The following is a 142346-nucleotide window of genomic DNA, read 5'->3' on the forward strand; positions in this document are numbered from 1 at the left end:
ACTGATTAAGCTCAGATCAAATCAGAGTCTGGTTGTGTGCGGGCATGGCGGGCCTGCAATTGACAGCAGTCCTTCCAAATCTTCTCCGGACGTCTCCAAACCAATCAGCTCACTCCGAGACAAGACGCCCCACAACAACGATCCAAGACCAGCAGCTTCAACCAGCAGCTACCAACCAAATCCCGACACTTTACCCAAGATTAAAGATTCGAAACCTGCCGTCTCATTCCAGATCCCAGCACTGGGCTCCCACATCCAAAAAGACGGTCACAACCACAGCAGTCCTGCTCTGTTCCCAGACTTTAGTGCCGGGGCGTCTTCACTCTTCGCTCCCGAGAAAACGCACCTTGGCCGTTCAAAGAGCGTGAGCGAGTCTCCAAACAAACTTGCGCAGGTCCAGCGCAGATGCACCATCTCATTCCCGTCCAATAACCGATTCAACCCTTTGGCAAAGTTATCTGAAGATGAAGTGGAGCAGTTGCTGTGAATAAGAAAAGAGGAGAAGTGACGGACTCAAATCAGTCAGGTCATACTCAACTCAATTACATTTTACAGACTTCCTTTGTCGTTTGACCCTCGCAGCAGACACAGAAAAAAAAAGAAACCCCAGGTACCCGTTGTCGATCAGAGCCAGTTCCCAGCTAGTGCCCAAGTGCTAATGGCTCATTGGTTTTCCACCGCCAAAGAACCGGCTCCCGGTCGGGAAAACGGGTTCCACAGCGGCACCAACTCTTTGCTGGTCTTGAACCTCGAATCGCTATGTCAGGGACTGGGGGCGGGGCAAAAACCACCTCAAGTTTTAAAGTTTTAGCCAATTTTGGTGTTTCCATCAAGCTTTTCTCATACGAATCTTCAAAATACAGAGAAATGCAAAATTATTTTCTTTTAATATAACGGAAATTGGGGACACAGTGCCTAAAAAAACACAAGAATAATGAGTCAAAGCGGACAAAGCCTTTCCAAAAACGAGAGAAACAAGGGGCCAGGAGGCATTGTGTCATGATACCAAAGTTATGACTTTGATTCAATAAGCTACTTAAATATCTTAATGCCACAGCAAAAACCTAAAACATCAGGAAAAGTCATGGAATAAGAGGTGACTGAACATGGATTTTAAATGTTAATATGAAGCCGTTTTCAGTACTTTTGTCAAGGCGATAAGGTCTTTACATGTACATTGTTGATTTCAAAATTACTTGAGGCTAAGTAAGAAGATAGATAGAAGAACCCCCTAATTAAGTAAAAGTTCTAATACCAGACTGTGAAATCAATCCGCTTCAAGTAAAAAGTCCTGAATTCAAAACTTACTGAAGCAAAAGTATCAACATGTACTTAAAGTACTTGTTATGCAGATAGTTTTATATATAACAAATATGTGATTTTTGATGCATTTATCTTAGAAGCATTTTACTATTATTTTAGTTTAAAATTGATCATGTTTTTTATGTTCAATGTCGCCCTAAAGGTGTCAGCAAAATGTAAAAAGTACAATATCTGCCTCAAAAACAAACACTTGAACGAACATAAGAATGACCTAAAATGACAGAAACTATCTTTGGGAGAAATTAATTTGAGCTCTGCTTTGAGTTTGTCTCCTGTCCTTTCACTAACATGGAGGGGTTTATAACCTCTACTGCAGTCGGCCACCAGGGGGCGCTCCAGATGTTTTGGCCTCATGAAATCTATCTTTATATACAGTTTTTACATATTCTTCTCTCTTAAACAGCCATAAAACCATGTTTTTAGGAATTACCTGATATTTGTATTGCAACAATATCAAAGTGTTGACTTTTGTTGTGTTTACACAATAAGATTTTAGATATAAAGATATAGAAATAATTCAGAGTTCTGTTGATATAATGACTCGGCGGGTAAAATGGTAAGATGATATGGTAAACAGATTGCAGTTATATCACGATTTTCTCGTCTTTGCGTCCACTTAAAGCACTTTATACTACATACGGCGCTCATTCACACATACATCAACACCAAGGTTATAATTGTTTTGGATTTTTTTTGGCTTTTAAAGTGAGTTTGCGAGTTTTTATTGGTTTTTTTTTTTTTGAAAATGCTTAGTTTCTGTGCTAATTTTAGTTTTTTTGTAATGGGGCATTTGTTGGATGCGAGATTCAAAAAGGTCACAATAAATTCTGCCTTTATTACCTTTTATTATCCATCTCAGCCCCAATAAGGTTATTAACTCCTATAAAAAAAAATTACATATATACATACATCATATGCATTAAATACGTTCATGCATGCTATTTGGCATTCATTATCAATATTGCACATAGGGTTTTTTTTTTGTTTGTTTGTTTGTTTTTTGGTGAGAGTGTTTTGTATTTCACAGAAAAATAGATTGTAGCATGTTAATGAGGTTGTTGGAGTGATAATATCTACATTTTTCCAACCTTAAGTAAATACCTTAATGTGTATTTATTGCTTAAGCCATTATTATACATCATTTATTAGCTGATGTATCTAAATATATCTGAATGTAAATACTAAAGTAAAGCACAGTTGCTCGAAAATGTCAGAACTTGTGCTTGAGTAAAGTTACTTTCCATCACTGTGTGAGGTGACGAGTCACAGCTGTCAGTTTGTTTTGTTTTTGTACTAAACGAAAGTTTACAAAATGCTCGGTGCTCATGAACCATTCGAACCTCAGCGAACGCTCAGGAGCTGTGAACCTAAGATTATTTTCCTGAGAAAGTGTGTGGAAAAATAAAACTTTACATCATGTCAGGTTTCTGCTTTTCAAACCTTAAATGTTGCTTTGCTGTTACTTAATGTGCATTAATTTAAGAGAAACAGCACTTTTCCTTTTTATACATGTATGTTATTACTAATGTTACACACAGAACCTTCGTTAAATTCATATATATCACACATATCTAACTGCACTTTGTACTTGATGTCGGGTTCTTTTCATTGTTGCTCTGTAATTTTAACTTCAAATCTATCGTTTTTTTAAAAAAAGATTTCGTATATCTTCTATTAAATACATGGCTTTTCTACATTTATACAAATAAATAATAAAATGTCCTGTTGAGTACTTTTTTTTCATTTCTCTTGTGCATTGCTTCGTAGGTGGAGGGTTTGATTTAGCAATTTTGCAACAACAACAAAAATGATTTAGAAGTAAAAGTTAACAGTAAAACTGCAAATCCTTAAACTGAATGCCATTTCCAGCTGTTTCTAGATGAATTGAATTGCTTCCTTTCATGCACCACTGAATGTTAACAGAACATGTAAGGCTTTGTGACATATTTTAAAATAGATTATTTGAATTTCTGATAATAAATGCAGCGACTGCATAATTGCAGAGACCAAAAAAAACAAGATTCAGGTCTTAACAAACCTGAACTAACCGTGAGATGATCCTGATATAGTAAGGAAAAGCATTCTTCATATGCAATATACGCTATAAACAAAAAACCAAGGATACTATAATGAAAACTGTTCTAATGGATCAGCTGAAGTGCAAAATTTTCATCTTTAATTTAATATTCACTTTGTATACCCCGAACAACTGGCTCACTGAAATAAAATCAAAGGTCCTCCCTCAGGAAACTCCACGAAATCAATAAATCAGTCAAGTAGACTTTATTTGTTGAGCACTTTTCATACACGAGAAATGTAACACAAAGTGCTTCATGTAAAAAAAGGAGAAGATAATAACAACAATGATAATAAAATTAATAATACAGCTATAGGGCCAGTGCTCGGTGTGATTACCCCGTGGCCCTAATAAAACATAGAAACAACAAACACCCTCTGCCCCTGACCCTCCATCCAAAGCATCCCATTATAAACAAAGCTGAGGAAGCACCATCTCAACGTGGAGCAGTGAGCAAACACTGGAGGCAGGTTAGAAATTAATTAGATAAAATAAATAAAAATAAAGTAAGGCTAGATAAAATAAAATAAAAAACAAAAGTAAATAATAACAATTAAAAGTAAAAAAAAAGCTATATAAAAAACATTAAAACAATAAATAAATAATTAAAAAGTAGAGCATGATAATATATATATATATATATAATATATATAACTTATTTCATATTTTCATTCTGTGTTATGTTTTATTATTTTGAATTTTAATTTTATTTCAATTTGTCGATTTGTATATGGTATCCTGTATTTTCTATCTATTAAAATCTATCGCTTTAAACCTCTCATCCATGAATTATGATAAACTCAATCAGGAATTTTTTTTACTTAGCATTTTTATACATCATTAGGGATGTAAAACAAGGTTTGAAAAAAAAAATGTTTCTATCTTTATTCTATAAAGAAATATTTATTTGTCCACTCAAGTGTACTTCATGCATTTTGTACTGTAAAACACTTCATTTTTTTTTTTATGGGTATAGTTGTAATTTAGTTATACAGTTGTAATATGGTATTCTGTTGGAATGGTGGTTCCTCCACTACTCTGTAGGCCTCTCTATTTGAGCTCCATTGATAAATATAAAAGTTAACATAAACATAAAACTTTTTTTTTTCACTAGGCGTTTTTATTTATCTTTAGGGATGTCATACTGTATTCTTGTTAAGTCTCTGAACTGAGCATATTCTCTCATAGTGTCTTATAGCATGTATCATATTTCCTGTCAAATCATGCTTGTTGCTCATTTATTAGTTTCTATGAAAGTTGCCAAAGCATCCGGGGCACAAAGCTGCAAGACACTGCACGCAGATCTACTTGGTTCTTCGTGTGCATGCAGCATCTTGGCATCTACTGGGATTTTTTGCTTCCTTGAACTGGGGCCAGTGGTTTCTGGGGGCAAACCAGATCTAAGGGGGGCCTTAGACACTGCTCTCCGTTTTGCTGGTGGTGGAGTGGCACTGGGTCTGCCTCTGGTGTGTATCTTCATGGATCCTGCATTGATGAGAGCACAAGCTCTACTACTACTTTTGAGCTCTACAAAATATAAGGATATATAGAAAATCTCAAATTACATTATACAAACTTAAAGAAGTTGATCTACAGCCAAAACATTATAGGATATGAATTATTTTCAAGAACAACATTGGTAGTAATTGACATTGCATTGATGCATGATGTACAATTAAGTGGACAGACGATTAATCTGTATTTCCTCCAAATATAAAATCAAAACTTGGAAAATCTTTACATAATATGTCACCTTAGATGTTACTTGATGTAATTATATTTTTTACCTGCAGTGGTATCTTTTTATTGAAGCTAGTGTTAGAAAAATTTTATGAGGAAACCTTGAAAATTGATAATCTGTCACCAACAGAAAAAAACCTCACCATTTTTCTGCGCAGTTCGTTGATGGGGAAATGAAGAGCTGGAGACGTCCGAGTTCTCAGTTTAACAAAAGTTTATTACAATATGTCGTAATATGTGCACTTTACAGAGATTCTCCGGGTTCAAAAACTCATGTCCCTGAGTACAAACAGACGTGTTTCAGTTCGTGAAGTCTGAACCACGATTCTCTCCCTGAACCCATTAAAATACTAACATTTGTTTACAAAACATGCTGGTCGATTTCCTCCAGGAAGTTCCGCCCTCTTGATCGCTGATTCGCCAGTTTTAATTAATACAACAGCACGTCAATGCCACCTGGTTGCTTGCTGCCCCGGACATCCTGCCCTGGCCTCTTCTCCAGAACATTCAACAAAAACATTCTGTCTTGTTATGTATAACAAAGATAGTATGTCTTACAGAGCCATATGATTTTCACTGTCTCACATAGATTCTAAAAGTCTAAAAAATATGAAACAGACAATGAAATATATGTAGTCAAAGTTTCTAAACCAAAATTAACACACAAACATAATCATTGTATCCAAATCATATTGTCTGACTTAATATAAATGCATAGAGATATTTACCAAGGCTGACCTGATAGTCACGCACAGAGACAGACGCAGAGTCAGACAACAGAGACAGACACCAGGAAGTCAAACAACAGAGAAGCAGAAATAAAGCATAAAATCATTTACAAATATAGAAAATAATCAATTATTTTAACACTAGACACCGAAAAAGCTGAGGTGTTTGGTCTTTCTCCCTGTCTGTCGGCCATCTTGGTTTCACTGACTACTTTTTCCCTTTGCAATGACCAGCCAATGGGATTTTTTGTATGGGATGATGCATTAGCTTCCACTAGTGTGGACTATATGCAGCAGTGCCCCAAATTACAGGCATATATAGAGAAAAAGCACTTTTTAACAGCTGTACACTGTAGTGACCTCTATGCATGAAAGGGTTAAAAACACAAACCGACCACATGCTCCTCACACTCTTCACACATGACTGCAGCCCCATCCACACCTCCAGCTCCATCATTAAACTCACAGGTGACACAACAATAGTGGGAGTGAGGAGACAAAGGAGACGGTCGTTGACTTCAGGAGAACAAATAGAAATTACCACTTTCCTCTTCCTTGGAGTCAACGTGTTAAATCACCTCACTTGGACCTCCAACACCTCATGCCTCGTTAAAAAAGCCCAACAAAGATTGAAACAGGCCCAGCCCCCACAGTAACTGATGCTACGTTTCTACTGGAGCACTAAACTGAAAATAAAATTGATTTATTAAACGTTTAACAACTACCTCCCTGTAAATAACATGCAGATGTATGTACAGAAATATAATATATTATAAGCTGTTTTACTGTTGTCTGTCGTGTCCTAAACATTTATCCTTTATTTATTTTCTCGAGGAATCATTGAGGGCAACCCCTCATTTACAATGATGTCGAGAGTACAGAGAAAACACAAAACAGAGTACTCTTACTGTTGTCTGCCCTGTCCTACACACTGTGCTCTCTATTTGTCTATATATATATATATATATATATATATATATATATATATATATATATATATATATATATATACAATTTCAGAGCCGAATGACAATGATGATCTTCAAAGATTTCTTTCTGCTTTCTGATGTCATCAGGAATATCAGATTTGGACACACTGTCCTGAAAAACATTTATGATAATGTGTAAATGTGTGAGTGTTGGAACAAACAGGAAACAGAGGATCAGGTCATTTTTTCATTGACTGAAGTCTCAACAGGAAATATTTTCAGAAACAGATGGAAAAGAAAAACATCAAATTCAGATTAAATTAATCATTACGAGAATAAGACAATACATACGTTTCAAATAAAACAGTACTCGTCAGGATAATATAGGAATGTTATTTATTGTTTATTTTTATTTTATTTTACATAGGTATATTAAAATTATATACGTTAATTCCGATCCACACTCCTGTCAGAGGGTGAAAGTTGTTTGTAAACCGACATAAAACAGAAGAAGACGGACCGGATGTGGGCGGGGCTTAATGAGCCGCTTCTGGTTTGCGAGAGAGTTGTCCACTCCAGGATCCAGAGTTCAGCAGTCCCAGCGGAGACCAGGGCCAGGAGCAACACAGAGCGGAATGGAGGAGAACCAGGACCCGGAAGTCCCCAGTAGACCAGCAGCAGGCTTCAGCTCTGAAGTGAGTGGAACAGATGAAATAATTTCTGTTTTCTTTGTGTGTTTGAGCTCCAAAGTAGCAGTTTGCACGTTTCTCTTTTCCTGGAGGTATTTAATCCTGATCCAGGTTTCTTTGGGGGGTCCGGCTCAGTGGGGGAGGTTTTCTTGGTTGTTCATGTGTTAATGTGAGTTTATAAAACCGGTTCAAACCGCTTCAGGCTTTGTGTTCACATGTTTTTCTTTGTTCTGAGGGACAAACTACAGACTAGTTCCAGCTTTGATAAACTCTGATCACATTCACTTAAAGGAACACTCCACCGGTTTTTCATATTAAAACATGTTATTCGGGTAAGTAAGACGAGTTGATACAGACCTCTTGCGTCTCAATGCGTGCACTCAATCGCCCTGGCGCGCGGAGCTACTTGGCTAGCACTTAGCTTAGCCCAGTTCATTCATTAGGATCCAAACAGATGGACAGTTAGAAGCGACCAAACTCCTCCACGTTTTCCCTATTTAAATACAGCTACAGGAGTAGTTAAACGACCAAGTATGGCGACACAAAATAAAACGTGGCGCTTTTCGAAGCGGATAAAAAGGATAACTATAATGTATGGCGGAATAGCACTTGGGAGCACTTCGACTCGGCGCAGTAATATCATCACTCCTGACGGAAGTGAGTGGGAGCGGAAGTGATGATATTACTGCGCCGAGTCGAAGTGCTCCCAAGTGCTATTCCGCCATACATTATAGTTATCCTTTTTATCCGCTTCGAAAAGTGCCACGTTTTATTTTGTGTCGCCATACTTGGTCGTTTATCTACTCGTGTAGCTGTATTTAAATAGGGAAAACGTGGAGGAGTTTGGTCGCTTCTAACTGTCCATCTGTTTGGACCGCAATGAATGAACTGGGCTAAGCTAAGTGCTAGCCAAGTGGTGCCGCACGCCAGGGCGATTGAGTGCACGCATTGAGACGCAAGAGGTCTGTATCAACTCGTCTTACTCGTCTAACTACTAAAACGGTGGAGTGTTCCTTTAAATCAGCTCGAAAAATCTCTAACTTTAGTTTCTTTTTCTTTTTCCATCAAATCAAAAGTAGTTTATTGAACTTTTCTTCTCTATTCATCTCTTTCTGTCTATCTGCTGTTATAGAAACAGGGGAAAAGAGGGGGACTGAAACATCACTGCTGTCAGCTCTGTGACAAATCCTACGCTTCAGCTGCATATTTAAAGGTTCATCTACGGGTTCATACTGGAGAGAAACTGTACAGCTGTGACCAATGTGGGAACGCTTTTACCACAGCACGGAGCCTGAGACAACATCAAAGCATTCATACTGGAGAGAAACCTTACAGCTGTGACCAGTGTGGGAACGCTTTCACCACAGCACATAGCCTGAGACAACATCAACGCATTCATACTGGAGAGAAGCCTTACAGCTGTGACCAGTGTGGGAACGCTTTCACCACAGCAGATAGCCTGAGAAGTCATCAACGCATTCATACTGGAGAGAAACCGTACAGCTGTGACCAGTGTGGGAACACTTTCGCTGAGCCAAACACCCTGAGGCGACATCGACGTATTCATACTGGAGAGAAACCGTACAGCTGTGACCAATGTGAGAAGACCTTTGTCAACAAGCATCACCTAGAACGCCACCGACGTGTTCACACTGGAGAGAAACCATACGTGTGCGACCAATGTGGGAAAGTGTTTTCTCAGAGTCATCATCTTAATGCCCACCGACACGTTCACAGTGGAGCGAAACCATACTGGTGTGAACAATGTGGGAAAATGTTTTCTCGGAGTGGTAACCTTAAAGCTCACCAACTCATTCATGGAACATCTTTTTGAGTGTTTTCGAGTCAAAGTAGCTGTTTCTTCATGCCTCCTCTCCATGTGCTGTGTTGTTATATTCTGAGCTTCCCTCTGAAAAGACTGACACCAGTAACTGTGTCTCACTGCGCTGGTTTGATCCAGTGAGGAGGAAGAGGCCATGAATAAACAGAGATACAAAAACATTCCATAGTTCAGCCTCAGACTGAACAAACCTTTATTCTTGTGCAATTCTGATAAAGTCGAAATATTTTTTTAAACATGATTTGATGTATTTTCGATGCTGGTGGGGGGTTGGGGAGTGTTCTGTAAAGATTGTTGCTGTTGAACCTGTATCTTGTACCTGAGTTGTTGCTTTCATAATTTAGTTTTTTTTTAATCATTAAAAGTTTGGACACAATTAAAACCTTTGACTCATCATTTCAAACTGTTTATACTTCAATCAGTGTTTGTTGAGCTGTTGTTATCTTCATTCTTAGAATAAACACAGCCTAAATCTTGTTGTCTAAATCTGATAAAAAATCTAAATATTATTGTAAACATTGAGTTGTTGTCATTCTCAGCATCAACATGATCAATATTATTAATTGTGCAGAAATAACAAATATTACATTATATATATTATAATTATTTCATTACTCAAGTACTTTAAAAAAAATTATGGTAGTTATACTTAACGTGTATATGTCAATTTTAAGTCACTTTATACTTATAATCCACAACATTTAACTGAAAGCTTTAATTAATTTTCTGGTTGAGATTTAACATGAATAAATGTATATTTTTGAAATATTTTTTCAATTAATCCAGGATTAAACAATTAAAATGAATACCTTTATTTATATATATATATATATATATATATATATATATATATATATATAATATAGCCAACATTTTAATATAGCCAACAGTGATGTTCTGGCCAATCACAGTACAGTCACAGAAGTGGGCGTGGATTAAAGTGGGTTGACACTTTTCTTCTGATGGTGCAGAGAACAGAAGCAGAGACAAAGAGAGAGAAGAAAAGGAGCAGAAGAGGAGAGTAAACCTCTGCTGGATCCTGTTTCTGATCAAACATTTGGTGAGTTCATACTTTATATTCTGCTCTGTTTTCTTCATGTTGTTCTTCTCCTGCAGCTGTTAACCTTTCTCCTTCTTCGTGTTGACACGGGATGTTCATGTTCTGGACCTTAGATCACGCTGTTTGTTTTGAGTTCAATGCTTACTAAAGTGCGTTTCATGTGAGCTGCAACAAGATTACGCTTGATATATAAAGGTCAGATATGAAATTTCTGCAGTGGTGCTTTCCGTGTGTGTGTGTGTGTGTGTGTGTGTGTGTTTGTGTGTGTGTGTGTGTGTGTGTGTGTGTGTGTGTGTGTGTGTCTCAAAGAGCAGCGTAACAATCTTATAGTTCAACAACATATCACCATCGTATATATCATATATTATCATCCTATCGTTGGATTGCAGAAAATATAGCACACCTTTGTCGTGATTAAAGTACCTATTTACCTTTTCAATATAGAGTGAATTAGGAATGGGTTTTAGTTGAGAAAAAAAAAGTTATTTTAATGGAATGTGTTTTTGTACGACATTGTAGGAAGGAGGAGAAGAAGTTTTTTATCTTGAGAAGTCTGTTTCTTCACTCTGTTACTCAGAATCAAATTTGTGGACGTGAATATGTTTTGAAAAACTGTCACATTGTCAGGAGAGTTGAAGGTTGTTTTTTTTTTTTACAAGAACAAGGGAGTAGAAGTTTGTGTGTTCTGGTTAATATCTCACTTAAATGTGTCACTGTAACCTAACTCTACATTCTGAGTAATATATAGCACAAACAAGTAAAAAACACAACTATGAATAAGAAACAGAGATTTTTGAATCATTGTTTTATTAAAATGTTATATAAATATTATTTTATTATTGATGTTTTTTTTTCAATAACATAGAGTATAAATATTTTTGAATTATTTTTAAAATAATAATACTTTTATTATTAAAGTTTCAAATAAAATAAACATGTATTACTTGATCATTCAATATTTTTTTAATTTAGCAATATATAAATATTGAATTCTAGTAGTTTTAATTATTATTTAAATGTTATTTAATTATTTATGTTTTTTAATTAAGTGTATAAGGACTATAAAGTTATTGTAAAAATGTTTAATTATTATTTATTTAAGAACTAGGATATTGTAAATATATTTGAAATAAATAATATTATTATTTGAATTTATATTCCTTGTTACGTTTTTGAAAAAAAAAATATTGTTATTGTGTAAAAATAATATGTAAAAAATTTTTTTTAGATAATGAAAAATAACAGCGTGGGTGTTTGTGTGTAAAAACAAAAACAAAGCATTTACATGAATGTTGGGTTGTTCCTGAAGAAGAAGAAGAAGAAGAAGAAGAAGAAGAAGAAGAAGAAGAAGAAGAAGAAGAAGAAGAAGAAGAAGAAGAAGAAGAAGAAGAAGAAGAAGAAGAAGAAGAAGAAGAAGAAGAAGAAGAAGAAGAAGAAGAAGAAGAAGAAGAAGAAGAAGAAGAAGAAGAAGAAGAAGAAGAAGAAGAAGAAGAAGAAGAAGAAGAAGAAGAAGAAGAAGAAGAAGAAGAAGAAGAAGAAGAAGAAGAAGAAGAAGAAGAAGAAGAAGAAGAAGAAGAAGAAGAAGAAGAAGAAGAAGAAGAAGAAGAAGAAGAAGAAGAAGAAGAATGAGTCCTCCAAAAAAGGTCAGATTACTTTAATGGGCTTGAGTTTGTATTTGTGTATTTTTGTAATTTCTGTCATCTTTACTTTAGATATCAACATTATTATTCCAACAAAACAATAAGATGACAGAATAAGAAGAATAGTTTCCAGTGGTGGAAGAAGAAATCAGATCTCTTATTTCAGTAAAAGTACTAATACCACACTGTGAAATGACTCCACTACAAGTAAAAGTCCTGCATTCAAAATGTACTGAAGTAAAAGTACAAAAGTATCAGCATCAAAATGTACCTAAAGTATCAGAAGTAAAAGTATTCTTTATACAGAATGGACCCACTCAGATTACCCCAATATATTATTGTATTATTATTTTGATGCATTTATGTAAGCTGTAATTTACTGTTGTCAAGGTAGGGCTAATTTTAAGTACTTAATATACTTTTATTTGGCTTAATTGATAAAAATCCATAATAATTTTAAATTGATCATGTTTTTCATGTTAAATCTCGACCTGAAAAGTAACTAAAGCTTTCAGCTAAATGTAGTGTAATAAAAAGTGCAATATTTGTGTCTTTAATGTAGTGAAGTAGAAGTATAAAGTTAAACATGTGGAAATACTCGAGTAAAGTACAAGTACTTCAAAATTGCAGTTTAAGAGGCGTGATTTACATTGATAGTGTGTGCCCCTCCACTCTCCACTCTCTAATGCTGCATTCATCACCATAGTAACCAGCCTGCATGAGTGAGCCAGGACAGGATGGGCCAGGCCTTAAAAAATAATAGCCCCAAATAGTAACTATATCTAATAGTGTGGGTGCATTTTTTCTATGACTGCTTACTTTATCTCATTAAAAACGCATTACTATGTCAAATAATAGGGGAATAAAGAAATAAAATCTGCATTGATGGACAGGAAAAGATTTATTCAGCAGCCGGAGTAAAACCGACAGGAGACAAGAGATGCACATGTAAATCACAGACTCTCCTCCCCCCATCCAGACACTATTATCATCTCACAACAATCCGTGTTGTTTCCAAATTTGACTTTCCTCCCCTACTCCCCCAACCTTTCAAGGTCCTAGTTAGGACAGGCTGAACCTTGTGATGTTGCACTCATCCAGTAAGCAAGTGAGATCCAATTCCCACCAGATCACATTAATTCAGTTCCCAGAACAGTGTTTGACAGGAAGATGATTAATTTTGATATTTTTCTGTTGCTTCCTGTAGCTACTTTATTTCTTCACCAGAACTTCCCCACTCCCTTCCTGTCGCCCCTGGTTACCCTCACAACTGGCTGTGCTTGCAAGTCTTGATAGGGGAAAACAAAATATTGACCTGAGTCTGTCTGGGACCTTGTGTTCCCAAGCTCAGGCCAAAAGAAGAGATAATGAGACCAGGAAATAGAGAGATAGAGTTATTTACTTTTTTTGGTATTTGTGATGCTAATGAGTGAATATGAATTACATAGAATGATTCGAGTAATGTAAATTTCCTTCGACACTTGCTTTATGCAAATGCATGTTTATTATTATTGCAACAATCCAAAAGAATGACAAATACTGTCCAGGATAACCTCAAAGGTACTGCATGCTAAAAAAATATGCTGAAAGCAAAACATTACGTTGTAACATTAAAACCAGTGAGTGTAACACTTGTAAAGGTTAACTCAACACAAAACGATTGATCTCATGCATCACAACAACAGACACATTGTACAACAAATGTCTGAAATGAGCGAGGGGGAGGAGTCTCTGTGGTATCTGAGACTGGACGTCTCCGTGGTAACTCATTCACATCAGCAGTATCTACAGATAAATTTGATTTGTTGAAGCTTAACTTGTGATTCAAAAATGCTCTTTATTCATTTCTGCTCACAGAGATTTGTTTGTGCTTCCACACTGTTGCACTGCTGCATTGCTTACTCATTTCCCAAATTACGGGGCGGGCAGAGGGCCAATGAGGAACAACGGAGGGTGGGTCATAGCGTGACTGTTTGTTGTTATTCCCAGTTTGGAATAAAAGTCCTGCAAGCTGACATGGGGCGCCACTGCAGGTGGTAACCAACTGTTCAGACTTGAATAGGGTTATGTTGTACAGAAGTGCTCTAAATATTATTAATATCTCTACAATCTTTCTCTTTCTGTCTGCCTGTTGCTATAGAAACGGGTAGAAAGAGAGGGACACAAACATCACTGCTATCAGCTCTGTGGCAAATCCTTCACAACAGCTGGAGATTTAAAGGTTCATCAACGCATTCACACTGGGGTTAAAGCGTACAGCTGTGACCAATGTGAGAAAACCTTTGTCACAAAGCACAACCTAGAACACCAAGAACGTGTATACACTGGAGAGAAACCTTATAGCTGTGACCAATGTGGGAACGCTTTCACCACTGCACAGAACCTGAGACAACATCAACGCATTCATACTGGAGAGAAGCCTTACAGCTGTGAGCAATGTGGGAGCGCTTTCACTCAGGCAGAGAACCTGAGACAACATCAACGCATTCATACTGGAGAGAAGCCTTATAGCTGTGACCAATGTGGGAAAGCTTTCACTCAGTCACAGAACCTGAGACAACATCAACGCATTCATACTGGAGAGAAGCCTTACAGCTGTGAGCAATGTGGGAATGCTTTCACCACTGCACAGGCCCTGAGACAACATCAACGTATTCATACTGGAGAGAAGCCGTACAGCTGTGACCAGTGTGGGAACACTTTCACCACGGCATATAGCCTGAGACAACATGAACTCATTCACACTGGAGAGAAACCTTACAGCTGTGACCAATGTGGGAACACTTTCACCACGGCATATAGCCTGAGACAACATGAACTCATTCACACTGGAGAGAAGCCGTACAGCTGTGGCCAATGTGAGAAAACCTTTGTTACAAAAGGCAACCTAGAATGCCACAGACCTGTACACACTGGAAAGAAACCGTACAGTTGTGGCCAATGTGGGGAAAATGTGTTCTCTGAGAAAATCCCTTAAAGTTCACCAACGCGTTCACACTGAAGAGCAACTGTTCATTTGGGACCAATGTTTTAATGTTTTAGAGCCAAGCTACTTTTTTTTTCATGCCTCCTCTCCATGTGCTGTGTTGCTATAGAGCTTCTCTCTGAAATTAAAGACTGACAGCAATAACTGAATCTGACTGCGTAGGTGTGATCCAGTGGGGAGGAAGAGGCAATAACTAAACAGAAACACATTATTATTATTATTATTATTATTATTGTATAATTCTGACAAGATGATATGACAAAAGGATATTGTAAACATCAAGCTGTTGTTAACTCCATTCTCAGCACCAACATGGTCATTATTATTTACTATCTGATACCAGTAAGATAATGAATAACATTAAAGCCCACACAGCCTGTAATCAGTGGTGTAATGTAACTTATTACATTTTCATTCTGTGTTATCTTTTTATTGTTTAGATTTTTTCATTTTTTTATTACAATGTGTTGATTTGTATTTGGTTTCCTATATTTTTTGCGTTAACTTCAGCAGTGTTTGCATTCCTGCTGGAAAACATGTTTATATGTCTGGATCGATACAGATGTTTGCATATGCACTGGCTAACCAAATATGGATCATCACGCATCTCCAGCTTTGAGGGACAAAGTGTGTCTCTCTACAAACAACATTGGAGTGCCATCAGACCATCAACTCAATGAACTCTTGTGTATAAGAGCTTGGCTCAACTGAGTAGTAGTAACACAGTACTACTCAGCTGAGTAGTGTGATGTGACTCTGTTTGTACATGATTGCTAGTGTTGTCTGACTTGTATACTCATTAAAATCATTGTAATTTTCCATATATTACCTTCTATTAAAAATACTAGACAAGCAAGTTTTAAATACTTTTTATTTCTCACTAAGGAATCATTCATTAAATTCCTCAACACGTATATATAAAATAAGTCCATAGCAGTATTTTGTGTAGTTAAATGAGCCCCCACAGGAACTGATGCTGCGTTTCTACAGGAGCACAAACTGAAAATAAAAGGGGTTTATTGTGAATAAAAATGTAAGTACCTTTAAAATATATATTTGAGCTGTTATTACTGTTGTCTGACCTGTCCTATACACTGTCCTATTTATTTGTTTATATATACATATATATATATTTATTAGCGAGAAGCCATCCACAATTCCAGAGTGTAATGACAATGATAATCTTCAAAGTTCTCTTTCTGCTTTCTGATGTCATCTGGAGGATCAGATTTGGACCCACTGGTCTGAATATTAAAACATTTATGATAATGTGTACATGTCTGAGTGTTGGGAAAAAAAACAGGAGATAAACATCAAGAAAAACATCAAAATCAGATTAAATGGGGCGTTCCCGGTGGCACACATGGTAGAGCGCATACCACAGAGGCCCAGTCCTCGTAAGCGGGCGGTCCGGGTTCGAATCCGGCTCGGAGCCCTTTCCCGCATGTCTTCCCCTCTGACTCCCCCTTTCACTCTCAATATCTCTCCTATCAATGAAGCTACAAAAGTGCCCAAAAAAAAAAAATCAGATTAAATGATTCATTACGAGTATAAGACAATATTTATATTTTAACATAAAACAGTACTCATCAGGAGAATATTATTTGTACTGATTGATTAATTTTAAGTAATTTATAGTAAATAAAAAAGTTAATTTTGATTCACACTCTTGTCAGAAGGTTGCGGTAGGGATCTTGAGAGTTATTTGCAAACCGCCATAAAACAGAAGAAGAAGACGGCTTAACGAGACGTCTCGTGGTCGCGAGGGGGTTTTCCTGACCAGGATGAAAGTGAGTCCAGCAGTCCCAGCGGAGACCAGGAGCAGCACAGAGTGGAATGGAGGAGAACCAGGAGCCGGAGATCCCCAGTAGACCAGCAGCAGGCGGAACATATGAATTACTTTGTTTTTTTGTGTGTTTGAGCACCATAGTAGCAGATTGCAGTGAGAGGAGTTACCTAAAAACGCATTTCTTTATTCCTGGAAGCATTTAATCCTGATCCAGGTTTCTTTGGGGTGTCCGGCTCAGTGGGGGAGGTGTACCTGAAATGTCTGGTCCCAGTTCTCATTAGTCTCTATGAGACAGTTGGTTGGAGTTGCTGTCACATTCAGGCTCACTGAGCTAAACCAGTGCGTCCCATTGATTCCAGAGTAGGATGTCTGTGAAAAGCACACATTTCTCCACAATCTTGCCTAAAAATAATATTTGAACAGTGCTGGGTGATATGGAAAATAAATCACTTTTTCTTTTACATTTCACTTTATGTATGATCCTAATATAAATCAAATGACTATTTCTGTCAAATTGAAAGCTTCCTTTTTACTGATAAGTGAGATGTGAAGATATAACTTACAAGGTAAGTTTTGGATGACAAGCATTCAAATTTTACAGAAGATCACATTAAATGTGTTATTGAAGTCCAAATAAATAAAAAACTTTCTTAATGTTAAACTTCTAAAATCTAAAATTGCTTTTCAGGTCAATTCAAAATAAATAAAGTAGGTAACAATACAAAATACATTTTAACTGCCTCACTGTTTGCTTTCCTTTGTGTAGATTCAAACTGTTTTATATTGTGCAGAAATTAATTTTGCTCTGTTTATTCTCCAAGTTTAAAAAAAGAAGAGAGACACAATAAAACTACATAAGTGCAGGTAGCACACGGTTTCCTTAGTTTTGGGCCACCAGCACTTACCTGTGTCTGGGATAGTAAAGTCTTGCTTTGTACTTTATCGAATGGCACTGCTTTAGATAGTATGACAGATTAGTTATGAGAACATGCTGATGCAGGCTGCTCTTAGGCTCTCAAAACATGGACAGAATTAGCTCTATTGACCTTGTATTGAGCATGAATCACATTTATAGAGGAAAAATTATTTTGCGATAATTATCTTTATTGTTTTATGGCCAAGCTGTGGGAACCAGCAAAGGTTGTTTTTTTATCTGAAAATTTACCAGCCTCTCTTCACTCAAGCTGTGATGTCATCAACTCTAACTCTGAACACTCCGTCCCATACACACCCATTATTAACTCTGAAAAAACACTAATGCTAATGCTTAATTATTTCTCAGGTTGAGATTTAACATGGAAATACTGTTTAAATGTAATATTAAACATTTTTAGATTAATAGTTAATGTGCTGATTCCATAGAGCTACAGGTCTTTGGATTCATATAGATGTTATATTTTGCAGAAATAAATCTGCTTCTTTGTCAGGCTTGGGCAAAAAGGAGGACTCAGATGCAGATAGGCAGCGGTAATGACAAGTTTTATTTATCTGAATAGATTTCTCTTTAGACAGCAATGATAAATAAACAGGCTATGAACTTCTAGAAGGTCCGAAGACACAACAAGAACACAAAACAAACACAGAACAAAAGGCGCTCCCGAAGGAGGAAAAAATGACTATTCTGATCTAATAGGAAATACTCTATGAAAATTAGAAACAAAACAAAATCACTCCGAAGAGGAAAAGCACACAGGCTAAGAAACTATCTACTCTAATCAATGATACAAAATTTACAAACAGAAAACGCTCCAAAGGGAGGAAAACAATGCTACAAAAAATTACTTAGACTTAGAAAATAAAAGAAGCTAACCAGAAAACTATGAACAAAAAATCACTCTGTTAAAGAGGAAAGGTATTCAACAAACAAAACTTGACACATTTAACTTGGTACAAGACAGGACTGTGAAGAAGGCTGGAAGTATTTGACAGGACGACGAAATACTCTGGCAACATGGACAGGGGAAGACAAAGACTATATACACAGGGGGGAGGGGAACACAGGTGGAAACAATCAGGAATCAAGGAAGACACCAGACCTGACACAGGAGGAAGGGCAAGTGACCTGAAACGAGAGGGAAGTTACTATTTCAAAATAAAACCAGAAGTTACTTTTCAAAATAAAACCGTAAATTCACAAGACAAAAAACCCAAGACAAGACATCCCTCACCGCGGTGTGACATTCTTAGGGTTCAGAGGGTTAACAGGATCAGAAGCATTCATATGATTTTATTATTTAAAAAAATTAAAAATTGCCACATGAACAACATGAGTGTAGAGTAACAGACAGCCACAGCAGGGGGACTGAAGGTTGCAGAAACAAAAGAAAAGAGAAAAATGTATATGTAACCGACAGTGATATTCTGACCAATCACAGTACAGTCACAGAAGTGGGCGTGGATTAAAGTGGGTTGACACTTTTCTTCTGATGGTGCAGAGAACAGAAGCAGAGACAAAGAGAGAGAAGAAAAGGAGCAGAAGAGGAGAGTAAACCTCTGCTGGATCCTGTTTCTGATCAAACATTTGGTGAGTTCATACTTTATATTCTGCTCTGTTTTCTTCATGTTGTTCTTCTCCTGCAGCTGTTAACCTTTCTCCTTCTTTGTGTTGACACGGGATGTTCATGTTCTGGACCTTAGATCACGCTGTTTGTTTTGAGTTCAGTGCTTACTAAAGTGCTTCTCATGTGAGCTGCAACGAGATTATGCTTGATATATAAAGGTCAGATATGAAATTTCTGCAGTGGTGCTTTCCACAGGTGTGTGTGTGTGTGTGTGTGTGTGTGTGTGTGTGTGTGTGTGTGTGTGTGTGTGTGTGTGTGTGTGTGTGTGTGTGTGTGTGTGTGTGTGCGTGTCAACAGGAATGTGTCCTTGTGCTTCTGACTTCCTGCAGTGCTGATAAACTGCTGTTATGTCTCAAAGAGCAGCGTAACAATCTTATAGTTCAACAACATATCACCATCGTATATATCATATTTTATCATCCTATCGTTGGATTGCAGAAAATATAGCACACCTTTGTCATGATTAAAGTACCTATTTACCTTTTCAATATAGAGTGAATTAGGAATGGGTTTTAGTTGAGAAAAAAAAAGTTATTTTAATGGAATGTGTTTTTGTACAACATTGTAGGAAGGAGGAGAAGAAGTTTTTTATCTTGAGAAGTCTGTTTCTTCACTCTGTTACTCAGAATCAAATTTGTGGACGTGAATATGTTTTGAAAAACTGTCACATTGTCAGGAGAGTTGAAGGTTGTTTTTTTTTTTACAAGAACAAGGGAGTAGAAGTTTGTGTGTTCTGGTTAATATCTCACTTAAATGTGTCACTGTAACCTAACTCTACATTCTGAGTAATATATAGCACAAACAAGTAAAAAACACAACTATGAATAAGAAACGGAGATTTTTGAATCATTGTTTTATTAAAATGTTATATAAATATTATTTTATTATTGATGTTTTTTCAATAACATAGAGTATAAATATTTTTGAATTATTTTTAAAATAATAATACTTTTATTATTAAAGTTTCAAATAAAATAAATATGTATTACTTGATCATTCAATATTTTTTTAATTTAGCAATATATAAATATTATTGAATTCTAGTAGTTTTAATTATTATTTAAATGTTATTTAATTATTTATGTTTTTTAATTAAGTGTATAAGGACTATAAAGTTATTGTAAAAATGTTTAATTATTATTTATTTAAGAACTAGGATATTGTAAATATATTTGAAATAAATAATATTATTATTTGAATTTATATTCCTTGTTACGTTTTTTTTTTTTTAATTGTTATTGTGTAAAAATGATATGTACATTTTTTCTTTTAGATAATGAAAAATAACAGCGTGGGTGTTTGTGTGTAAAAACAAAAACAAAGCATTTACATGAATGTTGGGTTGTTCCTGTCTTTTTCTTATTTAGAAAAGAAAGAAAAATAAACCTTTGTCTCACCAAAATTGTACAGGCAGCACACACACACACACACACACACACACACACACACACACACACACACACACATACACACGGAGAGAGGGGAGCAACTATTTACACAAAGACTTTCATAGTGTTCACACATTAGGCTGCCATCAAACTATTCCAAAGAAAAGACATGGAGAAACAGTAGACACTAGAGGGAACTTTTGATCCGGAACAGTTGTAACAAGAAAGGTAAAAGCCCAACGGTGGCCCAGGATGTTCATGTTTAGTCAGGATATTTATGTTTTTATATTTATTTATATACACATCGTGTTTCTCTGTTTGTTAACTTCACAGCTCATCAGTGTCACAAGACACCTCTGACTTCAGGACGTCTGTCTGAAAGAAGAAGAAGAAGAAGAAGAATGAGTCCTCCAAAAAAGGTCAGATTACTTTAATGGGCTTGAGTTTGTATTTGTGTATTTTTGTAATTTCTGTCATCTTTACTTTAGATATCAACATTATTATTCCAACAAAACAATAAGATGACAGAATAAGAAGAATAGTTTCCAGTGGTGGAAGAAGAAATCAGATCTCTTACTTCAGTAAAAGTACTAATACCACACTGTGAAATGACTCCACTACAAGTAAAAGTCCTGCATTCAAAATGTACTGAAGTAAAAGTACAAAAGTATCAGCATCAAAATGTACCTAAAGTATCAGAAGTAAAAGTATTCTCTATACAGAATGGACCCACTCAGATTACCCCAATATATTATTGTATTATTATTTTTGATGCATTTATGTAAGCTGTAATTTACTGTTGTCAAGGTAGGGCTAATTTTAAGTACTTAATATACTTTTATTTGGCTTAATTGATAAAAATCCATAATAATTTTAAATTGATCATGTTTTTCATGTTAAATCTCGACCTGAAAAGTAACTAAAGCTTTCAGCTAAATGTAGTGTAATAAAAAGTGCAATATTTGTGTCTTTAATGTAGTGAAGTAGAAGTATAAAGTTAAACATGTGGAAATACTCGAGTAAAGTACAAGTACTTCAAAATTGCAGTTTAAGAGGCATGATTTATACTGATATTGTGTGCCCCTCCACTCTCCACTCTCTAATGCTGCATTCATCACCATAGTAACCAGCCTGCATGAGTGAGCCAGGACAGGATGGGCCAGGCCTTAAAAAATGATAGCCCCAAAAAGTAACTATATCTACATATATATATGTGGGTGCATTTTTTCTATGACTGCTTACTTTATCTAATTAAAAACGCATTACTATGTCAAATGATAGGGGAATAAAGAAATAAAATCTGCATTGATGGACAGGAAAAGATTTATTCAGCAGGCGGAGTAAAACCGACAGGTTCGATTCTGCAGAATAAATGAAACAGCACAAGAGATGCACATGTAAATCACAGACTCTCCTCCCCCCATCCAGACACTTTTATCATCTCACAACAATCCGTGTTGTTTCCAAATTTGCCTTCACTATTTGGACTTTCCTCCCCTACTCCCCCAACCTTTCAAGGCCCTACTTAGGACCGGCTGAACCTTGTGATGTTGCACTCATCCGGTAAGCAAGTGAGATCCAATTCCCACCAGATCACATTAATTCAGTTCCCAGAACAGTGTTTGACAGGAAGATGATTCATTTTGATATTTTTCTGTTGCTTCCTGTAGCTTCATTATTTCTTCACCAGATCTTCCCCACTCCCTTCCTGTCGCCCCTGGTTACCCTCACAACTGGCTGTGCTTGCAAGTCTTGATAGGGGAAAATAAAATATTGACCTGAGTCTGTCTGGGTCCTTGTGTTCCCAAGCTCAGGCCAAAAGAAGAGATAATGATGAGACCAGGAAATAGAGAGATAGAGTTATTTACTTTTTTTGGTATTTGTGATGCTAATGAGTAAATATGAATTACATAGAAAGATTCGAGTAATGTAAATTTCCTTCGACACTTGCTTTATGCAAATGCATGTTTATTATTATTGCAACAATCCAAAAGAATGACAAATACAGTCCAGGATAACCTCAAAGGTACTGCATGCTAAAAAAAAAAATATGCTGAAAGCAAAACATTACGTTGTAACATTAAAACTAGTGAGTGTAACACTTGTAAAGGTTAACTCAACACAAAACGATTGATCTCATGCATCACAACAACAGACACATTGTACAACAAATGTCTGAAATGAGCGAGGGGGAGGAGTCTCTGTGGTATCTGAGACTGGACGTCTCCGTGGTAACTCATTCACATCAACAGTATCTACAGATAAATTTGATTTGTTGAAGCTTAACTTGTGATTCAAAAATGCTCTTTATTCATTTCTGCTCACAGAGACTGTTTGTACTTTCTCACTGTTGCACTGCTGCATTGCTTACTCATTTCCCAATTCATGGGGCGGGCCGAGGGCCAATGAGGAACAACGGAGGGTGGGTCATAGCGTGACTGTTTGTTGTTATTTCCAGTTTTGAATAAAAGTCCTGCAAGCTGACATGGGGCGCCACTGCAGGTGGTAACCAACTGTTCAGACTTGAACATTGAGGGTTATGTTGTACAAATGTGCTCTAAATGTTATTAATATCTCTATAATCTTTCTCTTTCTGTCTGTTGCTATAGAAACAGGGAGAAAGAGAGGGAAACGAACATCACTGCTATCAGCTCTGTGGCAAATCCTTCACAACAGCTGGAGATTTAAAGGTTCATCAACGCATTCACACTGGGGTTAAAGCGTATAGCTGTGACCAATGTGAGAAAACCTTTGTCACAAAACGCAACCTAGAACACCAAGGATGTGTATACACTGGAGAGAAACCGTACAGCTGTGACCAATGTGGGAAAGCTTTCACTCAGGCACAGAACCTGAGACAACATCAACGTATTCATACTGGAGAGAAACCTTACAGCTGTGACCAATGTGGGAACGCTTTTACCACAGCATATTGCCTGAGACAACATGAACTCATTCACACTGGAGAGAAGCCGTACAGCTGTGACCAGTGTGGGAACGCTTTCACCACTGCACAGACCCTGAGACAACATGAACTCATTCACACTGGAGAGAAGCCTTACAGCTGTGAGCAATGTGGGAGCGCTTTCACTCAGTCACAGAACCTGAGACAACATGAACTCATTCACACTGGAGAGAAGCCGTACAGCTGTGACCAATGTGGGAACGCTTTTACCACAGCATATTGCCTGAGACAACATGAACTCATTCACACTGGAGAGAAGCCTTACAGCTGTGAGCAATGTGGGAGCGCTTTCGCTCAGGCAGGGGCCCTGAGACAACATCAACGCATTCATACTGGAGAGAAGCCTTACAGCTGTGACCAATGTGGGAAAGCTTTCACTCAGTCACAGAACCTGAGACGACATCAACGCATTCATACTGGAGAGAAGCCTTACAGCTGTGACCAATGTGGGAACGCTTTTACCACAGCATATTGCCTGAGACAACATGAACTCATTCACACTGGAGAGAAGCCGTACAGCTGTGACCAGTGTGGGAACGCTTTCACCACTGCACAGACCCTGAGACAACATCAACTTATTCATACTGGAGAGAAGCCATACAGCTGTGACCAATGTGGGAACGCTTTTACCACAGCATATTGCCTGAGACAACATGAACTCATTCACACTGGAGAGAAGCCTTACAGCTGTGACCAATGTGGGAGCACTTTCGCTGAGGCAGGGACCCTGAGAAAACATCAACGTATTCATACTGGAGAGAAGCCTTACAGCTGTGACCAGTGTGGGAAAGCTTTCACTCAGTCACAGAACCTGAGACAACATGAACTCATTCACACTGGAGAGAAGCCTTACAGCTGTGAGCAATGTGGGAGCGCTTTCGCTCAGGCAGGGGCCCTGAGACAACATCAACGCATTCATACTGGAGAGAAGCCTTACAGCTGTGACCAATGTGGGAAAGCTTTCACTCAGTCACAGAACCTGAGACAACATCAACGCATTCATACTGGAGAGAAGCCTTACAGCTGTGAGCAATGTGGGAGCGCTTTCGCTGAGGCAGGGACCCTGAGAAAACATCAACGTATTCATACTGGAGAGAAGCCTTACAGCTGTGAGCAATGTGGGAATGCTTTCACCACTGCACAGAACCTGAGACAACATGAACTCATTCACACTGGAGAGAAGCCTTACAGCTGTGGCCAATGGGAGAAAACCTTTGTCAGAAAAGGCAACCTAAAATGCCACAGACGTGTACACACTGAAGAGAAACCTACAGCTGTGACCAATGTGGGAACGCTTTTACCACAGCACATTGCCTGAGAAAACAAGAACTCATTCACACTGGAGAGAAACCGTACAGCTGTGACCAATGTGGGAACACTTTCCCCACGGCATATAGCCTGAGACGACATGAACTCATTCACACTGGAGAGAAGCCGTACAGCTGTGGCCAATGTGAGAAAAACTTTGTTTCAAAAGGCAACCTAGAACGCCACAGACCTGTACACACTGGAAAGAAACCGTACAGTTGTGGCCAATGTGGGGAAAATGTGTTCTCTGAGAAAATCCCTTAAAGTTCACCAACGCGTTCACACTGAAGAGCAACTGTACATTTGGGACCAATATTTTAATGTTTTAGAGCCAAGCTACTTTTTTTTTCATGCCTCCTCTCAGTGTGCTGATATGATTTAATGACTGTTTGAATATTCGAAAATCGATGCCCTCCCTAGTTGTATGTATGTTGTTCTATAACGAAACCAAAGACTCAGGACACTTTATTTATGGTTGCAGTTCTTCTGTTAGTTTGTCCTGTAAATTGTTGCTATTTATTTTAAGTTCAATATTTTATTAATTACCCCAGACATTGTGATTTCCTTTATTTGTTAAAGAAAAATACTGCTGTGTTATTGTTTTCCAATAAAATAAGATTCAAACATTGAAGGTTCAGCTGTGAGTTATAAAACAATCGGTATCGGCCAAAATCGGAATCGGCAGGTCAGGCTTTTTAAAAATCGGTGATCAGCCAGAAAATTGGAATCGGTGCACCCCTAGTATATATAATGTAGGTGCATTTGTTCTATTACTGTTTACTTTATCTCATTAAAAACGCATTACTATGTCAAATAATATGGGAATAAAGAAATAAAATCTGCATTGATGGACAGGAAAAGATTTATTCAGCAGGCGGAGTAAAACCGACAGGTTCGATTCTGCAGAATAAATGAAACAGCACAAGAGATACACATGTAAATCACAGACTCTCCTCCCCCCATCCAGACACTTTTATCATCTCACAACAATCCGTGTTGTTTCCAAATTTTCCTTTCAAGGCCCTAGTTAGGACCGGCTGAACCTTGTGATGTTGCACTCATCCGGTAAGCAAGTGAGATCCAATTCCCACCAGATCACATTAATTCAGTTCCCAGAACAGTGTTTGACAGGAAGATGATTCATTTTGATATTTTTCTGTTGCTTCCTGTAGCTACTTTATTTCCTCACCAGAACTTCCCCACTCCCTTCCTGTTGCCCCTGGTTACCCTCACAACTGGCTGTGCTTGCAAGTCTTGATAGGGGAAAACAAAATATTGACCTGAGTCTGTCTGGGACCTTGTGTTCCCAAGCTCAGGCCAAAAGAAGAGATAATGAGACCAGGAAATAGAGAGAAAGAGTTATTTACTGTTTTTGGTATTTGTCATGCTAATGAGTAAATATGAATTACATAGAATGATTCGAGTAATGTAAATTTCCTCCGACACTTGCTTTATGCAAATGCATGTTTATTATTATTGCAACAATCCAAAAGAATGACAAATACTGTCCAGGATAACCTCAAAGGTACATCATGCTAAAAAAAATATGCTGAAAGCAAAACATTACTTTGTAACATTAAAACCAGTGAGTGTAACACTTGTAAAGGTTAACTCAACACAAAACGATTGATCTCATGCATCACAACAAAAGACACATTGTACAACAAATGTCCCATTCCTCAAAGATAATTTCCTGAATACTTCACACTTAAAGTGAATAATCTCACACAACCTCACATGGAGATAATAAAGGCTCAAAACGATTGACCGCACGCATCACAACAACAGACACATTGTACAACAAATGTCTGAAATGAGCGAGGGGGAGGAGTCTCTGTGGTATCTGAGACTGGACGTCTCCGTGGTAACTCATTCACATCAACAGTATCTACGGATAAATTTGATTTGTTGAAGCTTAACTTGTGATTCAAAAATGCTCTTTATTCATTTCTGCTCACAGAGATTTGTTTGTACTTTCTCACTGTTGCACTGCTGCATTGCTTACTCATTTCCCAATTCATGGGGCGGGCCGAGGGCCAATGAGGAACAACGGAGGGTGGGTCATAGCGTGACTGTTTGTTGTTATTTCCAATTTGAATAAAAGTCCTGCAAGCTGACATGCGGCACCACTGCAGGTGGTAACCAACTGTTCAGACTTGAACATTGAGGGTTATGTTGTACAAATGTGCTCTAAATGTTATTAATAGCTCTATAATCTTTCTCTTTCTGTCCGTTGCTATAGAAACAGGGAGAAAGAGAGGGAAACGAACATCACTGCTATCAGCTCTGTGGTAAATCCTTCACAACAGCTGGAGATTTAAAGGTTCATCAACGCATTCACACTGGGGTTAAAGCGTACAGCTGTGACCATTGTGAGAAAACCTTTGTCACAAAACGCAACCTAGAACACCAAGAACGTGTACACACTGGAGAGAAACCGTACAGCTGTGACCAATGTGGGAAAGCTTTCACTCAGGCACAGAACCTGAGACAACATCAACGTATTCATACTGGAGAGAAACCTTACAGCTGTGAGCAATGTGGGAAGGCTTTCACTAAGGCACAGCACCTGAGACAACATCAACGTATTCATACTGTAGAGAAACCTTACAGCTGTGACCAGTGTGAGAAATCCTTTGTCACGAAAGGCAACCTAGAACACCACAGATGTGTACACACTGGAGAGAAACCGTACAGCTGTGACCAATGTGGGAACGCTTTTACTCTGGCACAGCACCTGAGACAACATCAACGTATTCATACTGGAGAGAAGCCGTACAGCTGTGAGCATTGTGGGAACACCTTCACTCTGGCACAGAGCCTGAGAGAACATCAACGCATTCATACTGGAGATAAGCCGTACAGCTGTGACCAGTGTGGGAAAACTTTTTCACAACGTAGTTACCTTAATGCCCATCGACTTGTTCACACAGGAGAAAAACCCTACTTGTGTGAACAATGTGGGAAAATGTTTTCTCGGAGTAGTATCCTTAAAGCTCACCAACGTATTCACAGAACATCTCTTTGAGTGTTTTCGATCCAAGGTAGCCGTTTCTTCATGCCTCCTCTCCATGTGCTGTGTTGTTATATTCTGAGCTTTTCTCTGAAATTAAAGACTGACACCAGTAACTGTGTCTGACTGCGCTGGTTTGATCCAGTAAGGAGGAAGAGACCATGAATAAAAGAGGTACAAAAACAATCCAGAGTTCAACCTCAGACTGAACAACCCTTTATTCTTTTTCTTATTCAAAATTCTGATAAAATCAAATTTTTTTGCTAAACATGATTTGATTTATCTCTGAGGTTTTTTTTCCAGTAAAAATGTTTGTTGCTGTTGAACTTGCATCATGTCAGAGTTGTTGCTTTACAAATCTTGTTTTTTGTTTTCTCATTAAATGTTTATACACAAAGAGAAGCTTTGACTCGTCTTTTTTAGCTGTTAAACATTGAATCAGTCTTTGTTGTGCTGTTGTTATCGTCCATACAGCCTGAAATCTGCGGACGGCTGTGGCTCAGTTAGTAGAGCGGTCACCTACTGATCGAAAGGTTGGTGGTTCGATCCCCGACCATGGCAGCCTACATGTCAAAGCATCCATGAGCAAGACACTGAACCCCAAATTGCTCCCGATGCTGCGTTCATCGGTGTGTGAATGAATTCCCAATGGTGGCAGGTAGCACCAGTGTGCCCTGGTAGCCTCGGCCACCAGTATGACTTTGGATTCATATAGATGTTATATTTTGCAGAAATAAATCTGCTTCTTAGGGTTCAGAGGGTTAACAGGATCAGAAGCATTCATATGATTTTATTAGAAAAAAATTCAAAAAATTGCCACATGAACAACATGAGTGTAGAGTAACGGACAGCCACAGCAGGGGGACTGAAGGTTGCAGAAACAAAAGAAAAGAGAAAAATGTATATCTAGCCGACAGTGATGTTCTGGCCAATCACAGTACAGTCACAGAAGTGGGCGTGGATTAAAGTGGGTTGACACTTTTCTTCTGATGGTGCAGAGAACAGAAGCAGAAACAAAGAGAGAGAAGAAAAGGAGCAGAAGAGGAGAGTAAACCTCTGCTGGATCCTGTTTCTGATCAAACATTTGGTGAGTTCATACTTTATATTCTGCTCTGTTTTCTTCATGTTGTTCTTCTCCTGCAGCTGTTAACCTTTCTCCTTCTTCGTGTTGACACGGGATGTTCATGTTCTGGACCTTAGATCACGGTGTATGTTTTGAGTTCAATGCTTACTAAAGTGCTTTTCATGTGAGCTGCAACTAGATTACGCTTGATATATAAAGGTCAGATATGAAATTTCTGCAGTGGTGCTTTACACAGGTGTGTGTGTGTGTGTGTGTGTGTGTGTGTGTGTGTCAACAGGAATGTGTCCTTGTGCTTCTGACTTCCTGCAGTGCTGATAAACTGCTGTTATGTCTCAAAGAGCAGCGTAACAATCTTATAGTTCAACAACATATCACCATCGTATATATCATATTTTATCATCCTATCGTTGGATTGCAGAAAATATAGCACACCTTTGTCGTGATTAAAGTACCTATTTACCTTTTCAATATAGAGTGAATTAGGAATGGGTTTTAGTTGAGAAAAAAAAAGTAATTTCAATGGAATGTGTTTTTGTGTCGGAATTGTAGGAAGGAGGAGAAGAAGTTTTTTATCTTGAGAAGTCTGTTTCTTCACTCTGTTACTCAGAATCAAATTTGGGGACGTGAATTTGTTTGAATAAACTGTCACATTGTCATGAGAGTTAAAGGGGTTTTTTTTGAAGAAGAAGAAGAAGAACAAGGGAGTAGAAGTTTGAGTGTTCTGGTTAATATCTCACTTAAATGTGTCACTGTAACCTAACTCTACATTCTGAGTAATATATAGCACAAACAAGTAAAAAACACAACTATGAATAAGAAACAGAGATTTTTTAATCATTGTTTTATTAAAATGATATATAAATATTATTTTATTATTCATGTTTTTTTCAATAACATATAGTATAAACATTTTTGAATTATTTTTAAAATAATAATACTTTTATTATTAAAGTTTCAAATAAAATAAATATGTATTACTTGATCATTCAATATGTTTTTAATCAAGCAATATAAAAAATATATTGAATTCTAGTAGTTTTAATTATTATTTAAATGTTATTTAATTATTTATGTTTTTTAATTAAGTGTATAAGGACTATAAAATTATTGTAAAAATGTTTAATTATTATTTATTTAAGAAGTAGGATATTGTAAATATATTTGAAATAAATAATATTATTATTTGAATTTATATTCCTTGTTACGTTTTTTTTAAAAATATATATTGTTATTGTGTAGTAATAATAATATGTTAATTTTTTTTTTTTTTTAGATAATGAAAAATAACAGCGTATGTGCGTGCATGAATGTTGGGTTGTTCCTGTCTCTTTCTTATTTGGAAAATAAATAAAAATCAATCTTTGTCTCACCAAAATTGTACAGGCAGCACACACACACACACACACACACACACACACACACACATATGTTTATATATTTTTTTATATACTCATCGTGTTTCTCTGTTTGTTAACTTCACAGCTCATCAGTGTCACAAGACACCTCTGACTTCAGGACGTCTGTCTGAAAGAAGAAGAAGAAGAAGAATGAGTCCTCCAAAAAAGGTCAGATTACTTTTATGGGCTTGAGTTTGTATTTGTGTATTTTTGTAATTTCTGTCATCTTTACTTTAGATATCAACATTATTATTCCAACAAAACAATAAGATGACAGAATAAGAAGAATAGTTTCCAGTGGTGGAAGAAGTATTCAGATCTCTTATTTCAGTAAAAGTACTAATACCACACTGTGAAATGACTCCACTACAAGTAAAAGTCCTGCATTCAAAATGTACTGAAGTAAAAATACAAAAGTATCAGCATCAAAATGTACCTAAAGTATCACAAGTAAAAGTATTCTCTATACAGAATGGAGCCACTCAGATTGCCCGAATATATTATTGTATTATTATTTTTGATGCATTTACGTAAGCTTTAATTTACTGTTGTCAAGGTAGGGCTAATTTTAACTACTTAATATACTTTTATTTGGCCTAATTGAAAAAAATCCATAATAATTTTAAATTGATCATGTCTTTCATGTTAAATCTCGACCTGAAAAGTAACTAAAGCTTTCAGCTAAATGTAGTGTTATAAAGAGTGCAATATTTGTGGCTAAAATGTAGTGAAGTAGAAGTATAAAGTTAAACATGTTGAAATACTCAAGTAAAGTACAAGTACTTCAAAATTGTACTTAAGTACAGTACTTGAGTAAATGTACTTAGTTACATTCCACCACTCATAGTTTCTGGCCAACTGGGTGCAAACAAACCCAGTTTGTGTAAAATGAACAGGAAGGCTGATACAATGCAGCATTAAGGAGGTGATGGCACCTCCTGCAGTACAGAGGATGTAAAGGCTTTCATGGTCACCAACCTGCCGTTTGTTATAAAACTGACAAAGTCGAGAAGTTTTAGACCCCTTATTAAATTAGTGTTTATTATTAGTATTAATATTTCATAAAATCAGTTTTTCAGTTGTTTGAAATATTATAGAATAATTTTTTTATTAAAGTTTATTAAAAATGAAATATTCTATAATTATAATATGAACAGTATTTAATTTAGATTTTTCAAAATAGAATATTATGTAATTTAAAATTTTGTTTTTTGTTATGAAATGTAATATATATTGTGTAAATATTATAGTATTATTAAAGAGATTAAAAATAAATACTATATAATTATTGTATTTTTTTTCAAGAAGATATATGAATATTATTTAATTATTATATAGAGAATTATTTAAGCATTTTATACCATATATAATATAGTATTATTATAAGATTTCTTAAGAATATATTTTGTAATAAATATTTTATTTTCTACTTTTACTGTCCACTCTTTGTCATGCTTATTATTATTATAATTCCAACTGTGACACATCAAAATGTGCAGAATATCAGGAACAGTGTGCGATGTCATTTTCACGCCGGTTTGCATGGTCATTTTCGTAAAAATTTGCAAAAACGGTGTTAAAAATTCCCATTGAAATGAATGTGAGATCAATGTGAAAGGAGCTCTGAAGCGCCTCACTTTGGGGCTGTACCGATTCGCTATACTTCAACATAGAGACATTTTTTAAAGTTTAAACTGGTCACAAGATTGCCATCTATATTGGGCCGTATGAACATTTTATCCCTTGCACAGTTTTCAAGAAATCACAGTTTAAGTTTAGTGATTTTTCAGTGTCTCAGAGTTTATAATGGGTGTGTATTGGATGGAATGTTCAGTGTTCAAGTGGATGACATCACAGCTAGAGTGGAGAGAGGCTGGGACATTTTCTGACATTTTTCTGAAAAACCTGTGTTTGTTTCCACAACTTTCACTCTTCATAAATTATTTCTAGGGCAGATTGTAAAGAAATTGGTGCTGGTCACAGACATCTTATCCAGGAATCAATGAGATGTACAGATTTGTCTCAGTGAGCCTGAATGTGACAGCAACTCCAACCAACTGTCCCATAGAGACTAATAAGAACTGGGACCAGACATTTCTAGTCGAAAACAGAAAAAACAAAGTTTTCTAACCGGCCATGTTGCTCACATTTTTTTATGCTACAAACACGAAACCTACATTAACACGTTCAGGGGAGATTTATCTTTCTGCTGAGACTAATGTTTTGTTCCTAGGACACACACTTTTTGAGAAAACAAGCAGTTTAAGAGGCGTGATTTACATTGATAGTGTGTGCCCCTCCACTCTCCACTCTCTAATGCTGCATTCATCACCATAGTAACCAGCCTGCATGAGTGAGCCAGGACAGGATGGGCCAGGCCTTAAAAAATAATAGCCCCAAAAAGTAACTATATCTACATATATATATGTGGGTGCATTTTTTCTATGACTGCTTACTTTATCTCATTAAAAACGCATTACTATGTCAAATAATAGGGGAATAAAGAAATAAAATCTGCATTGATGGACAGGAAAAGATTTATTCAGCAGCCGGAGTAAAACCGACAGGAGACAAGAGATGCACATGTAAATCACAGACTCTCCTCCCCCCATCCAGACACTTTTATCATCTCACAACAATCCGTGTTGTTTCCAAATTTGCCTTCACTATTTGGACTTTCCTCCCCTACTCCCCCAACCTTTCAAGGCCCTACTTAGGACCGGCTGAACCTTGTGATGTTGCACTCATCCGGTAAGCAAGTGAGATCCAATTCCCACCAGATCACATTAATTCAGTTCCCAGAACAGTGTTTGACAGGAAGATGATTAATTTTGATATTTTTCTGTTGCTTCCTGTAGCTACTTTATTTCTTCACCAGAACTTCCCCACTCCCTTCCTGTCGCCCCTGGTTACCCTTACAACTGGCTGTGCTTGCAAGTCTTGATAGGGGGAAACAAAATATTGACCTGAGTCTGTCTGGGACCTTGTGTTCCCAAGCTCAGGTCAAAAGAAGAGATAATGATGAGACCAGGAAATAGAGAGATAGAGTTATTTACTTTTTTTGGTATTTGTGATGCTAATGAGTGAATATGAATTACATAGAAAGATTCGAGTAATGTAAATTTCCTTCGACACTTGCTTTATGCAAATGCATGTTTATTATTATTGCAACAATCCAAAAGAATGACAAATACTGTCCAGGATAACCTCAAAGGTACTGCATGCTAAAAAAAATATGCTGAAAGCAAAACATTACGTTGTAACATTAAAACCAGTGAGTGTAATACTTGTAAAGGTTAACTCAACACAAAACGATTGATCTCATGCATCACAACAACAGACACATTGTACAACAAATGTCTGAAATGAGCGAGGGGGAGGAGTCTCTGTGTTATCTGAGACTGGACGTCTCCGTGGTAACTCATTCACATCAACAGTATCTACAGATAAATTTGATTTGTTGAAGCTTAACTTCTGATTCAAAAATGCTCTTTATTCATTTCTGCTCACAGAGATTTGTTTGTGCTTCCACACTGTTGCACTGCTGCATTGCTTACTCATTTCCCAAATTACGGGGCGGGCCGAGGGCCAATGAGGAACAACGGAGGGTGGGTCATAGCGTGACTGTTTGTTGTGATTCCCAGTTTGGAATAAAAGTCCTGCAAGCTGACATGGGGCGCCACTGCAGGTGGTAACCAACTGTTCAGACTTGAACATTGAAGGTTATGTTGTACAGATGTGCTCTAAATATTATTAATATCTCTACAATCTTTCTCTTTTTGTCTGCCTGTTGCTATAGAAACGGGGAGAAAGAGAGGGACACAAACATCACCGCTATCAGCTCTGTGGCAAATCCTTCACAACAGCTGGAGATTTAAAGGTTCATCAACGCATTCACACTGGGGTTAAAGCGTATAGCTGTGACCAATGTGAGAAAACCTTTGTCACAAAACGCAACCTAGAACACCAAGAATGTGTACACACTGGAGAGAAACCGTACACCTGTGACCAATGTGGGAACACTTTCGCCACTGCACAGGCCCTGAGAAAACATCAACGTATTCATACTGGAGAGAAGCCTTACAGTTGTGACCAATGTGGGAAAGCTTTCACTCAGTCACAGAACCTGAGACAACATCAACGTATTCATACTGGAGAGAAACCTTACAGCTGTGACCAATGTGGGAACGCTTTTACCACAGCATATTGCCTGAGACAACATGAACTCATTCACACTGGAGAGAAGCCGTACAGCTGTGACCAGTGTGGGAACGCTTTCACCACAGCATATTGCCTGAGACAACATGAACTCATTCACACTGGAGAGAAGCCTTACAGCTGTGAGCAATGTGGGAGCGCTTTCGCTCAGGCACAGAACCTGAGACGACATCAACGCATTCATACTGGAGAGAAGCCTTACAGCTGTGAGCAATGTGGGAGCGCTTTCGCTCAGGCAGGGACCCTGAGACAACATCAACGTATTCATACTGGAGAGAAGCCTTACAGCTGTGACCAATGTGGGAAAGCTTTCACTCATTCACAGAACCTGAGACAACATCAACGTATTCATACTGGAGAGAAGCCTTACAGCTGTGAGCAATGTGGGAGCGCTTTCGCTCAGGCAGGGAACCTGAGAAAACATCAACGTATTCATACTGGAGAGAAGCCTTACAGCTGTGACCAGTGTGGGAAAGCTTTCACTCAGTCACAGAACCTGAGACAACATCAACGTATTCATACTGGAGAGAAACCTTACAGCTGTGAGCAATGTGGGAACGCTTTCACCACTGCATAGACCCTGAGAAAGCATCAATTTATTCATACTGGAGAGAAGCCTTACAGCTGTGGCCAATGTGGGAACACTTTCCCCACGGCATATAGCCTGAGACGACATGAACTCATTCACACTGGAGAGAAGCCGTCCAGCTGTGGCCAATGTGAGAAAACCTTTGTTACAAAAGGCAACCTAGAATGCCACAGACCTGTACACACTGGAAAGAAACCGTACAGTTGTGGCCAATGTGGGGAAAATGTGTTCTCTGAGAAAATCCCTTAAAGTTCACCAACGCGTTCACACTGAAGAGCAACTGTACATTTGGGATCAATGTTTTAATGTTTTAGAGCCAAGCTACTTTTTTTTTCATGCCTCCTCTCCATGTGCTGTGTTACTATAGAGCTTCTCTCTGAAATTAAAGACTGATAGCAATAACTGAATCTGACTGCGTAGGTGTGATCCAGTGGGGAGGAAGAGCCAATAACTAAACAGAAACACGTTATTATTATTATTAGGGCCTCGGGGCAATCGCACCGAGCACTGGTCCCATACAGCTATAGCTGTAGGGACCAGTACTACTACTGGTACTGATAACAGCACTACTGGTCATTTAATGTAATAACAGTTAAAGATACACGCACACACACACTGGTCATTTAATGTAATAACAGTTAAAGATACATGCACACACACACACACTGGTCATTTAATGTAATAACAGTTAAAGATACACGCACGCACACACACACACACACACACACACACACACACACACACACATGTGCGCGTAAACGCGCACACTCCTCCAGATACAAATGTTTCACACACACACATTTTGAGGTTAAAGGGCATAGGTTGCTGTATAAATAAATACTTGAAGAGGAATAGTATCATAACATTACTAGTATTAATTGTTTGAAATCTCTGAAGAATCTCATCATAGTGTACACACACCGGCAGTAGCCCCCGTGGCCCTTTCAAAATTTCCCCCAGAGGAAATTTTCTAGTTATTATTATTGTATAATTCTGACAAGATGATATGACAAAAGGATATTGTAAACATCAAGCTATTGTTAACTCCATTCTCAGCACCAACATGGTCATTATTATTTACTATCTGATACCAGTAAGATAATGAATAACATTAAAGCCCACACAGCCTGTAATCAGTGGTGTAATGTAACTTATTACATTTTCATTCTGTGTTATCTTTTTATTGTTTAGATTATTTCATTTTTTATTTAAATGTGTTGATTTTTATTTGGTTTCCTATATTTTTAATCTTGCCTTGTCAGGGGTAGATTAATATGATGAACTCTGTAACTTGAGTTCCTTTGCGTTAACTTCAGCAGTGTTTGCATTCCTGCTGGAAAACATGTTTATATGTCTGGATCGATACAGATGTTCGCATATGCACTGGCTAACCAAACATGGATCATCACGCATCTCCAGCTTTGAGGACCAAAGTGCGTCTCTCTGAAAAAACACTAGTGTGCCATCGGACCATCAACTCAATGAACTCTTGTGTTTAAGAGCTTCGCTCAACACGAGTAACTTGGTCAGATCTTCTTGATCCTATTTGGGCGATAGACCTCTGTCCTTGTCCAGCTAAATGATGTGATGTGACTCTGTTTGTACATGATTGCTTGTGTTGTCTGACTTGTATACTCATTATAATCTTTGTAATTCATTAAATAAAATCATGTATGTATGTATGTATGTATGTATGTATGTATGTATGTATGTATGTATGTATTTTTTCAAATTTTGGACATCCCATAATATGGTCATATTTTTGGTCATATTATGCTATAATATGTATCAACATACTATAATTTTTGATAAAAATCCACATGCTATCGTATGACTTTTTCTTCAAATTTTGGACATCCCATAATATGTTTTTTCCCTGTAATTTCTGGCCATACTATGCCCTTATATGTATCAACAGACTATAACTGGGCCATTTCAAGCATTTTTATGCATTTTAAAATTTGACCATTTTTGACAAAAATCAACATACTAAAATATGACTTTTTTCAAATTTTGGACATCCCTTAATATGGTGTTTTTCTGTAATTTATGGCCAATTCTGCTCTTATATGTATCAACAGACTATAATTGGGCCATTTTCAAGCTATTTTAGGCATACGACAATTTTTGCCAAAAATCGACATGCTACAGTAAGACTTTTTTTTTTCTTTCACATTTTGGACATCCCATATTATGGTGATTTATCTTTCATTTCTGGTCCAAACATGGCATAGTATGAGGGCTACACAGTGGTGTAGTGGTTAGCACTCTTGACTCACACTTCTTTTCTCACACCACTCCGACTTGCGTCTCTTCATGGCTCCACTCACCTCCCCCACCTGGGTGTGTCAGATTCTTAACCGATCCCGCCAACACAGCAGCAAAGTCATTGTCCCAATGCTGCAGTTGTAGCTTTGTAAAATGTGATTTCATGTAGCTGCAAACATGTTTTTGAAGCCTCTAACACTGCTTTGTCTTTGTTCTTGTCAACTACTGGGACAGTGTAATCTATTAAGACTCACAGACCCTCAGCATGACCCCTCTCATTCTAAGGAGTTTTAAATGCCCCTGGTGTTACATGGCTGTCCATAAAGTTGCAATAATTTTGTTTTCAGACACAATCCTCTGTTAATTGTGGTTTAATTTTTATTGTGATATGTTTGGAAAGGATTGATTAATGAAGATATACACTCTATCCGTCAATAATCATCACAATCATTTCATGAAAAGAGGTGAAAAATATTTTATTGCAACTTAATGGGCAACCATGTGTATATACCTGTGTTAGCAGGTTTCATGCTCCTTATGCTTTTTAAAGCCATTCTGGCACTCATGTTTAAAAACCCCTAAAAAAGAAAAAAAGAAACACAGGTCACTTAATTATTTTAAATCCTACTCCTACTTTTAACTAACTTTCCTAACCTCTCTTTCATTTTATCATGTCTATCAAAATAGAAGTTCAGAGTGGTTTTCCACATCACTCCCACTGCCTTGCCTCTAGGGATGTAAATCACAAGTTACATCACAATACAATAACATATTTACTGTTATCACAAAGTCGAATTAAATTTTGATTTGATTCAGTTCAGGGCCCTCTGATCAGTTGCAAACTATATGAAAACACTATGTCAATTTTTATTATTATATTTGTATTATTATTATTATTTTATTATTATTATATTTATATTTGTGTAGCTATTATTTTATGTATTTAACTATATTTCATTTAAATGAAAAAACAAACACTATATTTAATTAAAATAATAAAAATATAGTGGGAATTTCAAAATAAAGGTGTAGCTTAAAGATGATGATGATATATATAACAGTCACTTTGCCTCAATACTGAATCATTTATTCTTGACTCGATATATCGATTAAGGTCGATGTGATGTTACACCTCTCTGCAGTTCTTTTATTTCATTTTATCTAACATCATTGATTTTTATTTGCCAAATGTTCATACGAGGGTTAATAGTATTATCATATTGGTTATGTTCTGCTAATTGCCACTTTATAATATTTAATTTGTACGATTTCCTTTATTTGTTTTCTGTATGTTGTGTTTTACAGGCTGTTACATAACAAATCATATCTCCCTGATCAATAAAAAATGAAAATAAACTGACAGTATGCACAGAAAGATGGTTAAAGAAAAATGTGCCATGAAGAAAAGACAACCTACTGCTGTTTTGGTTCCTTTTTTTATTTAATTTTATTTAGAGTAGGAAAAAAGTCCGGTCACTGACATGTTATTGCAGTGTTGCATACTTACTCAATCACACCTTTTCCAAAATGCTGTAGACTAATTACTCATTAAGGCCAATAGTGGGTTTTTTCATAGCTTTTTACAGAAATAGTGGCTGCTTCGGGGGCAGCGCTGTCCTACCATTTAAGAACAGACACACACCAAGTAATTTCAAAATGCAGAGACTCAGCGAAGAGTTCAACAACTAAAAATAAACAAATTACTAGTTTGCTGTCCCACAAACGTAACTATAATGAAGCCATAATTGCAGCGAAGTACAGTATGATCCTGTTGGTTTGCATAGTCGGTTTCGTTTACTAATCTGTCGCCAGCTTAAAGAGTCATTTCTGCACCAGCTTTGACTTTTAAATTGGACCCTGAGTTTTCTTTTTTTGTTCTTGTGTCTAACTTTGAGCTGCCAATCTGGTCCTGAGCTCTTCCTGGCCCTTCTAAATAGTTTGACATTTTGAGAAACTTGCTTTCTTTCCGAGAGGTAGATTATTAGATCAAGATCAATCTAATTTCTTTACAACTAGTACATAGCTGGAGTCTGAAAGTGGTTAAGAGGGTTGAGCCAGTACCCAAATAACATGAATATTGAGTATTTTTATGAGCACAAATATCATCTTTGTGAAATAAGTCAATATTTCTACTAATTATGAAGGAAAATCCTAATTTTTGTGATCAAAAAGTTGATCTGAAGCTGGTAGTTAGGTTAGCGTAGAGGATGTGACATGACCAAATCACAGTTAAACACTAAAGCAGTGGTGAAAAAAAGTATTCAGATCCCTTACTTAAGTAAAAGTACTAAAACCACACTGTGAAATTACTCCACTACAAGCAAAAGTCCTGCATTCACAACTTACTTAGGTAAAAGTACAAAAGCATCAGCATCAAAATGTACTTTAAGTATCAAAAGTAAAAGTACTCCTTATGCAGAATGGACCCATTCAGATTGTTTTATATATTATTAATAGATTATTGTATTATTATTATTATTGATGCATTTATGTAAGCAGCGTCATTTTAACTACTTAATATACTGTTATGTGCTTTAATTTATAAAAATGTTTAATCATTTTAAATTGATCATGTTTTTATGTTAAATTTTGACCTGAAAAATAACTAAAGCTGTCAGCTAAATGTAGTGGAGTAAAAAGTTCAATATTTACCTCAAAATTTAGTGAAGTAGAAGTATAAAGTTACATAACTGTGTGGAAACACTCAAGTAAAGTAAAAGTACATAAAAATTGTATTTAAGTACAGTACTTGAGTAAATGTACTTAGTTACATTCCACCACTGCAGGGCTAAGGTGCTGAGGTCCATAATGTGGCCAGGGAAACAGATAGTGTAGCTCTGTTTACATGATAAAAATAAAAATAAAAATAAAAATACATAAAAATAAATACATCTAAAGCTCACCAATAAATAAAGAATCAAGTTGTATCTTATTTGTTTAAATCAAATGCATTGTTTCAGAGGTGTTAACTGTTGCTGGTAGTACTGATTGATGAACAAAAGTTCAGCTGGACATACATATTGCAAAACTTTTTTTTTTGCATTTCTGTTCGTATTCATATCAAAAGAACTAGATTTATCTTGTAAATTAGTTTGTTATAGAGGTGTACGTGTATTTTCTTCACTTTACCCTCTGTACTAGTCGTATAGACTTGAGAGTGACAACAATCTTCTCTTAATTTTCGTAAAGAAAGCAAGTAAGTGTATTTCCAAAACTGTTTAAAGATTCATTTAAGACTCCAGGCACAAGAAAGCTTTGATTTAACGGATTGAAATCTGGGTCAATAGTACTGTTTAGTAACAGGACACATCACTTTGACTAAGAAAAAGAAAAAAAAGGGTCAACAAAGGTTTTTGCTACAAAATATCACTAAATACATGAAGCACTTGTATGAGAGAAAACCAAAGTGCAGCTGTTGATACTGAGTTTTTGTGGCAGGGAAGGTCAGATTTTAAGCAGCGTTGTGTGCATGAAAGAAACTCAAGTTTTAATGACGAGCAGAGAGAGTAAAAACCTCTAAATGAGCTCTGAGAAGAGAGACAAACGGACAAAGACGATGTAAAAGTTTGGTTCAGCTTCATTCAAATATACATCTTAACTTCCACGCACGCTCACACACACATACTTCCAAATATGCCAGAAACCAACAACAAAAAAAATCCCACACAGTTTAAAAAAATAGCGAAAAGTTCTTTGTACATGTACACATAACAACATGTTCCCAAACCCTGACGTACAGCATTCACTCCCAAACATAAGGTTGTAAGCATCAAGCTACAGTGAGTGCTTATATAAAAACGCATGATCACAGTAGTTCAAATAAAATGGCTCCTTTTTTTTGAATAAATAAACAGTAGTGACAAAATGACCTTCAGTACAAACAATCGGAGTTTCACATCTTTTGATCCATCGTCATTTTAAAAAGAAAAGCTCCAGAGACTCGACTACAGCAGCTGTTTCTGCTCTCAGCTCCTACATAAATAAAAAGGGGATCTATAAACACTTGTGGGTGGAAAAACCTCTCCTGAACCCACCAACACACACACACACACACACACACACACACACACACACATAGCTCAGTGCCTCACCTGCTGCACCACTATAGTGACTGGAAAGAGGAGCCTCCTTTCAAAAAACACAGGGAAATAACATTACAGGACGTCATAGTTTACAAACTTCCCCTCTCTTTTTAGCTTAAAAATCCATGATTTAACTTTCATTATTTGGATATGCGACTTCCCCGGTGCTCTCTGAGCCCACTTCTCTGATTCAGCCAACCTCTGCAGATCTTAAACACTTCTAATGTACTGCAGTGAGTTTGATTTTCCGAGGAGTTCGGCAGTCAGAGGTGAATAAACCGTTTTTGAAATATTTCAGCGAGGCCGTTTGGAGCGGTGCAACCGAGAGGCAGAGCAGGACAGCAAAACTATGAAGAGAGCACTCCATGTTGTTTTTTTCTCTCAGGGGGGAAGGAGGAGGGAATAAGAGGAAAGACAGATGAGGGAAAAAAAGGGGGGAAGGGATATCTCTCCCAGAATTCACTGTGGCTGGTTGTGGGAGGGTTTTTACAGAGAAAGAGAGACAAAGGGAGGTCACTAAAGAGAAGAGGAGCAGGAGGAAGGAAGGCGAGCAGCAATTTGATTAGAGATTTGTTTCATCTCTCATCATCTACTTTACACAAGTTTTTTTTTTTTTCCCTCCTGATGAGCGGCTTCAGAACTTCTTGGGACCCCAGGCGGACGCTTGCTTCGGGGCCACGCCTGTCCCAAACGTGGGGAAATCCTCCGCGCTGCTCATGTCAGGAGCCTGAAACAAGCAGACACAAAACATTGAATTATCCCGCAAGACACGCACAGGCCACTACACAAAAGGGGTGCATGACTGCAAAAAAAAAAGAAAAAAGAAACCATTTAATTAGGGCCGGGACTTTAACGCATTAACTTTGACGCATTTTAATCGCACTCATTTTTGCACTGCGGAACGTTTCTCACTGGATGAGTTTCAGGCGGACCGATTATACTGGAGCACCAACTAGCGTTCATGAGTTCAGACAACAACAAACCACAGTGAACATGAAGGAAGAAGCTGATGAGACGCTTTGGTTGGCCCCGTGGATGATGGGACATTTTGTTAGAAAAAAAACCAACGGATGGAAGCGTCGATAAGTAATAATAATAGTCAGGGTTTCCAATGTTCTGAATGTACTTGAAAGTATTGTGTTTTACTTAAAAAACCAAAGTATTCTAGTTTACAGAAGGTCTACCTACCTATAGGCTACCTGAATTTCTGAAATGTACTATATTTCTAAATATGCTATTGCTACACTTAATGGCAAAAATTGCACTGATCTGTTGGACTTGAACAAAAATAAACAATATTTTTGTTGCTTAAGCTTATGTATTCAGTCATTATTCAATGGTATACTAAAAATCCATGTGAAGAAAATTACTTCTCACTGTTCTCAGGTCAAATATTTATATGCGATTAAAATGCGATTCATTTCAATTAATTAATTACAAAGCCTCTAATTAATTAGATTAATTTTTTTAATCGAGTCCCGGCCCTACATTTAATACTTGAAGCACAAGTAAATAGTGTCTCAGAGTTTGTTTGCTATCTGCACATATTTAAATCAGGTCATATTCATGCATTTGGTCCCAGATAGGCCTCTTTGTATGTGAATGAGCCTCATTGCGAAAACAGTCACGTTAAAAATTCCTTGCCTGAAGTTTTGAGGAATGTCTCTGCACCTCCTTGGTTAGGACCTGCAGATTGCAGTTTGAACCGTTTCTTTTTTCTCTCTCTGTCCTGCCTACTGTGCTTCAACTGATTGCAATTAGCTATGTGACAATTAGCTGCAAAACTTGGTGTGCTTATGATAGATGATATTATAGATGCTGAGACAGGGCAGATGCCTGGTGTGCAGCTCAGTGGTTTTTGTGAATTCACCAATCAGTTTAACAAATTAGAGCCAGATACATATCTGTTGACAGATACTATTAAAGGCCTACATCGTGCCGTAATGAAAACGAATGAAAACCAGAAAATGTTGCTTAACGTGATTTGATTCAATATTTTTTTTTTTTTAAAGACAGCAAATGACTGACACTGAACAGTAATGATGTTTATTTAGCCATTTATTTTATTCCTATTCATTCTTGTTTTTGTCAGTTATCATTTATAGAATAGGCTGATAATTGAATAGAATGTTTGTACAATGTATAACAATGTTAAATATTATTTAATAAAGTTTTTTATTTGAGAAAGTAGCTCTCTGGGTAGCTTTGCAGAGTAGTGAAAAATCGGTGCACGATCCACATAAAAAAGGTGTATTTTCATCCCAGATCAAAAAATTAATATCGGCCACCAAATCGGTTATCAATGAATTTTCCACTCTAAAATCAGTGTCTGCATCGGCCTCAAAAAAGCCATATCGGTCTGGATCTATAAGAACTATAAAGTGTATCTCTCTGACAGCTAGAGGCCCTTTCCCACAACCTACATTTAAACTTCCTTCTCCAACTCACTGATTAAGATTCAGTAGGAAAGATATTAACCCATTAAAGCCGGGAAAGCGGATGAGTCGTTTTGTAGTATTTGTAGTTTTTTTCCACCTATTTTCGGTCTCTTGGCCAATTAAATGCATCAGAATACATGTGGGAGTGTCGCAATGCAACATGGGACTTTTCCAGAACTGAAATCATGGGGGAAGACGACTATAGTGGAGGGAGCTCAGATATAACAGCTATAAGCTCTCAAATACTTTTTGAATTTCATTTCTATCTGCTACAGAGGCTGAAAAATCGATTATTTAGTAGGAAGCGTTGAGACTTTTGTTGCAGGTTTTAGGGGGTTATTTTAAAATCGCCCAGAGGTTTTACAGGCATTTTTTCCAGGCGTTTTAAGCCTTAATGGGTTAAAAGGATAATTTTAGTTCTCTTGGACCACTGTCCCTTATTCTTCAAGATTCATAAATGAATGTAAGGTAAAAAGTCAGCATGTCCAACCTTGTTCCCTGCTGCGTTCCATGGGGCGTCCCGCACCACAAAGCCCTTAGCCGGAGCCCCGCTGCTGTCATCCATTCCTCCTGCTCCTCCTCCCCCACCGTAGCGAGACGGAGGCTTCATGTAAGCTGCCAAGGTCTCCGTCTCTGTCACGCTGAGCATCTGAGGGAGGTGGAGAAAAAAAAAAGAACGGCTCTTCAAAGTGCCTTGCTTTAGCTTTAGTGCCAGGAGAGAAAGTACAACAGCCGTTGTGAACTCACATATTCCTCCTCCAGGTTGAGCAGGTGGTCGATGGCGTTGTCGACGGTCTCGGGAAGGCCCGTCACCGTCACTTTGTCTGGCTCGTCGGAGCCTGGCTGAGGGAACCGGATATCCACCTGAACATGAAGATGAAAATAAAACAGGCGTCATTCAAACATCAGATAATAAAATGATGATTAATGAAAAAGTACCAATTGTTAAAAGCTGGCAAAGAGTGGTATTTGATCTAGTGCCATTAGAGTACCTTACATGTATATTGCATTCAAAAACAGACCAATTCTATAAAGTGTGGGAACCCTATTTGAATTATGTAGAGCCTGATGTCTCTAATATCATGCTGCAGGGATTTTCTTGACTGCTCACACTACACATTATTACTGTAACCCCAAGTATTATTTATACGGATCTGAGCTGATGTTTTTGTTTGTTTTTTGTTTACTTGTTTATTTGTTTTGCTTTTTATTTCTGTGAACCATATTATGTAACCATCCTTTACTTGCGAAAGTGAAAAATTAAGACAAATATTGTTAAAAAAAAAAAAAAGATAATAAAATGATAGAAAACAGAATCAGAAAAAAACCCCAAAACCATCATCTGACCTTGAACTCCTCCATCAGCTTGCGGATGGCTTTGCCTCGGGCTCCGATAATGCGAGCGTGGGTCCTCGGGTCCAGGTGAACATCTTGGCTCACCATCTCCTGCAACTCGGCCACCAGCTGCTGGATGGCTTGACGCGCCTCCTCCACGTTACGCTCGTACCCCGAGATCACGATCAGATCCTGGGGGGTAAACAAATTAAAACAGATAAACAGAAAATTATAGAAGATAGACAAAACGCATATTTTAAGTGACAAAACTATATATATTTTTTATTTTTTATTTTATTTTGTTCCTTTCATGAAGGTGGACAACAAAATGTGTACAGAGACACAATCTATACCTTCATGATTGGAAAGGAGCAGCAAGAAAAAAACATTTCTTATTTATTTGTCTGCCCCTACTTGAACAATAAAAATAAGATTTACATCTCAAAAACAAAAGACCAAAAAACAACTGATCATAAACAATCACTTTAAGTTTCAATTACATATTGACAATTTTTTCTGCATTTGTACATTTTTTTTAAATCTATTAATATCTGTACAACCTTTTAAATCCTGTAGTTGGGAATTCCATATTTTTACACCGACAACCGAAACACACATTTGTTTTAAAGTAGTCCGAGCAACTTGGTGCTTAAAATCAAATCTTCTTCTATGATTTTCATCTTCTGAAGTAAACACAAATAGCTTTTGCAGGTTTTCTGGTATGAAGACACACACCTGCTGCTCGTCTCCTTTGTCGGGGAACTGGATGCTGACGTCGTGGTCTTTCCTGATCTGAGAGATGACCGCTCCTTTGCGGCCGATGATCTTGGGATGAAACTTTGGATCGACGGACATGGTTACCTTGAAACTGCGCAAGGCCTGAAAAGGAGACGAGGCCGCAGAGACATCAAACACTCAAATATCTGCATGATATGATAATAAGATAACTATGATGAGATAGTGTGCTGTTACCCTGTCCTCCTGCTCGGCCTGCAGCTCTTTGACCCTCTCCAGCAGACCCTGTTTGGCTCGCTCCACGTTGGCGACCAGACCCGTCACCTTGATCACATCCAGCTGCTTCTCCGGCTGTGGCACCCAGATGTTCACCTGCGTATGGAAAACCACACAGACAACATAATAACACACAATCAATAATGGGACAACTTAGGTTTTCAGGAAAGTCCCGAACTTACTCTCCATCTTTTTCATCAATATCACCTATTAAATATATCACAATATCTTGTTTAAAACAGATAACAGCTGTCTTGGAATTGCCAATGTGGATTGTTGTTTGTTTTTAATTTAATTAATATTCTTCTTATTATGGGGTCTTTTTCTGTTTGTACGCTTTGTTTTGCTTTGTCTCCTTTTCAGTCGTCTTACACTCCTGTATATGACAACCGATTACTTTGGTTAAGTGGAATGGATATTCATTGTTCTTGTTTGTTGAAGAAAAAAATAAAAATGTTGAATATAAAAAAACCAACAAACAGCTAACAGCTTTAAAACACAGACCTTTTACCTGCAGCATGAAAGGTGTCAGGGTCTTTTCTTTTAGATAGTAATTGAATAGTGATATTTATATAAAGATAAAGTTATTAATAGTAATAATAATAACAATAATAAAAATGATAATAATAATAACAACAATAATAAAGACTAATAAAGAGGTTAAGACATAAAAAATAAAATAAAATAAAAGAGGGTTAGTAATATTAAATAAAAAAATAAAAATAATAAAAAAACATTTACAGTAAAAAATAAATAAAAAAATTAAAATAACAGTAAAGGATAAAAAAGACCGCTAACCTCGTATTCCTCCATCATCTTCCTGATCCCACTGCCCTTCTGGCCAATGATGTAACGATGCAGCTCATAAGACACTTCGACGTCCTCTGTTATGGGCACCAGCGCCTGATGGAGGACGCAGTGACAGTAATATTATTAATATTACAGAGGAAATGGATGATTTAGAGGATAAAGGAACAGACAGCAACACATCTGTATTTGAAGTAAAACGGAGCCTACCAGCAGGGCGGCTTTAGCCAGTTCACACTTCTCTGCCCGCCCAGCGATGGTGATGAGGTCACACTTGCGGGCGACAAACTCCGCCTCTGGACTGACCTCACCGTTTTCCTGTGGTGGAGCCTCCTGACCTGTGATTTCACCACAGATAATGGATTAAAAGACAGTTTATGGCTTGTTTTTTTCCTGTGCAAACATATAGCTTTCCATAAGACAAGCACATAATATTATTATCATCATGTAGAGCACCTGTTTTTTTTCTAATTATTGGTACTTATGGGCATGGGCATACTTATGGCATGTTATACTGCCTACTTCTAACCATGACTTTTATATTGTAGTGAAAAATAAGGCCACAGTGAGCAAAATGTGACAGGAAGCTGCTTGGGATTGAGAGGATTAACAGCAGCATTAGCAGCTGCAGGTACACTTCTCTTGTGTTTTGTGTGTTTGACCTGCAGCGCTGTCGTCTCTCTCAGGGAACTTGATTTGGACCTCGTTCTCCCTGGTGATGTGCTGGATGCGGCAACCTTTAGGTCCCATGATGGCTCGGTGGTAGCGCTGAGGGATGGCCACCTCCACGATCACCTGGGACTCCTGCTCGAGAGAGGGGAGGAAGAGAGGACACAGCTGGGTAACAACAGCAACCACATTCAGGGGGATTTCAGTGGGACTACTTCGTTCACTTCTGGGTGTAAAATCATTGATTGTAACATGACATGTTTGCTGCTTTTGAGATCAAAAAGTCAACATTAAAAGTCCCTTTTTCTTGATCCTGTCCAATATTTAAAATACAGCTACTATATAGCAAAATGTCAACAATTAGATTGAACTACTGTGATTTAGCTTTAGCCCATATTGATCTGTATAGGTGGCTCTTGCCAGAAATAACAGTCATGGAAAAAATGTTTAGACCACCCGCATTTTCTCCTTGCTTTCTTGTTCATTTAATGCCTGGTACAACTGAAGGTACATTTGTTTGGATAAATATAACGATAAAAAAAAAAAATAGCTCATAAAGTTTCATTTAAGAGCTGATTTTCCATGGTTTTACTGATAATGATTTTGATTATCAAGAAAACCATGGAAAATGTCTAGATATCAGCTCTTAAATTAAACTCTTATGAGCTATTTCTGTTGCCATCATTATATTTGTCCAAACAAATGCACCTTTAGTTGTACCAGGCATTAAAACTGAAGAAAAAAATTGTCTAATATTTTTTTCCATGCCCGTACTTTTGTATGTCACTTGAACTTTTCTCCAGTGCCTCTTACCAGGTCCTCGATGATCTCCTGGATACGTTTCTTGGCGGCCTCCACACAGTCCTTGGCTCCCTTCAGAGTGACCCGCTGACTGTTGGCTCCGGTTCGAGGGAAGCTCACGGCTACTCCGCCGTACTCCTCCGCCAGCTCCCGCAGCACCTGGCCTCTCCGACACACAAAGTGGCGGTGGTGACGAACATCTACGGTCATGTTGTCCTCCACCACGTCGTCCTGGAGAGGGAGACGACAGGAACGCAGTAGGTGAAGAGAGAAAAAAGGGACATTTGAGAATATGAAACTGAAGATTTGGAGATGCTTTTAATATAACTACTACATATTTCTATCTCTTTTAAATTTGTTTTTGCAATTTGTATTTCTTCAGTTTTATCAGTTTTTGGTGGATATAAAAACATTTTTTAACTTTGCTTTTGTTTAATTATACAAACAAAGAAGCAAATAAATAAACAAAACAAAACAAAGAAACAAAAAATAAATACATACATACATACGTACGTGTGTGTGTGTGTGTATGTATGTATGTATGAATACAAAACTAAAACTTGTTTAAAGCTATTTAATTGTTTTAATTGTTTTTTTAAACAATAAAATAAAAATCTAGATGTATGAAAAACATTTAAAAATGTTTAAAAAGAAATGTAAGAATAATAAGTTATTTCAACAGTCACTTTAGTCATTACCAGGTTTTTGACCAGACTTTCCAGCTCCTTCTGGGCCTGACGGACAGCTTCCTCCTTCCCTACGATGGTGATCAGTTCCTGTTCGGTGTCATCTGGTGACGGGAAGATGATGCGAGCCCCGGTCTTGTCCCGCACACGGCGAATATTGGCCCCTCCACGGCCGATCAGGAACTTATGGTACTCTGGTTTTGCCTGAAGCTCTGCTGTGAAGTTGTTGACTTGCTGAAAAGGGCAGAAAGGAAGGAAGGAAGGAAGGAAGGACAGGATAAGGATGTAAGTATTTGCTCCTCAGTCATTTTCAGTCACCTCTTGTGTTCATTCACTCCTTGAAGCCATTCTTGAAGCGTTTCTGTTTCCACCCACCTTCTCTTCAGCCAGCTGCAGCAGCTGTTTCTTGGCCTTCTCCACCTCAACGGCGGGCCCTCTGATGGTGACCTTGTCCGAGCCGGAGCCCTCGGAGGGGAAATGGATATGGACGCCGCCGCAGTCCTCCATGATGGAGCGGACGAGGCAGCCCTTAGAGCCGATCAGAGAGTTGTGCAGCTTGGCGGGGATGGCGACCTCCATCTCCTTAATATTGGCCTGAAGGATTGAAGATAGTGAGGTAAAACTATCACTGCAGCCTTTTGTCTTTCGACTAACCCTTCCTTGATATATAAATAACTATTTCAGCAAATATTCAGAGCTTAAACTTGAACTTTTCTTAAAATAATCTCAATTTGGTTGATTGCAAGTTTTGGTTATATTTGAATCCAAATTAAAGTATAATTCTTATTTAAAAAATCTTAACTCAAGGTCCACTTACAGGTTCATGTCAATACATTAGAAAAATAATGGTAAAGTCCATTTCCAGTAGTTCAAGTCAAATAGCCCCAACCAAGTATTGAGTCATATTGATGGACATACTTTTCAGAGGCCAACATTTACATATTAAACATACTTTTTAAAATTGGACTTTTGTAACATTCAAATTTTTTGAGACACTGAATTTTAAGTCTCCATTAAATGTAAGCCATAATCATTATAATTATAAGAAAATTTATAAGACAGAAATGTTTCATTCTGTGTGTAATGGATCTATATAATGTGTTATTTCCACTTTTTTAATTTAATCACTGACATAAATAAACTATTCTATGATATTCTAATGTATTAAGATGCACCTACACTAGCTTTTTCATTCTTTTTAAAAGAAGAAGAAGCTTTTTTCTTGGCTGATTGTGATGTTTGCAAGTTCTTGTTTATTTGTTTCTCAAACCTATAACTGGCAACATTTCTTGTAACATTTGCAACAAAAACAGATGAACGTCTCTCACCAGTTCTCTCTGGATGGCGAGGATCCGATCTCTGGCTGCCTCACAGTTGTTCTTCTTGCCTGTGATGACGATCATCTCGGAGTTGCTGTTCTCTGTCGGCAGGTCGATCTTAGTGTTGGTCTCTTCACGGATCTAGTGGCATTAACAAGTGACAGTATCTCAGGGCTGAAATCTGGATTTAAACTGTATTCAGTATTGGTTCATTTCACCAAATGGCTTAAAAAAATACAAATCTTCAACTGAAATAAAGCCATAATTTCTTGTATCTATTTTCAAAGTCTCACCTTTTTGATATTGGCGCCGCCCTTGCCAATTATGTTTTTGTGAAACTGCTTGAAGATGGGAACGGAGAGCGAGAAGCTGTTCTCAATCTGGAAAAGAAAGAAAAGTGCTGTGAAGTTAAGTTTAGAGAGGCATGGACAGAGAAAGAGACAAAGACAGAACGTGGCGGGTCGTACCAGGTCGGCGATGATTTTCTGGAGGAACTTTGCACATTTCTCCACCTCGTTCTTCGGCCCTCTCAGCTGAACGATGTCACTCTTCTGCGACGGGTCAGGGAAATTGATAATAACCTGGAATCGGATGAGATTAAAGTTGTCAAATTTAATTAGATATGGATCAAAACTAATTATTTCACAATTATGAATGGGTGAGATAAATCCAGTAAGGGTCAGAGGAAAGGTTCACCTCAGGGAACTTGTCTCGAACTTCTTTGATCTTTTCTCCCTTCTGGCCGATGATTGTCCGGTGGAGCTTCTGCTCCACGATCAGGTCTTTGGTGCGCTCGTTCTCCTAGAAATTGGGGGGAAAAAAGTGTCAGCGGGCCACTTTGGAGTCGGTGTACAGAGCTCTTTTTTTTGGGTTCATGCCGACCAGAAGAGTGAATGAATGAACCAAACTAAACTTTGACCCCATTCTCACCATTCTCTGGACCATCTCAATGAGCTCTCTGCGTGCCAGCTGGACTCCTTTCGGGTCTCCCTCAATCCGCACCAGGCCACTTCGCTCAGAGTCTTGGGGGATTCGTACCGACACTTTGTACTGCTCCTTGATCCGATTGACTGTAGAATGGATGGTGAGACAGACAGTGAAAAAATTAAGAGATAAGGCTGCATTTTTAAAGATCTGCCAGAAATGTTTGTTTAGTTTTAGGGTTGTTTTTTTCCCCCTTTCTTTCTTTTTTTTTAGGCAACTATGTGAAGTATTCTATTGTTTGTTTGCCACTTGTTTTATTTCAATTGTGTACTTTTTTTCAATCCTGGTATTCTGTCATAGATGGCCATTACTCTACCCTAATGTGTACATTGTCAGTCCTTGAATAACCCAATGAAATATTGGAAAAAAACCTTTTTTAACCCAAATCGTTTAAGGATCAACAGACAAACTCACTGCAGATTTGAAATGTGGCTGGAAAGAGTATGGCGGTCTGCCTTCCAAAGAGCATTTTTGTGGTGCTCGGAATTAAAAGTGTTGAACTACACCACTCCTGCATCATAATATATTTCTCCCCATCTTGTTTTAAACCTGTTTTTCACGAGCCAAAATTACCTCCAAATTAATATAAAAGTTAATGAGAATTACGGATCCTAGCTCACTTAGAGTCCTACCCCCCTGCTCCCTGTCTTACATTAACAGTAGTCCACAAACCACTGACTGATTCACTTCTTTTATACAGTTAGGTTAAAATGCACATAGAAAAAAACAACTCTATTGGCAGTCCTAATATAACCATTACGGACACGTAACATATCTTGGTGGAAACTAGATTTTTGATGCAGAGTCTCTTAACAAGCTGTCCCCGCTCTATCACTTTACAAGCCAAAAGTCGATTGCATAAGATGTGATGCTGCTGACTATAACAGTAAAATAGAGCAAATAAAACTGTTGGCCCTACTGCCATTTGAACTCTAAACCCCAGAGGTGTTAATGTCCCAGTTATTTTTTATGTTACAATCAGCAAAACAGAAGTGTACTCACTGTTGGCTCCGTTCTTTCCGATGAGGTGTCTGTGGAAACGCTGGTCTATGATGACTTCAGTGTAGTCCATCCTCACCAGCTGGACACAGAGGAGAGATGGTCACTGACTGAACCCCATCGAATCTGTGTCTATTTTATCTCTCAGGTTTCCAAGTGTTTACCTTCCAACAACAATGCTCCAGCTCATTTTGGGTAAGAAGGTTGCAACCACCTTTAAATTAATTGGTTAAGTAATACTATGGGAAGCATTTGACTGTGTTATAAGTCTTTTTCATTCATCTATTCATGTTCTTATTATTATCTTAATTATCTGACATCCAAATATCTTAAAGCCAAAGAATGCATTTCTAAAGTGCTGGTTTTGTCTAACCAACAGTTCAAAACACAAAGATATTTAGTTTACAAATATATTAAACAATCAAAAGCAGTAAAATCTCACATTTGAACAATTATTTAGTATATGAACTATCTGGTATATATGCTTGAAAAAAACATTTAAACAATTAACTGATTAACTCAAAATAGTGGCTGATTAATATTCTGGTGAATGACTCACCTATTTGTTAACTAACTGTTTCAGTTCTGACCCAGTGAATGAAATGAGTTAACTACAAGTTTATTAGTCTAACTTCTAATAATCTAATAATAATAATCTGTGTTTCTGCTTTAAAATCGAATGGGTTCCTTTTGGTCCTGTGCTAAAAACTTTTAACGAAATTTAATGAAATTTGTACCAGGGTTTTTTTTCCCATAATCCTGCTGACAGACAGAACAAACAGAACCAAAAACAGAAGCTCCTTGGTGGAGAAAATTACTAGATAAATATTCTTCCCTAAGATTGTTCATCATGCATGCACTCACCAGGTCCTTGATGATCTCCTGTATCTGGGCCTGAGCCTGCTCCACCTCCTCTGTTGGCCCCTCCAGACTGATGCGCTCCTCACCGTCCGTAAACTCTATGTGAACCTGCACAAACACACACACACAAATAAAGGGCGACCCAATCTCAGTGTGAGGTCTCTTCTTGACCCATACGATTCTGTATAAATCTGCACCTCCCTAACCATCCAACCATTTTAATCTAGTCACAAATAACCACACACCCACAACACTACAGGCAGTTCCACAAACTTCATTCTGATAAGATAGAAAACATGTTTTGGAAAAAAATACCTTAAATACAGCCTAAATCCAAGTGGAATAAGCTGCCTATCTCGCTGAAGATAATCCTGAGAGGAGTTTTAAATCAGGTTTCAAGAAATGGCTGTTAAATAATTTGTAGAACTATTAATTGTCTGTTTTATTATTTCCTTTGTTTTTAGTCTGATGTCATTCTTGCCTGGAACCTCATTTAATTTTTAATCTGCCATTTTGTACTGTGATAGAGGACCACAATGGAAATAAGCCCTCTGGCTTTACTGTGTATTTAAGTCCTAATTTTTATGCACGTTTATGCTTATTTTACCCTGTGAAGCACTTTGCAACATCTCTGCTCTTGAAAGGTGTGATATAAATAAACTTACTTATTTAACCTGTGTCGTTTCCCTGTCGTACACAAAGCACATCTCAGTTCTATACCATGCTGCTGTCACCTCTCAATTTCCCCTCATTCTTCTACATGATAAGCACTGCTCAGAGTACTCCATCATATTGTAAAACCCCTGTGTTTGCCACAGAGCTTATTTTCTGCAATGATCCAAAATCCAATGCAAAAATCCCATAGGAGTATTCTCAATCGACCCCATGAAGATGCTACTTCCAGGTTGGCCTACAAAAATAAGTCATTTTACTTGCTCTCTATAGCAGCAGCATGTTTACTAGCTCTGGTTTATAACTCCGGTCACCTCTCTCCACTTACCCGTGGTAGCTGCTGTGTGATCCGCCCAATGTTTTGTCCTTTCTTGCCAATGATGAAGCGATGCAGCCAGGCCGGAGCGGTCACCTCCACCACCATCACACTCTTTGCCTGCACAGGGACAAAAGGCTTACAGCTTAAAATCCAATTTACATTTATATTTATATTTGTGCCCACTAGGGATGTCACCATTACCAGTATGTCCTGATGTGAAGTACTACCGTTTTACATTTTTCTCCATTTTACTGCCACTTTAATGTGTTTCTAATACCAGTTTTTTAGTTTGGTCTTGGTTGTTTGTATGTATGTTTATTTTACATTATTTACATATTTTCTTATATTTATTCTATATCATTTTTATTCTATTCTATTTTTATTATATTTCATTTTTATTATTCTATTTTTTATTACCTTAATCTGTCTTTACTCTGTACTACTGCTGCAACACCTGAATTTCCTCAATTGGGGACTAATAAAGAAATATCTTATCTTATTTTATCTTAAACCCCTCACTGAATTGTCTGAATAAATGTTTACAGACTGATAAAGAACTGGCTGGAATTGTTCTCGAACTCCTCACCTTTGCGTACACCTGTGTGAGAGCCGGCCCCAGCTTGTCAGGCTCCCCCCTGAGGATGATGGTCTCTGATCCGGAGTCCAGAGGAGGCATCTCCACAGACACCCCCGTGGTCTCCAGGATCTCCTGCAGGGTGTTGCCCTTTGGACCTATAATGTACTTGTGCTGAGACTTCTTCACCTCCACAGAGATGGTGGTGGTCTTCCTCTTCTGCAGGGAGGACGGGCAGAAGATAAGAAGTGATGAGTGAGTGGCATGGAAAACAAAACGGCGCCGAGAGGAAGCACAGCGAGGGAGGAAATGGGGAAATTGACGAGCACGTTGAGGGATGGATGGGTGAAAGAAAGGAGACAGAAAGAGGATTGACAGACAGGAAGCAGGAAGGACCAGACCAGATGAAAGCTGGCATGAGCACTGACCCTTCACTGCTGCAAATGCCTCTCTTTTGTAAATGTGTTTCTTTCTTTCTTTTTTATTTGCTTATTTTTTATATTTTATTTTATTTTATATTTTATTATTGTACTTTTTTATTTATTCATTCTATTTTTATTATAATAGTTTTAATATAATATTTAATTTAATATAGTTTTTTATTAATTCAATTCCTTAATATTTTTTGTCTTATTTTGATTATTATTTATTTGTTAGTTTGCTTATTTTTGTGAGGCCCTATGTTATGTACTGTTAAAAAATATATATAATTTTTAATTAAAGTTCTTAAAAAAGAGAAAAGATGCCACAAGCAGGCAGAAAAGGAGGACTGAGTGACAGTAAGACAAGAGGAAATAAGCTGGCAGGAGGTGAGCAGAGAGGCAGAGGAGAGAAAGAGAAGAGAGAAGACAACAGAGAAAATGTATTTGTTTTTGCCTCTCATGCATATTCACTAAATTACATTAGCATTCTCATCCTGTTGTTCTCTGCTGAAATCCAATTTTCTCTCCACATTATCTCCGGCCTGCCTATCACCAGCACTCATCCGGCACACACTCCTTCTCTCCACGTTACATCCATCCATCATTAAAGCGTCTTGTGAGCAGCAGAAAATAAAACAAAGCTGCTGTTGAAAACAATGATAAAACTTCCTCATTGCAAAAAATAAAACGAAACAGAGTTTATCTTCACCAAACATTGTTATTACAGATGAGGTTTAAGATCCAGGTGGCAGAATGAATAAGTAGTGAAAGTGAAACTGTGGGGAAAACAAAGAGCCACGTGTGTGGAGCCATAAAGCCTGAAACTAAACCTCAATCTGCTCGTTCACAGCAAGTCTAGCACAGAATAAAAACGAAGATCAAGAGCTGGTAGGACTAAAACAAACAAGTGAGACTACATTCTCATTTCAATAACTGTCCAAGAAGTAATTTCTATGTTTTGTGTTTCTATGTCCTTGCATTGCTTGTGTTTCCTGCCACACTTAAATCAAATCAACTTTATTTATAGAGCCCTTTAAGACAGTGTTAGCTTGTACAAAGTGCTGTACATGGACAGAGAACAAGCAAAAACAACTAAAACAAAGCGAGTCTCATGCTGGGTAAAAACCAGTAAATAAAAGTGGGTTTTAAAATTAATCTCAATTTTAAAATTAATATAAATTTTAAATTTTAGGCTCATGTTGAGTTACAAGCCAGTGAATAAAAATGGGTTTTCAGATTTCTTTTAAAAGGGGACAGTGAATGGGGCGTTCCCGGTGGCACACCTGGTAGAGCGCATACCTCAGAGGCCCAGTCCTCGTAAGCGGGCGGCCCGGGTTCAAATCCGGCTCGGAGCCCTTTCCTGCAGGTTTTCCCCTCTGTCTCCCCCTTTCACTCTCAATATCTCTACTGCCACAAAATGCCCAAAAAGTATCTTTGAAAAATAAAAAATAAAAAAAGCGGACAGTGAGGAGGCCTGCCTGATGTGCAAAGGTAAAATGTTCCAAAGGCTGGGAGCAGCCACAGAGAAAGCCCGGTCCCGTCTGAGCTTACGCCTGGATCTCGGTTCCCTAAGGAGCAGCTGATCGGCCGACCGGGCGCAACGTGCAGGGGCGTAGGGGTGGAGGAGCTCAGAAAGGTAGACTTAAAGACTTAAAAACAAATAAAAGAATCTTAAAATGAACCCTAAAGTGCACCGGTAGCCAGTGGAGGGAGGCCAGGATAGGTGTAATGTGCTCCCTCTTTCGTACTCCAGTTAGCAGACGGGCGGCAGCGTTCTGAACTAACTGGAGACGTGCAAGGGAGGACTGGCTAACTCCGAAATTAAGTGCATTGCAGTAATCCAGCCGAGAGGTAATAAAAGCATGGGTTACTGTCTCAAAGTGCTTGTGTGCAAGAAAAGATTTCACTTTAGAAAGCTGCCTGAGGTGAAAGAAACAAGATTTCACTATTGCACTGATTTGGCGGTCCAGTTTAAAATCACTGTCCATTTTAAAACCCAGGTTTGTGACAGTCAACTTTGTATAAGCTGCCAAAGGACCCAAGTCGACAGGGCAGGATTCACAGGAGCCACTAGGGCCAAACACAATCACCTCTGTTTTTTCTTTGGTAAAAAATTGAGGAAGTTAAGGGCCATCCAGGCTTTTACATCATCAAGACAGGCCAGCAGGGGTTTAATAGAAAATGTCTCACTTTTCCTCAGGGGGACATAAATCTGGCTGTCGTCAGTGTAGCAATGGAAAGAGACGCCATGTTTTCTAAGGATGGACCGTAGGGGCAACAAGTAAAGGGAGAAAAGCAAAGGTCCTAAAATTGAACCCTGTGGGACCCCATATAAGAGCGGAGCAGTGGAGAATTCACTAGCCCCAAGACCAACACATATAGTCCTGTCCGCTAAGTAGGACCTAAACCACTCCAGTGCGCTACCACCAATGCCCACAAGCTGCTGTAGACGCTTTAACAGAATAGAGTGATCAACAGTATCAAAGGCAGCGGTCAAATCGAGCAGCACAAGAACAACATGGTTGCCACTATCATTTGCCATTAAAATATAATTAAAAACTTTTAAAAGAGCAGTCTCCGTGCTATGCAATGTTTTAAAACCAGACTGAAAAACCTCCATGGTACTGTGTTTATCAAGGAAAGTTTTTAGTTGTGCATAGACTATTTTCTCCATGATTTTGGAGACAAATGGCAACTTGGAGATGGGCCTCAAATTTGCTAAAACAGTGCTGTCAAGGCCAGGCGCCTTCAGCAAGGGTTGTACAACTGCGTGTTTGAGGCTTATAGGGACAACACCAGAGGACAGGCTGTTATTTACAATAGTCAGAACCGAGGGCCAAAGGGAAGAGAAAACTTTTTTAAAAGGAGTGGGGAGGGACCACATCACAAGGGGAACCTGATGGTTTCATATGGGCCACCACATCCTCTAACACTGACAGAGTCACATGTTCAAATGTGTTGAACACTGCTGGGCAAGGAACAGAGACAGAAGGGTCAACGGTGGGTGGAGAGATGAGAGCTATTGTGGGGGCAACTTTGTCAATGAAAAAGTGCAGAAAACTGTTACACACGTCGATGGGTGTTTCTAAACATACAGGCTGTGGGACATTCAGGACAGAGTCAATTGTTCTGAACAGTACACAGGGGTTCTTGTAGTTTTTTGTGACAATGCTTGACAGATACTCTCTTTTGGATTCCTTTACAATATTTTGATAAGAGCACCAGCAGACCTTTAAAATCTGAAATGAAATCTGCAGCTTGTCCTTTTTCCACCTGCGTTCGGCTCTGCAACATTCCCGTCTGGCTGCACGAGTTCTGTCATTAAACCAGGGTTCAGGTCTAGCCTCAGACTGCCTGGGTTTTAGAGGAGCCACAGAGTCCATTATAGAAAGGCAGGAGGAGTTAAACCAGGAGCAGAACTCCTCCGTATCAGCTTATATTGATACATTTGTGGATTCTTAATTTCTAAGGTTATTACATTTTGAAAGCAAAAACTACTTCATCAGCAGTGGTAGAGGAAAAATATCTTTCGCACAAAATCCAAATTAAATAGCACCAAAAACGGAATTTGAGAAAATGCTAAATAAACAGAAAATAGACAATGAGAATAATGGGCAGAGTTTAATCATAATTAACAGTTAAAGGTCATTAACTAAGTTTATGGGCCTTGACTCCAAATGATTGATTAACTTTTTACTTTACTATCGAATCAGATGACACAAAATAAATTGTATTTAAGGCCTTTAAAATATATTTCGACATTTATAGACAGTTGATAGCAGTATTTATATTGTTAACTAAAAACTACAACTAAACATATATTTATCAACAATCTTCTAATTTCTGGTCTTAACCTATCCCTGCCCTTATCAGCTGGGGGGCAGTTGGGCTTTAAGAGGTAAGTTATGTTGTCTTTGTTGTCAGTTTAATTAAATATACGTCACAAAGAATTAGAAAATTATCACATATTTCATCACATAATGATACTATAACATTTTAAGTGAAATAAGTTGACTAATACAACAAAATGTTTGCATTTGGCTAAACTAGATTTAATTAAATGTTCAATATAATCTGATTTAAGAAAGTCCTGAAATGTGACTGTGTGCTCCCAGTGTGTATTCAGATCGTAAATGCAATGTAAATTCTGCTAACCCCCTCTAAAAGCCAAGAAAATGACACTGTGACAAAGTGCATCAAGAAGCATAAAGAGGAAATATAAAGGGGAATATAAAGAGGATACAATAACACTAAGTTAAAGCTGTGGAAGAACTGATCAAACAGAATTAACACATTGTGTTAATTAACACACAAGTGATCCCATGCTTACCTGCAAAAGGGTAAGAGGGTTTTAAGAGGTTAATTATGTTGTCTTTGTACAGTTTTATTAAACATGTGTCACAAAGAACTAGAAAATTGTTGCATCATTTTTCATCACATGATGATACTATACAATTTTATGTGAAATAAGTTTGGCTAAAATAACTAAATCATTGGATTTATCTCAACTAGATTTAATTGAATGTTTAATATAATGTGATTAAAGAAAGACTCGAATCTTATCAGTTTCCATTGACTGAAACTAAGACTGCTTTCCGCTGCGGTCCATCTGGGCACTCAAACAGATTGCAGTCAGATTAAAGACTGCTTTGTACATATGGAGATAAAAGCTCTGTTATTTAAGCTGTTGCTAAACCACTAATGGCTTTAAAAAGAATCAATTAAACATCACAAATCAATTGTCAAGTCGATCAGGAGCCGGGGTGAGCTAGTTAGAATGGCCGCTGGAAATCGCTCCCTTTAAACAAACGCACCTTGTCGTCGTAGATGGCTCGGATGCGGCTGAGCGCCAGGGCTACGGCCTCCTTCTCCCCGGTGATGACGATCTCGTCCTTGGGCAGGCTGGGTGGGGGGATGCTGATGCGAGCGCCCGTCTCCTGGCTCAGCTCTTGCACCAGCCGGTTGTGTGCGCCGGCAATGAAGGGGTGGAAGACCTTCTCCAGGGACAGACGCTCAACTGCACGCTTGTCCTGGAATCGGAACAAACAGGAGAAGAGTCAATCAAACAATGGAATATATAAATAGTGCCTGCTGCAGCTTTAAAGATCACATCACAGATTTTAACCTTCACCTGTTCAGCAGAGATCAGAAGTATTTCATGGCGAGCCTTCTCGATGCCCTCCTTGGTGCCGGTGATGCGGATGTTGGTGCTCGGGTCGTCGGGACGTGGAATAGCAATCTTGGTGGCGGTCTTCAGCTCCAGCTCCTGCAACTTCTCGCCGTTCTTACCAATGACAAAACGATGGTGCTCCTTGGGGATGGCGACGGTAGCTGAGGCCTGTGCAGGAGCAGGAGGAAGTTTTAGGGAAAGTTTAACACACTGGAAAACAACAGTAAATCACTGGATAATAAAGGGATTTTATTAGCGTTATATATATTACTCTAGGAGCCGAGGTTCCAACATATCCATAAAAATGAAGAATGGTTGATTAACAGCTGCAGTTTTCACATTTATATGTAGAGAATATTAGTTTCCTAGTTTCTCACAATTCTACTTTACCAAGGACAGTAATTAACATTAACGATGGAATATGTCAGTGTTCAGGAGGTAAACACAAACAAAAGCGTTCGACCTTGCGAAGAGGACAAAGTGTTTTTCTGCATTACTGTATCAATAACTGCAGCGCAGCTATACAGGTGAATCTCAGAGCACCAACTGAAGTGGAAATCAGCATGTTTACTGCTGAAGCTCAGAAAGGCCACCCTCGGGAGCTGACGGCCATTTTTCAGCTCAACTTCTTGTCCCAGACCGACCGGCCTGCCTGCCTGCACAGATAGGATTCTTCAAGCAGCAGCTATAATCCTATGTAATTTTGTGAGGATGTAAAATGAGCAAATAAAAGCAACAGATTGTCACATTAAAACCTCTCTGATCCCATTCATCAGTTTAACATGCAGTTTGTTGTTTCTACTCAAAGAAACATCTGTTGCTCGGCTGTGTTTTTCCAATGCTATTCACCATCAAGACCAAAAGCCCTTTTTTATATCTTAGTCCCATAAAAATAGACTTGGTGAGGTTCCAAATACAAGAATGTGCAATCCCTAAAAATACAAATTACTCAACACCAGCACACAGTGTGCTTGCGCCAATATATTGTCACACAATGTTTCAAAATAAATAAGTAACACTAGGTACTCTTAAACTGGCAAACTGTCTGCAACAAAGCTTATGCCGTAAACCCACCAAGCAGCAGCAAAGTGCGGCCAGCTGCCAGCTGCCAGGCAACGTCTAGGGAAAGCTGCAGAAGCTCCTCTGAGCTCTGGCCGTTTGATTCAGCCGAGAATTGCAGCCAAACTAGACTTTAAAGATAGTTTAGCAGCAAACTTTCGCCAGAGAATCCCAGCAGCCAATCCATAAACAGAGTCCTGTGACTCCTATTACATGTGGACCTTGTTTTGTTTGTTATTATTGTGGCAAGCAGCACTTAAACGCCACTTGGTGTGCTTTCTGCAATTCTAATTAAATCACAAGGCCATGCATTAGCAATGAACTTTGCATTTTTAGAAAATTTACTGCATTATTTTAATTTGCAACAATTGTTCTGACAAAAACATTCATGCTTTTAATCAACATTTACAAGGTTTCTGCTTAAGCTCTGTTAAGCCAAAGAAAAGAATGCATTTTCAATAGCAATCGGTAGCCCACAACCCAACAGTTTAATGGGAACCCAAATATCTACACACACAAACTATAAGCACAAACAACTGCGGTGACTTTACCTGCGTCTGCAAGCGAGCTACGATTTCCTTGCGAGCCTTCATGACAGAGTCCAGTTTGCCGGTGACCATGATGGACAGGCCCTGGTCTTTGGCCAGGGACAGCTCAATGTGGGCCCCCGTCCGCTGCATGATGTCCAAGCACACTTTGGCCTCCTCGCCTTCCCCAAACTGGCTGTTGTCCTTGTAGCGACGCTCCTCCAGGGGCACATGGAACACCTACACACAGAGCGGGTTACAGGGTAGTCTCAAATTTCAGCTGTCTCATTTGCTTATTTTCCCACGACGGGTGAATATTTTTAACCACTAATGTGGCTTGTGGCAACATTTACTTATGGTCAGAAAAAAATCTAAAGAGCGGAGGAATAAATATCAATATTTAGAATTGATGCATTTAAAAAAATGTAAATATGATAGTCAAAACCAGTATTTCCAATAACTCATAACATGTATACTTGTGTATATTCTGTTGCTTATTTAATGCATTGGCTGCAGACCTGGGTAATGACAGAGGCTTTGATGGGCCTGATCTTGCTCCCCCATGCTGAAGCCGGCTCTCCTGCCTTTTCCCCTGGTGCCCCCTTCTCCGGCAGCGGAGGGAAGGCCTCCAGGTAGGTGGGGATATAGGCCTCATCCTCCGGGACGCAGCCTGGCCCGGAGAGACGAAAATAAATAAGGCAAGGATGGAGGAAGAAAACAGAATTCATGTATGGATGGATAGAGGTGAAGTATCAAAAGCAGGAAGAGATAATATGGGAGCTAGTTAATACGTAAACATAGAGAAACTCAAAATCAAACAAGCTTTAATATAACATAAAATATATAACATATAATATAATAGTCATGCAGCATCATGTGGGGTGGAATAAAACTGCGTATGCATGGTAAAGGCATGGAGGAGATCATTTAAATATGTTTAATGGACCTTCTGGGCTAACAAGTGGCTAAGTAGCTTGACTTCTGAGGTGAAAGCCTGCTAATAAAAGTGGTAAACAGAGAAGCAATATGACAGGTGGACATTACCTGTAATCTCCTGGTCCTTGAGGCCACTGCGATGCTCCGCAAAGCTCTCCGGGGTCAACACTGCCACTGAGCTCATGGTTCAAGACTTATTCCGCTATTCCACTATGACAGAAAAAGTGGGGAAGGATGGGGTGCAAAAAAAATAAAAAATCAAACCCTTTAATCTCTGAGGAGGAAATAAGTTGCTGCATATGCATGGAATTTAATATTCATAAAGTACTAACTGGATGATACAACAGCAAAAAGCCATCATAAACACAGAAGCTTCTTTCAAACTGTGTCTAACGTTGTTCCTTCTCACTCTCTTGATTGCACTGTTGTACATTACTTTCCACAGGCCCCAGTTGACTGAGGCTGCCTCTGTGGCATTACTACACTGCCCAGGTGTAGCACTTTGCACCTGAGATGCTCCAATTAACACTTTACCAGTCTCAGACAAACACACTGTGCCACAAAGCCTCAGGGACAGGGTTATCACAAGTCAGATAGTCTAAAAACAACCGCTGCTGACATTCCTTGTGATTTAGAATCACAAGATCTCATCAACAGTGGGTCTTCCCTGAGCATTTTTAAATTGTAACATCCAGAGAGCACAAATCATTGAACTGCTCCTCTGACTGTGCATGTTCGACCATATTTGTGAGCACAGAGACAGTCTTGTGATTTAGGGAGGATATCGCGTTTTTATGGCGACTAACTGCTGCAGCAGCAATAAAATAGAAAACATTAAAATGCTAAAAAGAAAAATACACATTTATGAGAAAATAATTTAAAAAAATGCTCTCTAATTAACAGCTGATTGAGGATATCTGATTTTGGCGCCTTAATCGCTTGCTTGCATTTCTTGGTGTAACCTTTAATACTGAAGGGATGTTTTCTTTAGCCAGAAACTATCAAATTGCATGACAAAGAATTAGCGAAACCTCAGCATAACTGCAGACTTATACATTGCAATAAAAAAAAGGCCACAGTGAGTACAATGTGACGGGAGCATAACAAAAGCCCTGATGGGGGTTCAGAGGGTTAAGGTAAAGTCATGATGTAGAATAACAGTTAATCTAAGAGAGAAATTGCTAATTTTAACAAGATATTTTTGCTTGAATATCTTCGCCATTCAAGCTGTTTTTCTCATAAAACGGGCGTTCAAATCCATTCCCTCACTGTGTGAAGCTTCTGGCTGAGCACAACAGTGACTTTGTGTTATTATCTAATATCTGTGACATGTTCCAGTCAGACTGTTCTTCCTGAAATGTGACTGTGTGCTCCCAGTGTGTATTCAGATCGTAAGTGCCATGTGAAATCTACCCCTGCTGGTATAGACACTGCTAAACACATTGTAAAAAACAAGAAAATGTAACTCTAAAAAAGTAAAAGATGCAGCTTAAAAGGAGTAAGATGCAAGTATTGGTGGAAATATAGCAAGGATACAGTAATGCTGAGTTAAAGCTGTCCTGGAACTGATCAAACAGAAGTAAAAAATGTGAAGTAAAGTGGGCTCAGGCTTACCTGCAAAAGGTCAATTGCCAGAGAGTCCGTCCAGTTAGTGGCTACCGTAGGCGCTTCAGTGTGAGTGTGTGTTTCAGCTCCTGGGTACACAAGAGAAACAAAAAAAAGTCTCAAAGTGAACACTGTAAATCACAAAGCTATACAGCACGGAGGCTGGGTTAATACTGTGAACACCCACACTGCACTGCACCTTACACTGTCTGGGTCTGATTCACTCTCCTCCTTTCTCTACCCCTCCCCTCTCTGCATCTCTCTGCTCATCTTCCCTCCTTTTATAGTTTTACAAATCCAATGGTCCAGCAAATGTGAGAGCAAATGTAGCCTGTACTGCACTTGGTATAGAAAAACATGGTGTCCTTCTTTCAAACATTACAACTTTACATCATCATTAAACTTACCTCAACATCGATATCGTGACGATATCGTAGGGTTGACTATTGGTGCTTCCATGTAATATTAAAATAAGGCATTTTTTGATTATCAATCAGCAGTAATGTGAATATAATGACCAGCTGGGTAAAGGTAAATAACAGAAGAGCTATAATAGTCTGATAAGTTTAGAAAATGTACACCACTTTACTGCAGTACAGCCTTTAAAACCAGGAAAAGATGTCATAGTAGGATCTTACAATAGCCACAATCTAGGACGATATCTAGTTTTACATCATGATATTGATATAGTATTGATATATTGCTAAGCCCTAGCTCCTAAACCAAATACTACAATAAAAGGCTGCTTACACATTAATAAAGCAATAGTAATTAATGCAATTATAACATAATGCACCTGAGATCATTATCCCACATAAGTACTTTTACTTCTGAAATGTATGTGTTTAATTATAAATTATATGCATGTTTTGCTGTTAATGGTCAAGTGCATTTAGGACAATTGCACAAGCAGAAATTTAGACAAATTGTATTACCATTTTTATACTACTTTTACTTTATGAATTAACCATAATACTTCTACTATTTGTGAAGGGGTTAAATAAGTACTGCTGCAAGTGTCCCATTGTGGCCAACACATTGTTCACGATTATATTGAAATACGAGAACGAAATTGTCACCCTGTTAAAATAATCGCCTAAGGCATTTTTTCAAGTTTTGCAGGAAACACAAAACATTTCACCAAAAGTGTGACATATGACATTTGTTGATCATTTCACTTTAAAAGGATGTAACAAAGGATGGCGATTGGCATAGTAATAACACTGTGTGTAAATTATGTAACTTAAGAGAAATAAATGACTTAGGCAATTTTTTGAACATGCCTTTGAGACTTACGCAAGATATGGTAACACTTTATTTTGAAGGTGTCTACATAAGAGTCACGCAAGCCTGTCAGTCACAAGTATCATGAGCATTAATGTTACTTCAAAGTGTCATTAATGTTCATGACACATCCCATGTCATGTTTATGACACGCTCATGTAGACACCTTAGAGTAAAGTGTTACCAATATTAGTGTCAACAACAAAACAGTGATAAACTAAACTGATAACTAAACAATCTCCCTCTAGCTCTTCTTTGCTGGGTTCTTATCTGATGCCTATGAATGTGGCAAATTGTCAAAGAAGTGATGATCTTAAAGGGGTAAAATCACATGATCTGATCAACTGAGGATGTAGGTGATTTTACCATAGGTGGCCGGCGCCATGAGGAGATGATTTAGGCAAAAAACCCAATTTTGACCAAAAATGACTTAGGCGATTATTTTAACAGTGTGACGAAATGAAAGAAACAAAGAGCACTTGGCTCGCTGTAACACAGTCTGACGGTAACTCGGCAGCGGCTGTGAATATCAATTCCACTTGTACCACATTTATTACAGATTAATAAGAGATATAGACGGTGAAATTAATCCAGCCATGCACCTCGCTAGCACGCGGCTCCGTTAAACGCGTCTCTCTCTCCGACTAGCGGCTTTTATTGCCTGCTTGAGGATGCGCTGCATGGCTGCATGGTGCCGTTAGCTCGAAGGCTACGTTAACCTCTGCAAACGGAGGCGAACAAACGCTACGGGGTTTTAAACATTAGTTAGCCGCTAAGCTAACACACATCGCCGTGCCCCGACCTCAGCCAGGGATGATTAGGCGCAAGGACTTTCTGATAATCGGCTAAAAAACAAGCCAGGCGGACAGATAACCAGCTCCGGGGGCGCTAACCTTGCTAACCCCGGCTGCTTCTCGCTACAGCCGAGCCGGCTTCCTCGTCACCATACCTCGCTTTTGACTCCATCCACGCTGTTCGCATTTAGATAATAAAGCAAAAAGGGAAATATATACAGAATTCCTACCTTTCAGAGAGAAAATATAGCAGAGGGTGTGTGTTTGACAGGTGATGGTGTAAACACAGATGTGATTGGTCTAGGAGCATTTCCTCTGCCGGCGGAGCGATACCAGCATGCACTGCGACTCACCTAGTATAAAGGAAAATGCCGCAGTATCTTTGCGCAACAGGAGCATCCAAGTTAAATAGACCCGCGTGGTTTTATTCTCACTCTACCCACCTTGCGATTATATCCAGATGTTAAGGAGTAACATGTTGTGTCCGGAATGGTACTCGATTATTGAAATAATGTTTCAGTTATCAGCCCTCGCTACGTTTCTCGTTTATCAAACTGACCGGATCTACTTATCATTCATAACAGCTCGTGTAGTCTCCAGTAGTCAGAGCATCATAAATTATATACAACTTAATATTATGAAAGCCCAATTTCACCAGATGATACGTTATTAATGATTAAAGAATGGTAAATAAAAATCATGAGATAGTAAGTATGAACCTTTAATTACAGAATTAAAACGACAGATAGCTATAGTCAAAGTTATCAGTTATTAAATTCAGATTGACAAACAATGCCTAAATCATGAGAAATTAAGTTTTTTTTAAAAGTGAGAAAGACAGTTGTTTAAAAAAATATATCAAGAGATAGTACTTTCAAATTTTGGTTTTCCAGGTAAAAAAAATTGAGTTATAACACAGTAAACTAAAATTATGAGACAAAAAAGTTAATATTTTTTATTTCAAAACGTGTTCAAAATTTTGACAATTTTCTCGAGACAATGAACCAAAGGTTTTAGTTACTAAGTAAATCTATATTTAATACATTTTAATGGGTAAAAGTTCTGAAAGTAGATAGTAGACCTAAGTCAAGGTTTGGACTTATGAAACAAAAATAATGAGATAGTAAGTCAAAACTATTTATGGTAAGTCAAAATTAATAAAATACTAATTTAAAAGTTTGGATTACTAAGTTTAGTTATGTTTTTAATTTTAAGTTTTTAATAATAAGCCACATTTTGTAACAGTAAACTTTAAATGGAAAGAAAAAATATAATAATGTATAAAATAATAATAATAATATAATGTAAGAAATAAAAAATATTCACTACAGTATTTTTATGTTCATCTTATTTCTACTATATAACTACTTACTAACTTACTATACTTTCAAAAGATATGTAGGTCTATATCCAGAAATATTAAAACTATATGCCATCATTTACAGCCTTAACGTGTTTTTGGACTTAACATCCATGATAAAGTGAAATATCTGAAGAATACAGTTTCTCCGATTTCAAGGACACTATGTCTGTTCCGATCTGAGGCGCTAGGTGGAAGCAGGATACAAAGGTAAATGAAACAGAGGTGAGGGGAGGGACATATGCAGCAGCCATGCACCTCCTTTAGTCCACCTGTTACGCCATGTACTGTAACATGAAGAGTTGTTATTATATACTGTATCATGAAAGATGCATTTAAAGGTAGTGGTCATTATAGCATAATATAATGTCATTGAGTTGGTTGTAAAGAAAAAAAAAAGGCCCATGATTAGGCCCATTGTCGTTGTTTAATGAGTGATTTTATTTCAATTTAAAACAGCAATTTGTTCACTGTTTATATCTGAAACAAGCTTTACTGTAAGTTACAAATAACACTTTGGGATACCAAATATAAAATAAACAAATAATAAAAGGTTTATTATAGTTTCTGGGGCGTTTGTAGATCGTAAAATCACAGATGCGTGAAGCATGAAACCATCATTCAGGAAGTGATGGGGCATTGGGACGTGTTTGCCTTCAAAATAAAAGTACTACACGAAACACGAAATTATGAAAACAAGATTTCCGGTTGAGAAAACAGGATACAAACAAATGACAGTTCTATAGTAAAATGAGACAATAAATCATGCACAAATAAAACAAATGAACAAAATAGAAAAACAAAAAATAGACGAATAGGCTAGTTTAGGGTATTTTTTTTAATGTATTGTATGTTGCACAGCACATCTTTTACACAGTTGCTTAATACTGAAGACGAACTGGAATGATTTCCCTTAATAATGAATCCAATGCAAAAAAAATATCAGGGTGGAATGTAAAAGTTTATTCAATAGAATGAATAGATGTGGGAATTCATATCTGGGATTTACCAGTTGACAGCACTGTAGCACTGTGTAATTAATAACATAAGTCATTGTCATAGAACCCAGTCTTTAATTGTTAAAAAACAAATTCAATAACATCAATATTGGTTGCCACCAATTTTTTACATAGAGGATTAATCATTTCGTCACACTGTTAAAATAATCGCCGAAGTCATTTTTTGTCAAAATTGGGTTTTTTTTGCCTAAGTCATCTCCTCATGGCGCCGGCCACCTATGGTAAAATCACCTCCATCCTCAGTTGATCAGATCATGTGATTTTACCCCTTTAAGATCATCACTTCTTTGACAATTTGCCACATTCATAGGCATCAGATAAGAACCCAGCAAAGAAGAGCTAGAGGGAGATTGTTTAGTTATCGGTTTAGTTTATCAGTGTTTTATTGTTGACACTAATATTGGTAACACTTTATTTTGAAGGTGGCTACATAAGAGTGACATGAGCGTGTCATAAACATGACATGGGATGTGTCATGAACATTAATGACACATTGAAGTAACATTAATGCTCATGATACTTGTCATGTCATGTTTCTGACAGGCTTGTGTGACTCCTATATAGACACCTTCAAAATAAAGTGTTACCATATCTTGCTTAAGTCACAAAGGCATGTTCAAAAAATTGCCTAAGTCATTTATTTCTCTTAAGTTACATCATTTACACACAGTGTTATTACTATGCCAATCGCCATCCTTTGTTACATCCTTTTTGAGTGAAATGATCAATAAATGTCATATGTTACACTTTTGGTGAAGTTTTTTTGTGTTTCCTGCAAAACTTGAAAAAAATGAGTTAGGCGATTATTTTAACAGGGTAGTGATTTGTCAAACAACTGGGCAAAAGAGGATACTTGCTCAGAAAGCTGTAGCAAGCTTGAGGTTTTATTTTGAAATCCTTCGCCGGAACCAGTATAACCCGCTGTGTGTGACTTGGTGGCTGGAGCCCTCAGGGGGGTTGTTGTACTCCTACCTCCCGTCCGCTCCTCTCATACACGCTGCTGGTAACAAAGGAGACAACAACAGGGGGATGATGGGTGCTCAGACAACAAGCCTGTCACAGAAACAATAAGAAACTGAAGCGGTTTGCTTTTTTACGCTGTGGATAATTTTTCTTTACTGTATAATTCACGGCTGTTTTTTTCCTCTCTCCGCGGGACCGGTTAAGTTTGAAGTAGCTGCGCCCCGGGCCGATTTTAACCAAAAGCTGTTTTTTCTTGCCAAAACTGACCATGTTTGACTGCCACCACTAGCGCCGAATAACCGAGGAGGAAGAGATAGACATGTCTGAATAACATTGGTGAGTATTCTGTTCTCTAATTATGTTTCAAGTGTTATTATATCGTTATTGGTGGTTTTACAGGTGCGGTTTGGTTGACGGTTATGTCTGGAGGCACCTGTTCCCATTTGGAAAATCGTTGTAATACTTGCCAGATGTTTTATACGATTATAGCGACGATATCATACTGAAAAGTAATGTTTTTACCATAGTTTGTATTACTGTTAAATATCAAGCAGTAGAATATTTTGACATATTTGCCCGTTTTGTTAATGTGGGTGGGTAACAGTACCAGACGTCGCCATTTATTAGGCGATTTATGGATATAAAGGAAACCATTATAGACAAACTTTTATTTTGAACATATTATGAACCGTCTGCTCATGACACTTAATTCGTCTTTACTGATTATTTATTATAGATTATAGATTATTTGTATGAGACATATAAAAGGCTGGGCCACTGTTGGCAGCTTCAGATGTGATATTTCATTATATCACACTAAACAGCATATCTATACATATATATAGGTCGGTTTTACTTGTATCATTTATGTCACCAAGCCAACTCTATACATCTATTCCTTCTTGCTGTATTCCCCGTGTGTGAGTGAGTGTGTGTCAGTGTTTTTCATCCAGACACACCTTTTCCGTGCCCTCTTCCTGTCCAACGTGGAGCCTAAATACACATCACATCACATGTATTGTAATGGTGGCTCTGTTAAAGCCCCCCTACCCATTTTGTATACACTGTCACTGACCCATTAGTGTCCAGAGCAGATGGCTTACTGTACACACACACACACTCCGAGACAGAGCATTGTGTTAATGGACTCCCCCTGTAAGCACTTAAGGATTGTTCTCAAGCTGGTCTGATTTAGGGGCTCACACCATATCTGATATTTATTGGATTTACCAGGACAAATACACTTACTGGAATGAATAACTGGCCCACTGACCCAGCCCAAGAGTGTGTAGGGTCCAGTAGACTGGAGGATGTAGCTATTGAACTAACCAGGTCAATAGAGCAAAGGGAGACAAAAGAGAAGTCTGATGGGGGCTGATTGAAAGAAAGTCAATGGGGAATTGTAACCTCAAGTCTCACTTATGAGTGCATTAACACACAATTAGAACACGTTATCCTCGATGTGCAAGAGAGTGCTTTCTGAGTGAACACACCCTCCTATTTGAGGTTTATGTGTCACCCTGTGGACAATGATAATAACCAGAGGGCCAAAACTGAAACCTGGAAAGGCTACATTAAACCCCCACACACAAACACAACTCCACACACACAAACACTGATATGGTGATGTCATGTTGCCTGGTGTCTGGGATCATAAAACATGTTCTTAACATCAAGGAACTGAAGATTAAGGAGAAAATGAACCGAGGTTGATGGTGCATGAGTACGTGAGCTTTAATTAACCTCCTGAGGTTTTCATGCCATACTTTCCGTCTCTGTTATTTTGTAATTATTATCTTATACACGGCTGTTTGTCGGACCAGAAGCATTTTCTCGTCAGACTGAAACATGAAACCCCGTCTGTCTTTTTTATTATAAGCTCACTGACTGTGTAGTGTGCACATCCCATCCAAACTGGTCTGACTCGCCGGTGCACCTTTTCAGAAACACACAGCAGCTACTGGCAGTGTGCTGTTTAGTTTAGTTTTGTTTAGTGAGCTGTGTGTGTGTGTGTGTGTGGGGGGGGGGGGGGGGGGGGGGGGGGGGGGAGTGGATGGCTGTTTGTGATGCTTTTGTTTACCTGCTGGTATTAAGAACTACTCTGGATTATTATTTTTTAAATGTTGACTGGTCCAGACACAACTTGATATGAATTTTATGGCACTTTTCATGAAGTAAACAGCCTCTAATCTGTCTATAGCAAGTCAACTCTTGGTGAGTGCAGCAGTAATGGTGCACTCCACTGATTTGGTATTGCTCTGGCATAAAGATGAATGACTTGGGAAAGACCGATAAAAAAAAGTAAAAAAAAACCTAAAAGGTCCAAATTGATGCAGCAGAGTATGGAATGTGATTTAAGTCAATATTAATTAAATAAGGGGGCGTTCCCGGTGGCACACCTGGTAGAGTGCGTACCACAGAGGCCCAGTCCTCGTAAGCTCGGAGCCCTTTCCCGCATGTCTTCCCCTCTGACTCCCCCTTTCACTCTCAATATCTCTACTGTCAATAAAGCTACAAAATGCCCAAAAAGTATCTTTAAAAAAATATTTAAAAAATAAATATATATATTAATTAAATAAAAATAAATATATATAATAAAAATAAATTAAGGTCCTAATTTTATGGATTATGATTTAAGTCAATTTTAAATAAATTAATTAATAAAAAAAATATAAATGTTGCATAAAAATAAAACAAAAATAATCTTATGGAATTAAAGTAAATATGTATATAATAATACATATAATTCCCAAGTACATAAGTGTATCAATAAAACATAAAACAAACAATATAAAATGTACAATGTCAATCTAATGGCAATAATATGATAAAATAATAATTTGATGAATAATTAATTAGGGTTAATAGTGTTGACAATTAATAAGTTAAAACAAATTAAGAAGTGTTCAACAGACCAATATTAACATTAAAGAAATGCTGCTAGTGTGGTAAAATAGAAATAACTTGAGTTTCATGTGACTGTCAGCTGCTTATTGCTCTCTGTGACAAGCATCATCTGTCATTATTTTAAATCCTTATTGAATATTTAATCAATCAATTAATCCAATAGGTCAAGTTGTTTGTTGCAGCCTTTTGACGACGTGTGTATATTCCTAAATGCATGCAGCTACATTTTTACATTTTTTCATTTTTTTTCATGGCCTGACTCAGAAGCTGACTAACCCTCGTTTGGTGTGGTATTGCATCAGCTGTTGCACACACATCAAAATAGAAGAATCTGCAGCGTGGCCATTTGGTTGCCCAGAATGGAAACTGAATTTCTCTATATTGTCATCATGTTTCTTTTTATAGACACTTAAAGTCTGAAAGAAGGGTTCTCCATTTGACTGCATTCATGTGAATCACTGGAGTGCTTTGCATGCAGAGATTTCCCCGTTTTGAATTTTAAACGATTGAATCAGTGTTGAATCACAACAGGCATAAATGTCAGTGTAGACATCTGTAATATATACATATGTCATATTTGTTGTGTGGTCATTGAATCCTAAATTATGAGGGTTTTTTAGGACAAATCCAATTTTGAAAATATGGACGTCTTTGTACCTGAAAGGTAAAAGATGACGAGGCTCCCAGTGGACAGGGTGGAGTGATTATAAATGCGTAGAAACAGTGGTTAACTATTAATTGGAATACAACAGTGTGTCATGATGAATCATATACTTGAGCTTGCGGTACAGGTATTACACCTGAATTAACAGCAGATAAAAGAGGAACTGCCATTTGTATTTGCTGCTTCACTCACTGTGTCCTTTTACACAGAAGTTCAAGCTGTTAAAACATTACATTTGAAAATAGTTTCCACAGGTGGCTGACTCTCTCTATCCTCTATAAACCTCCTGTTTGATCTGATACTGCTGACACATTACAGCCCTGGAAGCAGTAAATGAATAAACTGGATCAGGGGTTTCAGCTGTGAGTCATTAATAAATAACAATTTAAGAAGTTGCGAGGCAACTTTACAGTGGAAAAATCAATGATGTCGTCATAGCTTTTTAGTGCAGTAAACAGACTTGTCAGCTTCATGTCTGTGTGGGAATGTGTTCTGACTGAATGAATGAGCTCCTTACAGTGCAAAGTTCATGTTCCTCTACAGCGGGGGATTTGTAGCACAGAGTTCAACGTCTGATCTGAGGATTGGACTGTACTGCAGATACAGAATTATGCAGTGTTTAGTGCATTTTGTAAATGTTTATTTCAGCTTCAGAAATGACTGTGATTATGGTGAGTCCTGGCTTTTGTGAAGGAGTCACAGGCCAAAGAGGCTGAGAACCACTAACCTAGAGGTTTAGTCTGACCAGGGACTCTCCTCTTTTTTCTTCCACCATTCCCTGTTAGCGCTCTACTGTCTCTACTATACAAGAAAACCTGATTTTAATCATTTATACATTACATTTGTTTAGAACTGTGTGAATACCAGACTAGATTTTCAATCACAAGTTTTGCATTCAATGATAAAATGATTATTGGCCCATTTTTCGAGTTATTGACTGGAATGTTTAATATAGTTTACCAAACTTTTTGAGAGTCCTCAGTAGGTTGTGGCAGTACAACATATTTGTATAATATAATAATAATAATAATAATAAATAATAATAATAATAATAATAATATTTTATATATTTAATTGCACTTACATTACAACACAAGTTATTTATTGTGATCTAATTTATTTTTATTTATTATTTTTTATTATTAATTATTTAAATGTTTAGTTATATTTATAATGTATTTATTAATATTATATTATATATATATATATATATATTTATTTATTTTTTACATTCGTTTTTTCTGTTGAATTACAGTTAAAGTTCAAGACAAAAGATTTTTTAAATCAATAAAGGAACAAAATTATTATTTTTAAAAAGTTAAAGAAACAACAAAAAAGTTGAATAAATGCCTGTTATTTTCAAGGTTATTAAATGATTGTGTAAAATAATTGTTATTGTGACTTTGTATCATAATCGAGTAATCCTACATTTGATATAATAAACTCACTTTCTTTCCCTTTCTCTTTTCTCATCAGGTGATGATGACATGCTCACACTGACCTTTGCCCTCAAAGCCTGACCTCTGATTGGTCGGGGCGAGGAGTTAAACAAACAGTAAGAAAAGACTAGAAGCTACCATGTCTGTCCAGGAAGCATCCCAGCGGCCCACGTCGCCCTCATCCCTCAAACCTGAGGCCAAACCCAGACCGGAGATCCCTCCTAAACCGTCAGCACAAACCGGCTCCCCTCCTCTGGGAGACCGAGGCAGCAGTCAGAGACTTTCTGCAGGGAAAGTCAAGAGGATCGTGAGCAAGTTTAGCAAAAACGGCTCGATTGAATCGGGGGAACAACCCACCAATGGTACTGCAGAAACAAAGGCTATTAGACGGTCTAAAAGGCCGCCTACGGTGAAGCCAAAACCGGGCCGCGCCAGCCTGCATCTTCAGATCGGAGTAGAGAAGGCGCCTCCGCTGCCTGTGAAGAGGAGCCGCATCCTGCAGAGGCAGAAAGAGAGTGATGGAGGAGAGGAGGGGGACAGCATCAGTGTGGAGGGAGGGCGATCAGGTACAGTGGCTCTTTGTCTATGGCAGGGGGGGCAACCTTTACTCACTAAAGAGCCACTGTTGGCCAAAAAAAAAGAGAAAATCGCGGAATGGAGCCGCAAACCTTATATTGAGCCTAAAATTAAAATTAAACAGCCTAATAAGTCTAAATTAGCCTACCAACATTATTAATAGTCATATTGAGCATTTATTAATATGATTTTGAAAACTAGTCTATCTCGGGGAACTCAAAACTAAACTCAAAGTTGGCAAAACTTAAAGGTTAAGGCGCCCGGGCCGGAGACTTTCGTAAGCTATGAAGCACATTTTAGTTGACTTAAATGTCAAAACTTTTTTAATATGCTGTAAAAAGGCTATACAATTTTACAATTGAGGAATACAAATAGCTTTTGGTCTACACCATTGATAAATGAACATTTTAATGTAAAGATATGTATATAATTTCTTTTGAGGCCGCCTTAAGAACCACATGAGGCTCTGGAGCCACAGGTTGGCCACCCCTGGTCTATGGCTTCATCTGCTGCTTTTACTTTGGAATATATTTCACATATTTCTGGCTGACTGCAGAGGGTCAGCCCTACACACACACACACACACACACTGTGAGTGTGTAGCATCCCCAGCTGAATGGCAGCCAACTGGTGGTGGTTCACAAAGTTTTATTTAAAGACCATAGCTCCATAAAAAAACAACAAAAAAACATTACTTGGCAGCTTTTTGAACCCACCGTAAGAACTAAAAAAAAGCACTTTGTTTGAGGGGCTGGGTCACTCAAGTTTACTTTTCTGCTGTCCTCTTCTATGTTAACAGCGGGCACCTGTTTTCAAACACATTGTCATTTTCCTTCACTTCACTTTACTTCACTAATTTCATTTTAAAGGAAGTTATTAGTGCCCAAGCACAGAGTGGTGCGAAAGCGCTATTGTTCCTCTAAGGTTTATTATATAATTAAGCATATTATTACGTGTTTATATTACTGGGACAAAGCAAACCAACTAATATCCAACATTTTCACATCATAGACACTACCGTTAACTATCCCTGTAACACATCAACCACCTAATTGCATTGACTAACCGCAGTCAGCCATATACTAGTTCCTTGTCTTGTTTTAATATTATTCTCCTGTTTTGACCACATATTGTTGTTGTTACTTATACTTCCCTCTGTCCTGTGTATTTAACACCTGGCTGTCAACCACATTTCTTTTGGGATAACAATAATAAAGTTAAAGGTGAAGTTTAAAGCAACATTATCCAATTCTTAAGCTAAAGATTACAGCTTCCAAACAGCTGAAAGGAGAAGCTTGCTCAGTATTCTCAGTATGAACATCATAGTCACATAGTCGAGGCAAAGAGAGTGTTGTAATAATCCAAACCTACACTTATTGATTAAAAAAAAATTCTACAAAGAATTACCTTAGAAAGCTCTCCCTCCACCTCGCTCCCTGCTGCTGAGACTACTTCATAGGGAGGAGAGCAGACACCAGCTCTGGAAACAGACCATCAGTTAGTAGCTGTAACACCTTAAATTCAGTCAGCACACCCCAGTGCTAGGGGGGATTGGATTTTCTAAAGCCAATAACTGAGGGTCTGTATTAATGAAAGTGAGGCGCCAAAACACAAACTACCAATTCTTGCATAATGCTGCTTTTAAGTACTTCTTATTGGATCAACACAAATCTCAAAAATGTTAAAGTAGTGCTATCACTACTACGAATTTGAAATAGTAAACACGAGGAGGCTGTGCCATGGGATTTCCTGAGGATGAGATTCAAATGACTTAGACCTTTAACTTTGGCTGCAATTCAGAGTTGGCAACATTTAACGTTCCTTATTGCTCCTTTTAGTCTGCAGGTCAAAGATCAGGTAACTGCATTTTACTCACTCCTTGAATTCCTTTTACACAACCTGCAGTGTTTCACACACACTGGACTGAGTCTCATTGATAAAACCGAAAGACAAACATAATTTTACATGATGCAAACAGTGTGTAGGTACAGAGTTTTGCATGTGAGTATTTGTGTGTGCACATGGGTTGTTTTGAAAGTTAAATCTGCAGTCAGGGTCTGAATGTGAACTCTTTCACAGACAGGTGTGGTGCCGCTGGCTAATCTGAACCAACAGCCATAAACAGGTTCTGTCAGTCAGCTGATCACGACTGTGCGTGTGTGTAAGAGAAGAAAATATGTGTGTGTGCATGCTCCTGATTAATGTGAAAGCAGGAAGTGATGCTCCCCATGCATACTTGCAGTAAGAAAAAGATGACGCACAAGCATTGGTATCCATCACACTTTGACCCAAGTGTCGTAAGTGATTATACAGTCGTAAAGTAAAGCAAAATAAAAGTTTCTTCCAGTTTTAATCTGCAGCTCAGACGACCTTTGCTGTGTCATGATGTCCAGCTTTGTCCTGACTCAACAAGAGAGGAAGCCAAACACATTTTATTGGCTGCTTGATTAAATAGAGGCTTGTGTGTTCCCTCCTTAGTTATACATGCTGTGGTTTCACTTCTTTGTTTTGGTTCCCTGCCAGCAACATGGAGTCCTCACGTGGGACATCAGTTTCTGTCCATATATTACTACTACTATATTACCACTACTGATTGATATTGGCATCAAAAAACTTTGCTAGACTTTATCTTATCTGATGCTTTTTTATTGGAACTATTTTATATCTTGTACATGCTTTGTTCCTGATAAGCTTTGGTTTTTCTAATTGTAAAAGATTTTGTAACTGGTTTTAAAAGGTACTGTATTAAAAAACATTATTATTATATTATTTCTACTGGTGGTTAGGGCCACAACAAATTATTATTGTCAGTACTGATTATCCATTTTTCTGATTAATTGATTAGACAATAAAATATCAGAAAATAGTGGAAAAAATGTTGCACTTTTCCACAATGTTCCAACTTCAAGGTGCATTTTTTAAACATATTAAAAATATTAAAGCACTAAATGACATATTTGAGAAGCTGAACGTTTTCTATTTGTACCTGAAAAATAAATTCAACAATTAATTGAGTACCAAAATAATACATTTTAATGATTTAATTTTCAATTAATCAGCTAATCATTTCAACTGTACTGTTGATATTTGAGCAATTGCAGAGATGGAGCTTAATGCAACTGCTACAAAAGCAACAAAATAAAAGTCAGCAAAGCATTTGACTAAAATAATGCAATTACTTTCAAAATAAATGTCTGAAAAGCATGATATGCTTTGCATCTTTGTTCAGCTATATTTTCAATTAAAAAAAAGTTTTGGCAGATTTTTGGCTGACTTTAAAAAACATCATCGCTGTTCTGTTTTTCTTTCATATCTTCACTCACTGACCCATTTAACCTTCATCCTCTGTGTCTCTCCTCTTTATTTCCTCCACCTCTTCCATTTCCTTTTGTCAATATTGGATTTTTTTTCCCCCTCATGCAACGCTCCAAACTTTCCATGAATATTTGAAGACACCACTTGCAGGCGTGTTGTGATGAAATGCTGACTCGTCAGTCCTTCCCATGGAAAAAAATGCTCTTAATGAAAGTGAGCCGCCCTATCTGGGGATACACATGTAGGAAAAAAGTGAATGGGAAACAGCTCATTCACATCCACTAACTTTGTGTTTTAGCCTGGAGAAACTATCTTTCCTTCTGCAGTAACATTAGGAACTGTATAACCACAAAGCAGTTAATCTGTGTTGCTTCTTTTCAATGCAGAGCCTGATGGAAAGGAAGTGGAGACTCAGCTGATAGGAGGAGGTGAAGCGGAGGCGGCGCACAGTCCTCACACGCCTCTCAGTCCGAGCTGCGACCCAAACTGCAGCTGTGTGTGCCACATGCAGTGGCCTGGCATGAAACTAGTATGGGTGCCTGTGGATGACGGACAGGAGGGGGAGGATGGGGGAGGTGGAGACGAAGATGACACTGATGTGGAGGAGCAGAGAGAGGAGGTCGAGGAGGAGTGGGAGGAAGTGGACGTAGAGGGAGAGGAGGAGGAGAGCGAGGCAGGGGATGAGGTGGACAGGACATCTGCAGTTGATGAGCATGAGGTGTTGAAACAAGAAAAGGCAAAGTTCCATCAATGTTTGGATGTTTTGATCGCCGACGGTCACAGGAGGCGTTCGGACCCGGGCCCTCACGCTGTTCTCACCTCTCTCGCTGTCACTCGCTCGCAGTCTCCTCCTGTTCCCCCGAAACGCTCTCAGTCACCACAGATCCACCACCTTCCCACCCAAAATGAAGAAGAGAACATTTACGAGGCCACTCTTCCAATGGTCAACCCCGCTCCTAAAAAGGCCGCAAATGAGTGTAAGGAGCTGGATATTCCACTCATCAAGGTGCGCAAACCAGCCCGGAGGTCGAAACTGTCCTACAGCACCTCAGACCCCACATCAGAGTTTCAGATGAACATAGAACCCATCTCCAGCCCAGATGAGGTCCCGCCTGCCATCCCGCCGAGGATGCCCGTGGGCAGCCTGACGCCAGTGCACCGCGGCGGCATTCCTCTCCCGCAGCCCACACTGGAGGAGTGGCGCAACCTGCGGCCCTCGTCCCCCAACAGTTCCACCACCAGCAGCTTGAGCCCCCAGAGGGCCGTCACTCCTCCCCCACCCAGCCCTCACAGACCCCCACCTCCACCACCAAAGACGGATCCCAGGAGGCTCAGCAGTGCCTCGATGCAGTCCCTGCAGTCCCTCACGCAGAGAAAAGGTTGGTAACGAACAAACATCATTATCTTTAGCTGAGATGAGCTATGAATGATTCACATGCTGATAATTTTCTGTGTAATCAAAATTGATGAAGTAATTTGATTTTCTCTGTAGAAGGAGAGGAGAATGGAGGGGAGCAAGAGGACACAGCTGAAGAACCGTGAGTTATCACCTTCACTTTACCTTTTACTTTCACTTAGAGCTGTGCCATAATTATGGCAGTGATATCGGTTGTATCAGTTCATGGGAGTTAATGGTTTAGGACAATGTTTAAAAATTTTCTCTTTGAAAAAAACACCAAGCAAAAAACATGTTGTTTTCTTTTTATTTTTATAAAAGCGTTTTTTTTTCAGAGATACAATACATTTTCATGCAAGGTTTATTAAGAGAACTTTTATGTTTGTTTGTTTTTTTAAGAGATTTGGTAAAAGTGTTTGTTATTTGCTTTTGTTAATAATTTTATATTGTTTTTAAATAATCCCTTTTTTGTTTAAAAAAAAAAGAGGTTTTCTTTTTAATCCATACCACCCAGACCTGTTTCCATTTTTAAAAAGGATAAAGCTGAAAATATTTTATATTTGCCAAAAAAATCCATGAAAACACAGAAGTTGTCATAATTTATCATTTTAACAAGTATTGTCTGTGCAACCAAAGCCTGGTGTAGCTTTTTGTTCTGTAACATAGAAATCCATTGTTGTCCAAAAACTATTAAATACATATAAACATCATTAACACGCATTTGCGCTGTACTACTTTTAATAAACCCAACTTTCACCGTCCTACTGCTGTTTGAGTAATAATTGCTAAAAAAAAAAAAAAGAGCCCACTCAGCTGTTTCATGTAACTGTTTTGCCTGTGTACAGAAGTTGCAGTAACACCTCGTTGGGTTTTTATGGGATTTGTTGGTGATAAGAAAAATATAGCATTTCACCAGCCTTATCTTTAAGTCAATGTTCTTGTTCTTGTGTGTATGGAGTAATCATTAACTGTGTCATCCACTCTTTCGTTGGATCTTTCCATACTTTGTGTTTCAGGCGTCCAGTCAGGAGCAGCTCCCTCAGGAGGGAGTCTTCGTTCAGCTGGGAGTCCCGGCTGCAGGATGGTGAGGTTGACACCTGCATGAACAAAACATAAACAGACAAAGATGAATCCGGCCTCAGTTATGGCTGTAACAGGATGTTAACCATCACTATTATCACAAGAATCTTTGTGGTTTGTTTCCCCTCAGAGCCTTTGTACCAGACTTACAGAGCCACCGTCATCACCAAGGAGATCCGGCGCCAGACAGTTTGTCGCAACATCAGTAAAACCAGTGTGGACTTCGCCATGGACTGGACAGCCCGTCGTGCCGGGACTGGGACCGGTACTGGGACCGGTACTGGGACCAGTACTGGGACTGGGACTGGAACTGCAACTGGAAACGGAGCACCCAGAGGCGGCCCTGTGCCCACACCATGCCAGAGCACCCTGTGGCAGGATCTCCCAGCTGTGCGGGAGGGAGGGGTGCTGGAGCAGCTCACCCCTGAGCAGTGCAAGTACCAGGAGGTGAGGGAGAGGAGGGAGAGGCTAATGTACTGATGCGAAGAAAGGAGAAATAGGAGATGCAGTATCACGTCTTAAATCACATCTTAAAGTAATAATGTGATGTTTTTATATAAATTATAGTCCACTTTGCCTCGCTGAATTGCTAATATAATATTGATTCACTCCATCCCCAGTCCATGAAAGCTTTTACAGTTTCCAACATCGGGCTTCAAGGAGAAAAATCCTTTCAAATACAGGAAGTGATGCATACTGTTTACAATAAATATTTTAATTGATGAGGGTGTTATTTTTTGATAAAGCAACATTTTCCATCATTGGAAGGAACCCCACATTTTTTGCTCATAGGGTGGAAAATCTTGCAAACCACAACGCTGTGAACACATGAAACTTGTTGCGGTTTTAGCTGGCTAATACTACCTAAAATAAGCTCGCTTGCTAACAGGGACAAATTGCTAGCTTAGATTGCACAATGCTGTGTTTGGTGGATAATTTCAGCTATTTCATCTGGCTGGTAAATTTACTAGCTTGCCATTTGTAATTTACTTTATTAGCTAATGTTACAAAGAAGCCAATGCCAGATGCATAGCTAAGTTACAGCAACAGCAGCAAGTTATGCTGACATTGTCAGTAGAAAAATACTCTGTGTGAATAGGTTAGTTTGCTAGCTTGCCAAATTACTTCACTAACATAACATGATACTAACTTGTGTATTATGACACATATTGTTGATTGAGCCAAATAATAAATGAAGTGGTACAAAGAAAAAGTTGTATAATAGGGTGCCACAGGAATGAGTTCTTAAACCATGAAGTGAGTCAGAATTTTATCACCCTAAATGTTATCACGCCGGACACGAACGGGAACTCTGTCCCTAGTCCTCCTCACAGCCTCTAGTCGTGTTTTTCAGAGCTCTTGCAAACTCTTGTAGATTGTAGATAGATTACGTTAATAAACAATTTATTAGGCTATGGATTTGCTAGCTTGTCAAAAGTTGGAGACTGTCTAAAGCATGGGACGCTCAAGTCATGCAACCATGATGTGGTTTGCTACGTTAGCTTTTTACCTCTGTCGGCTGCATTAACGCTTCAAACATAATAAAAGTGGGTTTTTTTTTTCATTTGTGAAAATTAATTTTTCTGCAATGATACAAAATCCATTGCAAAAATCCCATAGGAGAATTCTCAACAGAGCCCATGGAGATATCACTTACAAAAATACACAATGTTATTTGCTCTCTATAACAAACTATTGCTTTTCACGAGCCAAGAGTGATGCAAAGCAAGGGTGGCCAATTAGCTAACTGTAACTAAGATTAGCCAACTAGCTGTAACTTTGCTGTTCGTTGCTGTTGCTTACCATGGTATTAAGGATCAACATGCTGATACATGCCCAGGATGCTCACCCCTGGGTGGGCAACGGACTACAGTTAATTTAAAGGCCACCAGTGTCATTAATAACAAGGATTTTTTTAAAGTTACCTAGTAGCTTTAATTTGTTGCTCATTTCTCTATAAAAAGAGACACACCAAAGTATGATTTAAGGCTGAAGTTAATGTGTTAATGTGTTTTTTCCCCTGGCAGAGTATGTTTGAGGTTTTGACATCTGAGGCCTCTTACCTTCGATCCCTGCGAGTTCTGACCGAACACTTCCTGGACAGCCGGGAGCTGGAGGAGACGATGATCATCAGAGACAGGAAAACCCTCTTCTCCAACATCCTGAGGGTCCGAGAGGTCAGCGAGAGGTGAGAAATGGCAGAAGGAAGGATGAAGGGAGATAAAGGAAAAGGGAAAAATGAAGGTGATTTATGAGTTGAACTACCACAAGGTCATTCGGAACAAAGATACCAAGAGATAGGAAGGAAAGATGAAATTAGACATTTCCTAAATGCCAAATAATGCTCAATTAAAGCACTGGAAGCCATTGTCAATTCCTTTATGGTTCAACACGCTTTTATGTTTTGCTTGAACCCTTTGCTGTCTGACTCCACAGGTTCTTGAAAGACCTGGAGGACCGCATATTTAAAGACCTGGTTTTCCCTGACATCTGTGACATTATTCACTACCACGCCCAGCACAACTTTCCAGCATACATCGACTACGTCCGCAACCAGATCTACCAGGAGAAGACCTACACCTCGCTCTTGTAAGGATAAAAATTACATTTTTCCCATTTGATTTTCAGATTTCAGGGAATTTGGTAAAGCTTTCCTTCACATATGATGTATATCAGAATAACTAAATAAGTTTTATTGCCGTCTTTTCTCTACCTCACAAGTACATGAACATTACAGCTGCATTACAGACCATTTATGTGTCCATATAATGTGTGTCTGCAGGAAGAACAACGCACAGTTTGCTGCAGTCATCACTCGTCTCCAAGAGTCGCCTCAATGTCAGCGGCTGCCTTTCATGTCCTTCTTGCTGTTGCCCTTCCAGCGAATAACACGCATCAAAATGCTAATTGAGGTGAGCAATATCATAGGAACATTACTTGAATCTCACTGTAGAAATGAACAGCAAAGAACAAATGCAGTAGTTTAATTATCCCAGCAAAAAGGTGATTAGTTTATCATAGCATAAAGGCTGGAAACAAGTGAAACATCTCGTCTGGCTCTCTGGTAACTCACCGTAAAAATACAACTTGGTGTTTTAATATTTCAAAGGAGACACAGCATGGCAGGCCAGCTTTTTGTCCCTTGCTTCCAGTAAAAGTGTCCCAGTTTTTTGCCCCCAGTCCTAATCCAAGTCATATAATATTTAGTATCTGCTGATACTGAGTCACAATCCAAGGCTTCTATTTTCTTAGATAATACAGCTGCACAGTGCACACTTAAAGTACATTAAAGTTATTAAAAATCAATCTGATATATATGCTGAATATAAATGCATTGCATTAAGGAAACAATGCCTGCATCCAAGTTGTTCCTTAAAGTTAAACCCACTCTATAATCGTTGCTGGTTTGGCACAGCCATTTGATTTACCTGAAAGAACTGTATCTCCTTGAGTGTTTATGTTTGTCGTCTTTTACACATAATAAATTAACATATCTTAATTAACTTATTAGCTTTTTGCACACAGAGCTTGAGTTGCACGCACAGTGTTGCCACTGTGTCTCTCCTCTGCACTGAAACACTATAGATGACAGTAAAACATGTGTGACTCATACCCTGAGCTGGCATTAAACAAGTGTACATGAATACAAAAAGGTAAATAACATTAAGTAAAAGTCTCATACAGCGTTTTCCGTTTGTTGTTTATTGTGTGTGGTGTTTCGCAGCGGGCGGGGCTCAGCCCTTGATCTAACACACACGGCTCAGTGGAGTGGAGGAGACACCTGATGTAAAAGCAAAGATTAGATCTGACTCAATATAGCTCCAGAGACACCTATTACGGTGTTAAAAAATGCCCTGATCTGCCCTGATACGAGTCTGAGATTGGATCAGGATATCCCGAGCCTCCAATTTTTTTGTTCAGCTCAGCAAATTGCTTCCTGTTTCAACCTTAATGCTTATTACATAGAACCATAATAGTGGTATCAGTCTTTTTATCTACCATCAGACAAACACGAGAACATCTTTAAATGCTCTTATGTTCGAGAAACAGGTTATTTTTCTTATACTGTCCGTCTGAATATACCTGTTTTCAAAAGCTAACGAGGTCAGTGTCATAGTTATGTCACTCTTGCGTGATGACAATGCAGTTAGCCTCTGCGACCTTCAAATTCTTTGCTCAAGTGTCTAAACTGCATACCAGAGTACATTCAGTATAAGTGACCCACATCTTTTCCTGCTACATTAAAAGGCGGAGTTCATCACGGTGCGCTGCTTTGTGGAATGTCCTCATTCATTGACCTACGAGCAAACACACTGGCACACCTCGTCTCAACCTCATGACCTTGTTTGCATTTAGATGGAAAAAATGTATCCTGTTGATGCTGTTTGTCCGTTGCAGAAATAGAAAGTTGTTTGTTTGTCCTTTTTAGAACATCCTGAAGAGAACAAAGGAGAGGACGAAAGAGGAGCAGACGGCCTCCAAGGCTTTGGCTTCTGTGTCTAAGGTAAACGGCCCTCACTCGTCACCCTCTCTTCTGCCTACAAATCCACATAATTTGACTCCCGAGTGCTTCACATGCCTCTGGATATTTGACGTAAGCCATTGTCTGAGTGAAGGATTTCCTATTGAGTGAGCTCTGCAGTGACAGTGAGTCATACGTGTCGCTGAGGACAAAGGCAGTGTGGCATAGTTAGGAGAGATTAACCTAACTCTCCCAGTGAGATACACACAGTTTTATACAGCTGCAGCTGAAGGTTATGTGAGGTGTGAAGAGAAATCAATTCTTGTCTCTATTTTTCCACTCTCATAATCACACACAGATCATTGACGAGTGCAACACACAGGTGGGAAAGATGAGACAGATGGAGGAGTTGATCCATGTCTCTCAAAAACTGGAGTTTGACAAGCTCAAGGTAAACACACACAATACATACATTTTGCAGTATTTTAGTCTGAATTGAGCTTCATGAACATCTATTTTGTGGTTAAATGTTTCTACTTTTGCTGGTGTCTGCTCCAGGCCATCCCGATCATCTCCCAGACACGATACTTGGAGAAGAAGGGAGAGCTGCAGGAAATGTCCAGAGGAGCGACTCTCTTTAACATGAGGGCAAAGTTCACCCCCGTCTACCTCTTCCTGTTCAACGATCTGCTCATCATCACTGCCAAGAAAGGGTGAGGCACAAAATCTGGACTGATAACTAAATGCTTTTGTTTATGACCAAATACCTGCAAAACGAATGACTCAGCTGTACTTTCAGTTTCGTGCTACTTATCAAATGTTGTGTGCTAACTTCAGACTGTGCCTTCACCAATACATTTTAGTCACATTCTTCCTCAATTTCTGCAGAAGTCAGCTTCTGCTGAACACATTCTCACATCACAATATCTACATATGACAGTGTGTCCACCATCCGCTTTGTTGTGCATCTCCACTTATAATTCATGAGGCAGTGCTGAATCAGCAGTGCACCCAATAGTCAACAGCTACACAACTGCAAAGTGCTAGTAAACCTTATTGAAGACGCTTCTGGAAAACTACAGCTGTAAGTTATGCTTTATGCAGAGATTATGTATTTGCCTCAGGATGGGTCCTCTTACAGAGGTAGCCACTGTATGTTATGGTTTATCATAAACTTTAACAACAATAAAGGCATTTATAGGTTAGGAGAGGGCAGTATGAGGTTGTACTCATCACAGTTCAAAGAAAAAGTGAAGACATTCCCCTTGGAAGCTGTTCAGGGAAAATCTCTCCAACTGCCTCTTTTTACAAGTCATAGTGATACTTTCACTATTCACAAGTCATAGTGATACTTTCTAACAATGGAGAACATGATCACTGACCGCAAAAGCTATCATGAGTCCAACATTGTATTATTGTAAGAAATAACTCCAAACTTCCTAAAATATGGCAGGAAGTAGTGTTTAAAGAGAAATTAGAGAAGGGAAATTAGAGAACATATATGCCATTGTTGCAACAGAGAAATGAGAAATGAAATACGAAGTAATGGCACGCAAGGTATATTTATACAAAGCACAGCTCAATACATGATACTGTACATAGTTCAGTGTTTATCGCAAGCTCCTGAAGGTATCAGAAGGCTAATATATTGCCATAACTCACCTTTCGTTCTTGTGAACAGTGGTGAGCGTTTTGTGGTACTCGACCACGCCCATCGCTCTCTGGTGCAGGCGCAGTCAGTGGAGGAAAGTGGCGGCAGCAGCTCCGGCCCCTACGAGCTCTGCTTCAACCTCACCCTGCTGGAAAACCACCAGGGACGCATGATGGAGAGGCTGTTCAAGGCTCCGTCACAGTGAGTAGCTCCACAAGCGACTGACCGACACATGAAGTGACCCAGGTGTCATCAAGACTGTCTCAGGGTTTCAGGATGTGAGAGGCATTCTCGATTCATGGTTTCCTTCCTGTCGGCAGGTCAGACATGCACAGGTGGATGGCAGCTTTCCCCAACCCCACCAACCCAGACAGAGATGAAGATGAAGTGATTTATGAGGACTGGGGTGAGGACACAAGCACACACGGAGCACATTAAGTGGCACTACAGTGACAGCGATCAACTGGCGGCTCGCCAAAGCTTCCTGCCCGGCCCTCAGAATAATTTCAGGCCCCCAAGGATTGCGTATTTTTCACCGCATAAAATGTAAACTACCGTGTAAAATCGACCCAGCCAAAATTTCTCACAGTACAGTATTAGAAGAAGAAGAAAATTACTTTATTAATCCCACAATGGGGAAATTCAACCACTGCATTTAACCCATCCTTTTTACACACAAGTGAACACACCATGCAAGGAGCAGTGGGCAGCACATTACTGCGCCCGGTACAGTAATGTTAGATTTTTTGCAAATAAATTAGTCTAAAAATCCATAAAAGTTTGAAAAGTCCACCATGGAATTTTAGATTTTTTTTTTACCGTGCAATGCTGAGGGGCCTGAATATTAGCCTAATAAATTCAGAACATTTGAGGATGAAAAAATGCATTTGTGTATTTAGCATATTTACAATGACGTTTCACAGTTTTTCAACCATCACTCCTCAGTGAACTGCTTCCTGGGCAGAAGTCGAAGAGCATTTTCTTTATAAGTATCTAGTTATCATTCTGGATTTCCCATGTTTATAAGGAGTGTGAAACTGATATAGGTAAATAGAAATAGCGTGAATTTAGTAAGAAAGTGAATATATCAAACAATGATAGGCTAACTAGGCTTAAATACATTATATTTACATGATATTTTCTTTATTTGAAGCCCCCACAGTGTCTGCTTTGAAAAAGTCTCTTGTGTGTGTGTTTTCAGCCTGTTCTTATGGTTGTGTGTGTGTGTCAGACTGTCCTCAGGTACAGTGTGTGGAGCAGTACATCGCCCAGCAGGCTGACGAGCTCGCCCTGGAGCCCACTGAGATCGTCAACGTCATTCGCAAAACCAACGAGGGTAAGAACATGGAAGAGAACCGGATCAAAGAGTTGTTTATCTATATCTATTAGGGGAGTAATTAATTCAGTTCTTAATTTAAAATAGTTCTAAATGAGCTTTAGTTTAAATTATTGTGTGGTGCACTCCAGACAGATACAGAGGTTAGCTTGTAGCTGTTAACCATGTAGCTGTTCTTAATTGTAAAATCAAAAGTCCAGTTGAATTGGAGATCAGACTGTCAGAGTCACAAGCTGTTAAAATAGAAAGCAAAGATCACATACAGGATTATAAACATTTCCTCATTTTCAGAAAACGACTATGAAAGTGCTCAAAGATGATATGAATCTGTTCTTGCGTCATATACATTTTCCCACAAAATTCCTTTAAAAATGAAACTTCTAAATCAGTCAGCGTCTCAAAATAATTAGTTCCTTTCTCCAAATACTTGGACTTTTTGAGAAACTTTCAAAAAAAAAAAAAAATGACTAAGTCTCTCAAAAGTAGTTAGGTCATCAGGTTTCCTATCATAAAGTAGTATGTATTTACATGTCTTTGCATCATTAACATGCCCCTCCCTTTGACTCTGCTTGTTTATAACCCTGATCCTCATAACTGCATCGCTCCTCAACCCTCTCACCGTAGCAGTTTATTGATTTGTTTTGACTTTCTTGCATGAACGATACAGAAACCTCCAATCTTCCCTTGTTTGTTCTCCTCCCACTCCAACCTCCTTCCTCTTCCTCTCCTCCTCCTCCTCCTACTACTTCTTCCCTCTCCCAGGCTTTTATGAAGGCATCCGCCTGTCTGACGGTCAGAAGGGCTGGTTCCCCGTAGGAAACGTCATAGAGATCACCAACGAGCACGTGAGGCGGCGAAACCTTCGAGAGCGCTACAGAGTCATGCAGGCTGCAAGCATGGTCTCCATCAGCAAGTCTAACACTGTCCTGTGTTTGTGATGTTTACATTTTATAGTTTTTTTTTTTAAAAAGACGATCAATGGATACAAACTCTGTACAAAGCTTATTCAGGACTTGAGTGCAAAGTGTCAGTTTCTAACAACCAGGAAATGAAAGATGAAAGGAGAAGGGTGCCGACCATGACACATCATAACAGACCTTCAATCAACACCTTGATTCTACTCGTGGGTCAGAGTGTGCAGCTGGGAGCTCGACGTAGATCATTTACTCCTGACACGGACAGAAAGCGTGAATGTGCATGCATGCATTCAATAACACAGATCAGCATCTTCCAGCTGTACAGTTTACCTCTTCTTGTGAGCATGCAGCCCTGCAGCAACGTCTCCTCTGCACAAACCGAAGCTGCACATTTGAAATGCCTATCATTCTAGCCACTGCTCGACCACATTGTACAAATGTCAGAGCTGTTGCAAAGAAAAGAGCTGGGTGTTCCTTTAAACGCCTCGTGTCAAAGTTGTCACATGCAAACAAGTTTAAAATCCTATCATTCCTGCCATGCACAACAACCTATCCTCTAAGGGGACCAGGTACAGGATAAAACACATCTTTATGATGCAAGGGACACATCCTAACTGAAATTCAACAGTGTTATCTTTTTAAAAAGGAATATATCTCACTACAAGACAAATCTTCTAATCAGGAAGTGCCTTTGACTTCTGTCAGGATCTTATAAAGCACAAGAGCTTTGAAAATGTCAATGTGGGCCGAGCTGTAACTGCCATTTTTCAGTCGTAGTGCTGTTCCAATAGCTTGTTATCTTGTGTCAGTAGCCATTGTGAAATAATACTGTAGCTCCCCCTGCAGCTTGTTGTCAGTAAAGACGGGATATTATCTGTGGATATGCTGTAAATGTACAATATGTTGTAAATAATGACTGGGGGGGTCCACTCCTTAAAAGACAGTAGTGGTGCTTTTAATAAAAAAAAAAAAACGTATGTCTTTTTAGCCAGAGGCTCAACTGTTGTTCATTTTTATTGAACACTGAATCAAGTGGTAATAAAATATAACAAGGCAAATGTGCAATACTCGCAAGTAAACTTTTCAAATGGGAAACAATTTCTTACCCTAAAAGAAAATTGGGGGATTTGGGGGGGATATTTGGTCATTAAACTTTAAACTTAGTAACCAGTGCAAAGAACCCTCAACTAGTTGTTTCCATAATAAGAAAGAGGTAGTAAAGTCCCTTAAAAACTCAGGGACAAGAAGATCCTCCGTTTTAAAGAAATACTTCACCATTAAAATGACCATTTGTATATTAATAACTCACCATTTGTTAGCTAGAATTTGTAAAGAAAACCTTGTTTTTCTCACATGCCTCTATGGTTAACAGAGAACACATATGACAGCAAATCTATATCAAAACATCTGTTTACAAACACAACAAGTCGTGCAGTATAACCATTATATATATATATATATATATATATATATATATATATATATATATATATATATATATATATATATATATATATATATATATATAATTTAACACTTCTGCAGGCTTGTGCAGGCACACTACTCCTCCAGACTAGTAGAGGCTGGATGATTTGATATAGTTTTGCTGACCTTAAACACAGCAACAAGTGGTCGTTTTTAGGGTGAAGTATTCCTTTAAGACCCTCAGGTTCAAAACAGTCACTGCATGACATCAGATGCTCCTGTGTCTCCGAGACTTAGGAGAACTTTCACAGCATCGCCCTCAGAATCAGAGAGCATCCACTCATTCAGCTCAGAAAAATCTCCAGAGATGCTCAAACTGCTCTTCGAGGCTGAAGATGGTGGAGACTCACAAACTGGCAGATGAACATCATCTGCATTCATTTTCTCCACGAACACAAAATCCCTCCAGTCTGCCTCTTCAGACTCCGTGTCACAACCACAGCTGATGTAGCTGCTGTCGTCTTGGGAACATTCAGTTGCTAATGCAGGAAAACTCTGCTGGGTGTCAGTGCTGGTTGGTGAATCGTCGTGCTGCTGGTGCAACGGAGGATCAGGAAGTGCTGCTGCTGATTTGTTGTGGTTTTGGCCCCAGATTTTGTCCTCTTCCATCAGGCTGAAGTGACTCAAGAGTGTGTTCGCTACCTCGAGCTCTGCATCGGACCAATGCATTCCCTGCTGCCAACTAGCCTCCCTTGGATCCTGCACATCCCCACAGAGAGGCTCGTGTTCTTCCTCAGCGGAAGTGAAGTCCATACATGCAGGATCAATGAACACGACCGGGTCCAAGTTTTCACTGAAAAGGTCCATTTGTGGACCAGTGAGGGTCTCATCACGCTGTACAGGTTTTTGATGCCGCAGTTTCAGGAGGTTAGTAATGGCCTGGTCCTCCTCCTGGGTTAGCTCCAGGATGACCCGGTTCGACTGCACCGGGGGTCTGAGAGTACTGGACTTCAATGTCGGGTTGCCCAGATCCCTGGTTGAGTAAGGTTCTGCTCTAAACGGGTCTCGACGGGTTGGTGGAGCCAGACAGGCGGACATGATTGGTGGTGGAGTGTTGAGCTGGAAGCAATTGAAATCCTATTGAAATGGAAAAAAAAAAATCAGCAGAACTATAAGAATGAAGTCTAATCATAAGATGACTGGAAGCTGCACACAGCAAGCTTGAATTAAGTGTCCATACATGACTCTGGGAATATATTTGGAAAAATATTCAGAATCTACGAGATCTTATTTACTCGAGGACAGTTGATTTAGGCTCATAAATTGGATAATCTTACCAATAATCTATTTCGTATGCAGCATTACGGACCTGTCAATTTCTAAATTACAAACAAGCTGAATCACTCTTGATTGCATAATTTCTATAATTGCCATTATTTTGATACATTTGCAATTTGATACTTTCCTTTTTTCTTCTGTTGTCCAATTATTTTTGTCAATTTCTGTTGCTTTCAAATCCAGTCATCACAGGTCTTTTGATAGAAATGAAGAGGATACATGGTTGATGATTTGTCTTCACTGTCAAAACAAACTGCCTCCCCCTTTACCCTTGGTCTCAATTTCCTCCCAGCCCCCTAGTCAGGTTCTGAGCTCTGTCTGACCGGACTGAGCCCATCTTATTAAATGTCCTCGTCTGTCTGAGCCCCTCCATAAGCTCACCCTCGAAAAAACCACCACCAAAGAGCACAGAGGACAGCATTAGGACCCCCCCTCCTCACCTCAACCTGTGCTCGGCACATTCTCACATTCTGCAGAAATATTGGTAAGAAATTAATGTGTTGCATACTTTAAAACGCTGGTTGTATTCACACTTTCACTGCACAGAGAGCATTAAAGGATACCACGTTTTATAGTATGTTTGAATGCATTGTGTTATCACCACTGCTGCAGTGCACCAAACTGATTAAATCATATCTGCACATTACCCACTACAACAAACTAAAAGACGTCTCCTATCTTATTAACTGCGATATTGTTTTGCTAATCGTGATGTACCAGTTTTCTTAATTTTGCAGGTATTTGCCTATTCATCCAGTCTTGATTCCCTTTAGATGTACTCTTAAATGAAATTCAACTGGACATGGTGTTGAACAAGACTCGTCTTAAGGAAAGACACTACAGGCAAAAACATGGTTTTATTATGCACTGGTCAATTTTTAAATGTTGGTCTTTTTTTGCTTCAATTACATGTCTTCTTTCAGACAAGGGGAAAGAAAACATCCAAAATACACATTTAGGTTATTCATTTTTCCCCACTCATTGTCTATTTGCATCTGTAGATTTCTAATAAATTTGCCAAAAGTAAGCATCAGAAAAGACCTAATTTGCATATTTAATCATACAATTTCAGACAACGTGTATTAAATAAAAAAGTGTAAACACAAGTAGAGAAAATATGTTTTGCAAAATCTATGGCATTTTACAATACATATCTTTAAAGGCTGTTTTAATTTCTTAAACTCTGAGCCTGAAATATTCATTTTAGTATAATTTACATACATCAAACTTTATCTATAAATCAATATTTTAAAGGTGTTTACAGAGGGGTTTGTTCATACATCATTCATAGATTTTATAAATACTGTATTACTAAAAATATGGCAGCTGACAGCATTTTCTGATTTATGGCATGATAAAAACATCTAAAATTCCCTCTGTCAAAACCTATACTATAATACAACAGAGTGAACAATGTTTAAATTTATGTTCGAAAAAATTAGAGAGAAAAGGTACATATTCAGTAAGACAATGCCTAATTTACATATTTAAAGAAAACATTTTGGAAACTTTAACTAAAAATAATGAATATGTGTCATGGTCATATTTATAGTAATGGAAAAAAATATTATTTTCTCTAATTTCTTGTTCATTTAATTGCCTGGTACAACTAAAGGTACATTTGTTTGGACAAATATAATGGTAACAAAAACAGCTCATAAGAGTTTAATTTAAGAGCTGATATCTAGCCATTTTCCATGGTTTTATTTATAATAACCAAAATCATTATCAGGAAAACCATGGAATAAGATATTAAAGAAAACAATGGTCTAATATTTTTTCCATGACTGTATTAGTTTAAAAATTACCCTCTTAATTAATCTGTAGTGAATCTCATTCTCAAGACCCAGAACTTTATTACATTTTGTGTGGGAAGAAAGAGATCAAAAACACCTGGAAACAAACCTATTGCCTCTAAAACATTTCGTCACACTGGCCTATGTCAAGTGTGTGACTTAAGCGGAATTATTATGCCTAAGTCAAAATAAAATGTGACTTAGGCAATTCTTTGAACATGCCTTTGTGACCTAAGCAAGATATGGTAACACTTTATTTTGAAGGTGTCTACATAAGACACCTTACTTTGAAGTAACATTAATGCCCATGATACTTGTCATGTCATGCTTCTGACAGGCTTGTGTGACTCTTATGTAGACTCCTTCAAAATAAAGTGTTACCATATCTTGCTTAAGTCACAAAGGCATGTCCAAAAAATTGCCTAAGTCATTTATTTCTCTTAAGTTACATCATTTACACACAGTGTTATTACTATGCCAATAGCCATCCTTTGTTACATCATTTTTGAGTGAAATGATCAATAAATGTCATATGTTACACTTTTGGTGAAGTTTTTTGTGTTTCCTGCAAAACTTGAAAAAATGAGTTAGGCGATTATTTTAACAGGGTGACGATTTAGGTTTATCAGTCTAAACATCTAAGTGTATTTATGTTGTCTCCCACGGTTATTGAGGGTATGACTGAAGGTATGGAGAGTTTTTGAGGTGCAGTTACCTCCAGCTCAGTCACTATGTTGGGGATCCTCGCTCCACAGCTGATGGTTGGGTCAGTGTAGTAAAACTCTTCCGGGGTGATGGGATGCACTGTTTGGTTGTTGAGGTCGGTGTAATTGCGTCCAAACCCTGAAGACATGTACAGAGACATGAAACTGGGGTGGTGCAGGGTCCTGCTGGAGAGAGGAGGCAGGGTGGACTGCCTGGACCACTGTTTGAGAAAAGAAAACATGTCGGGACCTATTTTATACAGTCTATGGTCGGGACACGTGTTTAAAGTATGACAGTTGAACGGCAAATGACAGTTTTAGCTAGAGAGTAAATGTGACTCACCGCACAACGTCCATCCTCGTTGTTCATGGCTGACTTTTGGTTTTATTTTGTGTGTTAAAAGTATTGAACTTAATGAAAAACTAATTCACATGTTCTCAGAAAAGTAAACAGCTGCCGGCCGTCACTTGGAAGCCAGCGACCCCTGCTGGTTGACGTAAGAGACCCCGTACATTTGATTGACAGGCACCAAGAAACTAATAAAGATTTGAATTCATAAAAAAAAAAAAAAAAAAAAAAAAGTATAATTCATTTTCACACCTGTGTTTTTTTTCTATATACACACACAACCTGATATGATTTAATGCACATCTAAACAAGTAATGCCTGTCAAATTAGTTTTAAATGCATTTCTGAATTTGTTTATATTTTCATACAAATCTGATTTTACTTTACCCAGGCTTTAAGTTGATTTTAACAAGTTACTGAATTGGAGTTAGACCAAAACAAATTTTCCCCACTATTCACTGTACATTCAGAGATAAAGTACAGGTTTTATAGCACCTTCCACAAGAAATTGTAAAGCAAATTGAGCTGCACAAAAAGGACACTGCTTGGATTTACAAAATGACACGCACCCAAAAACAATTTAAAATCAGTAGCCATAAACCTCAGTGGTGAAATTTGTAAAGCAAATGGATCACCCCAATGATAAGAAATTGTTAGGAGTGTAGAACACAGTCCATAATAGGGATCTTTCCAATCATAAAGTCAACACAGCTAAGAAAAGGTTGCCAATATTAACTTTAAGAAAATAAAAAGATGTAGCCAAGTCTATGACCCCCCCCTTAGTAGAGTTCTTGAATATAGTGCTACAAAACGAAGTGCCTCTAGTTCAGTATTTAAGTGCATTATCCTAACAGACAGAAGATTATTCAAATGCTTTTAAATTAGAATTACTGTTGTCACAATGGAGATCTACATGGTAGGGAAACATTTTTAAATGCTTTAGACATAAAGATACATTGTCATGAAACACTGGATGCAATATCTCAAACCTCATTTTGTTAAAAATCAAATTAGAGAAATATTCCATAATCTATGCAACCCTAACAGTTTGTCATAAACTGTTATGCGTCTGCTTATACAATCAACACAACACTGTACTTAAGAAAAACAGCTTTATTAAATTCCAACATTTTTTCCATTTAAAAATTATACTTTCTTCAAATGTGGGCAGCATTAACTTTGGTTTGCGAGGTTCCTTGCGCTCCTATGGAGAGTGGGGAAATCAAAACTTAACAAAGCGACACATTGCACTTAAATACAAGTTTTAAATATTTGAATGCTCACCTTTCCCAATACTGCTTGCAAGATTATGAAATCTAGAAACTTTGATGTAGCGAGCCGGGGGGTGGATGGCAGGCATGTAGGAGATCGGTGGTTTAACTGGTGCTTTGGTAGGAGGCATGGTTTGAAGTGCTGCAGTGGGTGCAATGGCAGGGCTCTGCAGACCTACAGCACAGAAGGGGAGAAATATTCAGTAAGCAGCATGAGAGAGAGAAGGAAAAAAAAAAAAAAAAAAAACACACTTTTCTCCAGGAGGAGAAACCACAGTACCTGCTGCAGGCTCCATTGTGTGGATGATACTGCCAATCCCAGGTGTCTCAGACTCAAACCTGTACACCGAGAAGAGGCGATGGAGACCAGCCAGAGGATACGTGCACTGGATTATCACCCTGTAAGATAAGGAAATTACTTGCACCTACCCCAGCTAACAGACTTCTTGGGAAATGAGAAAAAGTAGCATTCAACACACTAATGCCATACATACCTCTCAATATTTTCAGAAACGTCCTTGCTCACACTGCGGTACTTGTTGGCGAAAATCTCATTTTCATAAGTGACATTTCCCTTGTATAGCTGAAGGCAAATAAGGTCACAACATTAGACTTCACATTAAAAACCCGAACAGTGTTAAGGGTAGTTTTAAACAAGTAGCAGTACCCTGACTGTGGATCCACAGCTGTTGACTGGAAAAGAGAACAGTGCTCTGGTGTCGTCTGACTCTTTGGGTCCACAGTATTTGTCCACCAGGTTGGTTCGAGCAGGAACTCCTCCACTCGCGACAGTCAGAGACAAGTTAGCCACCACAGTCATCCTCCCGTCAGTCGAACACACTGCAGAGAGGAGTTTTAAATTGGGTTGACTACATACGAAAACAGGGAACGTATCCTAAAGCAAACCAGAGTTGTACCCATTCAGTACAAGTGTTATAGTCAAAGTAGTTATTTTGGATTGGGTTGCAATGTTTTTTATCCTTTGTATTATTGTATACATTTGTTTGAGCAGTTACCTTGGATTGGTATGCAAGATTGTTTCTCTAAGCTATATTTATATAGGGTTTATTTTATTCATCTATTTTTTCCTCTCAGGGTAAATGTATATTGTAATTTTATAGTATTGTGATTTTGTATGTAGTTGTAAAAGCCCAACTAGGGACAGGAGTTGAAAATTAGCTGAAGCTATATCTCTATATGCAGCACATTGGATGCATGTCCTTTATGTTAACTGCATTGTCCCTATCAAATAAAAACAATTTGAAAGTGTTAATACACCATGAATATTGTAGTAAACTGAAAGATATCCTTAACTACAGGCTGGTAAATATGAAAAATTTCAGTTTTTGCTATAGTAATAAAAATGTACTGCAACTCTTGTCAATGAACACTACACTGCAAGCTTCACATGATTCAAGTACTAAAAAAAAAAAAAAAAAAAAAAAAAAAAAAATACAGGGACAAGTTATTTTCCAATAGACATGTTCCACCAACATGCAATCACTTCTGTTCAGGTTTGCAAACTTAAACCTTCATGAAAAAGTTACAGACTCCATTCAATTTCTTACTAATGAGTTCAGGAGTGGGGAACGGACAAGTCTTGACAGCTGAGCTCTGGACCTCTGATGTTTCAGGATCCCGCACGAGGATCTCAAACGTGCCTGAGAAGCCCTTCAAAGTAATGTCCTGAAAAAAATCTGCAGCTTAGTCACCGATCAAAAGAGAAACAGCTGAGGCTTCCAGCAAGTAAATTTCCCTCATCTCACCTTGTACTCGTAGCCATGAGTGAAGAGCGGCACCTCCAGCAGCAGACTCTGGCTGTCGTTTCTCATGATGTAGCCGTGCTGAGCTGCCAGCTCTGGTGTCAGCATCTCTGAGCCGATACAGATCTCCCACAGGTAGTCAAAAGGCCGGTGGTCCAGTCTGAAGCTGATGCCAGACTCGGAACAGACAGCGTCAAAGGCTGGAGGGGCTGTCAAATACAACTGGTTACTACAAAATAGTTGACAGTTTCGTAACTTTATTACATTCAAAGAGAGACTTACAGACATCCGTGACCAATGCCACAATGGATGCCTGGTGGTGAAAAGACTCATTTTCAGGCATAACTGCCAGTGTGTAGTTTATGTCCAGCTTGTACTGAAGAACTGCATCTTCTTTAGAGAACTAGGAGAAAGAAAATCTATTCAACAAATGACTGAGCCAAGGAGACAAATGCAAGACTCCAACCTCTGCCTACTTTACCTGCTGTATGACAACTGGGTCATCAAAGGGCACCTTCAGAGTGTAGCCATCAGTGTTGTTGAAATGGACTTTTGTGATCATCTGGCTGCTTGAATTTGTTAACGGAAATGTGAAATTGTGTCCATTCAAATTAACAGCAACCAACTCAACATCTTCAGGGATGTCTCCGAGGAAGACCGTGAACATGTGTTCGTCAACAACCGTTAGGTCGTCAGTGAAGACAGGAGACGGCAGCAGAGGAGTGGCTAAAGTCCTGTGAAGTCGGAGCCTGGTTTCCATATGATCCTCATCCACCATCATTTGTTCCAGGTACAGATGAAAGATATAGAACTTGTAGAGGTCACCAGTCACAAAGCTCTGGGGGGGGGGGGGGGGGGAAGAAAAAAACCGTTTAAGGAATATTTGTGGTACAGAGAATGACCAATAAGTTACATTTCTATTGAGTTTCTTTAATGTTCCCATATCAATTAAGTGACAAAGATAATCTGGGCATATTTGGAGAACTACGAGTTTTATTTGTGGACCATATCTGGTGATTCTCTTACCTTCCTGTTTCCTCCTTCAGCATCATTGGGGATGCTGATGTGGACCGTGTTGTTGTGCTTCTCTACAATAAAGCCTTGGTCCTCTGCAACTGGCTGCTCCACAAGTTCACCATTGAGACCAATGTTGAGTTTTGTGCCGTCAAGACTCGGGTACAATGCATCCGAAGTCTCCCAAACCATGTAACCGCTGTCGTCATATGATCCTTCATCTGTGGACATTACACCAGTATTAGAGATTTTCTTATTGTCCCATCATGGGAAAAGAAGCCACAACATGAATAATAAATTGTGTATCATGTAATACTGACGCATGGAGCAAGCAGCCAGCAGGTCGACCATGAGGACAACCCAGCTTTGTCTGGAGAACAGAGTTGCATAGACCATTTCTACTGGAACACCATTCACCTGGAAGACTCAGAATTAAAACCTGCTTTGGACTTAATACTTCACAAGACAAACACTATGCATCAGTGGTTTACCTCAGTACTGAATGACTCAAGTTGTCCATACGGAGCACGAAATACCAGCCTTCCTTCTGTCAAGTCAAACACATATCCCTTCTTACGAGCTTCAGAGAGGTTCATGGGCGGCAACTGCTCCTCATCCACCTGAAACATCACCTGCCAGTCTGAAGTGGTGGAGCCGTGTGCCTGCAGAGAGATTTAAAGACGTAAAGTGGGATTTGACAGCACAGAGTGAGAAATCTGAACTGAGGGGAACAACATACAGGTTTGAGAGCATTCCAGTCATCCTTCTTCGTCCCAGATGGACAGGTGATCTCATTCCTCACAGATACCTGCAACAAAATCAAAATTAGATTTTTTTTTTTTTTTTTTTTTAAAAACCTTGACTAGTTTCAGGAGAGTCTAAAGTTGTAAACAAGCTTACTTCCATGTAGTTAACCTCACAGGTGACTTCTCTGGGAGACCAGGGGAGGGAGGGAGAACAGGTTTTGTTCAAAGCATAGGTGGCCTCCTCTTCATGTCTCACAATCAGGTTAAAGTTAAAAGCAAAGACCTCATCATCCTGAAAAAAAAAAAAAAATAATAAGAGTATAGCTGCAAGTTGCAATTTTGGAGTTTCAAGCCAACACAGGCTAGAGATTAAAATCTTTGTTACATTGGAGACACCTTTTTAAAATGTCACTGATCACATTGTCAAAACGAGAGATACATTTTATTAAACTTTAGATAGTTTTAGTCAAGGAATGACCACAAAAAAAAAAAAAAGTACAAATTGGACCTAAGGTTTAGAAGCTGTCAAAGTTCTTTTGAAAATTCCAAATGGTGGAAAGCCAAGGCAACGTTGACCTTTAATTTTAGGGTCAGCATCAATATATTAGGCTAATTTCTTGGTCATCATTTGAACACAGTTTAAGAATACATCAGCAGAAAAAAAAAAGGAAAAAAAAAGGAGACCTTTAGGCTCAAACCAGACCTTGTGTGTACAGTGGAAAAGTCAAACTGTTTGTATGCACCTTGTTGTCAGTGTGGCAGCTGAAGTAAGAAGCCCGGAGCTCCACGTGGCCCTGCAGAGGGAGGACACTGACACTGTAGCCACACTTTGCTGCATACTCTTCAGTGATGGTGTACACGCCTGTCCTATCTGGAAGAGAAGTAGCACATGAGTAATGCAGCTTGACAGCAACTTCAAACTTGGTCTTAAAAAAATAAATAAATAAATAAATAGGTAGAGCTGAACTAGCTCATTGGTGATTAACAAGTTTCCCCTTTCTATAAGTATTTCATTGATATGATTCTTGGTTAAAAGGTCTGATAATTATGTGGAATAAGATGAGAATTTCTAAAAATATCTTCTCAGCACATTTGCCTGGTCCTGTTTCAGGGAGTTACGGCCCAGCATGATGAGGCTGTACAGGACTTACCCATAGCCTCAAAGCGCGGTTCATTCCCAGTGAAGGAAAGATCAACAGCTATCATGAAGAAGCGATCATGACACTCCATATGAAGAGCTCCTGTGTGCACAAATAATAAGTCAACATTGTAGGCTACTTATTATTGAAGGCATACGAGCCAATATTTTAATTACCATCAGGAATTCCTGCACATTTCACAGCTGACCAAACAGACAGGAGAAAAGCCACACTGTAAGAAAAAAGCATGTGGGTTTTTAAATGTCAAAAGAACAGTTTAAACTTAACATCCTTTAATTTACAACTAAAGCAACTTACCCAAGGGAAATCTCAAAAGCCATAGTGACTGATGTGTTGGCAGTGTCTAAAGCTAGCCTAGCTGCTAGCAAACTACACCTGCTACCCAACACAAGCTAACACTTGCTCGGTGCAGAACTCCTGTCAGTGTGTGTTGCTGTCTGCTCCTTCAGCTTTTATGAGTTCAATTCTTCACCCATGAGGTTGAGAGGAGACTCTAACCTCATCAGCTGCAACTGATTGAATCCCAGCTTGATTGCTGATGAGCTACACATGTGACTGTAACACCTGAGGGCTGGTTGGTCAGTGAGTAAACTGCCTTATAAAAGCAGGTGTAGCAGTCAGCAAAACATGGTTCAAGTCTGTCCAGGAGCTAGACACCAAGGAAGTGTTAACTTGTGTTGGGTAGCAGGTGTAGTTTGCTAGCAGCTAGGCTAGCTTTAGACACTGCCAACACATCAGTCACTATGGCTTTTGAGTTTTGCCTTGGGTAAGTTTCTTTCATTGCAATCTAAAAGCTGTTTTAATGCATCTCTAATTTCTGTTTTTGTCTTAGTGTGACCTTGCTCCTTTCTGTGTGGGCGACTGCAAAGTGTGATCTTATTCCTAATGGTAAGATCTGAGATGTCTGCTTAAACACCTATAGTCATTAGCACATGTGTTTGGATCTGAACTTGTTTTTTCATGCAGGAGCTCTTCATATGGAGTGTCGTGATCGTTTCTTCATGATAGCTGTTGATCTCTCATTCGCTGGGGATGAATCTCGCTTTGAGGCTGTTGGTAAGTCCTGCACAGCCCTACTACTAACTGAAACAGTTATTTATTGCAATTCTTAACACTTTTTAATCCCACCAATTCCCTTCTAGGAAAATGGGGAAAAGCACCAGGCATCTTTAATTGAGAATGCATTTCAACCCCCTTTCTTTAGCTAGTCCTGTTTCAGTGTCGGACTCGGCCTCACTAAAATTTAGCTAAATATCATGCAAGAACTGTTTGCACAGACAAAATGTGTTTTCTTTCAGATGGGACAGGCGTGTACGTCATCACGACTCCGTATGCAGCTCAGTGTGGCTACAGTGTCAGTGTCCTCCCTCTAGCCGGCCATGTGGAGCTACGAGCCTCCTACTTCAGCTGCCACACTGACAACAAGGTGCATACAAAATCACTTCTACTGCAGGTTACATGCTAGATGGGGCATCCTGCCACTACTTTGCCTTTTTCAGGATGATGAAGTCTTCACCTTCAACTTTAACCTGATTGTGCCACATGAAGGAAAGGAGGCCATCTATGCTTTGAACAAGACCTGTGCTCTGTCTCTGCCCTGGTCTCCCAGAGAGGTCACCTGTGAAGACAACTACATGGAAGTAAGGTTAATTTAGTTGTAACATTCTTGCTAAAAGATTATTTCCGATGCCTGTTAACCCTGATTTTTCTCTGTAGGTGTCTGTGAGAAGTGATGTGGCCTGTCCAACTGGGACAAAGAAGGATGACTGGAATAATGCTGTCAAAACGGTATGTTGGTATTGACTTCTGGAAAATATGTGGAATTTCTCATAATCACTTAAAGTACAATAGTAATGTTTTACTCAATTCTTTCAGGCTCATAATTTAGCCGCCTCAGACTGGCAGGTGATGTTCCAGATGTTGGAGCAGGACTTGACACCCATGACCCTCTCTGAAGCTCATGAGCAGGGCTATGAGTTTGCTTTGACAGAAGGAAGGCTGGTATTTCGTGCTCCATATGGACACCCTTACTCTTTCAGCTCTGAGGTAAACCACTGATGCATAGTATTTGTCTTATAAAGCTTTTACTCCAAAGCAGGTTTTAATTCAAAGTCTCTCAGGTGAATGGTGTTCCAGTAGAGGTGGCCCATGCAACTCTGTTCTCCCGACAAAACTGGGTTGTCCTCATGGTCGACCTGGTGGCTGCCTGCTCCATGCGTCAGTATTGCAAACCCTTATGTTCTGGCTTATTTCCCCCCTGCTGGGACACCCAGTTAAGCTATAATACTGGTGTAATGTCCACAGATGAAGGATCATTTGACGACAGCGGCGATATGATGTGGGCGACTCCCGAGGAGCTGCACCCACTGGTACCTGGTCTACACGAGACGCAGGTCAACATCGGTGTCAATGGTGAACTTGTGGAGCAGCCAGTTGCAGAGGACCGAGGCTACAATGTGGAGAAGTACAACAAAACAGTCCTGATAAGCATCCCTTATAATGCTGAAGGAGCATACAGGAAGGTCAGAAATGAGAAGTGGCAATCTGCAGTATTGAAAGCATTCAGGTTCCACGAATGTATAACTTTATGATTTGGACCTCTGATCTAGTAGCATTGACGTTTTTTCTTTTGCAGAGCTTTGTGTCCGGCGACCTCCACGAGTTCTACGTCTTTGATCTCTACTTGGAGCAAATCTCAGTGACTGGGGATCATGTTGACACCAGGCTTCGCTTTCACAGGACTCTGGCCACACACCTGCTGCCACGCCCTGTTTTCACTGAGAACCGTAAGTCTAACAACAAACATCTGTCAAGTGGATGCAACTATAATCTGAATGGCTTTTCGTTTCAGGAACCGTTCCGGATGAGCTCACATTCACGGTCTACCTCGGGGACATTCCTGATGACGTTGCATTGACTTCTGTTAATTTGAACGGACATGAATGTAAACTTCCATTCAGAAATACAAGCGGCCATACAATCACAAAAGTGGTTCATCCCAACAACACTCATGGCTACACTCTGAAGGTGCCTTTTGATGACCCGGTTGTCATAAAGCAGGTAAACTGTCTTAGTGTTTGTCTAGTTTCATCTTTAAACATGATGCTGCTTTATATAAGGAAACTTCATGCTGCTTGGCTCAATCAAGACTTTCTGTCTTCTAGTTCTCTAAAGAAGATGCAGCAATGCAGCACAGTCTGGACCTCAACTACACACTGACAGTTCTGCCTGAAAATGAGTCTTTTCACCAGCTGGCATCAGTCATGGCATTATCTGATGTCTGTAAGTCGCCAGTCTTGTATTTCAACCTGGTAAATCTTGTCCATGAAGCAGATTTAATCTTTTTGTATTTGACAGCTGCTCCAGCCTTTGACGCTGTCTGTTCCGAGTCTGGCATCGGCTTCAGACTGGACCACCGGCCTTTTGACTACCTGTGGGAGATCTGTATCGGCTCGGAGATGCTGACACCAGAGCTGGCAGCTCAGCACGGCTACATCATGAGAAACGACAGCCAGAGTCTGCTGCTGGAGGTGCCGCTCTTCACTCATGGCTACGAATACAAGGTGAGATGAGGGAAATTTACTTGCTGGAAGCCTCAGCTGTTTCTCTTTTGATCGGTGACTAAGCTGCATGTTTTTCAGGACATTACTTTGAAGGGCTTCTCAGGCACGTTTGAGATCCTCGTACGGGATCCTGAAACATCAGAAGTCCAGAGCTCAGCTGTCAAGACTTGTCCGTTCTCTACTACTGAACTAATCTGTAAGAACTTCCTGTTCACTGTAAGAAAGGATCGTGTCCCTATATAGTTGACAAGTACTAAAAGGCATCTCTCTGCAGTGTGTTCGACTGATGGGAGGATGACTGTGATAGCTGACTTGTCTCTGGGTGTCGCGAATGGAGGAGTTCCTGCTCGAACCAACCTGGTGGACAAATTCTGTGGACCCAAAGAGTCAGACGACACCAGAGCTCTGTTCTCTTTTCCACTCAACAGCTGTGGATCCACAGTCAGGGTACTGCTACTTTTTAATGTGACAGTAAAACTCTACAAAATTAACTTTACATGAGAGAATACAAGTGCCTGCAGACAAATGTTATACTTTATTTCTCCAGCTCAGTAAGGAGTACGTGACCTATGAAAATGAGATTTTCTTCAGCAAGAAGCTGCGTGCTCTGAAAAATCCAGCTGACTCCAGTAAAACTGACAGGTAAATTTAAACCTTAACTCTTTGTTTACACTCCTCGCTACTTGATGCAATAAATGCAAACCTATTTGTCTTGCAGGGTGACAATCCAGTGCACATATCCTCTGTCTGGACTGTTCCGCCTCTTCTCAGTGTACAGGTTTGAGTCTGACACTCCTGGTGTTGGCCGCATTCTGCATTCTGCACACTCCACTGAAGGTAGGCGGTTCACCTGTTTAACTGAATGAACCATATCTTCAATATATCACATGTTGACTGTTTGTCTTGTACTCCAGGTCTACAGACTCCCACCATTGAGCCCACTACAGTGCGCCAAACACCAGTGTACCCTACCAGACGCACTCCAAGACCTGTCTCCATCCGACCTGGTTACTACCCGTCTGCTCAGTACGTTAAAGTATCAAGCTTTAGGAAGAATCTTCCAAAGAGAGGTGAGAGCACTTCATTAAAACAACCTAAAATGTGAAATATAATTTCCCCCCCTTCTAACCAATTCTTTTCACAGGAGGCAGAGGATCTTCACAAGCTAAAGTTCATGGATCCATATTCTAAAGGACTGAATATGTATTTTAATTGTAAAGCTCAATAAAATTCATGTTTATAAAAATGCAGACTTTTCATTGGGACTTAAGACAACACTGTACATAGAAAGGACAAACGTGTTCTCGGTTGACTGGGGGAGTATTTCACTTATAGATTTACTTGACTGTAGATCTCTAGTAGTAAAAACCTGGTTCTTCTCTGCAAATTGCTTAATCATGTCTTTTAAAAAAAATCTCATGATTCTGGGGAACTGGTCTGCCATGTGACTGACTAATTTGTACCCCTTGCTTCATTCAGCCATTGCTGAATGGTAATACTTGAATATTTTTGGCTGGGCATTTGAGTGGCACTCAACTATATTAACCTAGTTTCATACTCCTGGCCTCAACTCTAATATTCAGTGTTTGAGAGGGGCCTTCTGTGCAGAGGTTCTCATTACTTGAAAGAAATGCCCCCAGTGGATACTTGTGCTCTAACAGTACCCTGGCCTTACCTTATCCCTTATTAAAACTCACCCCACATGCTGTAGCTGTTTCATAAATGCATGACTTGTGAAATATTAAGCCACAGGATTAGACAAGTTACGCACTACCTTGTAGGCCTTAACTCAGACCATAACATCAAGGTATAAGAGCTCATTCAATAACATTTCTTTCTCAGGAAAATTACTTAAAACATCTGCAGCATCTTTGTCTTATCAGTCTGTGGTGGCAAGTGTTTTATGCTGCAGTATCAGACAGAGATGCAAGGCGGTTGGACAGACTAGTCAAAAGAGCTGGTTCTGTGGTTGCAACCACTGGAGGTTGAGATGCACTGTCAAGATAAAATCCATCTTGAAATACCCGGATCATCCGCTACACAAAACCTTTATGGACCAAAAAACAGCAGTGGATGGCTCCTTTCTCTCCGTTGCAGGACGGAGATTCAAAAGATCCTTCACTCCTACAGCCATCAGTCTGTCTCTAACAGACTATTTGTCCCTGAGGGGAAAGTTAAAGTAATTTTGATTTGATTGACAGATGATTTAAAAATTTTTTTAAAGATATTTTTTGGGCTTTATTGATAGGATAGGAGTGAAGGGGGAGACAGAGGGGAGGACATGCGGGAAAGGGCTCCAAGTCAGATTCGAACCCAGACCGCCCGCTTACGAGGACAATGCCTCTCGTGCGCGCTCTACCAGGTGTGCCACCGGGAACGCCCTCAAATGAACTCTTGAGCTCATGGCTGCCATGGGAAGTACTGTACACAAAACACTTGGCATCCAAATAAGTTATGACAACATATACCCTACCTTTTGAAGCTAACAATTTAGTGAGTTGGTAAACAATGCAGGAAATGCAAAGCCATTGATGGGCCTATTGCATATACATTTTTTTGCTTGCATGCAATTTGTGATTCGGTATTTGGAAACTAATTGTGGTAAAATGAAACACTTGTTTTCACATGGTGACTTAAATCTCAAACGAGCAGTCTTAAGAGACTTTCACTCAGGAAATGGGAGCATGTGAATGCACCATAGTTTTGGGTTGTTTCAGCTACTCAACCCAGTTCTGTGTGTCTGTCCTTACATGTTCACCTACTTCAAGAGCATTTAAGACAGAAATTTGAGCTTTATTTGAAAATCCATATCATTACAATCCAAAAGAATCAATTTAACTTGTGATGATTCCCCGGCTCCTGTTACAATAATACAACATGAGAAAAGAACGTGACATTAAACCACATTTCAGATAAGCAACCAACCTTTCTCATTTTCTCTACATCGTTTAGAAAGCCTCATACTTTGATGTACGGAGCAGCAGGGTGGTAACCAGGTCTTGGTGTGCGTCTGATAGTGGACACCGGAGTTGAAGCACTGTAGCACTGTGGACCTACAGAGACCAAACAGTCAGCATGTGATTTGTTGAGGATGTGGTTCAATCAGCTCCTCAGGTGAAGCACCTACCTTCAGAATGTGCAGAACGCAAAATACAGCCGACACCAGCTGCGTCAGACTGTTCACTGAGAAGAGGCGAAACAGTCCCTACAAATTCACTCACATTATCAAATATGAGTTGTAGATTGACTGGGAAATGTTTCACACACACACACCTGTGTCTGCAGCTTCCCTGCGTGTGTTTTTGCTTGGCATAGGGGAACGGTCCAAAGAGGAGTTTGAAGGATGTTGCATAGCAAAAGTACTACTATGGTTTGCTGGGTAGCGACACTGAATTGTCAGCCTAAATAGAAAAAACTTACATCAACAATGTCGTCCAGTTTAATGTTATTGCTTTATCTTAAAAAGTTGCTGTGATGTCCTTAAAAAACGGCCAACAGAATTATATTACTAACTTTATTCTATTTATTCTATTGGTGTTGTACTGCTGCTGCTGGAATTGCCAATTTCCTGAGGGAACCTTCCCAAGGGATTAATAAAGTATCTATCTATCTATCTATCTATCTATCTATCTATCTATCTATCTATCTATCTATCTATCTATCTATCTATCTATCTATCTATCTATCTATCTATCTATCTATCTATCTATCTATCTATCTATCTATCTATCTATCTATCTATCTATCTATCTATCTATCTATCTATCTATCTATAACTTCAATCCTGATCAGAACTAGTAAATATACATTGGTTTTTCAGAATTTTAATCCTCTAAATAAAAGTTTATTAGCAAAAAAATAAACAATGAACAGTATGTAGGTTTCTTACCTGTATGGAGAATCTCTGTGTATGAGAGGACCATTTAAAGGTAGAAACTCTTGAGGGTAACTGATCTGGTTTTCATAGACAAGGAAATTTCCCTCACTCTGAGGAAATACGAGGAGATCAGAAAAGACACCAGGAAACATATTTTCTGTGTGAACTTCAGTAAATTAAAGTATCTCACAGTTACAGTTGTCCCACAGGAGTCCAGGCTGAAGCTGAACAGGGCTCTGGTACTGTCCGTTTCAATGGGAACACAGCTGGGGTCCAACAGCGTGGTCCGGTTGGGGCGAGTGGCCGGGATGGTGTGTGTGGTGTCGACCACAGCAACCATCCTCCCTTCTGGCAAACATGCTGTCAGAGAAACACAGCAAGGGTCAGACTATTATAAACTAAAACTAGAACATATTACCACTACTTCTGGCAATGTAAATTGATAAAAAGATTTTGGGGTACAATCTCGCAGGAAATGAGTGGCATTTTCCAAGCAAAAGTGGCGAGGGACCCTGGCCTTTTCATCCTCGGCCTCCCATCTAAGGAGGTGACTTTAACCCGTTTGAAGTTCAAACTATGCGCAAATTGCTACTACTGGCCAGAAAATGTATTTTAATTAACTGGATCAATGACAAACCACCTACTGTCACCTCATGGTATAGGGAAATATTACGTGTCCTCCCCCATGAAAGACTTGTGAAGTTGCAGTTGTGAAGGGTAATGAGAGGTCCTTTAATGAAATGTGGGCTCCTCTCCTTAACTATCTACCTGATGAATTGTCTCAGCTAATCATGAGGGGCCAGCCTTATGTGATAAATCCATAAGTGTCTTCTTTTGCAGTGTGGCACTTACATACTACCATATTTTATTGTTTCACGCTTGCTTGATGTGTCACTGCTTACTTTGTAGGATGTTGGTGTTGCTGTGACTACATTAAGGGGTGATGTGTGTGTATGCAGAGCAATATGGGGAGGGGCTTCTGTCTGTGTTGTGAGGATGGAGGACGGGCAGTCAATTGGAAGTCAATGTACCTGTTGAAAATAGATGGATGGCATATTTTTTATTTTTTATTTTATCTAACTGTTACTGACATGATGGCAAAATGTATGTTCTTGTGTTTCTGTTGAAAAACAATAAAAAATAGTTCTAAATAAATAAATAAACTAAAACTAAAAAAGTATGCTTCAGTTTGAGCTTATGGCTTGTACCGAGTTGTTCTCTGACAGGAAAGGTACATCTATGGACCAGACTGTCCGCCACTTCCAGAGACTCTGCATCCACAACGAACACTTCCACTCCTGAGACAAAACCCTGCAACGTCAGCTCCTGCATGGGAAAAGAAAAGAAGGAAACGTGCATCATCACAACGGCAATATTATGGAGTAATAGTGTAATTCTTGTAAAGTGAATTACACTGCACATCTTTTTTATAAGCACTGAGGGTACAATGATGTGTTGAAATCCCTTTAAGAAACTATGAGAAGTGTTTCTAATCCTTAATTTACATAAAGACTTCATTTACTGAATTGCACCAACCGATTAGGCATTAGCTGAATAAATGGGCAAGAAAAAAAAAAAAGTTTCTACAAAATTTGCATTGATTCTGGTGGCCCCTGTGGTCCATGAGCACCACCACTGCTGCCAGACTCCCCTTAGAAAACCACAATTTTATCGCAGCAAGTCTGCCTCTCACTCAGTCCTGGTTCTGGTTCTCCCACGCATCTCCCATCTCTACAGTGCCTCTAATACAACGTGGGCCTCCAGCAGTGTGGTGTAGGCTGCCACATTTAATTGAGACTATTTTATAACCAGTTGAAAACCTCTTGTAGTAACTTAGTTAAATAATTTAATTATCAGTATTTCTGTGACTCTGAAAAACTGCGACTCTGCACTGTAAAAATGTTGTTTTTACAGAGAAAAAAAACTGGCAGCTGTGGTTACCAGAATATTTCCGCAATACAGAACAAATGTCAACATCTTTACAGAACAAATTGTAAATTTTACATCCTAAAACTTTAGTAATAGATTACCGTCCTTTACTGCTAATTTAACAGGGCGATGCTGCTTTTATACTAATTATTTATGCTAAATTTACATGCATATTTTGCTTATTGTGCATTGAATACCAGTAAATTAACATTCAGTTATTATTTATTGTAGATTGAATAACAGTGAAATTTACAAGTTGTTCTGTAAAGTTGTTTACATTTATTTATTTATTTAAGTCGCTTTGGATAAAAGCGTCTGCTAAATGACTAAATGTAAATGTATTTATACTGTATTTTTTTGCAGAATTATTCTGGTAACCACAGCTGCCATTTTTTTTCTGTAAAAGCAACAAGTTTTTTTACAGTGTGCCTGAGCATGAGTTAAACTATAAAATCAACCCAAAGATCAGGCTTATGTAAAGCCACGACTGAATTATCCACCATTATCCAACAGAAAGTTGCGTGTGGTTACATCACATCAGGTAAACAAAAGGACAGATCACCACATAGTTCATTCCAGGGCTGTAGAGAGGGATCTCCACAGTCAGGTAGTCGTCCTCCGCCTCCACCACGAACTTGCCCATCTCCACCAGGTCCCAGTCCAGTTTATGAGCTCCGAGGAAGAGCTCCCACTGCAGCTCAGTATGATGGGCCCTGTGGTGCAGCAGCACCAGCAGGCTGCTCTCTGTGCACTTCCCCTCCAGCTTTGGGGAACCCGGAGCTGCCAACATGGGGACACGTTAGTGAGGATGATATTCATATTTAGGTTTTAAGAGAATAGTTTAACATTTCTCTTTGTAGCTTTTTTATACTCGTTTGTTGACTGGTGTTACTACTGTCACTGTGAATTTTCATGTGTTTTTTCCGTCTTGACTGTGATTTTATACACTTTTGTACAGCACTTTGGTCAAAGCGACTTATTTTAAATGTGCTTTAGAAATACATTTAATTGGACTTGACTTGACATACAAATAGCACAATAGTATCCTTTTCCAAAGCATACTCTTTGTTATTAGAATAATTTCCTAATCTTCCAGGTGTGGAAAGTACCAACTTGCTTGGCAGACTTCTTTATGTTACAGACATGTTTAAGCAAAAGGCCCTCATCAAGGTGTTTTACAATCTGTATTTTCTCCACAAGGATGAAGAATCTTTTTAATTTGTCCAATGAGATTTAGACTCATACAGTACATGCTCAGCCCAGACAGTCTACTCACTCTGAACTTAATGTTAAAAAAACAAACAAACACGAATTAAAAAGAAACAATAGCAAAAATCATCACACGGTCACAAAAAACTGTCACATTAAACAACTTAAAATAACTGGAAGAAAAACAACCTTGGTCATGCTAAAATATGTATTAACATCCCTGTATATTTTATAAATCCAGAAATTATGTATATTATTATTATTATTATTAGGTTATTGGTTTCAGGTGATGCTGCAACATTATAAAATCAACTTCACTTGACTTTAATGAAGCTTAAGGAATCAGATTTGACATTTGTTCTTACAGGTGCATCTCGATAAATTAGAATATCATAGAAAAGTTTATTTATGTCAGTAATTCAATTCAAAAAGTGAAAATAACACATTATATAGATCCATTACACACAGAATGAAACATTTCATGTCTTAATTTATTTAATTTCTTGTAATTATAATGATTATGGCTTACATTTAATGAAGACCTAAAATTCAGTGTCTCAAAGAAAAAAAATGAATATTACAAAAGACCAATTTTAAAAAGTATGTTTAATATGGAAATATTGGCCTCTGAAAAGTTTGTCCATCTATATGACTCAATACTTTGTTGGGGCTGTTTGACTTTAACTACTGGAAATGGACTTTTCCATCATATTCTAATGTATTGAGATGCACCTGTATATATCAGAGATTCTCACTGCCACCTGGAAGACTTTTTAAAACAAACCTTAAATGAAAAACAGTACTAATACAGAGACAAACAGCTGCCTGAAAGGTATGAAATTAATCCCAAACATACAAATGGAATGTGTTGGAAAATTATTGTCAGCAATATAAACAATACATGTTGTTTAGTGAGCATTAATCATGCAAACTATCAGCATATTGATTTAAACTACATTAACTGGTTTGCATCATTGCTAAAAACTTAAAATCACTCACCTGTGTATTCAGTTCTCGGCTCTATAGTGGCTTCATGGTAAAACAGCTCTCCGCTGGGTGAGACTTTTAGAGTAAAGGTGAAAGAGAGGCTGTACGTCTTAAAGCCTCCACCTATGAACTGGGATCAGACGGGAGATATTTTTCAGCTTCTACACAGAACAAAAACCACTCAGTGTCGATTAATTTCACCTCTGGGATGATTTTTGGGTGTGACAACGGGAAACGCAGATGATAGGAGTGGCTCCCGTTGGAGTGGGCGAGCCTGGACACACTGAGGTCGGCGGTGTCACTGTGGGTCCAGGTCAAAAGGTCACCGCCACCATCGACCGTCACCTTCTGGAGGGAGACGTCGGGTGCAAAGAGGCCGAATGTGACGGAGAACAATCCGTCAGATGTGTCTGTGGAGAGAGAGATCAGAGATGGCAGCGTGATGGATACTACAGGCTAGAAGTATTTTTTAAAATAATGTATCGGTCGAAAACAAAAGCTATTTTTTTATCTGAAACAAGCTCTAATGTTTCTATTTTTTATGTAAAGATGGCATAAACCCTAATTGATCCCCAGCGTGGATGTTCAGTTGTTGCTATAATATAAATAAATAAAGTAAAATACGTAAATAATAAGAGGTATTTCTCTAAAATAAGAATAACGCGCCAAAGTTTACAATGGTAAAAATGTGGGTCCCTCAAGAAAAAGGTTGGGAATCACTGGCCTAGGACACCTTACTGTTGGTGAAGATGATTGGTGGGATGAGACGAGTCTGGAGGAGCCTGAAGGAGCGATGCTGTGTGAGCGGCCAGCGATCGTCCTCCCACTGACTCCTGAAGAACAGATCCACTGACACGGACTGGCTGTACTGTCCCCTCACTACACCGCTCTGCAGGAAATACAGCAGACACACCGAGAGGTGAAACATACTCAGTCAGTCACTCAGAAAATACACACTTTGTACAGATATTTTAGCAAATGTACAATTTAATTTTATTTAAAAATAAAACACATTTTCTGCAACTGAAGTAATCCTTTTCTTTCTTTTCCTTTAAATCAGGGGTCTCAAACTCAAATTACCTGGGGGCCGCTGGAGGCAGTATAAAAAATATCAAAAAAAGACACAAAATTACTAAAAAAAGACACAAAATGACCCAAAAAAACAAAATTACTAAAAAAAAGACAAAATAACCAAAAAAAGACACAAAATGACCAAAAAAGACACAAAATGAACAAAAAGACACAAAATTACTAAAAAAGACACAAAATTATTTAAAAAAAGACACAAAATTACCCCCCCAAAAAAGTAATTAAAGGGACCTTCCACACACATCACATCAAGTGCCATTCATATAAAACTCACATTAAACTTTCATATCAAGGTGAGGGCCACAAAATATCATCACGAGGGCCGCAATTGGGCCGCGGGTCGCGAGTTTGAGACCCCTGCTTTAAATCAACTTATTATCTCCTGGACTTCTCCATTGGAGGTACTTTGGCCAGGGATGGGAACCATTGAGGGCTGCTAAGTAATGTAGTATTTTTATTTAACATGATTTGCTAATGATGATGGAAACATTTGTTGAACTTTTAAATTTAAAAAAACAACAAACAATTTTTACAGTGGATTTAAAAAAACAAACTTTGACTATAATTCAACTGAAAAACAAATAAAAAATGTAAAAAATAAATTGATGAATACATAAATGTATAGTAATAATATAAATAGGCCTATAAATACAGATTTAAATAAATAATAAAAAATAAAAAAATTACATTTAAAACAAATAAGATTAACTATGATGTAACATCAGTGCACCTAAACAACCTACTGAAAACAACAAATATATTTATTCAATGTATAAAAATAATGAATGAATAAATAACACTCCTAAACATATGTTTAACATTTTTGGCAAACTATATTCAACATATTCCAGTCAGAAACTCTGTAAAATCAGTGCCACAGTGTAAAGAAAAAGAGTTTCATTGTGAAGTTATCTTTACATTTATACATATATATATATATATATTATCTTGTGCTCATAATCATTTGAAGGTAAAATTATAATTAAAATATAGTATTGTAGTACAGTCATAGGAAAAATTATTAATTTCTTGTTCATTTTAATGCCTGGTACAACTAAAGGGACATTTGTTTGGACAAATATAATGATAACAACAAAAAAAGCTTATAAGAGTTTAATTTAAAGCTGATATCTGATATTGATAATCATTAACAAGAAAACCATGGGAAATGGCAAGATATCAGCTCTTGAATTAAACTCTTATGAGCTATTTTGGTAACGCTTTATATTAAGGTCCTTGTAATAACCATTAATTAACAAGTAATAAGGCCCTTGTAAGTCCTTACAAGATGCTTATTAACATTATTGTGTGTTTATACGCTTATATAAGTGTTAATAATGGCATTACAAACACCCATGACCCACCCATTATGTCTTTGCCATGCCTTTATTAATCTTATTTTGTTTGCTTATTGATATTAAAATATACTTTATTGCTCATCTATTATAAGTTAACTATAAGTTAAATATGCTTTTTGCAACTACCGGATATAAAGCGAGAGCAATGCCTTTACCGCTATTTTTGTTGTTATCATTAAATATACCTTTAGTTGTACCAGGCATTAAAATGAACAATAAAGTGAAGAAAACAAGGGTGGTCTAATCATTTTTTCCATGACTGTATGTCTTGTGTACCTTAACGTGTCCACCTCGGGCTCCTAAAGGAACCCTGACCTCCACTCTGCCCTCCTGCTGGCTGATCTTGTATCCCCTCTCTTTATTTTCAGACTCACTGAGAACTCGTCCGTTCACTCCGATCCTCACACCTCTGTCCCTGAACCGACCGTGGACTAACGGAGTCAGAATATGAGGGACAGCCCACAGCAGGTCAGACCCATCGGCTGTAGCCTTATCTGTGGGGGAGGAAGGGGACAGAGGAAGGAGACATTTCACACTTTGGTATTTCACAGTTGCACAATTATTTTGATAAACCGTACTAACTCAGAGCGCAGGCAACAGTGGCGTCGACGGCGAGGACGTTTCTCTGGAGACGACAGCGGATGGTTGCTCTGACAATCTCTAAATCCACTCCGTTCTCCTGGGAGAAACACCCACACAGCAGCCAGGAAAAACAAGAAACAAAGCACTCACAGTGAAAGGAAGGATTTTAAATTCAATATGCAACCTAATCCACACACTGAAAAAAAAGAGATTTTTTGGCCCTGTAATTATTATTTCAATCATCTATATAAATTCTACAAAGAAATACAAATTCAGTGATTTTACGTTAAAATAGCAGTTTTTCATGTAGTGCATTACTTAGTGATCGTTTGTTATTATGTGTCCTCAGTTTTTTCTTTTTTTTTTTTTCTTTTTATTGAACATTTTAACAAACATTTTGCAAACATCTGGTATACATCAATCAAACCCCTCCAATAATCCATCTTCAAATTACACTTGCCATCTTTCCTCAATCTTTCATCTTGGATCAGATATAAAATAACTTTACATTTTTATTCACTCCAATAAAATTGTGCAACTGAAATAGTAGTCATCCAAAAATGATAACTAATCAAACAGCAATTTGTTCCAGTGTAGCAAAATTAGAGAGATAAAAACAATAGTACTCATAAAAGGAAAAAAAAAAAAAAAACAATAACTCAAATTATAAATAATTATAATAAATTTTTTTTTAAAAAAATAACTTTTCAACTTCTGTAGCTACGAACCAGGGTGTGTCCTCAGTTTTGTATGTAAATTGAATCAATCTTTCCAACTAATATTCACTAAACCAGTTCATTGGCTTAATTAGTTGATATTTCCAAGTAAAACGAATTGAGGGACATCGGTGAATCTGCAATTTACTTGTGTATTTTCTTTTTCTTTTTTTAAAGTGGTTCTATTAAATAAATATTACTTAGAAACAGCCTGAGTAAAGATTACAAACACTTTCTGTGTGGAAAAACTTGCCTAGCTTTTTTTAAGTAAATGTCACTCCAATTTTTTTCAGTGCAGTAAATAATTTAACCTCTGAGTACCTTGACAAAGTATGAGAGAGCGGAGGAGTAGGGAGAGCGCAGGGTGAGGAGAGAGCCTCGCAGGGAGATGTGGTAGCCCAGAGCAGCTGCTTCTGTCAGGGACCAGACCCTGGCTTCCCCTGGAGCCTGGTCATCTCTGTGGAACATCACAGCCATGTCTGCCTCGTCAGCTACCTGCTCCGTGCAAAAAAAAATCATTTAAAACACATATTCATCATGCACAAAGGAAGACAGCTTTTGCAGCTTTTCTTATCTTGGAAATTCTTCATCATTAGTCATTAAAACAAATAAATCTCTGGGTATATGGCACTTACTAACCTTCTCATTTGTGGATGTAACGGGCAGCTGGATGGACACCTGGAGAGGAAAAGATTAGGTTTTATTTACCTTTATAGATTGCTTACATCTTCGATCAGCCCCAGCACATGCATTGGAAAAGTTAACATTCAAAACTGAACTCAAGTTTTCAGATCAATCAATCACCAAAATTGCACCATTTTAAAAGCCAGATACTGTAAAAACAGAACCTATCATCGAATTTTAGAATTTCTGACGTTTCTTAAAGACAAAAAAACATATCTAAGCTTAAAATAGTGACATTTCATCAAAATGTCAAACTTCATCCTACATTTAATGTAAAATGAAACCAAAAAATTAACCATTTGCACGAATCAGAACCTGTAACAACAATAAATTCTGGTCTCCTCGGTGCTACTGTAAAGCCATGAATAACTCAGCCAGGACCAACAGTTTCATGACAAAAATCTGTTGAAACTTTGACCGATCTGCAGGCTGTTTACACAGAACAGAGAGGAGAGGACAGCCCATTTCTTTTAATATTGCTAAAACTTGCAAACAATTAGTGAAAACAGATTTTTACAAAATAGTATCAATTAATTAGAAATACATAAGGTAAAGTTAATGATTGCCTAAGTATTCATACTCTTTAAAGTAACTGACCTAATTCAACAGAGTTCCAGCTAGTTGATGCCAGCAGTGTCACAGTTAGTGAAATGGAGATCACTTGAGTACAGTTAATGTGTGTCAAGTGATTATAGTATAAAAACATCTGTATCTGGGAGGTCCAGTCTCGTGTTCATCACCTTTCCTGCTCCAATTGCAACATGAAGACAAAAGAACACTCCTAGCAACTCAGAGAAAAGATAATTGAAAAGTATAAGTCAAGAGATGACTACAAAAAAATGTCCAGCTCAGTGAATATCCCACAGAGTTCAGTTAAATCTATCATTAAGGAATGGAAGCAGTATGGCACTTGTTTAAATCTGCTTAGAGCTGGCCGTCCTCACAATCTGAGTGACCGGACAAGAAGAAGACAATGTGAAACATTCAAGGGGTATGAACACACACACACACACACACACACACACACACACACACACACACATATATATATACACTGCACAAAAGACATCCTTGAGAGCCTTTACTTCAAACCATGATGGTGCTTTTTCCACAGAGTTGCAGGACTTATGTACTGCAGTGAAAAACTGGGCCGTGGGCCAGAAACTGCGTGGGCTTCAGAGGGTTAACACAGTATATTTGTAAATCTCTTACACCTCCACCATAGTTGTAGATGTGGTGATCTAACTCTGCAGGTTAGTAAATTCACCTCCATGTAGTTTTCCTCACAGACGATCTCTCTGAAGCTCCACCGCCCCCGGAGCGAGCAGTGGAGCTGGAAGGGATACGCCGCCACCTTCCCGTCCGCCTGCAGCTTCACAAACCAAACACGCAGGTGGTAGTCTGCTTCTCCCTGCAGGGGAGACATACAGAAGTGGTGAGTTGCAATCCTGCAACATATAAAGCATAAAAATGTAGAAAGATGCAGGAAAACCTACCTTTCTGTGGACATGACAGGCCAGGAAGGAAGCACGAAACACGAGGTCTCCAACATCATCGATCAGGACGGAGTAACCACAGAGAGTGGCCTCCTGGTCAGACAGGACGTGGAACCCGTCCTGGTCTGTTTGTTTACAGTAAAAGGGCGTCAACAGGTCAGGTATGGTTACACACGCAGATCTAGTAAGAGCTTTCTCAGTGACAATAAAATCAACACACCTTCAAAGTCAAAACGGATCTTCTGGCCGAGGAAGCTGGACTTGACAGAAAGCCAAAAGTGACGCTCCAGACATCTGGTCTGAAACATTCCTGTAGAATAGAGAAGAAAATATATTTTAACTGGGCCTTTTCTTTGGGCTCCTGATATTTGGAGACATTTACATACACTGTAAAAAATGTTTGTAGAAATTACAGTTAAACACTGTCAAATAGCATCAGAAATAGGGTGTAAAATAAAAAATTGTATATCACCGTAGTAGACACTTAATAACTATACTTAATAACACTTAAACTGTAAGAATATTTAAATAAAAACATTTATGTAAAATTAATGGAGAAATACCATAATGTCACTAAGACATAATTACCCTAAAAATAACAAGATTATTCAGTCTAAATTATGTTTTTTGTTGATATTTACATTAAAATTTACAGGAGAAAATCCACTCACTGTATTTTTTACAGTGAAATTCTGGCAACCACAGCTGCCGGGATTTTACCGTAAAATAAACAGATTTTTTACAGTGTACAAAATCTAAAACTATTTTTTGACACTGTGTTCCTAAAAACATTTAGAACAGGTAATACCCAAGTAATTCTAAAACAAACAAATTTTGTAAAGTGCTAATGAGTTTGAAATTACAATAAAGTAAGATAAGTTAATTCAGATGTTTCAAGGTAATCTGGACCTTCTGTATTACACTAAAAAATACATGCAGCAGGGCTAGACAAATATTTAACATTATTGCATATAGACTTTTTGTGGAATTGAATCATGATTACAGTGAAATAATGTGCAAAAAATGTTTGTTTTTGTTTGACATATGTGAGTACTAGAGCTTCAACTAATTATAGTCAATCGCCAGAAAATTATCGCTAACTATTTTGATAATTAATTAATCGTTAGAGTAATTATTCATGCAAAAATGTCGGAAAATGCTGTTTTCAGCCTCTCAAATATGGAGATTTCCTGCTTTTCTCAATTTTAAATCATAATGAGCTGAATCTTTGGGTTTTGGGCTGACAAAACAAAACAGAAAAAATGGGAAATTGGACATTTTTCACTATTTTATAGACAATTAATCAAGAAAATAACTTACAGATGGATTAATAGTGTAAATAATCATTAATTGCAGCTCATTTAAGTTAAGATCTTCAAGTCTGGGCAAAAAGTATATAAAGTATATAGACTTTCTGTGGAATTGTATCATGATTACATGAGTAAGAAAAAAAGTAAAATTCTTATATTTAATTTTTCTTTTATATGCCTATCTATTTTTTACATCTATATACAGGTTTGATGATGATTTAACTGCACAATTGGCCATATTAAAAAGCCACATTTGAAATCTGAATAATATATAAAATTTAATTACTGCAGTAGTTCTACACATGCACATGGTAAAAAGAAAATCCTGTCCTTATTAGAAAATGCAATGTTAAAGGATGCTATAAAATAACAGTATACAACAGTGATGGGAAAAAAATACTAGACCACTTTTTTTCCTCCAATTTGTTGATCATTTTAATGCCTGGTACAACTAAATGTACATTTGTTTGGACAAATATAATGATAACAACAAAAATAGCTCATAAAAGCTTAATTTAAGAACTGGTACACAAATGTACCTTTAGTTGAACCAGGCATTAAAATGAACAATACATTGAAGAACACAAGGGTAGTCTAAACATTTTTTCATGACTGTATGTTGTTCCACACTGTATTATAGACCGTTATATACCATTAATAAGTTCAGATAGGAGCTCTCTAACAGTGATAAAATATTTCCCCTGACATTGGAAGGTATATTAAATTGAAAAAAAACATCAACATTTTATTAGCATGGAGCCCCCAAGAGTCTCCAGAGTTCACTGGTCGTTCCTCATTTGTGGGTAATATTATGACACAAGATAATATTTCCCCAATTTAGCTCAATAGTAGAATATCAATCTTTGTTACTGATAACATGGGGCCGGATTCACAAAAGTGTTCTTAAGATAAAACGTAAGAAAATTCTTAAGAAAAAATAAAGTATGTTCCTAGGAATGTTCTTAAATGCTATTCACCATTTTCTTCTCAAGAATTGTCGTATGTCTTAGGAACTTCTTAGTTTTCTCACTTAGGACATTCTAAGATTTTTAACTTAAGATCAATTGCATGGTTTTAGTAACTTGGCCTACTTAAATAATATGTTTATAGTGATTAATGAAGTAGTATCAAATACAACAACTGCCATACATTCACACACAAAAAACTACTCTAACCAACTTTAATGAACAATATTTGTTAACATATTTTTTTAGGGCTAAACTAAATATTAAAGAAATCAAATAATTGTCATACAAATTTGTTCAAGTAAATAAATATCAAGACTTTCCTTTTCACTGTAGGTGTTTTAAGACTGATGAGGGCTTCTCTTAAAGTTGTGAAGAAATTTGAGAAGAAATTTAACAACTTTGTTTTTAAGAATCTCATTTGTTCTCAAGTTCTAACTTAGGAAAAAAATAAGAAGAAAGTTAAGAAAACAACTAAAGAAAAGATGAGAATTTCTTCATGAATACCAAATCTTTTTAAATTTTGTTTTAAGAGCAAAGTTAAGAAAAAAAGTGTATTTTTTTTCCTAAGAATGTTTTGTGAATCCGGCCCCTTGTCTTACCTGTCGGCGCTGGACTGGTGACGCAGAAAGGTAAAAAGGCGAGCAGCAACACCTTACTGAAACAAATATATGTTATTAGTAAGTGTTTAGAGGTTTAACACCGAAACGGTGCGTTTATCTCTCACTTTGGGACTTACCCACACAAAACATGCAACAATATTCTCATTTTTCAGGAGGAAATGTAGACTGAGCTAATGTAACGTCTCGATCTGAAAGCTGTCAGTCTTGTTTACCTTTAGAAAGGACGCCATCTTTGCTGACTCACCTGTTAAGCTAATTGAGAAGCTAATTAGCACATTTTCTTTGTCCTTCGTCTTTATGAACTCAGCAATTAAACTTCGAAGTTAATTATTAAAAATTCACACGGGTATTTTATGTGACGCATGGCGTATTTATGTTAAATGTCTATTAAAGTGAGACTCTGGATTTAATAAGTCTTACAGCGACACCCAGTGGACAGACCGCGTAACTACACCGTGAACATACAGTCATTGAAAAGATTATTAGACCACCCTTGTTTTCTTCAATTTCTTGTTCATTTTAATGCCTGGTACAACTAAATGTACATTTGTTTGGACAAATATAATAACAACAAGAAAAATAGCTCATTAGACCAAGAAAACCATGGAAAATGTCTAGATTTCAGCTCTTAAATTAAACTATATGAGTTATTTTTCTTGTTATCATTATATTTGTCCAAACAAATGCATCTTTAGTTGTACCAGGCATTAAAATGAACAAGAAATTGAAGAAAATATTTTTTCCATGACTGTATAGTACAGTGGGATCAATCTGCATGGATTTTGAAATAAAATAAAATGTATTAATACATTAATTACTCATGCTGGTAGGAAAGTATAATAATAATAATAATAATAATAATAACAATAATAATAATAATAATTATTATTATTATTATTATTATTATTATTATAACAAATTAAATTAATTGAAAAGAAAGTACATGGATTTAACATAATGGGTTTTGTATCCAAGAAGTTCATTTTAAAATGTTAGATAAAATCCGTCCAGTACATTTTATAATCTCCAGAGAGATGGATGTTCATAATTTTTGTTCTTTTGTAGGCATGCTGATGAAACATCTATTCATTTATTTTTGCATTGAAAAATGAAATGATATTTTGGTCTGATTTTAATTTTCCATACTTTTTTCTTTTCCTTTGTATATATTTTCCATACTACTGGTTATGTTACTCATTATTTTACTCTTAAAGAGACAATTTGTTATTAGTTAACAATACATCTACTGATGCACTGCCTTGGACACATCATCAGTGTTGGATCCTAGACTCACTGGGTGTTTCGGGTCTTGCAACAGACACCCTCCTCCAGGCGACCCGACCGAGGTGATCAAATCTCGGCCTGTGTCCAAGTGGCATGCTACACCCACTACAACCACTGCTCTCCCCTTTTTAACCAGAGCCATCTGGAGGCTTTTTCTGCTGCCTCCACATTGTTGCCTATGGCCCTTCTACGGTTGACACCCGTTATGCCTAGTGTGCCGTAGGCTTTGCTCAGGGAGTGGCTGGCAAACCCCCGGCAGCCCACCTCCACTGGCATACACCTGGTCTTCCACCCGTTCCTCCGGCAATCCTCCACCAGCTCCTGGTACTTCTCCCTCTTTCTTTCCTGGGCCTCCTCCATCCTCTCCTCCCAGGGAACTGTCAGCTCCAGCAATAAGAGTTGCTTGGTGGCCTCTGAGGTCAAGATGATGTCTGGTCTCAATCTGGACTGGGTGATGTGTGATGGAATTTTCAGCTGCTTCTGCAGGTCTACTGTCATCACCCAGTCTCGGGCCGTGGAGAGCAAACCCGTAGAGCCGTTCTGTGGTGTTTTTTCGGGCCTTTGTCCTTCGCTGACAAAGCGGATGGCCTTGGCTGTGGCTTGGGTGTATCGGCTTCCCTTGATCCCCTTGCTGATTGCTTCAGCGATGGTTTTGAGGACCTGGTCGTGCCTCCAACGATACCGGCCCTCCCCCAGCGCCTTGGAGCAGCTGCTCAGGATGTGTTCCAGTGTCCCTGTTTTGGAACACAGGGGGCATGCAGGTGTTTCTATTTTGCCCCATATGCACAGGTTGGATGGGCTTGGGAGGACATCGTAAACCCCCTGGACCAAGAATTTGATCCTCTGGGGATTCCACTGCCAGATGTCCTTCCAGGTGACACTCCGCTCCATCGCCTGCTCCCACTTCATCCAGGCGCCCTGCTGCCGCATGGCCACTGCTCTGCTGGTTCGCTCCTCCTCGACTGAAGCTCGCACCTCCTCCTGCACCAACCTCTGCCTCTCTCTTCCGCTGGCTCGGTCGAATCTGGTTGCTGGTTGGCTCCCCAGTCCGGCTCTGCCTTGTGCCACTGTTCCCAGGATGGCCTTGTGCTTCAGTCGCGACTCTGCTTGCTGGACCGCATCGACTGCCCTCCACTTTCTCCCTGTCCTCACAATAATCCCTGCCCCGGACACTTTGGCATCTCTGGATCCAGAGTACTGCAGATGTTCCCGTGCCCTAGCCACAATGAACTCTTCTCTGACTGAACTGAAGGGGAGCCTGAGCTTGTTGGTGTTCCCATATAGCCCAATGCTGCTTAGGCTGCGTGGCAATCCCAGCCATCTTCGCAGATAACTGCTCACCTTCTGTTCAAAACCTTCCACCACTGTCATTGGGACCTCGTAGATGAGGAGAGGCCAGAGGATTCTTGGGAGGATCCCATGCTGGTAGACCCAGGCCTTGAATCTTCCAGGGAGCCCAGACTTGTCCACTGTCCTTAACCAGCCCTCCAGGTCAGCACTGGTTGCCTTGATGGAATCTGCATCCTTCAGACTGCAGGTGAAGACCTTTCCGAGGCTCTTCACTGGCCTCTCAGTGACTGATGGGATCTGATGTAGTCCCAGGCTGAAGCGGAATCTATCTGTCACTTTCCCCTTCTTCAGAACCAAAGACCGGGACTTTGCCGGTTTGAAGCTCATGCGAGCCCACGCCATGATGCGCTCCAACCCCTGGAGGATCCACCTGGCTCCTGGTACAGCTGTTGTTGTCACCGTTAGGTCATCCATGAAGGCTCTGATGGGAGGTTGCCTTACTCCAGACTTGCTGAGGGGACCTCTACATTCTGGTTCAGCTGCCTTGACCAGCATGTTGTCTCTTAAAGAGACAATTTGTTATTACAATATTAGTAACAAATCATTATTGATTTTTGTGTATTTTATTGATAAAATTCTTGGGAAAAAATGTTGAATTAGGTTTTACGACCATCTTTCAGGTTAGAATATTACTTAAACATAGTGAAGATAATGAATTATTCTTTTCTAATGTCTTATTTATTTATTTAAAGTTTTCAAAGCAAATGTATTTATATAGCACATATCAGCAACAAGTTCACACAAGACATTAAAAACTAAACCAAAACATAATAAATCACACCGCTGCTCATTGAGCTCTTTGAGAATTGTCACTAGCACTTATTGATGCACTAATAGCTCTTATTGCACTATACCTTGATTGTTTGTTTCTACTCTTCCTGTAAGTCGCTTTGGATAAAAGCGTCTGCTAAATGACTAAATGTAAATGTAAATGTAAATAAAAGCGATATGAGAAATATGAGTAAAAGTTAGTTTAATCCTGATCATAATTTACAATTATTCATTAATTTTCAGAATTGTTATCCCTTTAAATGCCCCTATATTTATTTTGTTGCTGTTTTTTTAATGAAAAATGTTCAAAAATGAAATTATTTTATGTTAACTAGCAATAACCTGAGTGTAAACCACATATATTTACACCATAGGGCAAAAATAGCATTTTGAAGTCAGGGCTCTAGATTGAAACCCTGATTTAAAAGATTGCATGATTTTAAGCTTTAAGGACCTTGGAGAGTCAGAAATTGTGGTTTTAATGGGTTTCAGTTTATTGGACATTATTGTCCTTGAGAGTCTGAATCTCTGTATCTTGACTATACAGAAACAGAATACAGCCAAAAGAAAACAATGTTTCTACTGTCACTTTATGAGTCAGTGTAAATCATATGAACATTGTTAAAACAAGACAAACTGAGAAGAGAAAAAAGGGAAAAAAGAGTTTAGATAATCTCAGTGTTACTTTCATATAATTAGTCTGTTCAGATGGGATTAGTGCTGGTTGAAAGGTTTGACTCACCAGCTTCAAATTTAGATTGACATACTGAAATTAATGAAGAATACTATATAGTTATGTGTAAATCAGCAGGAGGATTTGCTCCTTGGTGGCCATAGGTGAAGATGTTTAATTAACCCTGACACATTGACACTATTTTTTTCCATCACGTAGCAGCAGGTGGGGAGCTTTGATCATCACATTACTGGACCCCTCTCCTCCGTCCGGCGCGGCCCAGCTGGACGCCCGCGGTCTCCACATCCTCACTGCTGCCAGAAATGTTCCTTAAAGTCAAGTTATGTCACGATTAGAGAGTGAGTAATGAGGCTTATCAGTGAGAGTCCTGCGGCGGAGGAAAGGTCAGCGTGTATTTAAAGAACGAGATGTGAAAATGATGATTATTTGGCGTTTTTAAGTTTTATTGTTCGACTTGACAACAATGATGCGAGTGCCGCGACACTTACATTGAGGGTTTTGTTTGCAGTGTGACATTTAGATGTTCTCTGTGTTTACTGTCCACTGACTCAAAGTGACGGCATAAAGGGTGGCGGAGTGTCGGACTTGTTCGCAGCCTCATTAACATTTGAGTCACATTGTGTCATTGACAACACTGCACAGCATGCCGGTTCATGAAAGTTCACAAAGCTGCTCCTGAGTGGCAGAAGTAAAGTCATATTTTACCATTAAGTTTGGTGTTTCATATTGAAAAAGTCCAGCTTGAGCACCAATCAGCCCAAAATGTTGTGTTGGATGTGTTTCAGGAGCAGTTTAGTCGTGTCTGATGATGACCTTTTCCTGTCCGGTGACACTTCTGTTCTCACACCTCCTCATCCTTCGTCTTCCACCAATCACGTCCCTTCGTTGGCTCGAGGATGAGGAGGATCTGGAGATGAAGAGGACTATTTATCAGCTCAATCAGCGTCCTACTCAAACACTCAGCTCCGCCACCGTCACATTTTCTGATTGGCTGTGTTTTGGACTTTTGAACAGAGAATCGTGGGATTAGAAGAGCTTCTTGTGTCTGCTGTTTGAGGTGGAGATGCTTCGCTCGCAGGTGCAGCTTCTTCTCGTGGCTTTGTGTTGCTCGGTGCTGATGGTGCAGGTCGGCGGCGCCCCGCGCAGAGACATGCTGACACAGAGAGCAGAGCTCACACACGACAAGGTGAGTGACTCGTATGTTGTACGGATTTAAATGGCTGGAATAGAGCTGTTATGGGATCAGATTTTACTGTGGCCAAAACAATTCATGATAACAATATTATCTCAATATGTCTAGAAAAATGTCAAATTCAGCTTTAACTTTGTTTATTATGGGGTTTGTCTCTCTTGGCAAATTAATGCCTCAAAAAGTTCCCCAAAATGAAAAATCTTTTATGGCAAATAAATGGCAAGAAAATGCACTAAGCCAAAACAGAAAAAAATCATTTTTTGGTAAATGATTGCCAAGAAAACATGCCTGTAAAAGTTATTTAAAAAACATTTTTTTTGTAAATAACAGAAAATTTAAAAAACATTTTTATTGTAAATTAATGCCAAGAAAAGCCAAAAAATTCTAAAAAATTTATCCGAAAAGGCTCTTTTTGGTAAATGAATGCCCCAAAAAAAAAAAAAAAAGTATGGCAAGAAATTGAGGCAAGAAGGCAAAAAAGGAAAAAGAAAAACAGTGTCCCTTTTCGGTAAATAAATGCCAAGAGAACAGACTAAAAAATATATATATATTTTTTGGTAAAAGTTGTAAAGAAAATATCACGAATGAATGTCAATAAAAAAAGCCAAAAGAAGAAAAAAAAACATTATGGGAAAAATGAATAACAAATTGTCTCTGTTTTTGGTCAATTTCTGCCAGAAATTTAAATAAAAATGTATTTTTTATGGCAATAAATGTAAAAAAAAAAAAAAAAAAAAGAACTTTCATTTTGGACAAATAAATACTAGAAATGGGAGAGATTAAGAACGGAAAGAAATGGAAGTTTTTTTTAAATATGCTGGATTAATTACACAATACTATCATAGTGTATGATAACCATGATGACATTTTCAGGTGCTGTCTTGAGTGCTAATTTATTTCCTTTTCTGTCCTCTGTCAGGATCTGGCTCACCTGCTCTTGCTGAAGCTCGTGTCTGAGGTAATTGCAGCAAGAGGAGACGAGATGCTCCCCGAGCTGGAGGAGGAGGAGGAGGAGGGAGTCAGGGAGGAGGTGATGCGGCGACATATCCCCCTCTCCCAGAGAGAGCGCAAGGCCGGCTGCCGCAACTTCTTCTGGAAGACGTTCACCTCGTGTTAACACAAGAAGACAGCAGTTAAAGCTGGAGAACTTTTGTTTTTAAATGTACTTTTCAAAGATATATTAATCGATTTCTGCTCAGTTTGTTTTAATTGGAGTAATAAGGTTGTATGTTTGTGAGATTGGAAGGGATGTACACAGTGTCTCAAATAAAATGTTCTGATTTATAAGGGTATGTTTGTCAGGCAAAATGCTGACTTAACTTTTTTTGTGTCTTAAAGGGATATACCACTGATTCTGGATACTGTTTGGAGACATAAAATGTGCTTTTAAATAAGAATAGGTAGAATCGACGCTGCAGGATCTGAGATATCCTGAATTTTAATCTCAAGAATGGATCAAACTTCCCAAAAAACACTTCCCTACATTACTAAGAATTTAGACTAAGGCTGTTTTATTGTCATTTACTCATATGCATGACTACGTTACACAAGGACCACAGTGCTACATAAACAGATAAATAACAGACAGTACATACTACACTAAAAATATAAATATGATGTGATAAATATTAAAAACAACTTCCAGTAGTGGAATAAGTATTTAGATCCCTTACTTCAGTACTGTGCAACTGTGAAATTCCTCCACTAAAGGTAAAAGTCCTGCATTCAAAACTTACTTAAGCAAGTATAAAAGTATCAGCAATAGTGCAGTAAAAAGCACAATATTTGCCTCTAAAATGGAGTGTAGTAGCAGTATAAAGTTCCATAAAATGGGCATACTCAAGTAAATTACAGTACATTTTACATATTTTGTCACATCATCCCTGTCTGGTGATTTGAATATGTTTAAGGGCATGCTGCATTCAATAAGTGTCAGACTTATAGGAAAAATAAGTTCCAAGCAGTCTATGGTTCCAAGCTGGAAAAATTAATGCAAATGCCTCAAGTCAAAACATCTCAGAAAGTCAGCAAAATGTTGGTGCATGTGCAGAGTTGACATCATATTATGCAGAAATGCAGGTTAATGGTAAAAACATTTTTATTAATTCACGTATTGCAGATCAATTTTTGCTCATGCATTTTGTGATTAGGTAAGAGATTATAACGGTTAGTTGCTGAGACTCCTGGAGAGTCATTTAGTTTCAAATATTAAAACATTTTTAGTTTATATGAGTTACTATGTAAATGAAACATGTTGAATATTAAGATTTTTTCAAGGGGTGTATTCAAATTCAAGCACATTCCTAATGTTGAAAACATTGACATACAACACAACAAAATTAAGATTTTTTTTAAACTTACAGGTGCATCGCAATAAATTAGAATATCATATAAAAGTTTATTTATATCAATAATTCAATTCAAAAAGTAGAAATAACAATAACATAACATTATATAGATCCATTACACACAGAATGAAACATCTCATGTCTTAGATTTATTTAATTTCTTCTAATTATGATTATGGCTTACGTTTAACAAAGACAGGTACGATTCAGTGTCTCGAAATACTGTTAATATTACTTAAGACCAATTTAAAAATGTTTAATATGGAAATCTTTGCCTCTGAAATGCATGTCCATCTATATGCACTCAATACTTGGTTGAGACTATCTGAACTACTGGAAATGGACTTTTCCATCATATTCTAAGTTATTGAGATGCACCTGTACAAGAGTTTGTAGGAAAACTGCAACTCCGGAAACTGGACCATCCAAGGAGCACTTGAATGCACCATGAAAATATTATCTTCTGAAATGAATGTTTAAAAATCAATGACGTGGCTCTTAAAATTTTGACCATAACCGTTTGTATAAAAAGTGACAAACACGCTGATTGACTTGTTGACATTTTTAATAATCAGTTATGTAATTACAACCTGTATTAGGAGAAATCCAGCCATGTGTTCACATGCTCTCCAACTGATGTAACCAGGTGCCATTTCTACCCCAACAACCTGTTTATTCGGCTCAAAACAGCCTCCTTCTTCTCGGCGTGAGTTCATCAGTGGACAGGTCAGCTGCAGTACCGCGGGCTTTGATCTATACAGGCTCCAATTCACAGCGCTTCAAACTGAACACAGTATGATAACAAACACAAGGTGCAATTCAGGGAGTATGGCACCAGAGTTGGCATGGGTCTGGATTTTAAAAATGACACGTCTGAGCATGAATGAAATGATGGTATAAAGCAGATTAATACAGTATATATATACACACACACATCATGAGATAAATTAACAAGAGATGAACCGTTTTAACCATGATCCAAAAAAAAAAAAAAAAAAAAAGCGGAATTCACAGACAAATCCAGTTTTAAAAAAAAAAAAGCATTATAATGAAACTGGATGACATCCTTGAGATAAGGTTTTTTAAATGTGTAGCCCTTTAAGTTACATAAAGACAAAATCAGGACGGAAAGACAGAGGTTAAACACAATCATGACAAAATACTGCCGCTCCAAAGTGTCAGACAGTTCAAACTCGGCCCACATGAGTGCAACAACATCAAGTCCGCAAGTGAAGAGTTGTATTTCACAATCACAATCTGTGTTTTGGCGGGAAAATACGCCATTAAATCCCCTAAAAACAGCACGTAAAAATATTTTTTAACTAAATAAGATGACCAAATATATCTTTAATTGAGTATATCTTTTGTTTACTACTTTCCTCCTTATGACACATGTACAAACTCTTCACACGAGGCTCAAACTTCACACAACGGGATGTTTTTTAAGCCACACAAAGTGACCGACACCCTGTTTTCCTAAGACAGAAGAAAGCATTCGACTTCATTGCACCATCATCTTCAATGTAACAGTCAAGTATCAACCAACAACAATTGTTAAAAAAAAAACAAAGAGATCGTAGACATTCAAAAATGTTAATCTGGAGGATTTAACGACAAAAAAAATGGCAACAATTCTGTTATGAGCTCTGATGTAACAACTGTAGATGATGTATGAGAGATTTTTTCTAGCATTTAATAAAAGCTAAAGGAAAATAAACGTCTAGGTTGTAACTACACATTCCTTTTGTCTACATTTCTCCTGCTATGAGGCTAATTCTCTGCAAAGATTCACGGCACTACATGTTTTCCAAAAAGTCCCGTTTCATTGTCAAACCAAACCAGCCTGTTATGTACAGTCACAGTTGTCGCATTATGTGCTTTTAAATCGTTTATTTTGAGGCAGTTTTGCACTTTTAGTGTTTTACAAATGTACAAGTTCCATCGTTCAGATGGATACGGACAAGCCTGATTATCACCTCATGTGCTGCTTCTCTGAAAAAGGAAAAAAAAAAAGTCTAAATCTATAACATCCTTCCATACTTTCATTGTCTTTGACAGTGAGAATAATAATGTGCAAGCTATTAGTTGAGCAGTACCGATGAATGGGAAGAGGAGCCCAAGCTGCCTGCAGGTCAGGCCACGGACATATTAATACTTAACTAAACGTGAGAAATGTATGGAAGCCCATTGGAGCCAGTAAAAGAAGAAAAAAAAGCCTTGTGAGGTAAAAACATCCTGTAATAATGAGAAACTTTATAGAAATAATGACATCAAATAATGAAAAGCATCTCAAAAGATACTTTTAGATTTTTAGGCAATTTGTTGAGAAAGTTTCTCATTATATTGAGAAAGTTTCAAACTTTTTTTAGAAAGTTTCTCATTATCTAAATATATTAAGTCATATCCAACGTATTCTGAGATAGTGGGTCACTATTTCTAGATAAGTCATTATTTATTTAGAGAAAGTTTATCATTATCCATTGAAATGAAGTCATTGTATTGAGTTTTGTCATTATTTAGAGATACTAAGTTATCATTTTAAGGAAGTTTCCCATTATCTATAGATATTAAGTCATATTGAAAGTTTTTTCATTATTTTTTAGATCATTATCTTGAGAAAGTTAGTAGTATGCCATTATTTTGATAAGGTTTCTCAGTGTTTGGAGCTAAGTCATTGTTTTAAAGAAAGTGTTTAACTTTTTTGATAAAGTTTTTTCATTATGAAGAGATATTAAGTCATATCCAAAGTTTGCCATTATTTTGAGATAGTGGGTCACAATTTCTAGATAAGTCATTATGTAAGTTTTAATTATTATTTAGAGATAGTAAGTCACAATGTTGAGGAAGTTTTGAGCTTTGAGAAAGTTTTTCATTATCTAAAGATACTAAGTGAGAATAATGTGCAAGCTAATAGTTGAGCAGTACCGATGAATGGGAAGAGGAGCCCAAGCTGCCTGCAGGTCAGGCCACAGACATATTAATACTTATCTACATGTGACAAATGTATGGAAGCCCATTGGAGCCAGTAAAAGAAGAAAAAAAATACATCCTGTAATTATTTTTGACAAACTTGATAGAAATAACGACATCAAATAATGAAACGCATCTCAAAGGATACTTCTAGATAATTAGGCAATTTGTTGAGAAAGTTTCTTATTATATTGAGAAAGTTTTGAAATGTTTTGAGAAGGTATCATTAACTAGAGAAATTAAAGTCATTATGTTGAGAGTTCCTCATTATTTAGAAATACGAATCTATCATTTTGAGAAAGTTCTCAATATTTCAAGACTGTAGGTCATTATTTAGAGAAAGTGATTTAGAGATACTAAGTCATCATTTTAAGGAAGTTTCTAACATTTTTAAGAAAATTTCTCATTATCTAGAGGTATTAAGTCATATTGAAAGTTCTCATTATTTTCAAAATCATTATTTTGAGAAAGTTTTTCATTATTTTGAGATTCGAAGTCATTATTTTGAGAAAGTTTCTAGAGATATTAAGTAATATTAAGAGTTTCTTTTTCGAAACAGTCACGACTTCTAGATAAGTCATTATTTAGAGAAAACAAAATTTTATTGGGGGGGGATCACTATTTAGAGAAAGTTTTTCATCATTTAGATTTCTAAGTTATTATTTAGAGATACTAAGTCATCATTTTGAGAAAGCTTTTCATTATTTAGGGGGAAAAAAAACATTATTTTGATAAAGTTTTTCATTATTTGGAGATTCTAAGTCATTATTTTGAGAGTTTCATTATTTTGACATAGCAAGTTATTATTTTAAGGAAGTTACTCACTCCAATGACTTGCAGCATCTTTAATCACATTGGTGGAAATGTGCTTTCTCATTATTTAGAGATAGTAAGTCATTATTTTGAGAAGGCTTCTCATTATTGAGAGATTCTGAGTCATTATATTGAGAGAGCACCTTGTTATAATGACTTACAGCATCTATTTTTCTTCTTTTCATTATCTCATTGGTTTAAATGGGTTTCCATGGAAATGGGGTGGCCGTGTACCGAAACAAAAAGACAGAAAATGTAGCAGGACATCTGAATGAAAGAAAACTAGTGAGGTGTTCGCTCCATCGGGAGCAAAAAAAAAATTGTTCCTCTGCAAGTGAAATTACAGCTGGCGACCAGCAGAGGGAACTATAGCAAAGTTTATGTCAACTCATCGTCAGAGCGGCTGAAGAAAAAAAGGAAAAAGAAGAAGAAGCTCACGAGTCAGAGCGGAGCAGGAGCGTTTCCTGTCTGCGGCATCAATAACGTGTAACATGTCGACTGTCTGTGGATTCACAAAAGTGAGAGTGCTGAAGAGGTGGAGCGGACGCAACAGGTCTGTTAGCAGTCAGTGGAGATTTTGGCGGAGAGGTCCTGGATGCGGTGAGCGCTGCAGCTCTTACACAAGATGTGTCCGTCCAGCGGGTAGCAGCCTCGGCCCTCCCCCTCTGAGGACAGCAGGAGACCACATTCCTGATGGACACACACACTTCAGTCAGTTCAAATAAACACTCTCACACACACTCATCATATAAATAAACAAGATGCATCAAACACAGCAAATTTAGGACACTCTGAAACACTTACGAAGGTTCAAAACGTCTTATTTGATATGTTTGAATGTTTTAAGTAAGTATACGTTTTGGTTGAAGAATAACACCCTGATAAAGCTATCTTTTTATTAACCCTTTGATGTATAACATGGATCTAAAGTGACCCGACTAAGTTTTTATGTTCTATATCTTTGCAATGAATTAATTTCATCATTCAGTATTCCAGGTTTTCCTCAAATAACTTGTTTTTGATCATCATACATCCTAATTTTTTGTTTTAATTTCTTACTTTTTGAATAAAACCCCTTTTTTTTTAATCACTACGCTTCTAATGCACAAGGTCATTTTTGACCCATGTTGTGCATTAGAAGGTGTTTATATGTTGTCACCAATTTAAAACCTGACAAAGAAGACACAAATATTAACTATCATATTTTGTTAAATTGGTGTTTTTTCCAATGGAAACCCAAGAAGTCACATTTTATTTGTCATAAAGAGGCAAAATCACATCTTTATCAGTGTTAGCCACTGATTTTACACAACTAAATTAAAAGGTTTATTAAATATATGATATTTATATTTTATAATCCTGTTTTCTTATTATTAAATAGTATATATATTATTATTTTTTGGCACCTAGACCTGATTTGCAATTTAAAAAAACATGGAAATCTAATTTACATAATAAATAACCTCTCCTTTGTATGTATATGTATATAGTATTAAAAGGTGAATTCAGTTTGTTATTTGCCAAATAAATAACAATGGCATTCTTCGTGTTAAACAAGCTTTCGAAATATTTCTAAAATATTTGTGTTTTGTCATTTTTACTACTGGTGGTCTAATAAATTTGTTAAGCACTGTGAATACAATGTATCAAGTAGGAAGTTCTAATGTTGTGTTACATAATCCTGCCCGATTCAACTTTAAAAAAAGTGAACTCACCTCACAGACGTAGCAGTTAACGTGGAAGCTGCGGTCCAGAGCTACTATCCTCACCGTCTCCTCCTGGCCCTGCTCAGGCATGATGGGCTCGCCACAAACAGAACAGCGAGGAGCATACTTCCTGTCAGGCAGAACAAGCATCAATATTTACAGTTAGTGGACATGCCGGTCACTTCTCTTTATAAGTTCAAAACCAGGAACAACATCAGGCTGTTTGTAGGGGTGGGCTATATGGCCCTAAAAGAATATCACAATATTGCAGGCTATTTTTGCGATGACGATATTAGGAAATACTTAAAACGATATAGAAAATATGATTATTTTTAGTCTGTATAAATAAAAAAAATCTAACATGTAGTTTGAAGTGAAAATCTCAACAGTTGCCAAATAATTTTTTTTTACTCTTGACTCTTGAGTATCAGCAATAATAAAAATAACCATTTAGGGGTTCTGGGGGCATATTTTAATGAAATTTTGTAAAGGAGAATAAAGGTTCTTGTATGTTTTATTTAAGGCATCTTATTTTGACAGTCTTCTTGTAAATTATGTGGTGGATTCTGTTAACACACTGTGCTCTTATTTTGAAAGCTGCATATGTTTAGCGAGAGGGGGTAATAGTAGCTTTAGCAAACAACTTTAACCACTACATCAAGAAGTAGGAACGTTGGCAATATCATGATATGTATTGCTTTAACCATGAAAAAAAAAATACCGATATTATCGTGAACGATACGATATGGCACACCCCTAGCTGTTTGACTGTCTTTATACCTGTGAAAGTCATCTATGCAGTGGATCTGAGAGGTTGCGTCCACAGTGAAGGGCACGCCGTCCAAGCAGCAGTTACACACCACACACGTGAAGCAGCGAGGATGGTAGGCCTTCCCCATGGCCCGCAGGATACGGTCCAGGATGGGCTTCGAGCACTTTGAACAGCGCTCTAATGTACTCTGACAAGAACAGTAGAAACAGGTGTGTGGATGAGAGAACAGCAGTACAAGAGAAAGTACAATAAACCAGGAAATATAGAAATATCAATCTGTAAAGTGGAGCAAGATTTAATGTTTTTAAGGATGCTGTACTTACAATGTAACAACTCTCACAGTAACTCTTCTTGTCGAGGGCGTAGAAGGGCTGCCCTCTGAGACGGGCGTGGCAGGTGATGCATGTGAAACACTCCACGTGGAAAACTTGCTCCATGGCGATACAGCCACTCCCGTCACCGACCACGTTGTCACCACAGCGGGCACAGCGACCTGGAAGTCACAGCTTTTGAGTTCTGAGTTTGTATTCATTTAATGCCAGAATGCAGTGTTAAATACAGACTGTATGAAAGAAAGAGACATAGCCACCGTGATGCCACCCATTGGTTTGAGGACTACTGTTTTGAAGCCTTGAGTTTGACATTTTAGACGTCGCCATCTTGGTTTTTTTGGAGCCAGAGGAGACCACATGTGGACGAGAGTGTGGAGCAACTTGTGCATACTTTGTTTATTTATCAGCTGTTTATATTAACTTTGATCATATGTTTTGATCTAAATGGGACCATAACTTACAAAATGAACATCATGCTGAATTGAAGAAGACTTGAAACTAGCAATTAAGATGTCTACAAAATCGGACTTCTTTCTGCAGCCAGTGGAGTCTGCTGGCCATTAGACAGAATGCAGATTTAAGTCACTGAAGCATCGGCTTCACTCTTCAGACTCGGAGGCTACGTCCACTTCTTTTATGAAGTCTCTTGTCATAATAAATAAATCATTCATGTAACGAATATAGACTGTACCAAAATAGTCCTCCACAGGGGGGTGGTTCATATCATATACCAACTTCTTGGTAAGTCGATCCAACTCTTCCTCAGGCCTGGTTGTTGCTATGCCCTGCTGAAATTAAACAAAAAAGAAATTATATTTAAAGAAAACGATACCTGTCATGAACAACTTTTTTTTAGGTAGGGAATGAACATCCACTGTTTGATGGGATTCATGATTTTGTTCATTTACTGCTATTAGATATGATTTAATTCCAAAATTGGCCTATTTCTGTTCACATTTGTCAAAGTAAAGTACTGAAAAAGTATGATTTGGAACTGGTACCAAAGCAAAGGCCCCAATATCCAGAAATGTCGATTAATACCCAGTCCTGGTAATACTATATTTGCGTGTTTACTTTTTATCAAGTAAAATAAATGCTCACATGGCTTTTCAGTTCATTTAAAGCTCAAATTGAATTTTCAAACAACCTAGAAATGTAGATATGTACCTTGCTGGACTGGTAAGCAGGACTCTGTGCAGCTGCAGACCCTGTCTGATTATTCTCCATCCCTCTCTTGGACATCTGGACCTGGTTAACTCTGCCTCCAGGTGCTGAGCTGCTCCCCTTGTACACCGCCTCAGAGTGCATCTCCTGAGCTTGTGAGCCGGGATGTGAAGGGTACCAGCCCTGCTGACTGTTCTGCGTCTGGGGAGGGGGTCGGGACACGTGCTGGCGAGGAGGTGGCGGCGTGTAGGCCTGTTCAGCCTGTCTGCCGGTCTGAGAGTAGGTGACAGGCTGCGCTGTCTTGACCTGGACGCTGAACCTGGGACCAGTAGGGGTTGAGGCAGTGGTGTAGGAGGCCGGGACGGGCTGAGGGTAGGGCTTCGGGGTTGAAGAGGAGTAGTAGTCCTGCTGGTGGGAGGTGGAGTACTGAGGTGCCTGGTGCTCGCTGGGGTACGGGGGTGCTGGGTGGTATTGGCTCTGGGGATGAGGGGGGTAACCCATAGATGGCCGACCCTGAGGAGGGGCCGCGCTCTGGTGCGCAGGCTTGTAATGATCCCCTGAGAGGTACTTATTGTAAGGCACATTGTCGTACAGCTGTGGGCAGCAGAAAAGTCACAAAATTAAGTAGTGATGGTATGATTTAAACTGCTTACAACATACGAGGCCTTCACAAAAAAAATTAAATTGTGGCTTATTAACACCTACAGCTGCCAACACTAAAAGATAAGCCCGTTGTGTTGTTTTGATGTTATGATAAGTTATTGTTGTTGCTGTCATTTTTGTTATTTTTATTTATCTATTTATTTTTAACCCGAGAGTGTCTGGACCATGTGGGTGGTGGGTTTGTCTGTATGTCTGCTATTAGTAGGATCTGTCTTGATACTGTTTTGTCTGTAGTTTAGACCTGTATTTGTGATGTATATTTTGAATCCTACTATTTTGTCTTGAGTGGGATGTTTGATGTGATCAATTTTTTTTTATGTTATGATAAAGTGTTATGTTGTGATGTTGTATGTGATTAGGGATGGGTACCGAATTCGGTACTTTTATAGGTACCGACCGAATTCCGTCGGTACTACCGAGTACCGATTCATGTAAAATCAAACGGTACCATGTTTCGGTACCTAAACGGCGTTAACTTTAAACTGATCATTGATTTCAACCCGTTTTCATTTGACGTCTTTGATTAACAAGCGTGCTGACGATCGCACTATTTTTTTTAAATGTATTTACCTCCTCGTCTGGTCCTGTCTGCTCACCGCGGCCGCTAACTGCTGCCCTCTTCAACCGCGGAGCAGAGACCAACAGCCGGCTCTAGGTCTTCTAGCCGCCAGCTGCTATCTCTCCAATGTCTCTACCCGGGCTTGGCCTTCGTCTGCCTCCAGATTAGACCTTCCTTACTCCGTTTGCTCTCTCCAATCATCCGTAGACTTTTCATTAGCAGCTAGAAGCTAGCTGCTGCATCTCTGGTCCTCCGCTAATACTCCGCTCTTCAACTCAGGAATATTACCTGCCACTTAACTCCAAACTGCCTCGCTGAAATTAAATCCCTCGGACTCCTGCCTCATCCTCGATATGTGCACAGGGCAGCCCGACTCAACTTTGTTTATTCCAACCATGCTATGGCCACAATACTGTCTGACCGGTGCTGCGCCGCACAGCTACGACGTCATCACAACAAATCACACGTGCACTTGCAACTTTTTTTTTTTCTCCTCCGTGCTTTGCCACCTGAGAGCGCTCCTCTGCATTCTTTGATAACACTGCAACCTTCATGTTACAAAATGTACGTTCACTCAACAATAAAGCACTGCTCATCCTGGATTTTATATTGTTTTGATATATTTTTTAAAGTTTATATTTTGAGAAATAAATATGTTACGCAAAAGTACCGAAAATTGGTACCGTTGAGTACCGGTACCGATTCCCAGGTACCGGGTATCGGTACCGTATCGATTCAAATGTGAAAGGTACCCATCCCTATATGTGATGTTGTATTTTTTCTTAATTGCATCGTAAGTGTTTGTATATGTATTTTGTATATTGTACGTGTTTTTTTTTTTTTTTTGTTTGCTTGTTTTTTGTTTCGTAATTCTCTGCTTTTTTTTTTTACATCATGGTCAGGGGACTACAGATGAAAACTAGCCTTCTGGCTAACTCTGGCTTTTTTATCATGTGTAACCATGTGTTTTATGAAATTGCACTGTCCCCTTTTAAATAAACTAATAATAATAATAATAATAATAATAATAATAATGATTTTTCACAGTTATTATAGAAATAAAAATGCAAATGTTGGTGCAATGTTCCAAAAAAGGTTCAATAAATCGTAATGTCCTACTTGTGTGCTGGCGTCCTGTGGGTGGCTGTCCAGGTCAGCGAGCATACTGGTGAGGGAGTCAATTTCAGCATCGATTTTGGAGTGATAGCTCGCTGGCTTTTCAGGGCCGCGGTGCTGACAACACAACAGCATAAAAAACATGTTAGCACATACAAAGGGACTGTGTGTTTAATCAAAACATCACAAAAGTTAAACTGTTGTGATCTTTTTTTCCCCAGTACCCTTTCACTGCTTGGTAGGAGACAGCTTACAAATATCTCTTTTTTTTGTTTTTATTTAACATTTATTGAACCAGGAAAGAGTTTAATTAAGACTAAAAAATCTCCCTTTCAAGAGTGTACTGGACGAGACAGACAGCTTCACAATTAAAAATGTATCAGACACAATAAAAACAGGACAATTTGAAAAGAGTGAATTACAATTTATAAAATATAATTTCTTTAAAGCCTTGGCTCCAAATGTAGGAATGTAAAATAACGCACAGATGTTTTTTTTAATCATCAGCAAAGCTGCTGAAAAATGCACCCACCATCAACTCGTAGCTGTCCATGTGGGGGCTCCAGTTGCGGTCTTCTTTGGGACCATGTGGAGGGTTGTAATAGTGATCGCTAGACGAATGATGAATGGGCCCACCTTCAGGTTAGAGAAAAAAAATATCAAAAAACTATTTTCCAAGTCAAACTTAAATCTTTCACACTGATTAAATTATTTTAAAAACAGACAACTTCAGAGGGCAGGTATTTCATTAATATTGTCTATAGATTAGATATACTAAGGACTTGATATAAGGGAAAAACCATTGAAAAAACTTTAATGTACGTACATTCTTAACTCTTATAAGAAGCCAAACGTGTGCTCACATAAGGAATGTCTGGCTATTGTTGTGTAGATATAAAAAAAAAAGCATCATCAGAGACTAAGATTCTTTATAAGATATTCACAACCACTAGATGTAGCACAAAGCACCAAGGTCAAAATAGTAGTGTTGAACATGTGCAAAAGTCCAGACTCATGTGCACTAACACGCTACTTTTAAGGATGTTATTGTGTGTCAGGACTATTTAGTGCTAGTCAGCATGTTCAGCGCCAGAAAATAAATGTCAGGAAGTAGTAAAGGAAGCTCAAGTGTAAATGTTGAGTAAATTGCACCAAAAGGTGCACACATTTCAATTTAAATGGAGATTATGTGATAGAAGTCTTTATAGTTTGGACTTTTGAAAATACCAACATTAATAACAAATGTGTGTGTTCTGTATGTAAGGTGTGTGAAATTAAAACAGTAAAAAAACTGAAGCTGTCAATGAAGATTAGTGAATGAATGATTAGCGGTCTTCTTACCTGTGGGTCCAGTAGCCATGTACCTGTTGGCCATCCCTCCTCCTCCTCCGTTCTGGTCATAGGCGCCATATTTTGGCCGGAAGTCAGACGTCCCCTTCTTGTTGGGGGCTCTGTAGATTGCTGACCCAGCAGAGTGAGACATTTGGGGGACGGCTCGCTCGGGGCTATCCAGAGTCCTTGGTGGAAGCCAGGTGGGACCGGACATGACAGGCTTCTCTTCTGGGAGAGAAAGGAAAATGTTTGTCATGTTGTTCCGTTAATAAAATATATACAGGTGCATCTTAATACATTAGAATATCAAGGTCCATCTCCAGTAGTTCAAGTCAAATAGCCCTAACCAAGTATTGAGTGTATAAAGATGGACATACTTTTCAAAGGCCAACATTTCCATATTAAACATACTTTTTGAAATTGTTTTTTTTGTAATATTAAATTTTTTTGAGACACTGAATTTTAGGTGTTAAATGTAAGCCATAATCATTATAATTAGAAGAAATTAAATAAATTAAAACATGAAATGTTTCATTCTGTGTGTAATGGATCTATGTATTGTGCTATTTCAACTTTCTGAATTTAATTTCTGACACAAATAAAGTTTTTTATGATATTCTTATTTATTGAGATGCACCTGTACTGTCATCACTGGAACATGCATATTTTCTTAATATTGACTGTGCTGCTTTACCTAATTTCAGTTAAGTACACGAGTTTGATCTTTTATTCCTAATTTGCATGAGCACAGCTGCAGCTGTTGTGTATTTATGTCATAGTCGGTAACCAATGGAAACTAAGGGATGCTTCAGACTTTCCTATGGCAGCGAGGACACACAGATTGAACAATAGGCTTCTAGTTGAGGAGCAGGAAGAGAGCAGCCATTCTGAAAGGCTCGGGGATTTCCAGCCGGCTCGCACATTGCTGTGAAACGTGTGCGAGTGTGTGTTTGTGCACCTCGGGACAAACATTGTGCAAAATGTTCTGCAGCACACAAACTCGTACACAGATACACAAACAGGTGCAAATCTGAAGCTACCCCTCGCCTGTTATCCGCCACAATGGTTATTGTTTTGAGGTGTTTACACACTGGTATCATTGATTTCCAAATGAAGCGGAGACAAAAACAGGGCAGGATATGTTGTGTCATGATATGTGTCTGTATACAAGTGGACACCTGGCTCATAACAATATATTATGTATTCTCTGTGGGATAAATAAAAACACTGCAGCACACAGCTGAGCTGACAAAGTGCTGACTTGCAGCTGAGGGCCTTCATCAAGAGCTTAAAGG

The 142346-nt window shown here is 38.4% G+C and overlaps 12 protein-coding genes across 16 annotated transcripts in view; 6 read left to right on the plus strand and 6 right to left on the minus strand.

The window, feature by feature from the left end:
• LOC131989185 (butyrophilin subfamily 2 member A1-like) overlaps positions 1 to 1178 on the plus strand; it is a 10323-nt gene extending 9145 nt beyond the window's left edge. The window contains exon 5 of the mRNA XM_059354383.1: positions 1 to 1178. This exon is cut by the window's left edge and continues 142 nt beyond it. Within this exon, the coding sequence (XP_059210366.1) occupies positions 1 to 487 (487 nt within the window). The 3' untranslated portion in view covers positions 488 to 1178.
• Positions 1179 to 7336: 6158 nt separating this feature from the next.
• On the plus strand, positions 7337 to 15592 carry LOC131989186 (zinc finger protein 501-like). The gene is made up of 3 exons (XM_059354385.1): positions 7337 to 7492; positions 8619 to 9303; positions 14348 to 15592. The coding sequence occupies exons 1-3, from the start codon at positions 7337 to 7339 to the stop codon at positions 15001 to 15003; spliced, it is 1497 nt and encodes a 498-aa protein (XP_059210368.1). The 3' UTR covers positions 15004 to 15592.
• LOC131989560 (zinc finger protein 208-like) lies at positions 12018 to 35856 on the plus strand. The gene is made up of 7 exons (XM_059354812.1): positions 12018 to 12029; positions 19237 to 19325; positions 21084 to 21169; positions 23360 to 24931; positions 25061 to 25082; positions 27432 to 28040; positions 34336 to 35856. Exons 3-7 carry the CDS (start codon positions 21152 to 21154, stop codon positions 35310 to 35312), a joined length of 3198 nt encoding a protein of 1065 aa, XP_059210795.1. The 5' UTR covers positions 12018 to 12029; positions 19237 to 19325; positions 21084 to 21151; the 3' UTR covers positions 35313 to 35856.
• Positions 35857 to 39014: 3158 nt separating this feature from the next.
• Positions 39015 to 67278, minus strand: hdlbpb (high density lipoprotein binding protein b). The gene is made up of 28 exons (XM_059354811.1): positions 67177 to 67278; positions 64878 to 64957; positions 63372 to 63473; positions 62846 to 62997; positions 62352 to 62567; positions 60703 to 60909; positions 60386 to 60601; positions 55162 to 55368; positions 54585 to 54692; positions 53588 to 53692; positions 52727 to 52805; positions 51671 to 51810; positions 51437 to 51541; positions 51208 to 51321; positions 51034 to 51120; positions 50750 to 50881; positions 49797 to 50015; positions 49434 to 49655; positions 48748 to 48966; positions 47928 to 48069; positions 47476 to 47603; positions 47257 to 47361; positions 46420 to 46554; positions 46183 to 46326; positions 45460 to 45639; positions 44860 to 44976; positions 44603 to 44761; positions 39015 to 42401 (listed from the first exon to the last, which is right to left on the minus strand). The coding sequence occupies exons 3-28, from the start codon at positions 63445 to 63447 to the stop codon at positions 42309 to 42311; spliced, it is 3807 nt and encodes a 1268-aa protein (XP_059210794.1). The 5' UTR covers positions 63448 to 63473; positions 64878 to 64957; positions 67177 to 67278; the 3' UTR covers positions 39015 to 42308.
• A 2942-nt stretch (positions 67279 to 70220) lies between these two features.
• arhgef15b (Rho guanine nucleotide exchange factor 15b) lies at positions 70221 to 91012 on the plus strand. Its single transcript, XM_059354827.1, has 16 exons — positions 70221 to 70624; positions 75336 to 75864; positions 79576 to 80568; positions 80682 to 80727; positions 81602 to 81669; positions 81796 to 82112; positions 83693 to 83853; positions 84102 to 84254; positions 84448 to 84577; positions 86095 to 86169; positions 86486 to 86578; positions 86686 to 86840; positions 87809 to 87979; positions 88099 to 88184; positions 89010 to 89114; positions 89877 to 91012. Exons 2-16 carry the CDS (start codon positions 75438 to 75440, stop codon positions 90050 to 90052), a joined length of 3156 nt encoding a protein of 1051 aa, XP_059210810.1. The 5' UTR covers positions 70221 to 70624; positions 75336 to 75437; the 3' UTR covers positions 90053 to 91012.
• Positions 91013 to 91543: 531 nt separating this feature from the next.
• On the minus strand, positions 91544 to 95791 carry LOC131989566 (uncharacterized). The gene is made up of 3 exons (XM_059354822.1): positions 95638 to 95791; positions 95306 to 95515; positions 91544 to 92593 (listed from the first exon to the last, which is right to left on the minus strand). The coding sequence occupies exons 1-3, from the start codon at positions 95662 to 95664 to the stop codon at positions 91712 to 91714; spliced, it is 1119 nt and encodes a 372-aa protein (XP_059210805.1). The 5' UTR covers positions 95665 to 95791; the 3' UTR covers positions 91544 to 91711.
• Positions 95792 to 96741: 950 nt separating this feature from the next.
• Positions 96742 to 102064, minus strand: LOC131989562 (uncharacterized). Its single transcript, XM_059354814.1, has 18 exons — positions 101895 to 102064; positions 101753 to 101808; positions 101589 to 101678; positions 101181 to 101308; positions 100592 to 100729; positions 100431 to 100499; positions 100183 to 100353; positions 100012 to 100108; positions 99704 to 99912; positions 99159 to 99515; positions 98960 to 99080; positions 98681 to 98886; positions 98483 to 98600; positions 97582 to 97754; positions 97409 to 97497; positions 97195 to 97313; positions 96928 to 97089; positions 96742 to 96847 (listed from the first exon to the last, which is right to left on the minus strand). The coding sequence occupies exons 1-18, from the start codon at positions 101915 to 101917 to the stop codon at positions 96801 to 96803; spliced, it is 2373 nt and encodes a 790-aa protein (XP_059210797.1). The 5' UTR covers positions 101918 to 102064; the 3' UTR covers positions 96742 to 96800.
• Positions 102065 to 102204: 140 nt separating this feature from the next.
• On the plus strand, positions 102205 to 106406 carry LOC131989561 (uncharacterized). The gene is made up of 19 exons (XM_059354813.1): positions 102205 to 102363; positions 102430 to 102485; positions 102564 to 102653; positions 102896 to 103023; positions 103097 to 103237; positions 103314 to 103385; positions 103473 to 103643; positions 103718 to 103814; positions 103902 to 104119; positions 104233 to 104383; positions 104449 to 104657; positions 104762 to 104879; positions 104955 to 105160; positions 105239 to 105356; positions 105435 to 105607; positions 105708 to 105802; positions 105879 to 105997; positions 106075 to 106230; positions 106305 to 106406. Exons 1-19 carry the CDS (start codon positions 102341 to 102343, stop codon positions 106349 to 106351), a joined length of 2388 nt encoding a protein of 795 aa, XP_059210796.1. The 5' UTR covers positions 102205 to 102340; the 3' UTR covers positions 106352 to 106406.
• A 1526-nt stretch (positions 106407 to 107932) lies between these two features.
• On the minus strand, positions 107933 to 122408 carry LOC131989187 (uncharacterized). The gene is made up of 18 exons (XM_059354386.1): positions 122102 to 122408; positions 121965 to 122020; positions 119308 to 119397; positions 119088 to 119212; positions 118859 to 119002; positions 117547 to 117585; positions 117229 to 117402; positions 116192 to 116288; positions 115886 to 116103; positions 113901 to 114051; positions 113364 to 113572; positions 113175 to 113292; positions 111529 to 111746; positions 110246 to 110549; positions 109228 to 109397; positions 109050 to 109147; positions 108288 to 108561; positions 107933 to 108213 (listed from the first exon to the last, which is right to left on the minus strand). The coding sequence occupies exons 1-17, from the start codon at positions 122128 to 122130 to the stop codon at positions 108420 to 108422; spliced, it is 2382 nt and encodes a 793-aa protein (XP_059210369.1). The 5' UTR covers positions 122131 to 122408; the 3' UTR covers positions 107933 to 108213; positions 108288 to 108419.
• On the plus strand, positions 121966 to 128566 carry sst5 (somatostatin 5). 3 transcript variants are annotated; one of them, XM_059354826.1, is made up of 4 exons: positions 121966 to 121994; positions 126283 to 126467; positions 126870 to 127270; positions 128196 to 128566. In XM_059354826.1, exons 3-4 carry the CDS (start codon positions 127148 to 127150, stop codon positions 128391 to 128393), a joined length of 321 nt encoding a protein of 106 aa, XP_059210809.1. In that variant the 5' UTR covers positions 121966 to 121994; positions 126283 to 126467; positions 126870 to 127147; the 3' UTR covers positions 128394 to 128566. The 3 variants fall into 3 exon arrangements, with proteins under 3 accessions (XP_059210809.1, XP_059210807.1, XP_059210808.1); XM_059354825.1 differs by lacking the exons at positions 121966 to 121994; positions 126283 to 126467 and adding an exon at positions 126502 to 126772; XM_059354824.1 differs by lacking the exons at positions 121966 to 121994; positions 126283 to 126467 and having other exon boundaries at positions 126500 to 127270.
• LOC131989565 (uncharacterized) lies at positions 123251 to 125114 on the minus strand. Its single transcript, XM_059354821.1, has one exon. The coding sequence runs from the start codon at positions 125112 to 125114 to the stop codon at positions 123375 to 123377; it is 1740 nt and encodes a 579-aa protein (XP_059210804.1). The 3' UTR covers positions 123251 to 123374.
• Positions 128567 to 130171: 1605 nt separating the features above from the next.
• The window catches only part of trip6 (thyroid hormone receptor interactor 6), a 15156-nt gene continuing 2981 nt past the window's right edge, over positions 130172 to 142346 (minus strand). The window contains exons 2-10 of one of the 3 annotated variants that reach the window (XM_059354818.1): positions 141061 to 141279; positions 140252 to 140355; positions 139723 to 139836; positions 137385 to 137975; positions 136909 to 137005; positions 136209 to 136378; positions 135894 to 136072; positions 135123 to 135243; positions 130172 to 134097 (exon numbers count right to left, since the gene is read on the minus strand). In XM_059354818.1, the coding sequence (XP_059210801.1) occupies positions 133966 to 134097; positions 135123 to 135243; positions 135894 to 136072; positions 136209 to 136378; positions 136909 to 137005; positions 137385 to 137975; positions 139723 to 139836; positions 140252 to 140355; positions 141061 to 141265 (1713 nt within the window). In that variant the 5' untranslated portion in view covers positions 141266 to 141279 and the 3' untranslated portion in view covers positions 130172 to 133965. Of the gene's footprint in view, positions 134098 to 135122; positions 135244 to 135893; positions 136073 to 136208; positions 136379 to 136908; positions 137006 to 137384; positions 137976 to 139722; positions 139837 to 140251; positions 140356 to 141060; positions 141510 to 142346 lie in introns of those variants that run through there. The other 2 variants (XM_059354817.1, XM_059354816.1) reach the window with 2 other exon arrangements.

Source organism: Centropristis striata, chromosome 17, assembly GCF_030273125.1.
Source record: "Centropristis striata isolate RG_2023a ecotype Rhode Island chromosome 17, C.striata_1.0, whole genome shotgun sequence".
Classification (NCBI taxonomy): Eukaryota; Metazoa; Chordata; class Actinopteri; order Perciformes; family Serranidae; genus Centropristis; species Centropristis striata.

Bases quoted from the DNA above. Each gene is read 5' to 3' on its own strand.
- sst5 (XM_059354826.1), top strand. From the start codon at position 127,148: ATGCTTCGCTCGCAGGTGCAGCTTCTTCTCGTGGCTTTGTGTTGCTCG. The intron at 127,271-128,195 runs GTGAGTGACTCG...GTCCTCTGTCAG, and splicing joins CAGAGCTCACACACGACAAG to GATCTGGCTCACCTGCTCTT.
- LOC131989186 (XM_059354385.1), top strand. From the start codon at position 7,337: ATGAGCCGCTTCTGGTTTGCGAGAGAGTTGTCCACTCCAGGATCCAGA. The intron at 7,493-8,618 runs GTGAGTGGAACA...CTGCTGTTATAG, and splicing joins CAGCAGGCTTCAGCTCTGAA to AAACAGGGGAAAAGAGGGGG. The intron at 9,304-14,347 runs ATGGAACATCTT...AAGAACGTGTAT, and splicing joins TAAAGCTCACCAACTCATTC to ACACTGGAGAGAAACCTTAT.
- LOC131989562 (XM_059354814.1), bottom strand. From the start codon at position 101,917: ATGGCTTTTGAGATTTCCCTTGG. The intron at 100,500-100,591 runs GTAAGCTTGTTT...ATTTTGTTGCAG, and splicing joins GTGAGGTTAACTACATGGAA to GTATCTGTGAGGAATGAGAT. The intron at 99,516-99,703 runs GTAAGAGAATCA...CCCCCCCCCCAG, and splicing joins CTGAAGGAGGAAACAGGAAG to AGCTTTGTGACTGGTGACCT.
- hdlbpb (XM_059354811.1), bottom strand. From the start codon at position 63,447: ATGAGCTCAGTGGCAGTGTTGACCCCGGAGAGCTTTGCGGAGCATCGC. The intron at 62,998-63,371 runs GTAATGTCCACC...TCTCCGGGCCAG, and splicing joins CAAGGACCAGGAGATTACAG to GCTGCGTCCCGGAGGATGAG. The intron at 45,640-46,182 runs GTGTGTGTCTTC...TTTACCCCCCAG, and splicing joins ACAAAGGAGACGAGCAGCAG to GATCTGATCGTGATCTCGGG.
- arhgef15b (XM_059354827.1), top strand. From the start codon at position 75,438: ATGTCTGTCCAGGAAGCATCCCAGCGGCCCACGTCGCCCTCATCCCTC. The intron at 86,579-86,685 runs GTAAACACACAC...TGTCTGCTCCAG, and splicing joins TGGAGTTTGACAAGCTCAAG to GCCATCCCGATCATCTCCCA. The intron at 88,185-89,009 runs GTGAGGACACAA...TGTGTGTGTCAG, and splicing joins AGTGATTTATGAGGACTGGG to ACTGTCCTCAGGTACAGTGT.
- LOC131989187 (XM_059354386.1), bottom strand. From the start codon at position 122,130: ATGAGAATATTGTTGCATGTTTTGTGTGG. The intron at 116,289-117,228 runs GTACTCAGAGGT...TGTTTCTCCCAG, and splicing joins CTCTCTCATACTTTGTCAAG to GAGAACGGAGTGGATTTAGA. The intron at 111,747-113,174 runs GTGAGTGATTTT...CCATGTTGGCAG, and splicing joins GCCGAGAACTGAATACACAG to CTCCGGGTTCCCCAAAGCTG.
- LOC131989560 (XM_059354812.1), top strand. The intron at 25,083-27,431 runs ATGTGGGAACAC...GCAACCTAGAAC, and splicing joins AAACCGTACAGCTGTGACCA to ACCAAGAACGTGTACACACT. The intron at 28,041-34,335 runs CATCTCTTTGAG...GAGAAAGAGAGG, and splicing joins TCACCAACGTATTCACAGAA to GACACAAACATCACCGCTAT.
- LOC131989561 (XM_059354813.1), top strand. From the start codon at position 102,341: ATGGCTTTTGAGTTTTGCCTTGG. The intron at 102,486-102,563 runs GTAAGATCTGAG...TTTTTCATGCAG, and splicing joins GTGTGATCTTATTCCTAATG to GAGCTCTTCATATGGAGTGT. The intron at 105,161-105,238 runs GTGAGATGAGGG...CATGTTTTTCAG, and splicing joins CTCATGGCTACGAATACAAG to GACATTACTTTGAAGGGCTT.
- LOC131989565 (XM_059354821.1), bottom strand. From the start codon at position 125,114: ATGCTGGTCAAGGCAGCTGAACCAGAATGTAGAGGTCCCCTCAGCAAG.
- LOC131989566 (XM_059354822.1), bottom strand. From the start codon at position 95,664: ATGAACAACGAGGATGGACGTTGTGCG. The intron at 95,516-95,637 runs GTGAGTCACATT...TTTCTCAAACAG, and splicing joins ACGAGGATGGACGTTGTGCG to TGGTCCAGGCAGTCCACCCT. The intron at 92,594-95,305 runs GTAACTGCACCT...CCATTTCAATAG, and splicing joins ACATAGTGACTGAGCTGGAG to GATTTCAATTGCTTCCAGCT.